Source organism: Platalea leucorodia (assembly GCF_965183815.1).
Source record: "Platalea leucorodia genome assembly, chromosome: 4".
NCBI lineage: Eukaryota > Metazoa > Chordata > Aves > Pelecaniformes > Threskiornithidae > Platalea > Platalea leucorodia.
The window spans coordinates 48217810-48339705 of record NC_138826.1 but is presented as its reverse complement, the minus strand read 5'-3'; the positions used below and the strand labels follow the sequence as shown (position 1 = coordinate 48339705).

General features: G+C 43.2%; 2 protein-coding genes across 3 annotated transcripts; one reads left to right on the top strand and one right to left on the bottom strand.

Moving 5' to 3' along the window:
• Positions 1–3821: 3821 nt before the first annotated feature.
• On the top strand, positions 3822–81246 carry BORCS5 (BLOC-1 related complex subunit 5). 2 transcript variants are annotated; one of them, XM_082310744.1, is made up of 5 exons: positions 3871–3941; positions 4338–4559; positions 4808–4951; positions 58516–58673; positions 76522–81246. In XM_082310744.1, exons 3-5 carry the CDS (start codon positions 4840–4842, stop codon positions 76750–76752), a joined length of 501 nt encoding a protein of 166 aa, XP_082166870.1. In that variant the 5' UTR covers positions 3871–3941; positions 4338–4559; positions 4808–4839; the 3' UTR covers positions 76753–81246. The 2 variants fall into 2 exon arrangements, with proteins under 2 accessions (XP_082166869.1, XP_082166870.1); XM_082310743.1 differs by lacking the exon at positions 4338–4559 and having other exon boundaries at positions 3822–3941.
• A 6497-nt stretch (positions 81247–87743) lies between these two features.
• On the bottom strand, positions 87744–117144 carry DUSP16 (dual specificity phosphatase 16; the record flags this gene model as incomplete). Its single annotated transcript, XM_082309445.1, has 6 exons — positions 116795–117144; positions 115511–115649; positions 99989–100152; positions 91689–91848; positions 90872–90995; positions 87744–88920 (listed from the first exon to the last, which is right to left on the bottom strand). The coding sequence occupies exons 1-6, from the start codon at positions 117023–117025 to the stop codon at positions 87744–87746; spliced, it is 1995 nt and encodes a 664-aa protein (XP_082165571.1). The 5' UTR covers positions 117026–117144.
• Between the last annotated feature and the right edge of the window lie 4752 nt (positions 117145–121896).

Sequence of the window (121896 nt, the reverse complement as noted above, 5' to 3'; positions counted from 1 at the left end):
TTTTTATAATTTTTTTTATTTATAAAAAGATATCTTCCTTATTTTTCAGGTGTCTCATCTTTAAAGAGAATGATGAGAATACTATAAGTACTTAGAATAATACAGTTATGTGTAAATAAAAGACATTTTCTTTTTAGGGGTGGTCCGTTCCATGAAGAGATACCGAAGGGCAGGTTATTTTACATATTGTAATGGTTAGAGTAGAATAATGAAAACAGGGAGTCTGGTCGTGTCTCTGGCAGACATCTGCTGTCTACTTTAAAGAAAGAAATTTAAACTGAGGCGAGATTTCTTGCTTCTCTGAGCCCCCTCCCGGGAAGGGGCGCAGAGCCAGCAGCAGCGGGGGCCACATCTTGCTTCACCACCGTGGGCCCAGGCCGAGGGAGGGGCGGCTGGCTTGCTCTTCACGCCCAGCCAGTCCCCGTCTCCTTTGTTAATACAGCTGGGTGTTGGCTCCTATTTGGACCTAAGTGCTGTAAGAGACTGAGCCTGTCATCTCGTTTCACGTCAAATGGCCAGTTTGGGGCAATTCCTAATGTTTCTTTGTGATTCTTGCATTCTCGGTGCTTTTTACTCAAATTTTCAGCTGCATTTGTTTAAGAAAATGTTTATTTCTAGTTTTTGGAAATGTAGAGGAAAGCTTTTGGTAGCCAGGTTTCCCTCTTTTGGTAAACTGGTAAAATCATTTTCACTGTTAAAAGAAAAAGCTGTAGGAGAATGTCAACATTTACGGTGTCGCCTATTAACTGTATCACACAGTGAATCAACTATGGGACTGAATACTGAAAACAAGCACAAATATTACCTGTGCTATGCATTAGGCACAGTCCCAGCTGCCACCTGCCTTGGCTTACATAGTGGTGGTGGAAGAAGCTGAGCTTAAAGAAGCTCAAAAAAAAAGGCTAAAGGTCTGGCTGGGGTGGTCTTAATTGGAGGGTGAGGAAAACGGTTCTTCACTGGGACTGTTGGGATAGTGTTAAGGGTGTCGGGGTACGGGAGTGATAGTGAACGTGGAGATCTGTGCGGAGACTACTGCGGTGAGACAGGCGTCGATGATTATGGGAATAGGAGAAGGGCTGATGCGATATATAATGTGAGCAGGGCAGAAGAGAGAATACACAATTGCCCTGGTCCAGCCACCACTTCTTTCCCCCCTTCCTACCTCTTCTTTGTAGGATGGGCACCCAGCCTCCCTGGAGGGAGCTGGTGCAACTCAGCCAGGCTAAGGAGGTGCAGGGAAGCTGAGGTCCACCAAAAGCCATGCAGAAGCCACTGCTGCTGGCTAGGGGAGAGCCAGGCTTGGCCAGCGGCTGCTGTGCTCCCCTCCTCGCTGAGAGGGAAAGGAAACCAGGCCGGGAGAGGGGAGGATGGCTGGACCCCATCAGCCCTGCCTCACGGTGCTGGGTCGCTAGAGGTGTTTTCCTACCTCTGTAGAGCACCTCTCTGCTTGGGAGCTGGTGCCCTACTGCCTGAAACACCTGGGTGCAGGTAAGAGGAACTTCAAGTATATATATGTAAGTACATTTGTGGGTATTCACACTCATACACTCACATATAGTTAAATCCCTTGCCCTGAAACTAGTCATCACAGACCAGTCTTAGAATCATAGAATGGTTTGCGTTGGAAGGGACCTTAAAGCTCATCTGGTTCCCACCGCCCTGCCATGGGCAGGGACACCTTCCACTAGGCCAGGCTGCTCAAAGCCCCATCCAAGGTGGCCCTGAAAGACTCTTGGAGAGTCCGGGAGGGTGGCTCCTGACCCGCCTTGCTCGGTGGCAGCGAGGAGGCCAAGGGGGCTGCCCCCACCTGCCGGGGGCTGCCCAGCGACCAGACGCCATGCAGGGGCAGGTGGGGCAGGGCTGTTCCTCTGCCCTGCTACCCCCATGCACAGCTTCTGCCTGAAGCCCTAGCCGGGCTCTCCTGAGGAGCCTGTAGCTACGCGTTTAATATACCAGAGAGTCAGAAAGAATCCACTTATGTCGGGTGTTGAATATACAGAGTAAGTCATAAAGGAAAAGCAAAACTGATAAGAAACTATACAAAATATTTGCCAAGGCCCTGAAGTTGCTTGGGTCATGGTAATACAAACATCAGATTTATATATTCTAATGTAGATACGTACAAATGTACACTGTTTCAGGTACATTCATTTAGTTACTGGCTGCAGGACACTGCAGAGGACTTCTGTTATATCCACATCAGAGGCAAAATAAAGAATTCACTTGCACAACTAATACATTAAAATATACCTTTATTAAAATAATGTTTTCAATGATAAAATTCCACATGGTAGACACATATGTTGGTTGAAAAGTAAATTAAAACTCTTCTGGGGTGGTGATATACCGCGAGTTCACACTTTCACAATAATAAATGAAAACGCTTCGGAGAGGAGCAAGAAGTCCATTATGCAGAAGTGGAAAGGACACAAATTGAAGTTAAATGTGCTGATCCAATGGAGCTAATTTTAAAATTTGTCCAAGACTGATGGGTAATGTCAAATGGCGTTACGGCAAGCACTGGTTAGGCTGTAGTCCTACAGACATCATGCACTTTCTCTTTAAACACCGCATTTATCTTTAAACACTGCCAGTCCTGCCTTAAAAGCCACTGAGACTACTCATGAGTGTGACTTTAATCACGCGTGTGCATATTGCAGATTGGGAACTCAAGTTTGTAAAACGAATTGTGCCAACAATCGTTTGTTCTTCCCCCAAAAGAATTACATTGCTTTCATACTATTTATTTGTTATTTTGGCAGGAATCAAGCCGTTGTTCACGTAGCTGAATGAAAGGTCTATTATTATTAGGCTACAAAAGCACACGGTACGGCCTACAGCTGACGAAAGGTGGTGCTGGATTGGGATTGCTTCCCATAGCCTTGGTCTCGGTAACGGCTGCGAGGTGCAGTTCCCACAAGACAGGAGCATTATTTTTGTGTTAAATTAACTCTTGGTGGCATGTAGCAAAGGCAGCCAAAAGAAACGCCGCCGAGTTCAGCGCGCAGCGTTCAGCGATGCTGGGCACCGTGCGTGAGCGGAGAACGGACTCCTTGGGAAGCTCGCACGCACCGGCACTCTTTCATATTTACAGACAATTCCGTCAGACAATTGCGCGGCTTCTTTGCTGATTTGACTGTCAAATATGAAAACAGTAAGTCTGAAATCTCAAAGTATGTTTCCTTCTCCTTTTCACTTGTTTTGTTTTTGCTTAACCTGAGTTGCCTGTGACCTTTTGGCCGGGGCTGCTTTTCCCTCGCTCCTGGCCCAAGGATGACGGGCGACGGCCGTTTCCCGCCTGTGACCGACTGCTCGGTGCCCTGCGGCGGACCGGGGGCTGCAGTTTTGGGGGGCGACGCCTGCGAGCCCGCCAAGCGAGGGAACAGCGTGGGGTGGCTTTACTGGGCAGCCTGGGACGCAGACCCAGCGCTCTGGGGTCTGGCGGGGTTGCCTTACGACAGAAAAATTAATATCCCTAATTAAAAAAAAAAAAAAAAAGATGAGCGGTGTTTTGCCCCCCCAAACCCCCCGTACGCCCTCGCCGCCGCTCCGGCAGGGCAGCTTCCAGGAGGGCCGAGCCCAGGCGCCTGCAGGCCGGGGGCGGAGGGGAGAGGCCTGCGGCCTCACAGCCGCCACCCCCGCAGCTCCTTTCCCTCCCCTCCCCTCCCCGGCCGCTGCGGCCTCGGCCTCCGAGCGGAGCCCCGCCCGCCGTGCCGCGCCGCGCCGCGCCGCGCCGCGCCGGGCGGGGCCTGCCCGTGAGCGGGGCGCAGACGCCGGCCGGCGCAGGCGGAAGCCCCGTCGGCGGTCGGCGGTGGCGGCGGCCGCGGGAGCGGCGCTGCCGGCCGCGCTGCGGGAGGCGGGGGAAGCTGCCGCCGCCGCCGCCATGGGAGCGGAGCAGAGCGCGGAGGCTGAGAGCCGCCCCGGCGAGCCCAGCGCCTCAGGTCGGTGCCCGCCGCGCCGCGGGAGGGGAGGGGGCCGCCCGTTGGCAGGAGGCGGCCGGGAGGGCGAGGGCCCCGGGAGCGGGGTTCCCCTTCCCTCCCTCCGGCGCGGCGGGGGTGCCCGCGGTTCCGTGGCGGCGGGGGCGAGGGGCGGAGGCGGTTGCTGTGAGAAGGGAACGGCTTTTTCTTTGCCAGGCGGCAGCGGCCCGGCCCTTCCTCGGGGGCGGGCGGGGAGGGCGCCAGGCCCGCTTCGGGCGGCGAGGGGGGCACCAGCCGGGTCGGGGGGCAGAGCCGGGGAGGTGGGCGCACCCAGAGCCCCGGCCAGGGCCCCTCTCCCGCTGGCGGGGCGCGGGAGGGAGGGAGCAGGGCGCCGGGCTGAGGAGGGCGTCGGTGCTGCAGGTGCTTCCTCTGCATACCGCCCTGTGAGGGACAGCGAGGGATGTGCAGTGCTGAAACCAGTGTCCCAGCGGTGCTTGAAGTCCAGCTGTGGAACCGAACCTTTCCCGTCTAATAGTATAAAAGAGCCTTACTGCGGTGGGACCCGGACAAATACACAGTGTTGGGTGTTTTTACCTTCATCATTAAAAGAAAAGCATGTCGGATTATCCCTGGAGTGAGAAGGCAAGATGTCTTTCATCAGCTGTTAGCCGATTTTGAAAAAAAAAAATTGCTGAACCTAGTAGATTCACAGGGAGAGGGTGTGAAGGGAGAGTACCGTCCTTGAGCGATCTCAGAGATGTGTTCGTACTATAGAAAATGTATCTCTACTATGTTAAACATGGTGACATTCGCTTAGGGTTAAATTCTGATGGAATCTGCTTACTAATTTGATCGTTCCCTCCCTCCCTCCACACCCCGTATCCTTCCAGCATCTCCATCGCCAGCCAAGCAACGAGCAAAAATGGATGACATTGTGGTGGTAGCCCCAGGAACGCAATCCTCCCGGAATGTCAGCAATGATCCAGATGTCATAAAACTGCAGGAAATTCCAACTTTCCAGCCCCTTTTGAAAGGTAAGTGATAATTTTTCCTCTGTTTTTAAAGGCCTTTTTTTGTACCTAATGGAGTGTGTGCTTTGGGTGTCTTGAGGTTCCTACTGAAATTCACATTTCTGTCCCTATTTTTTCACTACCGTCGTGTTTTAAACCTTACTTTCTTTTGTTCTTTCATAATTATTCCCACCTTTCTAAACGGTGGGTGAACTGGCTTAGAGGTGCTAGTAATGTTCTCTGCAGTGGAACCATCTACTGTGAAGACAGTACAGCTCCTAGCGTGCCACCTTGCCCTGTACCACTGGTTGGTGAGAGATGCCGTGTTACATTCTAATGTATAATGGACCGCAGTCTCCAGTTTTGCTCTAGGCTCTTAAAACCATCTGTGTGTTACTCTCTCGGAGTCATAGCTACCTGCGTATGGATTCATTTGCTTGAAATAAAGATATCTTCTGGAGGTTTCCAACCTAGAGCAGATTTTGTTCTTGTTTTTGGGGGTGGTGTGGTGGACTGAGGCTTACATGCGTCCTTAAGCCCTGTGTTGGCAACATACCTTTGTATCAGTGGACTTATTAATAATTCCCCCTGTGTTTTTCTTTGTTTCTTTTCCTCTAGGTCTTTTTTTCTTTCTTCCCCTGCACCCATTCTTTGTTCCTTCTATTCTGTTGAAAGGGAAGTGAAGATTTAAATCAAAGTTGTCAAACCTACAGTTTAGCAAAAACTGTGCATTTTGTGGCCTGGCTTTTAGCTACCCCTTTTTTCTGGAGACTGTGCAGCGTCCTTAGTGTCTGAAAGTCCCTTAGGAAGAAAGATGTCTGGAGCAGCCTGCGTGAATGGATTTGGTAACAGCAGCCTGTTCCTGGGCTCCTCTTCTGGGAACAGCGTGGGTCAGCAAACTTGTGTGAATGTGCTGTGTAGCAGACACTCAGTGAGCCAATGTTTTTTGAAAATTTGAGGCCTCCTATGCATGTGTACATTGGCTGCAGCACTTGCTCATGTCTCGTAGGCCTGCTGTGACAGAGAGGAAGGAGCTGGGATGTTCAGCCCTCCCTGCTACTGGAAGAAGTGGTGTGGTCTTCTTCAGCTGAGGGTTTAGGCACTACTGGTCCGAGTGTCACTGATTCATGCATGGCTGCTGGGGAGATATGGCAGCCACTTTGTCCTGCAGGCATCACTAGAGGTGACGTAACATCACAACATCACTTTCTGGACAGGAACTCTTTACAACTTTTTTTTTTTTTTTTTTTCCCTGTCTACTGCATGAGGACCCTGGAACATGACTAGAACTTGTGGACACTATGATAGCCCAACAGGCCAAATATTTGGCATTTTATTGGGTACTGCTGGATACGGGTCTAGATGTGCAAAGCACTGACTACTGTTTCCAGCAGAAGGGGCAGAAAGATAGGGAGGCCACTGAACTGGAAAAAAGCAAACAGGGATATTTTTGGGGCTGATACTGCAGTCCCTCTTGACCGAGGAGACTGTGTGTATGTGTTGGTTATACTATATTTTTTTTTTTTTAAACTTTATGGAGGGTGATGTAGAAATCTGTATTTGACTTATTCCTGACACTTTCACTGCCATTTTAGAATGGACTGTAAGATTGCTGATGTTGGCACAGTATTCCTGTCAGCAGCAGGCTGGGTCATTACCTGTGGACAGAGCGTGCTTTGCCCGAGTCCTGCCTTGTACAAAAGGATCTTGACAGTAGCAGTTCAGAATGTAAATGCTGGAACCCAAATCCGCAAAAGAAATGAGGAAGTTTTAATCTGAGAGACCAAATTTAGAAGGTGCATTAACGTCTGGCACCGAGGTTGTTATGCATGTATAAGAGCGCAGTGACAAAGAGTTTCAGTTCCACCCAGCGTCGAACTGTGGTGAGCAAACCTGGGTTGCATAAGAGCTGCGGAAGTCCTGGGAAGCGGGCCTGCTGATCGCTTCCAGAGGCAGCCTTCCTGTATGGGTGGTTGAGGAGCAAGGATACAGGGCTTGAGGTGGGAAGTGAGAAAGAAGAGAGAGCAGCAGCCACGTGGCTGAGATAGAAAGGTTGGAAGGCACTGCCTTACCTGGCCAGTCCAGGTCCTTTAACTCCCAAACATGCATGTGTTAAGTTGTTTGATGGGAAGTCGTCTTGGTCACTGAGTTGCTTTTTCTGGTCTTGCTTTGGACCTGAAGCTCCATATGTGTGATGGAAACCTTCTTTTCTATGTCTATCGCTTGGCCTGCTGAGAGTTTCCCTACGAGTCTCTTGAGATGTGGTGACATCTGGTGACTGCTCAAGAGTATTGCGTGCTTCAGCACGTTCACTTTTGTGAACAGCTTTTTCGGCCTCTAATGCTTGTTATTGCTTGAACAACAGGACTATGATACTTGTGTTCACTACAGAAAGCAGTGTGGTCTGTTGAGTGAGTTGAGTCTTGAGAGACCCCAGATCTGCCACCGGCTGGCTCGAGAAGCTGTTGTGTTTTGGACTGGTCTCTTCTCTGTATTCTTCACATGCAAGATCAGGTTCCTGGAAGGGATGAAGAAGATTCCTGGAGATCTTTTAGGACTTAATCCTAAAAACTCATGCCTTGTGATCTGCCAGCTTGGAAAGCGGAAGACATGAACTCATAGCCCTTGTGAGCTTCATTATTCTTTTCAGTTTCTCCTTGGCTAAGCAAAGCCAAGGAGTTTTATTTTGCTTTTAAGTATCAGAAGAAGCCTGATAGTTAAATTGATGGACTGGGGAAGTACGTGGTCATGAAGAAACTGCATGTTCTTGAGAGAGAAAGCACTTTAGAGCCAAAACACTGGGCTCTCCTAGGCATATTGAGTTAAGCTTGTGATCAATGAAGCTGGAAGTCTTCAGCATTGTACACCCTTGCATGGAAGAAAATGCCAGCGTCGTGTCCAGTACATCTTTCATACTAGGTTTTCCTTGACTTCTACAGCAAAAAATGCACCTCACAGTTACAGCTATGATTGTGTAGAGTCCTTCTGAGTAATGTTTGCCTTCTTCGTACTGTTGTGGTTACTGAGCATGCATAATAAGCATGTGTTTGAGCATAATAAGCGTGTTTGAGAGGTCAGCGTTTAAGTGTTTGCCGATTCCTGTGTTTGAACCTGTCAGATATAGCTATTCGGTGGGGTAGGCGCTACTGTCTTGAAGTGGTTGTGTAGCACCTACTATGGCGAGTCAGGGACTGGAGTGTCTTTTTTCCTAATGCCCGAGACTGTCTTCTCTGGTGCTATATTCATGTGGACAGAAAGGGGAGAGTGTCCCACACATGGTGGGTTTAGGAAAGCATTCCAGTGGATGCCTGTTGTATTGCAATTTGTAAACGTCAAATCCCAATCCCGCCCAAACTGAGAGGAGAGAAAAACAGCTCTTAGAGAGTACACCTGGGAGTGAAGTGCCCAATTGTTGTTCTCCAGAAACTGCTATATGTTTCGGGTGTTTGCATTTTCCCCCCCCCCGAATGTAAAAACCTCTCTATTAGAAATGCCATCAGGGAACTTCACTGCTTGATGAAACAAGACCCTTTTTTTTTTAAGTGGGGAGGAAGGTTTATAATCTAGACTCCTGGGAGCAACGGAGGAAGTCTCCAGTCTTCTCCCACGCATTCCCTGCAGAGACCACTTTGTAAGCGATACAAAACAAAATGTGAAAATGTGATACGCTGTTTCTTTCCTTTATGCATCTTCCTGAGGATATTTGCATGAAAATGAAGCTTCTGTCTGTTCAGTGTCCGTGGTTCTTGCAGTCTGTTCATGGCATGAAGTCATAGCCAGCTGTATATAAGATCAAAGTCATCTTCTGTGCGTAATCCAAAATGGTATTACTTGTGTAGCTTATGAGCAAAGTGGCCCATCTTATGAAGGTGTTTGGAAAAAAAACTAAAAAGGCAATTTTCTACGTAGTCATGACTACAGAAGGTTGATAAGGTACCACAGTGTGGGATTTCTCTTAGAAAGGCTCTTGCTGGATCTGTAAAGTATCACCTCTGACCAGGGATTTGGCTTTTATGACCAGGGGATCCTCTTGGAGGTTTAAGGACTGCTGGTGAAAGATGGGATCCACTTGACTAAGTGGGATTAGAGCATCTTTACCAACAGGTGGGCCAACCTGAAAACAAAAGTGTTGAATTAGAAAGGATGGGGGAAGGAGATTACAATGACTGTTACGTGAGGAAGCACTGGAAAGGGTTGAAAAGCAAAGGGTAAATATTCTGGTGTTTTGTTTTGTTTTTTTTTCTTTTTCTGTGCAGTTTGTCTTGGCAATTAAAGTAAGATGGGCGGGGTAAGGAATTGTTACAAAGTTTCCTGAAAGCTTTTGAAGAGGATGCTTAGGTTTTAAGTTTGTGTCCTGAAAACAGAATGCTCATTGCATTTTTCCAGAGGGCATCAGCATCTCTCTCAAGCCTCAGTAAGGATTGAGGTCTGTCTTTCTGGTAGCAGTGAAGTGTTATGGTAAACAAAAAAGGCAGATACATATAAAGGACCTATTGATGTGTGTTAGTAATATAGGAGAAACTGATTAGGAATTAGTCATCCAACTACAAATATAATTCCTACTCTGTGCCAACGTCAGCAAGACCTAAGGCAAACAAAATGTTGGGATCTTGATAGTAGGAACAAAAATTTGACTGGTGTATCTGTTAAATTAAAAATCAAATTAAAATGAGATGAGACCCACACTTTTTCCTTCCTTGACTGCTTACTTCTGAGAAAGGCAGCAGGACATGGGTGAGGTTGGAGTGTGCGTGTCTGAGGCTCTGTTTTGTGCCGCTGTCTTGTAAGTGGCATGTTCTAAACTTCCTAGGGCAAAGTAAATCTCGTGGATCTTTTTGAAGGAAGTCTATGTAATTGATACCCATTCGTGACTATGTCTTCTTGCAGGAAAAATGACTTAACTTTGATTGCCAGTGATTTAAATGAAAACCAAAAGGTTTTGAAGTTTGTATTAGAAGAAAAGTCTTGTTACTTCTCAGTTACTTCTCAGAAACTGTGTCACAAATAGATTCTAGGCTACATTAGTGGTTTATGATGGTATTTAATGTCAGGTTGGGCATCTGTTTTGGAAACTCGAGATACAAAAGGGTACATGACTGAAAGATTTCCAAACAGCAGTCCTTCTTTCAGGCATGTATCTAAAACAGTAACTTGAAAGAAAGGAAGTCTAGAATGGAATCATAGAATCTCAGAATGGTTTGGGTTGGAAGGGACCTTTTGAAGATCATCTAGTGCAACCCCCCTGCCATGGGCAGGGACATCTTTCACTAGACCAGGCTGCTCGAAGTCCTGTCCAGCCTGACTGTGAACACTTCCCATTGTGGGGCATCCACAGCTTCTCTGGGCAGCCTGTTCCAGTGTCTTACCACCCTCATCATAAAAAAATTTCTTCCTTACGTCCAATCTAAGCCTATGCTTTTTCAGTTTAAAACTGTTGCCCTTTGTCCTGTCACTACAGGCCCTGGTAAAAAGTCTCTCTCTGTCTTATAAGCAATATTTGTCCTAAGGAGGCTTTTTTTGGAAATAAGCTTGTTCCTACTTATGGCTAGAATTCTGTACTGGTAAAAGGTCTTCAGCTGAAGAAGCAAAAGAAAGAGGTTACTGTCTTACTGCGAAGACACTGTATGAGCAGCAGAAGCTTCCTTACGTTGCTGTGCCGCCCCCCGTTCCCCTAGGATTTTGCAATTAGTTTGCTCTCCAGTCTTCTTTCATTGTTCTTGTGGTCACCCCAGTGGTATTGTGAGCATTTGAGACTTCCTAACTGGCTGACAAAAGGTGCCAGAAAGGCAGTGACTTTCTGCTTCTGCTGGCCCAGCTCCCATCAGTTGTTAATTTTGAAGTACATCTTGTAATTTCCAAATCTGGTCATCAGTCCCGCTAATGTTACTGGCCTACTTGTGTCTATTGGCAGACTTGCAGACTCTAATCTTGTTTTTGAAAAGGGAATGTCTTAGCAAATGGTCTTTGTGCTTTATTGAGAGATGCTTCTGGAACATCTGAAAAAGAAGGTATTTTAGTAGCCCATGGCTTGTATAGAAAATGGTAACTTTCAAGTTGCATTCCATTTGGTGCTAAGTTAAAAATTCAAGTAATATGCAGGCATGGTGGAGACCAGTTTTTCATATTGTGTAAGAATGACTTTCAGTTTCTTCTTGTATTTGGTGCTTGCTGCACAGTAGTTCATTGAATGCCCAGGCTGGCAGCTTGCCCCTGTTGAAAGGGGGACTCAGTCCTTGCTGCTTTTGCTTGTGGGCATGCCTCCTCTGGCACTCTGGCATTTGTTGGGCTCTTCGGTGGAAGACTTACCTTTTACTAGGTATTTGGAGATAGTTCAGCAGCCCTGTCTGTGTTCTGACTTACCTAGGGAGGAAACCTTAATTAAACTAAAAAAATCGTTTTTATGCTAGATATTTAATTGTTGAAGCTGTCGTTGATCCCTGCTTGGCCTGTTGCACAAGAATGTGATGATACTTTTTGTTTTGTTTTGGCTGGCAGTCTTAGGCTTGTTGTATGGAAGCTCCCTTGAGAGCAGGGATCGTTTCTGTGTATTAGGCAATATGCTGAGATGTAACTGGAGACTGTGGCTTATGAACAGTTCAGGTATGGGTCCTGTGCTGAGACTGCTAATTGCATTTGCCATCATATGCAGCATGTCTGCTGTCAGAGGAACTCCTGATCCCTCCAGCATTGAGAGAAATGAAGTTAGCAAGGGATGCTGAGGCTCTGACTTCAGGCCCACCTGCATTCCCAGGTGAGGAGAGAGGTGGCTTCTCTGCAGACCTATGGCAAGTTACTTGTGGTGCACTCCATTCCTTTGTCTGTCAAGCATACCTGGTGTGCATAGTGTAGCTTGTAGCCATAGGAAGGTTTTTGTGTGGAGCTCATTAGCATCCCCTAGTGCAATATAACTGGATTCTTGTCCTACAAATACTACTACTGTTTTTGTAGGAATAGCAACGCACAGGAAGAGGTTGCTCCATCGGGTTTTGGCATTTCTGTCCTTAATGTTTTTAAGCACACGTTAAGCAAACATCTACCAGGCATGAATTAGAAGTAAATGAATAGATTATGGCTAACCCCCTGAGGTCTTTCCTTGCCATGCTGCCCGTTATGCCTATTTATGTTGCTTCGTTATTTATCAAGAAAGGTATTTCACAAAGCAAAACCCGAGGCCTTTACTCTGAAGAGGCCAGGGTATAGTTTACCTGGCAGCAGTGTAAGAAGGAGACCAAAATTATGTGGCAGAAGGTCTTGCAAGATAGGTCCAGCGTGAGGAGTGTCCTTTTTGTCTCAGTATGGTTTGAAGTGAAAACTTGGCAATGGTGTATTTATTATAGCTGGTGCACATCTTCAGCAGAGAACCATAGGGAGATGCTGAGAAATCTCCTGTGAGAGAGAACAGTGGTGAAGTTAGTGCTGCTGTGCTGATCCTCTGTTGTCCTCCAGTCACAGGAACCATAAGCTTGTGTTAGGCGGCTTGAAAGGATTATTTATCCCTGCATAATTTCTTGGATGAGGTTGCTTTTCAGGCAGAAAACTACTTATCTGAAAAATATCAATGTATTTCTCTTACTGGGACAGCATATAGAGGAAGGATGGATGTTTAGAGTTTGAGCCTCTAAAGCGATAGGTTTTGTCACATCTCACTCCTTTGTATTTTCTGGTGACTGACTTACATCATCTGTTCATTCCCTTACCTCACTGTATGCTGCTACTTCTATTCATTGTCTAGCGAATTTAGCTAATAGCACGCGTTAGTGAATTTTATTCCTGTAATTCTCTAGGCATTGTGATACTTCAGTCCTTTTTAATTTTGCTCCGGTGCCTTACTAGAAGGATCTGCTTATGCAGCACTTAGTAGTACTGCTGAGAGTATATGGCTCTAATTGAATTTACATCATCCAGGTTTGTTGGATGGACCCCATGGTTAGTGCTCATAACAAGGTGAAAATGAGCATGCTTGGGTAGAAAGAAATAGCAAGAATGATACTGTGAGCGCATCTCTGCCTGTTTGGTGGTGGTGGGGTTTTTTTTTCTGTTTTTTTTTGTTTGTTTGTTTGTTTGTTTTTGTTTGGTTTGTTGTTGTTTTTGTTTTTGTTTTGGTTTTTTTAGGCTGTGGACCAGTACAGTATTCTGTGTTACAGAGAGCTGCCTCTCCATTTTGGTTTCATGACTCGAAACTGGTTCTGAAAACAGAACCTAGGAGATGTCTCAGTTTGAAAGAAAAGCTCCTTTCCTCAAAAAGATAGTTGGAGGAGAGGAGGAGAATGATGGTGATGTCCTATTTCCATGTATTCCTCAATGGTTTGTTGACAATTTGGAGACGTGGACCAATTCATTTTTATGAGTGAGAGGATTTGAGTCTGTGGTTAGGTACTATCCAAACAGTATACTCAACACCAGTTGGAAGAGTATTAGGGACTGTGGATACTCAGTTGTCTACCTTTTTCCCCGACCTCCCTTTTCAAGCTGTTCCACACCGTGTGGTATAATGAGTACAGTAGCAGATAGAAAGAATGAGCGTGTCTGCCTAGACTATTAGCTTGGTCTCCTCTTTCCTGGGTGAGTACCACTGAGCTCCAATGTCTGCTGAGCTGTATAGTCAATGGCTGTGGCTCCTGTCTGAATCTTACAGCTCCTCAGGCATGTACGGCTCATCCTCGCCGTCTTGCTGCGTGAATAAGCTTTGCTGGTCATCGCAAGTCACCTGCAGATTCTCACTCCTTTACCTTCACAGAGCTTCTGTGACAGCTCTCCAGCGGGCCTGTACAGCTCTTGGGGTGCAGCTACCCTTTGGATAATACTAGAAGATGTGCTGAGGAAAAATAAACATGTGGAGTTAACCATGTCCTGGCTTATAGACTTGCCACACACTTCGATGAGGAGTATCTGTATGTTGGCCAGTGTACCTTGAAATCACTGTTAACTGGTTAAAATGAAATGCATATGAAACTAATTATTTATAACATCCAAAATATATAGTGTAATTACAAATGTTTATAGAAGGTGTAATCTTTTTATGCCAAGAGGAAATTGGAAATTGGATGCATCTGACTGATAAGGTATAGGAGCTAGTGTGCTCTACTGGAATGTTGCTGATGAATCTTTCTAGGACAAAGATAAGCATATGTCGGGAAAGCACTCAACAGCACATCTGTTGTTTGGGTTTTTTTGTTTGTGGGTGGGTGGTTTTTTTTTTCTGGGGTTGGTTTTTTTTTTTTGAGTTTGTGAAGGACTCCAGGTGTCTAAACCTGGATGGATTTTTTTTTTTTCTTCTCCTCCTCTCCTTGACGTTTGTGTACCTTTATTCAGCATTATTGTCTTGCTCATAATTTAAGAGCAAGTCATAAGTTAAGACTTGCTCATAAGACTTGGTTGAGTCTGTGACTGAAGGGCCGGTGGAATTTCTCTTTCTGCCTTCCCCATTTGGTGTGTATGTGCGTATCTTTCTCTGATGCATCTCCCTCTGTTGAACTTGATGTTTTATATCAATAAAAATTGCATGAAAAGAAATGTTCCCGTTAGAAACATATGACTAGGATGTATTTAAGTGTGTGTATATAGATATTTGGAGTGATTACTCTCCAAGACTGCTCCTGTAGGGATACTGCAATAGTGTTATTCAGTGGACTGAAGTCTGAAAGGTAAGTCTCCCCTGTGTGGGCTGGGTGGGGTTGGAGATAAGAGAGTGGGACCTAACGAAAGCCCCCTCCTGGTGCCATTTGGTTCTCTCCTCTTTAGCTGGCCACTGTGATACCTAGTGCTCCTTTCACTTTTGCTGTATTCTTCCAGCCATTAATAACATGAAGTATTTGTGTTTACTAGATAGGAACTGCTGTGGTAGATGTTGGATGCTTGAACGTAGAGAAACAAGAAGATTGTGCCTGGGATGTGTCTGTCACACAGGGATGGGGGAAGGGACGGGAGCTTGGGGTGGTGACTGAGTTCCTGAAGCAAACCCTAGACACGGGAACAGAAAATCTTAGTGTCTTTACTTACTATGGCAGTGAGCAGTATAGATGTGTTCAGATAGAGATGCACAGGAAAAGGCCATGGGTGGTGAAACAAAATAGCTGACTCTTCTTAATGAGAAATGTCTGCCATGTTGGGGGAAAGGATGAGCAGTAATTACATATTTGAAACGGCATTTTAATGAGGAACCTCTCTGCTTATATATATAACAGATTTCTCTGTTGCCATCATCAGTGGTCACTTCAGTTATGAAGAAGTCTTACTTCCCTGTCTTCTGGTGTTGACAATATAAAATAAATCATAAGAAGAAAATGAGCTAGGTGTGCCAAAGGTCACTTTGCTGTTTCCTCTGGGACGGGTCTGCTGTTAAGAATCCGTGAAACTGTCAACAGAAAGCAGGAAGGACGGAAGTCTAAGATGCTTCTGAGATATTCCCCGCATCCCCGCAACTCCTACCTCCATACTCAAAAAAACCTCAACCTCAAAGTGTTTTGGCCTGAAGTCCCTATTCTGGAGCTTGACGCATTTTCTTCCAGGTGCCTTCCCAGCAAAGGTCAATGAGCTGTACACTTCCCAGTGGGCATGTGGCTGAGTGATGGAAAGCATCGGCCAAGCGCACTGTGCTGTTTAAAGCTCATTCTTCCCCAGTACTGACTTGTAGTTGTGTGTGGTGGCAGGACATTTCTTTCAAATATTTTTTTTTCTTCTCCTGCACTGTAAATGAAAGGTTGAAGATACACCAACATGCTCATTTGCTAACAGGTTTTTCTTCTAAATTGTACCTACCAATATATGCCTTAACTTTGAATACTGTTTGCTTTGAAATATATTCGTGTGTGTGTATGTGTGCATATACTATACGTACATGCTATGTATAGTATGTATATACTATACCTACAAATGATGTGTATATATAGTATGTATTTTCTGTACATGCAAACTGTACATGTGTAGTTTATTTCTTGTGATTCTGCTTGTCCCCCTGTTAATGTTCTTTTGCTTGACTGGTGGCCGTTTCTGGAATGCTTGTGTCTTGCTGCTAGACCAGCAGCAGTGTTGCAGTGGATTGCTTTCGAAAAATGAATGTTTCTGTTTGATCTTAGGCTTTATAGGAGTTAATAAGTTTATCCAAGTCCAGAAGATTATTTGGTTTTAGGCCAATCAATTTATTGATCAAGATTATGATTAACCAAGAGGCACAGTGTGAATTATTACATCCTAAGTCCTCGTTCTTGATTCCGCCCCCCCGCTCCCCCTATGGCTGCTGATTCAGTTAGATAACCATGGTCAAGGTAAAGGATGAGTGGATATTTCTGTATCTACTGCCCATCTGCAGTTAGCTGCACTTTCTATAACGTCACATCATTCAAAAGCTCTGCTCTTGTCTTTATTTCCCTGCCCAGACACTGTCAGCAGAATAAAAAGCAGATTCCAGAAAGTTGTATGTGTAGATAATACCCCCCTTTTCCAAATTATATAAAGATAAAAAGGTTATTAAGGTAGAAGTGAAAAAACCAAGTCTACTCAAGCCCTAAACCTTGTTATCAAAGCAGCGTGGTGGGAGCATAGCTTGACCGTGTTCTCTCCGCATAATTGTGTAAGATGAGATCAACAACGAAGCAATAAAGCACAGGTGAGCCAGCTCATTGTTACAAAACCTTGAAGTTTAGAATCAAATTTGATCTGCCTCTATTTCTTTCTTAGGGCACCTTAACAAAAAGGAAAATAGGAGTTCAGTGGTTCATTTGGCTTGAACAGTGAGGTTTGACATGCTGAATTTTATAAACTTCCCTCTATTTCCCATGTGGGGCTGGTCATGGTATGCTTGGCTTAGTTGTCAGCACCCTTGCACACATAAAGCAGAAGATCCACCATTGCAGATTATGTATTGAATCCCAATGTGCAGATGATCTGCTGGAGATACTGCTTTTCACTTTGCAATAGTAACAAAATCACTAGTAGTAATGTTCAGTAGAAAGCGGAATGGCTGCCTGTTGTAGTTGTGCATGAGCACCACTCTGCCAGCATGCTGTACAGCTGAACTTGGAAGTCTACATCATCCTGAGGTAGTGGTCAGAGAAGGGACTACATTAGTCAAGGACCAGGGGCAGGAGCAGATGCACACGCTGTAAAGCAATGGCTTGTTTCAGTAACATGTTCAGGGTGAAATTACGACTTTGCTGAAGACGAGGGCAAAGCTCTTGTCGGTTCCAGCAGAGCGAAGATTTCTTTTTTTTTTTTTGTCCCCAAATAGTGTGCATTTCAATATAATTTACGTTTGTATGGTAGAGTGCTGAGGTTGATGTTTGAAGTTTAATGGTAATAAACATGTTCTGGAGACAGCAAGGAACGTTGCACAATGAGATTGTCAGACTTGACACACCCTCACACCCTTAAGCTAGATCCACAAAGGACTTGGTTGTTCAGAAGACGGGGACATCCTTAGGGGTTTTATGCTCACTTGCCTGTTTATGCACTGTATTAAATAACCATAAGGCAGAAGGCATTTGTAGCTCAGGAAACAGGATTGGAGACCAGGATCCCCACTACCTTGTTCGCTCTAGCTCCCCACTACCCTCTTTTATTTGCCCGCCTTCCTCTTGGGTATTCCTTGGCCATGCGTGCTGAGCTAAGGGGCTCCAGACAGCCTTTGGCATGAGAGAGGTGCTGATGAGACGCTACTCAGCCTCCACAAAGCTGTGGTCATCCTTGCCATACTCTGTAGCGCAATTTTAGTGCCTGGGGAGATTTTTTTTTTTTTTTTTTAAAATGGCGGAAATCCTAATTTCCAGCAGTCTTAAGACAACTGAGAAGTTCTGATGATTGCACTGCGGTGATGTGAGTACCTTTTGTGGGCTGATGTCTTCGATGCTTGTGGAGTTTTTTGTTTGAAGTTTTCTTCCCATGTGTGTGGTTGAATTCCCTGGGTACTTTTACCTGTCTTGTTTGTGTCTACGTGTCTTATGTTCCAAAATGTTTACTAACTGTAATTCTGGCATGTAATTTCAGAGGAGATGTGATATGCCCTGTTTGACCTTGATGTGTTCATTAAATGTAAAATGTCATGCAGTGTGCTGTCTCCTGTCTGACTCTTGTATTGAGATCCACTTTGAGCTGGTGTGAGGTGCTGTATCCAATATGTTTTTTCACTTGGCGGAGTTGAACGGCAAAAGTGCACATGCTGTTATGAGAGGTGTTTTTTTTAATGAGGTTAAGAGCAAACAGTATGAATACTAGGCTGCAGTTTGAATTCACTTTTTTCCTTTCAGTAGCTGGTGCATACAGAAATTACACTCTTGAAGTGGTAGGCGAGTCTGTTCTAATGCAGTGAAAATTGGGACTTTATGATCATAGGCTGCAGTCCTCTAATGGATACAGTTGGGATATCCCTTAGAAGTCACTTGTGTAACTTGCACGGACAGAAGTATCGGAGTGCAGACTGCAGTTCAGTGTAGCAGTAAAAGACCTGAGAAGCTGAGTCAATAAAACTGGATTCTTTCCACCATGTTGTATCGGCCTGGCAATGATGTATTGCGCCCAAGGGAAAGGTCTAAGAGCGGACGGAGTACTGCCTTTCAGTCTGCCTGCTGAGCTGCGGCGGGGGAGTCAAGGGGACAGCGTCACAGGCTGCCAGTAAGTAACTCTGCTGCTGCGCCTCATTACTCCTGAGGCATGAAATGCACAGGTTTCACTTGTGCAACAATCCTTTAACTCAGTGCTGCAATGTCCTTTCTCTGTTTTCTGACTTGCTGTTCTTTACCCCTGTAGTCCTTTGTTAATACGACTGTTGAGACTTGGCTAGACTGCAGTCTAGGTAACTGCCACAGGGTGTCACTGGAATACAAAAGGAGTAGTAGATGTGAGTGAAAAGGGCTGGAAACCTTGCTGAAACAGTGCATTGGAAACCGCTTTCTCTTCATGCTATTTTCATGAACATTTGTGTCCTAGTTGCATTCGTTGTACCAAGTGACCAAGGTCTTGGTGGCCTTGCTGGCAAGCTGGGCTTGGTACCAGCTGGACCTGTGAGCTGAGCCACACAGTGCTTAACTGGGAAGCGACTACAGGCTGAAACAGTACTGAGTCTGTGAGGAGGAGATGGTGCAGAGATCTTCATCAGAAAGTCTTTCAGAAGTCTTCATGATCTTGAAAAATAAAAATCTTGTGTGTCACTTATTTTCAGTTGTTGATACTAGGGGTTTTCTAAGTGTGTATGGTAAGAAAATGAAAGTATAGATCAGCAGTAATTCAGGTAGAAGCACCTGAGGTTCGGCCACTGTCCATAGCTATTGATTCTTACCTCAGTACACCATCTGTAACATGGAGTTTAATAGTGTTTTCTCAGCAACGCTGTTTTGATCGTAGGTGTGTTGAAGACTGAGATGTTCTCCTCCCAAGATACTGGTGCATAGTAAGTTTTTCCCAAGTGTCCCATTGTGCTGGGAAAAATGTTCATCCAGCATAGGGAATGGAACTGGGGAACTGATGTGTCTAGAAAATGATTGCAACACCCTCTCCTTCCCCCCAACCCCAGCCCAAAAATGTTCAGCTCAATCAGATCTTCTTTCCAGCTCATCACCAGCCCTGCCAACTAGTGTTGCTGCCAGAGTGCACAACATGGTATGAACTGAGACCCTTTAGCTAGTGGATGAGGGGAGAGAGGTGAAACAAGAAAGGGGGAAAGGGGAAGAAATTATGCTTTAAGTGATGGCCTAAAATTCCAGACTTTTACTCCACCTTCCGAGTGTGCAGAGTACAGCTAATCTCACATAAAAAACCACATGTGTTTGGGGAGAATCTTTGTATTGATCAGATATGTCTATTCAGCTTAAAATCCAATGCTTTGCTAATTCCGAAGTTATTTCTTAGGAGAGGGAGTGTGGAAGGGGAATGTCTTGAACCTTCATGTCTGTTGCCTTGGAATTGTCATTAAGATATCTTGTCTCCAGTCTATGATGCCAGTAAAAGCCTTTTGGCTTTGCAAGGGATTTACGTGGTTCTCTTTTCATTAATGCGTTAATGGGAGGTGTGTACTAAAACATCTGGGCGTCAACTGGAGAGTAATGTCCTTCACTATATGCTGTCCAAACCTTTTGGTGCTTGGGAAGGTGTTGGCGCTCGCCAGGAACTTGAGGCTGTACCCTATTTGCATATAACCATTTTTTAAAAATTAAAATGCTAATATTGGCAACCTTTATGCTTGCCTAAACTTGTTTTTCAGTGGGGCACCATGCAAAATTACTTGTACGTGTTCTCCTCCCCCTGATCTCAGTGTTCAAAGTGAGATTGCTGGCAAGACATGCCTCTTCAACACTCGGACTTTCGTATAAAATTATTGGAGCCTGAGTTTCCTCATTTAAAATTCATTGTTTCTGCAAACTTTCTAAACTCATGTGCCAGCTATGAGGCATGGGAAGCCATGTTTCAAGTTAAACCAGAAGCAGAGTGCCAAGGAAAACCCTTTTCCTGAAGAATACCTTTCTTTTTTACCTGGCTCAGACAAGTGATGATCTCTTCTTACTAGGTTTTTACTGTTATGTCCTTATTGTGCTGGATTTTTTGCTGTGTGTGCAGGCAATCCTTCAAGGACAGGATGCTTCTGTGACTGACCCTGCCCAATGTACCTTGGCACATTGTGCCTTCTCTACGTCCCCTGTGTGTAACTGGAAGCTGACCAGGAGTCCACCGCACTGCAGATACCACTTGCAGTTGTGGCAGTGTAAATGGGATGTTTCCAAAGAGCTCCCTGGAAAGTGTGGTGTTCTTACGGATCAGGGCATTGTAAGTCATAGTTACCAAGAGACTTCAAAAACATTATAACTTTCATCTGGCTGTGTTTCCGTGAGTAACCCTTTTCCTTTTGGTTCTTGGTGAGACCAAGAAGATGGTGTGACCTGCTCCAAGAAGCAGGAGATGGGTGCTGTATTTCACAAGTTTTAAATAAAATCGCTTATGTTTTAACATGTTTCTTTCAATATGATGCCGACCACAAATAAAACTGCTGGAAAGGCACTGCTGACACTCCTGGTGCTGACTGATCTCTCTTTGCAAGGAATCGGTCAGGGATGTTCAGCTGGCTGAGGAGGAGGATGGCCAAAATGTTGGTCAGGGTTTTATCAATTCTCATTCTTTGTAATAGTCTTGGAGGATTTCTGTCAGCTAAACAAAGCCTGAACCTGAAGGGAAAGCTTTGATTTTCCCTTTAATCCATAGCTGTCTTGATTTCATCTGAGTAAACAGAATTTTTATTTGTAATAGAAAGTGGAAGAGATACTGAAGATGGAATTTCTTAAGTAATGCAGGCTGCTTTGCCCTATGTGAGATTAAATCTTATTTTCTGTGGTATGGAAGTGGCAAAAAGATGATTGGGATGGAAGTACATGTTTACATTTATACATTTGTACAAACAGGATGACTTAGAGTAGAAAACTTACCCTGTTGCCTTTTGTTGCATCCCATTGAGGAATCTTGTCACTAGTTTTAGTATTAACTGAAATTTGGAGTCAATTTGGGTGGTGGGTGGGTGGTTTTCATTGCAATAGTTTAAAAATCTCCACTGTTCTATGTTTCCTTAGTTATCTATCTGATTTATTAGATTCTGTGGTAGAGAAGGCAGTAAGGAAGGATGCATTAGTCATTAAGATTAGAGGCTTAATTTCTTTTCTTGAACATTTGCATAGATTTTGTTGTTGTTGTTAACTGAAATCATTCCCAAGCTCTGAAACGTGTTTGGATGTATGGGTGTGTGGTATCAGAAACAAAACTGCTGTTTTATCAGAGATGAATCTAAACTTCACACAGCTTTGTCGTCTTTGGAGCCAGGAGCCCAGCGGAGCTTTAAAATGGAATTGACTGCACCTCTGCTTTTTGCTAACACAGGGTGGTCCAGAGACTTGAGGTGCCAGCGTGGATTCACTTTGGCCAGCCTAACACATGAGGTGCTGCAGGACCGTGCTTTGGAGAGGACAGAGATTTGGCTGTGGCTTCAAATTCTGTGGGCTATTTGGCCTCTTTCCTCAACCTGGCAACACAGAAGTTACAAAAAGTGCAAACCCATGGGTTTTTTGTCCATGTTGTCTTTGACATCTTACCAGTAAAACAAAAAGCCTGGTAAAAAAAAATGCAGAGTCCTATGAGTAAGGATCACTGCAGGCAGTTGGCGTTGCTTGCTTCATTTCCTAATAAAGACAACAGGAGATAAAAATCAGACTTTGGTTCGCATATTAAATTGGTCTCAAGTTGTAATCATTTCAAGGGTCCAGATGGCTGGTTTGATGGATTTTTTTTTTTTTTTTTTTTTTAATTATTTATGTATTTATTTTTCCACACCGTGAGTCTAATTAAACTAACTGTGATCCTGGCTTGGACAAGTTGTGAGCAGATAGTAATGCAATACTTACAGCTTCTTATCAAATGATCAACAAAAAGAGAAGAATAAAATGTCATATTAATTTATTTCAATCTTTCAAAATACCTAGCTGCCAGTGAAGCAGCATTATGTAGACATGCTGCCTACCTGCTGTCCTGTGTTAGATAAATGTGATGCTTCTGTCTGTCCTTGTTTAGTTGTCAAGTGTTCTGTCTTTAATATCTGGATATTGGGAGCATCTGCTGGTATCTTTGTGAAAAATAAACAAAGCTAATGGTAGTTATTAGCGAAGTTTTGTGCAAAAATGTATTTCATCTGCTATAAAAGAGATTGATGTTCCCTGTGACCTCGTAAAAAAGTGTTGCTGTGATACTACTTCGAACAACAGAGACTTTAGATGTCTTGCTTTTAAAAATTACCTGCTGCTCTGGGTTATTCATGCGAATATACCATCTGTGTGAAAGACCCTGCTACTACAAAACTCTAATTAAAATCTTAAGTTAGATTTGTGCTCCAACTAGCTGTTGTTTTTTTGTTGTTGCTTTTTTAAGTTAGGAAGAAGTAAGGCTCACACAGTCCTGCTCTGTGTGTTACAATTTCATAGATCCGCAGAGGTGCATTGCCGACAGGAAGGAGAAGGCGTTGACTGTCACTGCATGTTGAAATGAGCATGTGAAGTATTTCAAAGTCTCCTTGCTAAAAGTTTGGAAACTTCTGGATGCTGATAAGGAACTTGATACAAACCTAAGTCTTGTATTCACTAGGTTGTAATTGTTACAACTGTAGTAAATATGGAATTTGATCAGTACTGAAATGGACGTCATAGCACTTAATGTTTAATGAAGACTAGCATGTCAATAAATCAGTGTATCAGATGTCAAAGGTACTGCAGGAAACAAAAATTAACAGACTTGAAGTGATTAAAATGGGTAAATTCTTCTGACGTAAAATGTAGAAGCTGATGAGCTGTCAGTTGTCAAGAATGGATTTGGAGTAATTTTTAAAAATGCTGGAAGTCTGTTTTACATGATTCTTCTGTTGTAAACATACTGATATGCCTGACTCCTGCAGTAGCGGAGGGAGACATGGGGTTTAATGAACCTGGAAGGCAGAGGTTTTCCGTGACATGGGCCTTGAGTTTCTCCGAATCAGCTTTTAAATACATTGCCCTCAATATTTTTGTTTTTGAAAGGCACAGTTTTTCTCATCTCAAGAAATTTGGACCAAAAGTGTAAAAGCATTAAAAAAAACCAAACCACCAACATAAAAACCAACCAAAAACCAGCAAAAAAGCCTTGCTGGTTAAAGCTGTTTGCCTGAAGTATGTTTCTCCACAGGGCCTCTTAAAATGACCTGTAGCACATCAACTGATGATCGGGCTGTAGTACGGTCTTAAACTTCCCGTTCTTTACTTTAAATGCCAAATGCCTTTATTAGTATCTGAATCCAATTACTTTTGTTGTCGATGTTTGCATCTGTATTTGGATGAAGAATGTGAAGAATCAGCCTAGCCCTTCATGCCAGGCAATGGGATAAATGTGGGAAGAATAGATTTATTTTTCATGTCATAGCTCTTACCTGTGCGAAGAAAACTGGTGTGTCTACCTTGGTGCCACCTCAGCTTGTGGAGGAAAGCATCTACAAAGGTGCGGGTTAAAGTTTCGATTGCATCAACTATTTAAAATCTAAACTAAAATAAAGTAGTTTTCCTGTGCAGTGAATCGACAGGAGTGAGTTAGATATAGAGGCACTGTACCGTGGCGGTAGGACTGACGTGAAAAAGGTTGATCTCTCAATAAAGATACAGAAAACTGGTTGAGTGAGTTGGCTAAAAATGGGCTGTGCTCATGTATGCCATCATGGTCAATGTGCAACAGGGAAAGATAAGGATAGTGCATACAAGACAAAAGAAAAGGGGGAAGTTGTTAAATATTGACAGATCAGGTATACTTTTGGAAAAAGGGGAGAAACTGAGGATGTTTGTTTTCCGACCTCTAATCAATTAATATTTAACTAGTGGTCATGGGCGACTCATCTCTACTATCTGTTCCTTGTAAATGCAGTTTTAAGATGAAAGAAAAACAGGGTGATCAGCATAACCAAGGAACTATCTGGGAAATAAAAAAGGAAAAATGTTTCTGGCAGGCTAGGAACCTGAATTGGCTCATCATGGGATCCAGCAGGCGCTGGGATTGGCATGGGGAGAAATCCCAGGGGCTGTGGAGGGAGGTCACATCGGGGCCAGCTGAGATCAGCTTTACCAGTTGTGGAGCCACAACCTCATGCAGTTGAGTTACACTGGAGCGTACAGGCTTATGGCTGTGGTTGCTACATCATGCTCCATAAATCCATCGCAGAGATTTCCATCTGGAAACATCTGGCACCATGCTGGTTCAAACTAGCTGTCCCGGCTAGGTACTTCTGAACTCAGGAGACACTTATCTTTGTGGTTTTAAGGCGAGCACGTTACCAAATTAGGTTCTGGACTCGATGCGGAGAAGGTAACACGCACAGAATTTATTGAGGCGCATGAGTTTCCCGTGAAGCGTCTCGGCTGGATTTGCTCCTATGCTTTGCTGACCAGTTTATCCCCTCGAAGTGTGGAGCAGGCTGGAAGGGCAGCTGTGCAGTGGCTGTGGGTGGTGGCATGGTGGCAGGAGCGGAGGTCCGGCTCTCTCACCTGGACCTGTGGACTTGCACCTCCGTGGCTTTCTGTACAAATATTGGGTGTTCTGCTCTTTGATTCACTGTTTGATTTAGTGTTTTTTCCAAAAGCAGGGGTGAACAAAACAGGCTAAGCTAATGATTAGGGGCTTTCTTCCTAAAAGCAGCAAATTGATCTTTTCTTTGGAAAGCAGTCATCAGAGGGAACTGAGGTTGAAAAAGATTAAAAAGTGCTGAGACTCTTCACAAACATTTTGTTTAGAAACTGTTTTGATGCCAAATATTTTGATGCTTTGGATTTTCCCTCCCCCTTATCTTCTTAACTCAAGGGGCTTAACAGGAAAACAAGATCTGTACTACTTCTAATTTTTTACCTTACTGAAGTTTTTCAGAAGGCAGATCACAGGCTATACTGTGCTAAACTGTTTATTATCCAGATCGCTAGGCTTATTTTTCTTGCTTATCAAAATAAGGTACAGTGAAATCAAGATAAGAGCATATTATTATAGCATTCAAGCCCTGAATATCAGAAAGAAAATGAAATAAATCTTACTATGCAGTTGAAAACCACAGAAACCTCTCTCTGTCATTTCCCCAGCTTCTAGTCTGCACTACCACGCCTTAAATGAAACTTGCAGTGTGTGTGGGTTCCTGTCTCTTTGGCTGAAGTCTGTGTGCCTGTAAGAACAAAATGAATGTGACCTCTTCTCAAGTGCTTCTCTCCTCCTGTGGCTCACCACACCGGTTACTTCCCCTTTGAAATATTTCCTTCACAAAATGGAGCCACAAATGCACCCTTGCATGAAATAGAAGGGATTTGGGTTGATGGCATTCAGTTTTAAAAAAATAAAAGCGATTTTCTAGTATGTCAGTTCTCAGAAGGCAGGGGCGTTGCTTAGGCATGAGATGGTTGAGGGAGGCCAGTCTAACAGATAACATGCTAAATTAAGTATGTCATGGTATGCTTAATGTTTTTGTTGTGCAAGACTAGTTATTGGGTTGTTTCTTGGAATTAAAAGTGAGTTGTATAATTTACTATTATTACTCATTTTATATTAGGTATAGGTGGAGCCAATGTCTCAGTAAGATTGGGGTGGGGAGGGGGGATTGGCTTTAGCTCAATATGTACCAGTGCCCAAAAGGATATTATTCAGCCTCTATATGCAGCTTAATATGTCACATTACAAACAAGTACTTCCTTGGTACTTGTGGACAGTTTATTATAGTAAAAAAGAGAATGATTTCACTTTTCTTCCAAATATATGGTAAGAAGTCTTTGGACCTCAGGTTAATAGTCTTTATGTGAGCACATTTAATGTTTAGATAACTTTTTTTCCCAGAACTTGTAATGAAATAGATAAGTTTCTCCAAAGCATTTGTCAAATTGGCATTTTCCATGAGCAAATCCAGTGTGTATATTCATCAGTGTGCTTTGATTGCTTTCACTCAGCAATAATATTTACCTTTAATGCTCCTCTCTCCGAACTTGCTTCACTCTTGTCATTAATAGAGCAGTTTCTGGAGAGCTTCGGCGACAGCAGCAACTCTCCAGGCACGCTGGGACTGTTTCCCGAGCAGCCACCGAGGAGCAGATAGGTTGAGGAGCAGATAGGTTGCCATCTCCTGAGCCACAGTTAGCCGCGTGACTTGTGCCACGCTGTGGTGGAGCAAGCACAGCAAAAAAGCAAAAGTAGGATGGGGTGGGATGCAATGGAAAAAAGGGCTGGATCCCCTTTTTGAGCACAAGGGAAAGAATCCGTGCCAAAGTCGTAGCTGTAATATGCCTTAACATACTGGTGTCGGCTATTCTGTAAGTACATTTCCACTCCCTCTGCGTAATGGTAAAATAGGGTAATGTCTCCAGTTGCAAACTCACTGCCCCATCTACTTGCTCTATTGTCTGTTTAAAATTGTGTCAGTGTAATTTAAGGGAGGGGCAAGAGTTCTGCTGGTGAAAATTTAAGTGCTATTTCATTAAATGTTGGTATTTTGCTCAGAGCTATTGCTATCCCACTTTACATTCTCAGCTGTGGGACATTTTCTCCTGAAATGAAGCCAGGATGTGCTCACTTGCACGGAGCTGTGTGCAAATGCCTTTTGTTCCCTTGAGTCTCAGTTATCAAAGTTTGGAATCCGCTGTACCTAACTTATGTCTAATTTTGTTCATGTTACACACTAGACTCGTTCCAGCAAAAATGTTGGTCATGAAACACAGGGATAAGAAAATTTTAAGCTTGAAAGGAAATTGTTCAATTCGTTCACAGGAAATGTAATAAATGACCTTAAAACAGTGCCTTATCTCATGTTTGTACTAAACTTCAATTCCTGTTTGTCTATTTTTTTTTCTTACAAAAGGAATAAACATTCTCTGAATCCATAAGGATCAGAGAGCTGAAAGACTCCTGTGTTCATGTGTTTTCTTTTCCATTCTATTTTTTCTTCACAGTGACATTGTAGATCTTGCCTACCTGAAGAGCCTTATCCTTAAAATAATACTTGTCACCAGGATGCGTAATGGCAGAAGAGCAGCTGCTCCCCGTGGAGCTGCCTGTAGTTCCAGGGCTGCTGCCGCTGGAGGAGCCAAGTCCTCTTCTCCTGGGCTGCTCCCTCGCAGGTGCTGGCGCAGGTATTGCTATTGCAAAACAGGTCCGGGAGCCAAGGTGTGCTATTCTAAAAGTCCTACTTTACACTGGCCTAAAGGCCACAGTTTTGCTGATATTTTGGGTCAAAACAGGTCATTTCTTATCAGATCAGGTTCAGTGTTGGGTTTTGGTGGGTTTTAGCTTTTGGCTTTGGTTTCAATGGTGAGCCTTTGAAACCGGACCTGGGATTTCTGACAATGTCATTCTGCTTAATAAAAAAGCAAAGAAGTTAAGTAGCTGGTTTTGGTTTTCATAAATATTTAGCATTAAGTAGAAATGGATCACCAGGGCTTCTGCACATTAGAAAGCAGTAAGACAAGTGACAAAGCCAATGTTTTGGGTTTTTTTGCCTTCTTATTCTTCAACCTTATGCTCCATGAGGCCTATGAAGCAAAAGGCAGACTCACTTAACAATAGACCCTAACGTTAAAAATGGCCTCAAGTCACACCGTAGCAGCTTTTGTTTCAGAGTTGAGATAGGAATATCTCCTCAGTATTCTTGCCCTTGCAAGTATGAACTTGGAAGGATACTGTTGTGTCTTCTGTAGAAAGACCTCGCAGTGGATGATTCCATCAAAGATTGCAAGGTTTTAAAGACATCTGTTGTTGAATGTAGGTAGGTAGGGATTAATGAATTGTAAAATGTACAGTTTAGTTCAAGGAGATGCCTGATGTTCCCATTCTCATGTGAAGTGGCAGTGTAAAGATATTGAGGTGATCTCTTCGGTCCAGGAAGGCATACTGTCCAAAACTAAAAAGGGAGAAAGAATGGTTAGATTGATTCTTTGCTCTTACGGTGTAGAAGGCAGTTAATTGCTGAAGCCCCAGAGGGCTCTGCTCTTCTGAGGTGTCATGGTGGAGTTTGGCATGACATTAAATATACTTGCTCTTAGGCATGTTCTTGTTATGTAGTTAATCATGCACTCTAAAGGTGATCGTGGAATAGGATCATGCTGTAGCTAATGGATTTTTTTTAGACTGATATGGAGGGGTTAGTGCTTAACTCCTCCTGTGCCCCCTGCTTTGGGGTAATAACCATAGGTTTGTGTTAGAAAACTGTTCTGTATTGAGAAACATTCCTCAAGTGAAATAATTTATAGACTTTTGACATATCTGTGGTTAATGTCCTTATTTTGGGATGTTGGTATCTTAGGGGTGTTTGTGGATGTGTGTATATATATGTAAAAATGTATGTATATATACATGTACATACATATACACATGTATACATATGTGCATATTTTTGATGCTTGTGATAGGTTAGATAAAACACTGCAGGATGCAGAGAAGCAGATAATGTTCTGTGCACTAGAACAGATGGAACAAGCCTGTAGCTTATCTAGTTCTGGCTGTTTAGATGTTAGAAGTAAACCCTGCTGCTAGCTAGACATGTGCCTTCCTTGTAGAAGGCGATTTAAAAAAGACTTTCCTATACAAGCTTACTTTAAAAGTAAATGCTAATATTTTCAAGAGAAATCAGTGATTTGGGGACCCTTTGGTTTTTGGATACTTGATTTCAATGATGTCTTTAAGTAGTCCTAAAACAAAGGCCCCTTTCCTCAAGCTGCAACCCTTTGTAGTATCCTAGTAGTGAAAGCATCTCCAACATCTCAGCCCTCCTGTTAGAGTTGATCCTCCACTGTCCCCTCCATCTGTTCGTCCTTCCTTCCATTGCTCCTGATCTGGTGGACCTGCTGTGAACCGAGGCGATGAGAGCAGATGGGTTTGCTCCTGGGCTAGGGAGTTGGATCGGTTCATGGAGGGGTCTAACGAGTGCCAGTGAGGATGGGACCACCTAGTCAGGAGCACAGGGGAGGCGTGGGGAAAGAGGACGCTTACTTTTGGTGGCTGTGGACTGTTGGACTGACTCAGCTGGCGGTTTTTACTGGCAGGTAAAAATAACTAGGTGACCGTACACTGAAAAACACATGAAGGGGACTCCTGTGATCTGCTTTGCTGTCTCTGCTTCTGGGAATAGTAAAGTCAAAAAAAGGTTATTTTAAGAACATCTTAAAACAGCTGCAGCCTTTTATTCAGTGACTGTCTGTCCCTCTTCAGTGAATGTTGAAAATATGGTCACAAAGTTGACTTTTCACTGTCCCCTGCTTCAAATGCAAATAAACAGTCATTGCATAGTTGTCTTCTGATGTCTTTGAAAGGAAGCTATTTCCGCAAAGTGGATACAATCTGTCTGTTATCTGAGCAGCGGTCCAGTGCGTGGCTGAACTGCTAATCTATTCCTGCGTGGAAAGACTGCCTGGAATACAGTTCAGAGATGTTCTAGATTCATCATTTCTTAATGGAGGGATCAGACTGATGCATTAGTTTTGCTTTTTGGCTACATCTAGCAAACTAGCACCTCATGTAGGATTTGGAAAAGTAAAATAAGGAAATACGCTGCTTTTTTTTTCCTTTTTTTTCCTTAAATGAGCATTTGATTCCTATCAAAATGACATTTGTTGCCTTGAAATTGTATAACCCTCTTGTATTAAAGTGAGGCAATCACTGAAGAACTGCAGGTTTAAAGCGTATTTGCTCTGAAAGCTTGCAGAAGGCAAAATTTCTCTGGCCTCTGCTAGCAAAGTACTTGGCTTGGGCTCTACCTGTAGGATTAGTACCATGGGAATTGTTGTTCACTTCTTATGTGCAGGTTGTACCTAGGGTTTGCGTAGTTCATTTGCCTGTGCTGACGGATGGGAGAACGTTAAAATGATGCTGTACGCAACTGGAAAAGTCTGAATGCAGAGACTGATGGAGAGAGGTTGATGTCCTCTCCAAGGCAAAGTGAGACAGTCTGGCTCCTCAGGGTCAAGTTATGCAATGTAGCTTGAGCTGATGTAATACCTCCCTCCTGTCCAAAGAAGGTGAATACACCCCCTCACATTCCTCCTCTGTGTGCTGTTCCCCTTCCACTCATCCTCTTTGAGCCTGACATTTATCTGACCCTATGTAAAGCTGATTGTCTTGCTAACCTGGCAGAAAACTCTTTTTGTGCCAGGTTAATTTTCCACTGTTAATAAGCTGATTTGATTTACTGCTCTATCAGGCAAGTGCCGGGGTTGGTACAAGAGAGGCGGTAGGCGCAGAGCCACCCCTTTCTGATAACGATGAACGATTAGGAATGAGCTGATACAACCTCATGCCAAGGCTTCATTCCTGTGGCACTTAAGCCAGTGTTGCTGCTTGATGACCCAGTTCCTTCCCATCTTTTGTGCTGGCTCCAGCACTTGTTGGATGATGTGCTGAAACACATTGGCATCTAAGCTGCCGCGAAACCACTGTCTCCAGGTGTGATAAGAGCTTTACCTGTGTTACTCTTGGTGGAACACAGGTTTTGCAGAGGGGTTTAACTCCTGCTGGCGTTAGCCTGGTCGGCGCACACTGGCATCGCAGGGCGCGCGTGTGTCACGCTTTGTCTGTGCCTGGATCCTGCTCAGAACCCCAGGGTGCATCTGTCCCTTTAGATGAAGTCGTGCCTTCCATGTCTGATAGCAGCGTTTGCTGGTTAAAATCCATCTAGATAATAGTTAGAGAGTACTTCTGCCATTTGTGTTGTCAGTCAGATGTATATTGACCATTTCAGCTGAACAGTTTGATTTTTCTGTTCCAGCAAACTACAGTAAGAAATTTGGACCCAACAATAAGTCTCTAGTGGAATAAAATTAGTTTTTTGTTTTTTTGGTTTTTTTTTTTTTTGGCCATGACTGCAATTGTTCTGGATATCAAAGACTCTTGCTTATTCTTTTTTTGTTTTTAAAGTCATTGAATAGCCTGTTCATTCTTGGCCGTTTTCTTCTATTTCCCCTCTTGTCAAGCGGTTGCACAACTCGACATTAAAATCAATAATTCCTCATTGATAATTGCTCTCAGGCTATGACATCAGGATTTTCTGGAAATATAAATTCACAGTGCTGATAGCAGACTATATGATTTCATTCTGGAAACCGGCCAGTACAGTTGGGCTCCCCGATAGACAGGATGCAAGGGAGGAGGTGATACAACACTAGCGTGTGTATATGCCGGACACATTTGGTCTCTGTTTTCTATTTTGTTTTCTAGGGACTGTTGTGTTACAAGCGCACATCTTTAATTCGGGTGTGTTCTGATAAAACCAGAGCATCTCCTTGCTATTAATTGTTTGAATACTTTGTTGTTCTGATACAGCTTTCCTGTTTTCTGCCTTTGCGTTATTTATTTTTGCCTAGCAGAGTGAATTAATTGCTTCTTAAAAATATTGCTGCAGGGATTAGTCTGCCATAGGCATTCTACTTCTCGCCTTTCTGCAATTCCTGACGGTCTAATATGTGGGGTTTGGAGGCCTGGTGCAGACCTGCATTGAGGCAGTGCTCTGCTCCGAAGCAGATGTGTTCAAAAGGATTATCAGGAACATTCTTTGTTTGCACGTGGGTGGAGTGGGCTTGGTGTTCAAGTGAGAGAGACCACGGCAGGCGGCTCCAGAAGTTAGGAATTGCAATTAGATGCTGGAACAGTCGACCACAGGATGCTGATGGGGCCAAGAATTTAACAGTGTTCAAAAAGGAGTTGGATGTTTGCTTAGGGGTTAGGAATAGAGGGAGTTGTCAGAATAAATGATTACCAAACGTTTTGGAGGGAGTATCAAACCTTATGTTTTTGAGTCTGTGCTGGTTTCCAGGTATCAGGCTAGGTTACCCAGCTTTTGCCGAGTCTGGGTCTCTTAATATTGCAGAGGAGATGCAGGACTCGTAACACCTCTAGTTAGGGATCCGCTTTGGCAGGTCTGTGTTCAGAAAACTATGCCCAATGCTTTTGGGGACTGGGAACATCACATCTGTAGGTTTGGCTTGCAATGCGGTGTCCTCTTGGTTTCAAACATTTTGGGGGTGGACTGCGTGTGGTAAGGGAAGATACTTGCACCCTCAGCAGTAATACCATTCCTATGTGAGCTCCCAAAGCGTCTTGGTGAGGAGTAATGTAAGTTAGGGGCTGTCATGGTGGCTCAAACCAAACCAGCGAGGCAGAATAATTCTTGGCTAATAAAGCTATTAAGTGTATCCCTGAGCTCGGGCTGCACACTTCCTCCAGACCTAAACCTGTATTTTTTGCAAGAGACTATATTGGGCTTTGTAGCTGTGCCTGCTCGTTCAACGTTGACTCCTACCTCTTCACAAAGCTTTTTATGTTTAAACATGTTTGCCTCGCATACGCATTGTACACACCTCAAGCACTAAAGTGGTCCTTGGGGAGTGGCATGAGCGCAGCAGGTTTCATCTCCTGACGTTCCAGCTGGCTCACCAAATGCAGTTTGGGCTTGAAGCTGGTTGAAGGCAGTCTCGTTTTCCCTACTGCGTGGTGTTATCCCTGCCTCTCATGCAGCCAGACAGGGAGCTGAGCCAACTGAAAACTTAACCCTGCCCTCTCTAACACTACTTTTCTTTCCCTGAACTAGCTTTCCACCGAGCTGTAGGACTGCCAGTGACAATGTAAAGGAGAGGTCGGTGCAACATGGCCCGTTGAATATGGGGGAGTAGGACAGCAAGTTTGACTTAAATTGGCTTAACCTGTGTGTTGAGATACTGTATTTCTTCCTACAATCCTGAAACCAGATGCAAAGCAGAAACAAGTGGGTTTTTTATCCCCTTTCAGTGTTTGAGGTTAAGCCTCCATGAACTGTGTTCATCTGCAAAGAGGTTATTTATTTATTTTGCTGCCAGTTGTAAGATAAAAGAAAACTGGTAAAAATGCTGCCTGAATTATAAAGTTATCCTATGGGTTAATTCCAATGCTTTTGGATAAAAATGAAAAGGAGAGAATTTTCATCCTCTCCTGATGTTTGCTGGAAAAACCTGGTGCAAACAAGGGCAGTGATATTGTCAAGGAACACTCATTAATGTTCTCTTTTCTCTAGCAGCAGCATAATTTCTTGATATTTAAATGTCAGGGTCTTACACTATGACTCTACTAGTTTAAAAAAAAAATTCTTCAGGAAATGACAATAGGATGGAAAGAAACTTCCAGGATTTTAGTATATACAGCACCATGGATGAAGGAGACCTTGCAGCGTGTGGTCTGATGGCTGTAGAGAAGTTGGCATTTGTCTGTAGGGAAAGTCACACTGTTTTTTTAATCGTTTGGGTGACGTGAGTGAAGATAATGTTACCATCAATAAAGCGTGGTTAATGCCAGGAAACTAAAGAGTTTGTTTACATTGTGATTTTTGTGCTTCAGCCATAGTTGCGAAGTGGTTAGTTTCTGTAGACTGAGGGTTTGCTGCCCTGTGGTTTTCTGTGTTTTGAACCTGTCTAGGTATCTGGCAGTGGTTGGGTGAAGGCTAACATCTGGGATGCAAACTACTTGCTGTCTTCCAGGTTCTCTGCTGAGATGACCCCTCTCTCTAATGGGACTCTTGCAGTGAAACCCGGAGGATGCACCCTGCTGCAAACCTAACTCAACCCATATTCCGCCTGGTTAAACCAGGACAGATTGGTTAAAGCATGCAGAGAGATGATGGGCAGCTGCTGCAAAACTTCTGTACAAAGACTTTCTTTCTTCTTTTCAAATTGTACTCAAATCACGGTATTCTGGTCTCAAAACCGGTGGAGCCTGCAAAACATGTTTTATGGTATTGGCCTGGTGGATAAGCGAGTGTATTCTTAAAGACTGAAGGTGGGGAAGTTGGAGATAAATAGCTATGAAGTTTGGCGTGCTCTAGGAGGGTAGAGGTTGAGATAAATGAGGCAAAAGGAGTGGCTTTCTGACCTAGAGCTTGGAATGCTCTTGGTAAAGAGGACCAGAGAGGGGCTTCAGGCCCTTCACTTGGAGGAGGGGAGGGCAAAGCTGCTCCTGTTAAAAAGACAAGCTCTGCGTGATTGTCGAAGCCACTGGGTGCAGGTGGCAGAAATTGCATGAGTGGAGGGTTAGTAGCTTGTTCCTGTGTGTCCTCGGGGGAGCGTTCCTGTGTACTACAATTCTGGATGGTAGTTATGCATGGTTTTTTTAAGAGCTTACCTGGGCATCACAGGAATTGTAAGTTGAAACACCTGTGTTTGCCTTAGTTATCTCTAAGGAAAGATTTGATGTGGATTGAAGTGTTCTGGTTGAATGACAGCTGTCTTTATCAGCCTTAAGCACTGAAGAGTTGCATGCTAACCACAAAAATAGCCACTTAGGAATTTTGCTTTTTAGACAAAAAAATCAAAAGGCAAATGAAGTATGGGAAGAACGTGTGTTTTCGAGCTCTCTCCAGCCAGCATGTCTAGAAGTACAGGGGACAGTCCTATAACTTTGCTAGTGCTGTAAGAAAAAAATACTACACGCTGTGAAACTTGCAGTGCAGTTATGGAAGTAGCACTGAGTCTAAACATGTGGGGTGGGTCCGTGCGTACATTCACACATACAACAGTAATTACAATAGGCTAAAATTCATGTCCCGACCACAGTGATGTTGCTCCATTTTTCAGTAACTAAGAAAGGAATTTGGCCCAGTGAATGCATTTGAAACACTCTCAGTTGGCCCGAGTGATCCAGAAGCATTCCTTCATGTTATAAGAAACATGTGCATTTTATGTTCGCAGGCGGCGATTGCCATATACCAGAATGCAAATGGAGTACTCGCTGCTGCTGCTTCTTTAACTTAGGCTGGACTTGACTAGTTTACATTAACCAAGTGGGATAAAAGACTCATTGTGCAAGCACTGAGTTAGAGCTGTGAGTAAGTTAAAGTCCTGTTTTGGTAGCGATTCTTTGTAGCTCTCTCAAAAGGATATGGTATGAGCCTACTGCAAAGGAGTAACATGTGGAGTAGTTTTATAATGCTCTTTAAGAGTAGTAGGGATTACATAAGCACCATTTACCAGACGTTGGTGCTCTTATGAAGCCGTATTTTTGTATTTGCCTGTTGTTCAGAATTGCTAAGGGTGGCAGGCACCCCTGGAGACAGCATAGTCCAATTCCCCTGCTTAAAGCAGGATCAGCCGGAGCAGGGTGCTCAGGACCGTGTCTGGTTGTGTTTTGAGTATCTCCAAGGATGGGGGCTCCACAACCTCTCTGGGTAACCTCTTCCAATGTTTCATTACTTTCACAGTGAAAAAACAAACCAAAACAAAAAAGGCTTATGTTTATGTGGAATTTTCAGTATTTCAATTTGTGTCCATTATCTCTTGTCCTTTCACTGCATACCCTGGCGGAGGAGCCTGGCCCCATCTTCTTTTCTCCCCTTCACTGAATGGTCCTGGCTCTCTCAACCTTTGCTTGTATGACAGATCTCTAGTCCCTTAATCATCTCTGTGACCCTTCACTGGACTCGTGTTCATATGTCCATGTCTCTCTCATACTGGGAAGCCCAGCACAGGACACGGTACCGCAGAGGTGGCTGCCCCAGTGCTGAGCAGAAGTGAAGGATCGCCTCTCTTGACCTATTGGCAACTCTTCCCAATGCAGTTTGGGATCTGTTGGCTGTCTTTGCTGCAGAGGCACGCTGCCGGCTCATGTTCAGCTTGTCTGCCAGGACCCACGAGTTCTTCTCTGCAAAGCTGCTTTCCAGCCAGTCAGCCCCCAGCATGTGCTGGTGCTTGGGGTGATTCCTCCCCAGGTGCAGAACTCTGCATTTCTTCTCATTGAACTTCATGAGATTCCCACCAGCACATTTCTCCAGCCTGTTGAGGTCACAGCACAACCCTCCTGTATTGTCAGCTGTTCCTCCCAGTTTTGTATACACTGAAAAATTTGCTGAGGGTGCACTCTGTCCCATCACCTAGGTCATTAATGAACGTGTTAAACAATATTGGCCCCAGTATTGCTCTCTGCAGTAACACCACTAGTAACTGGCCTCCAGCTGGACTTTGTGCCACTCACCACAACCCTTTGAGCCCAGCAGCTCAGCCAGTTTTCAACCCACCTCACTTTCTGCTCATCCAGCCCATTTAGAAGTTGTATGAGGTTAAAAATCTGTATCAGTAAATAAGGACCCATCAAACTATTGCTCTATCGCTAGTTCAAAAATCCAGGTAAGTATTGCTGGAAACAGGAGATTAAATACTAATGGAAAAGCAGATAAAGAAGGCTGCAGAAGAACGAGGAGAGGAAAGGAGGTGGATAAGTACAGTTTTGGGTTGGAAGGGGAGTTCTGCTAATTAGCTGTGGCTTAGCTTTTCTTTTGTCTATAAGAGACGTTGGATGTGTGGACTGATTTTTTTTTTTTTTTTTTTTTTTGTTTGGGGAAAAGTAAGTCAAAATGATAGGAAGGAAAAGTTCACAATCTTGTTTGGAAATCTCAAAAAGCTGCTCAAAAAACCTGAGCCTTGCCATGGCTCAGTTTCACAAGGACAACTGGCTGAAATCAATGTACTGGATTCAAAGCCTTCTTGTCCTCATAGGAGAACAACTTTCCTTTGATTACTGTTGATTTATGCAAACTTTTGTCTCTTGAGTATGGGAAGTGATCCAGTACTTAATTATTAGGCATTGTGAACCTCAAGGTTATGCATGTTATGCGCACGTTTATCTCAGCTTGTTCTGTTTAAATTGATACTAATTGGTTTTGTTGAAAGCAAAGCTTCTGATAAGATGTCTTGTTATCAGTGTTCCTGCTAAGCTAATTAAACCCCTGAGACAGCACTGCTATATGTTTTTTTTTTTTTTCTTCCTGTCGTGAAAAAAAAAGTGTTTATTTTGTTCATAGACATATGAATTCCTGTATTGCAACTATCACCTCTCTTGTTACATAGGGGTTTATCTTACTGGGAGGGCAGCTCCGGCAAATTCTGCAGTCAATCTATCTGTTGAAACAAAACAGCCAGAGACTGCCAGAGAGGTGTTGGTAGGCCAAATGCCACTATAATTAGATGGTTAATTATAGTCAAGGTCGTTTGGGAATTTGTGTCCCTGTCAGTATTTCTGTGACCAAACATCCCATTTCCACATACTGGAAATACTCAGATACTTCAAATATAAATTATGATACCCTAGAAAAGAACTCAACCCTAAAGTGAGGACAGGTGTGAGTATCACCCGGGTTTTCTATGGAGCTACGTCCCTACGTGTCAGCCAGCAATTGTTTCACCTTTAGAACAGTAAGGCAACCACCGATGCGGGAGCATCGAATGGATGTGCTTGTATCCCTTCAGAAAAATTCTCCCCTTTTCTGCCCAAGCTCTGACCACTAAGATATGTTTCAGTGCAAATGCTTGTAATGAATTTTGTACTAAAAATGTGCCTTGTCTATCCTGGAAAATCACTCTGGTTTTTTTTATTGTATTTTAAGCCTGGCATGTATTGTTTCTGTTTGTATAGCTTTTTTATGCATGCTTCCCTGGAATGATATTACATATTCAGTTATAGATTTGTAGTGTTGTTTCTGTGCAAATTGTTGGTGCATCTGGCTGGCTGTTCAGTCATGAAAAGTGACAGGATAACTTTGAGGGCAATCTGTTGCAGTAGTGATGGAGCATCTTATTAGGCCTTCAAGGCAAGAGGAGAATTTCCATTCATTTGGATGGCTGTCTTACTGGCACCCCTTCTCTCTTTTCAGTAAGTAGCACATAGATTAATCTACTGGACTCTTCTTTGCAAAATATATATTTGCAGGCTAGCTGATGACTTTATTTTTTTAACTACTGCTAGTATTTTACACTTTCAAAAGAACTGTTATGTAAAGGGGAAATAAGACCTTGATCTTCCCAAACAACTTTCTAAAAGATAATCAACCTTCTCATTGGAAACTGATTTAAAATATGTCTCATTTGTTGTTTGAAGTGTATTTGAGAGCCTGCATGTTCCTTCCTTATGGTTTGTTTGAGAATGTATTTCTTGCCTGACCTCGACTATGGTCGTTACTTGTACTCTGTGACTACTTGTGTAGGGCACTGACATAGTCATGAGCTTTAATGCGAGCAGTCAAGGCTGTTAGAAAATGAGGCTGTGAGTTGAGGAACTGTCTTTTTTGTTAACGTTTTCTGTCTGAACTAGAAAACAGTAACAGCAAAGGAAGCATAAAAAACAGTGAGAAACTACACAAGGGAAGAGTTTGTTGTTGTGTAAGAGGATGTTGCAGGTAGCCCAGTGTCAGCAGGTATTGCTGACGTTTGTGAATTCGCAGGAACGGCTGGATCCGAGTGATATTAGCTGCACCACTGAGAACTGGAGAGGCTGAAAAAACAAAGGACAGATGGACTGACCTGTCTGAAGGCTGGATTGCTACGCTTTGTTTTAAGCCAGGTCATCGCCTTCCCTTTCTTTCTTCTGGCAGACTCCTATAAGTGATGACGGCAGGGAGTAATTTTCTATGTCGGTTTTCCTCAGTACTTCTAATGCTCTAGTACAGTTAGTATGTGTTAATGGTAACATTCAAAAGTATTTTTTTTTTTCTTCACTTGCTTTCTGAAGGTAATTGACCTTCATTCTGTCATGTATAAGCTAAAAGGACATTGTTTTTATAAGCTGTTCAGAACAGCTGCAACCTTTTCGTGAACACCAGAGGAGGTTTTAGGACTAGTTTCCTAGGAAAGCGGGAGTCTGTAGGTTGATGCTACTAGAACATCTCCTTCCAATTACAGAACACTTTTCTTTCTGGAAAACTGTACAAATGGATTTTTCTTCCTCCCCGATGACCCAAGGAAGGATGCAGTTGTAGATGCAATGTATCCGTCACCCTGTAAGTTCAAGTTTCTGTAGAGTGCTACCTCTTCAGTAGAGTTGTAGATAGGAGCCATCCCAGCCTGAAAGGTGTCTGTTTTCATTCTTTGTTCACTGCTAGACATGTCAGGGCTCTTGACTTTTACTCAACCCTTTTGGTTTTGTCAAAATCTTCTTTCCTCCTTGCTTTCATAGGTTGTCCATGGATCCCACGTTGCTGGGACAAACAGCGCATTTCATTCAGTACTAGTTGCTGGAAGGCACAGGCTGATGTACTTCAGATAAATGTCAGCTTGGGTAAAATGGTAGGGGAGTGTGCGAGGAAAGGGATCATCTGCTTCCCTTTGCTCCAGAAAGGTGGTGGCTTGTGGGGAGAGGATGGAAAAAGGAGGAAGGGGAGAAGAGGAAAAAAATCTGAGGTGCTTTATCAGATGGGGGGTGAGCCCAGAAGCATGAGACAGCACAGGTGCCAGATTTGAGCAAATATTGCTGAGTCTTGGTGGAGAGTGCTGCTGGGCAAGGAGAGGAAGGTACATCAGCCCATTAATCAGCTATGCCTCTTCACTAACTTCTGAGCACGCTAAACAAGAATATAAGCAAATCTGTGCAGAAAAGAGAAAACAAGGTCAAAAATCCATAGGTCTGGACTCCTGAATTGGTTTTTGCACACGCTTTGTTCCTTTTTTTTTTTTTTTTTTTTTTTTTGCTTCTCCGCAGTATCAGCTTTTTATTGTTCATAGAGAGACAAACAGACTCTTGTTCCAGAGGGAAGGGGGGTGGTGGGAAGGCCCGGGTAAGCAGGGAGGAATGTCCTCTTCACTGCCTCACTGGCTCCAGGTCGAAGACATGGGGGGGGGGGCGGGGGGGGAATTTCAATGTATAAGGAGCAGCGAAGTGTCAGAAAACAAGCGACAATGAAAACAAAGTGCAGCCAGTAACCTTGGGGCTCTGACACTGAGCAAATGTTTATCGGAGGAAGATTCTGCTGGACATCACTGGATAAGAATGAGTTGATGTCACTCTTGGCAAGGGTGGGAGCTCGGTTTTTTCCACACAAACAGCACAACACAGCAAGGGGAAAGGAGAGGGAAGGGTGGGAAGGAGGGGAGGGGAGAGAGGAAGAGGAGGAGAGAGCTGTTTGCTATAAATTGGGCTAATAAAAATATATAAAAGCATGGCTTGTTTTGTTGGAAGGAGTCTCAGTGCTGGGACATAAATAGACAAAGGTTAAGGATGCTTCAGGGCTCCTCCTACACTGCGGCTCTGAAGAGCTGTATACCGATTGCTGATGGCCGTTGCGTAATTTGCTTTGACTTGCTCCCAGTGTACTGAGAGTGTACTATGGGCTCATTCCTGTGGCCATTATTCAACAAAACCTCATTTGGCTTTAATGGGAATTTTTGCTTAAATAAAGAAGTTCAGCTTTTGTGACCTCTGGTAGCTTCAGTGCCCAGCCAGTGAACAGGAGAACCTCCCTCATCCTCAACCCCTGCATACCCTTCTTTTAAAACTTCATCATATTTTATACTTCAAGTAATGCAAAGTTTTCTCTGCAGAAAGAGAGACTCACACCAGGCAGGCAGGCAGGCAGCAGAACAGTGATAGCTGCCTTTCAACAGGTACCACCCTGAAGCTAAGAAGTACTGGTATTTGGTGAATTTGACAGTGAATGGTGTTGGAAAGCACCCCAGAAAAGGTGTAGATACAATAATGAATGTTGTGATAGAGCAGTTTTAGGAAAAAAAACTGCTTCTAAAACCAAAACAGAGTCTTCTAAAACCAAAAAAGCATGGGAAATCATTAACAGCATCTAATCTATGAGGTATCTATACTGAAACACTTACTGCTGGTCGTCCCCTGTATGAATGCTCTTGTAGAGCATAGAAGTGCCATGGCTTTTGATGTATTTATTTTTTAAAACCATGTCTCGGTCTAATAACCTTTTTTTTCTTCTTCTTTCCTTAACAAAGATGGGAGTTGTGTGGTGTTTGCTCTGTTTGCGTTCATGTATTCTAGTTCAGTGCAGATCGTTTCTAAAGTGGCAGAAGTTAAACTAGAAAAGAGCTCTCCTAGGCTGGAGTAAGTACTGTGCCTCCTAGCAGTATAGATGTGAGGTACTTTCTGTGTCCTCTATCCGTCCCTTTCCTCATCTCCACCTCGTATACAAGTGGCTACGAGCAGGCGACAGCTACCCAAACATCTGTAAGGTATTTGCGTAGTTAGCAAACAGCCTTTCAGGATATTGAGCACTTGTGGAAAATTGGGCCATTATTGTTCAGAATGTAAAAGGATTTTTAAAACTGGATTGTTGGGGGTGCGAACTTTGCAAATCAATTTAGCAATGTAACTTATCTTCAACTGGCTCTCATGACCAGGCTTTTGAAGCCGCTGTGGTAGTGTAAGGAGGCAAAGCTTTACATTTGACCCTCTCGTTACACAATTCCCTCAGGTATATGTGATTCTCCGGAAGCTTTTCAATTTGATGACTTCCTGCCAGACCATGCTATCTCATGCAAAAAATTCAGCTAGCGTGGCGTTGATTGAATAGGTTTGAGTGCTCTCCTCTGCTGGATGACCTTACTAGACATGTGCACGCTTCTGACCTCTTCTGCAATGACTCAGCTCTGGGTAAGAGCAAAGAACAGCGCAGCAGACTTCAAGGCAGACTGGACGAGGAAAAGCTGGTGCGTTTGTGCTGGAGCCATTTCGCAGCGCCGGCATTGTAGCTGGGAAGGAGGAACGGTCAGGTTTGTTGTGTGCTCTACTCCTTCATCGAAAGCTACCGGAACCAAACAAATCATTTAACTGCTGCTGCAAGTGCTGTCCTCCTCTCCCTAAATAAAGCCAGAAGAAGAGAAAAAAAGTTGTGTATTAATTGGGGAGTTGAATGAAAACATTTAAGATACTAATGCATTTCTAAGAGAGTCTTAAGAACTCAAGGCTCCAGACTTTCAAGTGTTAACATGTTCTAAATTGTTTTGCACCTTAATTTTAAGGCAGTTGAGGAGTTAGATACCGTTATATGTTACCATTACTCATGTGTTTTCTGTAGAGTTAGTTTTACTGTTCTCTTTGTCCGCCAACCCAAGAAGGGATGTGTACGTGTCTGCGCTACCACGGTTTGTTTCCATGTTGCTTTTAAACTTTTTTTTTTTTTTTTTGTTAGACTGGAGATGTGGAGTCAACATGTTGCTATGTATTTATATTAGTGAAAACAAGAAATGCTCCATGATTTCAGAACAAAAAATGATGAGGCTCTTCTGTCATCACCTCTGTGGTTACAGATTCTCAGAGGATCAAAATTCTTCCCCTACAACTTCTATAAAAATTGTGACTGATCCCTTTCTGCATCCCTTTTCTGAAATCTACCTCTGAGTCTATTTTTGTACAATTTGAAAAAGCAGCACTAAAATCATTGCAGAAGTGGATATACTTTTGTGTAGGACCCTATACCAAACCAGCATCTGGAACGGCTACTTTCTGTTAACAGCTGCAGGTCGTACAGCCATCCTGACATTACCGATGAGGCTAATGTGAACAAAGTTTAAGCATGCAAGGTCTATTACCTTCATGAGGAACCTAAGAAAGTATAGACTACATCCTGTAAATGAACCTAACATCAAAACCATCTTCCAGTTGGTGAATCAGCGGTAGATGTAATAGTTAGAGGTCACTTACACCTGGCTTTATTGTTCATAGGGCTTCGGTATTTTGCTCGGTTCTGTGTTAGGCTGGCTCGATGGAGGGTTTTCGGAAAGTTAAACTGAAGCTACTGGGTCTGCAGACTGTGCACAAGAACAAGCCGCTGCAGGTATGGGGTCAGCGTAGGCTGGCCATTCTGCAGCAGCTACCACTTGTTGACCAGCAGCAGTGAAGCAAGGCAGCCTGTCTCTCTGGTCTTGACAAGTAAGCCACCATCCCTTGCATTTCCCAAAGGGAGATAGCCTGCATTCGTGGCTTGGGCCAGTCTGGAGGAAAAGCCGTTCTGCTGATGGGGGCAAGATTTTTGCTGGATCAGCTAGCTTGAACCAGTATGTCCCACAGCCGTGTGAGTGCTAAGCCTGGGAAAGAGGGTGCTGGGGTCAGACTGGGACACAGCCCTTTGGGAAAAGAGTGGGTGGGAGAGTGAGGGCCCCTTCAGGGGCCAATTGGGCACCCCTTACCCTGCAAAAGCCAGTGTAGGAGCTGAGCCTGCGTCTGTTTATATTGCGGTGGAAGAGCAGCTCAGCTCTGGTTGGTAGTGCAACGCTGAGTGACCATTTGTAAGCATCAGCTTCTGATCCTTTTTTCAATCTAGCGATCTGAAAACCAAGAAGTTGTAGGTGCTGTATCATGGGAATGCTGAGAGTCTACAATTTGCATAATATAACTATTATAAGAGTTTTAAAGATGCCAAATGTGGTGAAAAACAACTCTTTCTGAACTCCATTGTTTAAAAATAGCAGCAAATGCAGCTAACGTCACACCAAATTTTCAATTGTTTTCATGTATAATCTTGAAAACTTAATTTGGAAGCATTCTGCCTTTTATTTTTTTTTTTTTCATCTCCCTATTTTTATAACAAAGAAGAGTATTTGCCTGGCAACAAGGCTGTCTTTGGCTTTACAGCTCATCCCTTCCTGGTATTCTAGTTCTTATCTGAAGTCAGAACCTTCTGCACAGAATATAAGAATTAATTGCTATCAGTGTTGCAAACCAAGCTGCTGTTTCAGATGGTGAGTGAAGAGAAATTGAGCTTTATGGGCATGTGTATATATATATTATTATAGAATAATGGGGTTTTTTTGAGGTGCCTTTCTGCCCAGCAGTGTGTTGCAGAGGTGTCCAGCTGATTCTCTCTTGTTTCGGGGCTCCTCCTGGATGCTGCAGGATCCAGGGGTGCTGGGTGCTGCTGGCAGAGCAGTCCCGAGGCAGCCGGGCGCTTGGGGCTGATGAGGTGAGTGCTGTCCCTCCACTGTGGCAGGAGTCCTGAGCCTGGGGAGCAAGCCTCGCTTCTCAACACGTAAGCTACAGCAGCCGAGCCGATTCAGGCCCTTTGTTAATCATTAGAAAGGTTACAGAGCCAGAGCCTCGCCAGGAGTTGTAACTGGCTTTGTGCACAAGCAGTTCCCAATGGAGATGTGTCAAATGAAATGCCGTTAAGTTTCTCTTACAGTAAACCAAGGTTATTTGTTTGGTTCTTTTTTTTAAAAGCCATACCAGATACAGTACTTAACAGTTGAGTAACTATTCAGCATTTTTAGTTTTATTTGGCTATTGTGCATGTTTTCTAGTGTTATGAGCAAAAGGAGTAGGCGGATGTCCTCATGTACCCATAATTACTCTAACTGGTGGTACTCTGATGCTGTATGCATCCATAACATGATGTATTTTTCTTTCTCTCTTAGTGTAGTCAGAGGATGCTGAGAATGAGTCCTGTGCCTGGGGGGGCTCTTACAGTTTTGCATGCCAGACTCTGCCCCAGACTGAAGAAGAATGTCTGTCTGTCTCCAGATCATCCCCAGAGTGGGAGAGCTGATCTAACAGCTGAGAGGAGGAAGGACAATACCCATAACTGTGTGGTTTGTGCTGCGTCTGAGGCTTGTTGGCCCCCTTGTGAGCCAGTTTGGCGTGGTAGGCTGATGGGGAACTAATAGTGATGAGTGGGTAGTTTTCGGGTAGGCTGATGAGCTGAATCCATCTGTGGAGGAGCTCAGTGAGAACCAGAACTGGTACAAGGATGGGGCCTGGCCTGCATGGCAAGGAGGGGTGGCAGAGAAACAAGATTAATCCCCTTTTCAGTGGCAGAGTGCCCTAAGATCAGCTCAGGATGTAGTTCTGTGAGGATACCTTCTTAATCAGGGACAGGGGGCTTTTCCCGACTGCTGGGAGGCTTTCCAGCTGTAAAGGTTTTATAAGTCTTGTAATGGACCTTATAAGTACCTTGAGGGAGACGTGATTTAGGATGAGCAAAGCTCCTCCTACCACGTATTTAGAACTGTTATGGCGAGGAAGTAAAGTTTTGCTATAAAATGACTGATACTTTCCATGACAGACTTAGGAAATAGGTTCGTGCTGTGTGTGAGCAGCAGACTGGATATTAAAAAAAAAAAAAAAAAAATCAGGGGGGGATGTTTTTACAGCTGCGCTGTTTGGGGGGGGTTAAGTGGAGGGAGAAATGAATTGTTATATTCTGGGTATCTCTAACCGCAGAGGGAGTGACGCACGTGCTTGGCGGAGCTGGAATGTGGAAGTTGCCGGGGCTGGCTCCGAGATGCGTCTCCCCAGGCTGATGGCCACGCTGGGACTCGAGTCATTGTCTTGCAGCGTGGGGAGATGGGGCTCAAGAGGCTCCCAGGCTCGCTAACCCTGTGCTGTTACTTGTTGTAACTGATAAAAGTGGTACTCCTAGATTACCATTACCTACGGGTTACCTATAAGGACAGGATCACACAAATGTTGTCATTAGATATTCAAAGCTTGCTTAAGTAGCAGCTTATTTTAATAGTAAGATGGTGCTCTTTCATAATATTTTACTAGTCAGTTCATTTACTGAAGTGCAAAGGGAATGTAAACTGTCTACTAGCGAGGAGGTGCAATTTGCTGGATTCCCCCTGTCCCATGGATTTTAAAACACTTCATGCTAGGGATTCCTTATTGTGCTTTGTCTTTCTTCAAGGCACTTTGCCACTTGACAGTATTTGACAGGAGATTATAAACATGGAGGTAATACAGAGCACAGCAGGCCACTTACTTCTGTGTAACTGTTGAATGTTTTAGGTGCCCTAATAAGCCCTGCAAAGCTGAGTGATTAGTTTTTTAAACACACTGTCAAAAGTAAATAGTGTGTGCATTGTCTCCTCCTTCTCTCCCCAACTCAACCTTTTCAGTATCCTAAATTTAGTTGTTATAATTTCATGCCAGCTCCATGTTTCCTTCTGGCCAGGGAAAATACCCTTATGTTGCAATACAATGCTGGGAACAGTAATAGTTATTTAGATACTAATACTGCTGGGAAAATGATAACCATTTTATCCCTTGGGTTACTTCTAAAATCAGTTCTAATGGATGCAGCAAAAGAATCAAAGCATACTGAGAAAGAAAAGTACATCAGTGCTTGAGTTTGGCTAACTCGAATTAGGAAGGCAGGAACAAAACCCGAATATTTAAATACAGGTGGGAGAGCTAGGACAAGGATGAAAGCGTTGGTTCAGACTTCAGCAGCAGGTGTTCACAGGAGAACTGTCAGGTGGTAGGGTCATTTAAATAGAAAATGGCTCTTCCTGAATAATTTTGTCCTGTTTGGGCAGTGGTGTTGTCAAAGGAAGAAGTTTAATTGTCTGAGGGCATTCGCGTTCCCAAAGCGATGCTTCCTCACTTCACGTACTGCAGAGAAGTGCAGTGGGTAGACCTCTCTCCTTTACTCAGTTGGACTTGCTGGTAGATAACCTCTTACCCTAATAAACAAAATAGTCCAGTTAAACTTGTTATAAGAAAAAGTAAGGAGTAATTACTTAATTTCTGTGAAGTATATGCTGTATGAGCAATGTACGTATGGGTTGTATCATTTTAAAAGTTTCGTCAGCCCCACTTGGACTTTGCTACTCCTGAGTAGTGCAGCCATTCCAAGTCATGCTGGTAAAGCGCTCAGAGAAGAAATAAGTATCATCCAAATTAAAATTTGGATGTGAAATGGCAGCCCACATTGCTAGCAAGATGGCTGCATGCTAAGTTGGGTCGCATGTGAGAAAAGAAGATAAAGTAGAAAATGTCAACTCTATTGTGTTTACAAATGACTCTTGTTCTTCGCTATATTTTTCTGAATGCACATAGTAGAGAGAAATTACTATTCCTAGTACCTGTGGCCAGAAAGTGTCAATAGTATACTTTGGACAGTGCTTCTTTAATGTATATTTTAGATAGAGCTCTTGGAAAAATGGACAAAGGCCATGACGTGGCCATAACTCTTGGCCGTGACGCTTTTTTTACTATGGCAATGTGCCTTCGCTCAAGCCTTTAACGTTTGGGGCTGCATTTGTAATTGAGGAGACAGTGTTTGCCAGAACAGAAGTGAATCATTTTAAGTGTAACACTTGACTGTATTTTGATCTGATACAGAAATTCCCTGCGAGGAAAGAGGAGGAAAATATCACAGGTGTCTACATTTTTGTGATGATACAAAAATGATATGAAATACATGAAAAGTGCTGCTACATACCAAATAGAAACCATGTATGTCATGTATATAAACGATGGTTATACCAGAATCAGCACTGTGCTTTGTTCGCAATTATAAAGCATCGATAAAAAGTTTCATCAACAGATCCTGTTACTTATTTAAAAGGAACTCTTTCAGTGAAGCTATCTTTAAAGTTTTCTCTGCCACTTTTAAAACAGTTTTCTCCATCTCTGGAAAAGAAAACTGAAGTCTTGGACTTGCTGAATCTGTAAGTAAATGGCCTGTTCATCAATCGTGCTCCGTGCCATGCTGTGGCAATAAATTGCAAACAGAAAACACTCAAATTGACATCTGAACTGAAGAAAGTGCCTGAAAGTTTGGAGAAAACCAACAGACAGCAATATCGGTTAATCTAATAAAAGATGTTACTTGTTGGAGAAGCATACCTCGTTTACAGGCGTGTCATAGATGTAATCTGTGAGCCTGAAGTGGCTGGCCATTTTGCCTTAAATCGTCTTTCCTGTAACGCTGTCTCAGGCACAAGGCCTATGAATAAGTTACCATGGAGAAAACTAGGTTATGAACTCAGGCTTACAGCACTTCTGTAGTAATTGCCTGTGTGTGTGCTTTTGCCTCTTCGCAAAAGCAGCACAGTGTACTCTGCCCCCACTGAATTTACTTGGGTTTAGTGTGTGTACACAGGCTGGTTGTTGTGGAATAACAAATGTGCCCCAACTTCACGTGGGTGCCCTTGTGCTCAGAGGTGACTTTAGATGTCACCTTTCCTCTAAACCACTGAACACTGGTTTTTGTTTTTTTTTTTTTTTTTCTGATAGTATGCGCTATGCCATGTAGATGAATATCCATGCACTTTTGCCTAAACTAAAATAAAGATTGCCATGAGGCTAATCTTTATTACTAGTAATAGAATCAATTAAAATAGTTCTAGCTTGTAGATTTTGGGGGTTTTAAAATTTTATTTAAAAGAATTTGAGTTTATTTTTTCCCGCTGTGCCTTTTCTCTTCCATCTACAGCCTAGAAAACTTTGCATCTTCTGGCTAATTTCAACCAAACTTTGCAGCAGGAGAGAGATATGAAAGGTAGTTAAGGTCCTATTATTTTAAGGAAGATGGGTGGACAGGTAAAGTTGAGACTCTCTCAATGCTTTGGATGCATAAAAAAAAAATTGAAGTGACAGCTTGCTGTTGCTAGATGGGAGAGGTCCCCCTCTGTCCTTTCCTTCCCTCTCTTCTGCCTCTCCTGGGGCTAGCTCTAGTTTATGATCTCCTGGTGCTCTGATTCCTTTTGCTATCCTAGAGGAAAAAGAAAACCACTGGATTAGTTCTCTGTGGTTTTAGTGAAGTGAATAGTTTTCTGTGCAAGAGCTGTGGTGAGACATGTGATGAGGAAGATGGGAGTTGGACCTTCCCTTCTGTGGAGCATGTATGTGGGGGTCGGAGGGAAGAAGCTGTTGATTTGGCTCTGGTTGTCTTATGAACCTTTATTAGATGTCTGAGAATCTGTGTGGGAGAGACTGTTGATGCTCAGTGCTCAACGCTGATGGTGCTGTAGGAAAGCAGGCTCCGCTGCTGCCTGCCCTGCTGGCGTTTGATATTTGAGGGCGAGAGAAGGGGAGGGATGTTCTGGCGGTGAAGTCATTAGGCCAAGGGACAGCAGTTTCCATGTGGTCTCAGATAAATCATTTAATCTCTTTGGTGCCTCAGTTCCTTGTCTTATAAAATGACGTTAGTCTTCTGGCCTTTGGGTTTGCAGAGTACGTAGGATAACGGGGTCAGTTGTAGCCTGCGGATATCACATGCTTACATAATCAGATGACGGTAGGTCTTGGGTCTCTCTTGATGTGCTTTCCAAAAAAAAAAAAAAAATTATTGCTGCAGAGTAAATACAGCTTATTGCCTGACACAGGACCATGGTCTCTCACTTCCCTGTGAATTGCCCCATCCATTTTTCCAGCCTTGTGCCTATTTTTATACTTTGGGGTCTGTTGCAGGAAGTTGGCCATTCAATATTGCAACTGCATAGTCAAAAACACTTATTTTGCATATTACTTCCGTGCTCTAGAAGTGAAAAGTCAGTGAGGAGATGGACTGGGTAGGATCTTGGCTGCTTTTAGTTGACAAAGTGCAGCTGTATGCTTTTCTTCAGAGTATATTGTGTACCTTTTTTCCTACCTGAAGCTTCAAAAGAAGGGTATCGGTAGACATGCTTCCAATTTTATGGCAAGTGCTAGTGACTTTTTGAAGGTGTAACACTGGGCCATCTCATGCTTCCAGAGAGGCATATCTAAGTAACTGCAGACTGAAATCTCAGTACATGCAGACGGTGCACTCTATTCTCCTTTTGGACATTCAGGTTTCTAACAATCCAAATGAGGAAGCATTTCTGATTTCTTTCCGTTTTACTTCTTTTCAAATGGAAATTTTAATTGAGAAATCTTTTGCATCACTGAGACATTTGTGTTTTGCAGCAGTCTTCAAAGTCCTGGTGATGATCAAGCTCCATTGTGCTAACTGCTGTATGGATCATGCAAAGCATGTGGCAAAAGTCATCACATCAGAGAAGCTGCACGCTTCAGTGGTGCAAAAAATGGTGCGCACATTATTGATTATATATAGCCATCCCTATGTGACAGGAGAAAGCTTTAATGATGTATAGGAATCTTTGCAGGATCTAGTCCTAAGCAAAAGTGAGGCTCGTTAGGAAAGCATAAGTATCATAAATAAATACCCTTTTAGTGTAAATAATAATAATAATAATAATAACAACAGAAATCCCTCTGAATTACAGTTTCTTCTAATGTATATTGTGTGACCGTAATAGGTAGAAATCTGCAAGAGCGTGGGGTTTTTGTCTTAAAATTGTAGTAAACTACATTTTTGTAGGAGCCTAAATGTCTTGAATCTTCTAAATGTTTGCTTTTTAAGACAAATGATGGAGGAACAAAAGGGGAGATGATTTATATATCTTGGTGAATGATGTCCTGCAGGCAGTCGCTTACACTGCGTTAGGAGACCGAGGTGCAATATTCATACTGAGAGCATATTTGAGCTCTGTGGTCAGAAAAGTTGCCTGTTAAACGATGTGACAAGATGAGAGTCTTCAGCCCATCTGTCACCCATGCAGAAGTAAATGATCACATGGTACCGACTCCAAAGTAGAGGGAAAATCTGCTGTTACAGCCAACATTCCTTGCCACAATACAAATATGTTCTTTGCTCACATAATAGCTATTCAGTTTGCCTGCAGTCATTGTGTTCCTCCATTAAAGTTCAAGGGAATTGAAAATACACAGTCGACAAAGCCAACTTTTGTCTTGGAGTGAATACGTGTTTTATTACAAGGTGTTTTATCAGTGAGATTTTTAGAAAATAAACGGGTTTGTGAAAAAGATCATGTGGTCATCCACATTTGAGCTTAAAGATTTCTGGGTGAGTAGCAGTGATTTTATTTTTATTTTCTTTTTATTTTTTTTTCCAGTTTCTTTACAGTTGACTTTTACTAATTTTATGGTGTATGCCCTTTTCTTAAGGGTGGTCTGGGTTTCCAAATTTGAGTGTATAAATTTTAATGTTTCCTAACTGAGGTGTTATTAAAAAAAACCAAACCAAACCAACACCAAAAAAACCCACAACAAAACAAAATAACCTCCAAAAATGCTCACAGGCTTTGCTGAAAATGTAGTCTTTTCTTAGTCTTCAAGAATGAGAGAGGAAGTGCACAATTAAAATTCAAGGCATTTAGTCAATAAGAGCCCTGTAAATCTGATTACCTTATCTGTTTGGAAGTATTTTAATGCCTTTTATTCTGCTGCATATACATGTGCAATTATTTCTTTTCTGTATATCATGTTAAAGTCCTCCTGCATGGAGCATAATACGGAAGTGAGCTCTCTAGCTCAGCTAATAGCAAGTTGCTGCCTCCAAACCTGTGCAAGCGGTAACGGTCAAGATAGAAGTCTTGGTCTTTAGGGATGTAATTTCATCTGTTTCTTGTGTGGATTTTTTTTTTGGTACTTAGGATGCCTGAAGGTACTGGCAAAACAATCTCCCCATGCAAATAGCAACAAGAAAGGCGACTGTAATGGTTAACCTGTGGCCACTGAGGCCAGACTTTATTTAAGAAGCTGGCCAGACTGGGTAGCTTCTGCCCAAGAGCTGTAGAAATGCTTGATGAGGCAAGTTGTGGGGTTGATAGTTTTCAAATACTCTTGGAACACATGAAAATTCCTGGAGACTTGAAAAACACTACTGCTTTTTAAGCTAAAACTAATGCTGTCTTAATGAGGGTAAATGAAATGACTCAATGCTATTATATTAATAGTAACCATAGTCTACTCAAATTCAACGAGGAATAGACGAGCTGAAAAAGTTTTACTGTCTTGGATTAAATTTATGAAGAGAAGTTTCATAAAAAATGAGGGTAGTTAAGAGGAGAAGTTGGGAACAGCTGAAGTAAGGTAGGTTGCAGGCAGCACAGGTGATTTCGAAGGGTGGGAGAGGGAAAAACAGTGTAGTTAAAGCAGTGTGAAGGGAGCTGTAGGCAAAAAGATATATCCACACACAAAAAAAAAAAAGGCAAAAAGAAACTTGTGTTAGAGATCACAAACTCTAGCAGGTTAAGTAAGAAATCATCAGGAGACCAGAGTAGAAATTCTTTGAAAACAGCTTTCTACTAGCATATACTTAATAAAAGCTTTTTAGATTCTCCAGAAGCTTGCTGAAGAGTCTGGGATTGTCTCCAGAGAAGAATTTCAGAAAAGCAAAATCAATTAGTTGAATCGGCATTTGCTGCAAAAGAAGTACATGATTCTTTACAAGGATGAATGAGAAGTGTTCACAGAAGAGGTTTTAGAAAAAATGGTGATGTGCACAGTAATAAACCTCCAGGAACAGGTACCAGAACTGGGAACGCCTCTGTAAAGCTGACAAGCTATTGCTAATAGCGGTGTGTAATCTGTGGCTTCATTTAACCTCGCGCTTGGGAGAAGAGGTGATGACGCGTGCAATACACTGCAATTTGCTCTTAAAAAGGGTGTTGCTGATTAGTAGTTCCAGCAGAGGGGTAGCAATTATAGAAGCAACAGGATTGTTAAGAGTTGTAACCATTATATATTGTAGAAGAATTGACTTGGCTTTTAAAGGGGGAAGTCAGGCCTCAGGTTAGAGGTATTTGAAGGTGTTACAGAGGTAATCAGAGAAATTAAGTCTTCTGTGGGAAAGGAGACTGATCAGTGGGGTTCTTGAGCTTGGAGAGACGATGCGAGAAAGTACACCCTGCTCTGTAGATTTCTGTTGTGTCACAGCACAACTACAGAGTAGCAAGTGTAAAACAAGTGAAAAGTTTTCTTCATGCTGTGTATAAATAAGCATCTTACTTATTGTCACAGGATATTGTGGAGATAAATGTACACCTTTTAAAATGGATTAGTGAAATTCAAGTTTCATAGCTTCACTGAGCACAGTATTTTGTGCCTGAAATTTTTATTAATAACTTTTGGAGACGGGAAGGTTGTGGAAGAGGAAGAAGAACTGATAAAGTTGTTGTTTTCTAAATGTTCACTGTTGTCAAATGTTGGAAGCAGTATTCTGGGCAAGGTATGCTTCTGGTCTGATTAAATAAGGAGTTACTTTTAAAGTCCTCTTTGTCTTCCACAGAAAGATCGGTTAGCTGATGACAGCAACCCTTACTGGCCTTAAAATTAGTAACAGGACCACAGCATCATGTGCTTTGCTGTCTGTAATAATAAATTAACAACTGCGGACCTGTTGGTTTTCTTTTTGTAATGTCTGCTGTTACTGGTTGAAAAGGGGATTGACAAGCAGAAATACAGACGTCAAAAAGAAACATTAATACTTTTCACGTTGGAAAGCGCTCAAGTTGTTGTTAGGATCGTCCATTAAAGCAGCAGAACGTAACTATGGTGGGTTACTGTGTTCTGTACGTACGTAGAATCAGTATAGCATGTAAAGCATTTTTTCAAAAACTTCGCTTCTAGTCATAAAAATGCTTTTTAAACTAACAGCTTTCTTCTGCTCAGTAGGATGTGATTTGTTGGAAGTGTATGTTGACCTGGAACCAACAAGGAGATGACTAAGTAGGAGGAAAATGGTTTTAACATGCCTCTGCTTTGCCAAGGAATATGGAAACAATAACAGATTTGTCAAGTCTGTGGGTCAGCTAGCCTTGTAGTGATATATGATACTTCTCTATGCACGACATACTTGGTGTATTGGGTTGTTTTTTTCTAAAGCACCATTTAGGAGCTGAAATGTGAATCTTTCTTTGTCCCAGTTGCTGTTTATCACCTTCATGGTCATGCTGTTTACTGATCAGATGTATCCAGAGTAGGTGGGAGATCTTGACTTCTCTTCATTGTGGCAGACACTAATGTGGTCTGTCGTCTTATTTGTTTTACGGTGTAATTTGATAGCCAAGACTGCGCATGTTTGACGGTTGCCAAAGCATTTTTGGTCCATGCACTAAAGCTCTGCAGTAGTCCTTCTCCCGTTTCCCCATTTTTGTTTTCCCCAAGCCACGACATCCTCCATGCCACCTTTCCTTATCGCACTGGGGTATGCTCCATCACTCATGTGCCAAGCAGTCTCTTCTTGAGGTTTCAAACAGTGCAAAGATGATTCCCATGTGTGGTGGAGCCCTGTTTTCCTGGGGATGGCTGAACACCTGTCTGCCGACGGGAAAGTAGCGAATGAATTCCTTGTTTTGCTTTGCTTGCGTGCGCGGCTTCTGCTTTACCTATTAAACTGTCTTTATCTCAACCCATGAGTTCTCTCACTTTTACTCTTCCGATTCTCTCCCCCATCCCACTGGGGGGGAGTGAGCGAGCGGCTGCGTGGGGCTTAGTTGCCGGCTGGGGTTAAACCACGACACTGGTGTGCTTCCTTCTTTGGAAGAGAACCAACAGCTTGAAAAATGAGTATTCAATTTAATAAGAAATTAAAACTAGATGCCTTTTGAGAGCAGAACCGTGCTCTTGGGAGGCAAGGAGTAATAATCACACAGACGAAATCATAGGAACGCCCTTTCCTCAGTGAAGAAAAGGTAGTAGCTCAGCAGTTAGTTGCTCTGAGATGTGCTGGTGACCAGGTTCAAGTTCTGGCTGTTTCAGGAGTGAGCCTGAACCACTCAGTGACCTCTGACTCTCCCTCTTTTGGCACTTGTAAAAGTAACTTAATATTTTGTTGTGACAGATACGATCTCATATTCTCTTACAAACCATGTGCAGACCAGTCACTGAGGGATGGCCCTGTTCAGTGGAGAGTTCAAAGTGTGGGACAAGGCTTTAAGAAGGAGGCAGTGATTTTGAAGAGGAGAGTTGTTTAATAATACTTGGAGGTTCACAGCGCTGGCCGTCTCTCTGCTCTAAAAACGAAGCTTTGTCAGTGCTGAATTGCTAGAGGCTTTTAGATATCTCCTCACCTTTCTGTTAGTATAGGAGAAAAGGACACCAGAAACACCTTTTTTAATCCCCTGCCCCTTTCTGTGTCTCACTTTTGGTTCAGGGTTTTTCTTGTGGGTCTCAAGTTTTTCATGGCTATAGGGAAGTATGCTGCTGTCTCTTAAGTGCAGAGCTCATGGAGGAGGTACTGCGTTAAACCCGTTTGGGCTCGCTGCCCGCTGCTGGGGAGAGGAGGAAGGGAAGAGAGCTGGGCTCCATGGCACAGGGGGGTCCTTTCCAGCCCCGCATCTCTCTGTTTCTACCCCCTGGGCTTCCCTGGTAAAACCTCTCTGGGATCTGAGTGGTTGCAGTCTCTCTTCCATGAAGTTTCAAGATGACTTACTGTTGCCATCTGCTCTTTTGGAGCAAAGCTACTGACTTGCTAAAAAATAAAATTTAATGAATTAATAAAATCATCGAATCATAGAATGGTGTGGGTCTGAAGGGACCTTAGAAGATCATCTAGTCTAACCCCCCTGCCATGGGCCAGGACATCTTCTGCTAGATCAGGTTGTTCAAAGCCCCAGCCAACCTGACCTTGAACAGTTCCAATGATGGGGCATCCACAGCTTCTCTGGGCAGCCTGCCCCAGTGCCTCACCACCCTCATCATAAAAAACTTCTTCCTTATGTGCAGTCTAAACCTACCCTCTTTCAGTTTAAAACCATTGCCCCTTATCCTGTCACTTTCAGGCCTTGGTAAAAAGCCTCTCTCTGTCTTTTTTACAAGCCCCCTTTAAGTATTGAAAGGCCACAGTGAGGTCTCCCCGGAGCCTTCTCTTCTCCAGGCTGAACAACCCCAACTCTCTCAGCCTTTCTCCACAGGGGAGGTGTTCCAGCCCTCTGACCATTTTCGTGGCCCTCCTAACAGGCCCATGTCTTTCTTGTGCTGGAGACCCCAGAGCTGGATGCAGTGCTCCAGGTGGCGTCTCACAAGAGCAGAGTAGAGGGGGATGTTAGTGGTAAGAGAATGTTAGTATTTATAGCGTGGGTAGTAAGTAGTTACTGTGAACAACAAACAATGGTGGATCGGCTTTTTGACAATGGGAATTTCTGCCAGGTGGAAGGCTGCATGGCCTTGTTCATGCTGTTGTTTACTCTACTTTTTCCTTTCTTGCAAGTTGAAACTCTAAGCTAAATTGTTCTCTGGCATTGTCAGCATGAGCCCAGGGGTCTTTGGAGAAGCTAATTCCTTTGGCTTCCCCCTACTGCATCACCCAAAATAACATCATAGTCTGTCTTTAAGCGGCATATGCTGTTTGTTTTTTATTGCTACTCTAAACATTTGTACTGGATTGTATTTCCACCTCTGCCTTCTTATGAAGGAATTCCAGCTGAACGATTAATGTCTCCCTTCACTTGAGCTTGTGTTTTTCTGGATAGTGAATTAGAGGCTCCTTACAGTTTATTAATTTTGCTTTTAGCATTATGTAACCTGTATGAGGTTGTAAGTACTTAATGTAAGTCTGAGTAGCATGTTCCTTTATAGCTCATTTTACAGTCCTTGGCCTATTCCGCTTCAAAATTCTCATAAGCAGCGTAAGTTGGCCAAAACACACACTTCATGTTAATTAAATCTCTTAAATAGAGTCTAATTTTCTTGCTTCTCTTGAAGTTGGTGAGAGATTAGTAATAAAAGAAAATTAGCTGGTTGATAGCATCATGTATTTGATCAGTGCAGAAACAGGATAACCGCCTCAGGTGTATGGTGAACTCTTCATTCTTATGCGAACATTCGACATATTAAAAGTTGACAACTTTATTTGAACATTTATCCTGACAAGATAATTTTATAGAAGATAAGAATTAACAAACTGAGGAAGCACTAGAAAATGTAATGTATAAATTTTTAAAAAGTCTTATTTCCTTCAGTGGGTTTGCTCCTGTTAAAGTTTTGCACTTCAGCAGAAAGCAGTCTTGAAAGATTTGCAATTGATGTTGCTGGAACTAAGATTTTGTTTGAGATTATTCTTTCTAAAACATAAAAAAATAATTTGACTGTTGTTAATACAGGGTTTTGAGACTAAATGGTTAAGTGTCTGTTTCCTCTCCTGACCTCTTGACTCAGAGAGTGCAATTGTAGTGGGCAACAAGTCAGTAAAACAAAATTATCTTTTTTTTTTTTTTCCCCCTCTTAAGATGAGGAAAGAAAAGTTTTTCTGTGAAGGGTAATTGAGAGCATCCTGAGAGAATAAAATGTTGAGTGTTGATGAAAAGTAAACCTACTTCTTCATCTCTGATGAAGTTGCTGTCCTAGTTTTGTTTTCATTTCTGTCTGCAAATGTTTTCAAAGAGGTTTAACTTTCTCAAATTCATAAGATACTTCTGACTTACGTCTTGGTTTCTATCTTGTTCTTGTGTTTTGGCAAGAACTGTATGTCACAACTTGTAGCTTCCAATAGGCATGGGGGCCATCCAAAATAGTTTCCACTTCCCACTGAGGTATGTTCTTAGAAGAACTTTTCCAATCCAAATAACTGGCATTTATTACTTTTTTTAATTGCTTAGTGTGATACTTGCTTACATTTGCTGTTTTAATGTCTTTTCCTGTCTGTAAACTGAGAGCCCCAAAGGGCACATGCGTGCAGTCACTGAATTCAGTTTACATAGCTTGACGGATGTTTTGGGAAAAGCAGATTGTGTGTATGTGCTGTTTGTCACAGATGGTGTCCCAGCAATAAAAAAGTTGTGCTAATGCTGAAGGAAAATGAGATGAAAGTAAGTAAATGAAATAGCAAAAAAAGGATGGCCTTAGAGTTTAGCATCATTTTTTCCAGCAGCTTTGGGGAAAGCGGTTAGTATGGCACATGTATGCTTGAGCTCAGCAAAGGTTCTCAAGTTGCGCTATGTAGGCAACAAACAATGGGCAGGAGAAATTTCTCTGGATAATTTTGCTGCTTGGATACTACCAGTGTCCCAATTTTAAGTCTAATATCTTTTTGACGAGCTTTTTGTGAAACCTGGTCACGCGAGTAGGTAAGGATGTTAATTCCATATTAAAATATATATATGTATTGCTAGTCTTTGAGATGGTAAAGAAAAATCTTAGAAGATGAAAGGGTTCTGAAGCTTTAAAAAAGGAAAGGTGGGTAAAACATGGACATTTCACCCCTAAGAATTTAACTTAGGTGGGTCATTTTTTTTCATTCGGTTTTGTTTTGGGGGACCTGTGACTTTGTAATGATTTTTAGAGCTCACTAGAATCACACTGTCAAAACCAGAAAATAGTTTGAGTCCTGTGCCCATATGGGAATGCAGATCTCAACTCCTTCCCCTTCTGGCGTACGTAAATGAGGAAAGGGGTTCATTTTTCAGAGTTCAGGATTGTTGGGGGAGGAGAAGAAACAGGACTCACTTTATGCAGCGTATCTCTGAAAACCAAGCTGATGTGCATTATGGACTGCAGGTAGAGTCTGCATTTAAGTTCTGTTGAGGAGGGCTAAGCTGTATGGCAGGCTGTTCTTTGCACTGCTATAAATCTTCAACATCCATAAATCTTCAATCCATGCCCTTCACACTTTTAGCCTTCACTGGACTGTTACATTGCTGAAGTCCATTCAGTAGTCTAAGATCCTGAATTCGTTTTTAATTACCCCTTATAAAGCTTTTCTTCTGGGTTTGTTCTGCTGCCTCTTGGCTTGTAGCTGAACTAGGTGTATGAACTGTCAGATTAACTCTGGTTCTTCCCTTGCCTTTTAGGACTCCTCAGTGGGCAGACCTCTCCAACCAACACCAAACTGGAAAAGTTGGACCCCCAGCAGGTGCTGCAGCTCTGTCTCCGGTACCAAGATCATCTTCAACAGTGTGCAGAAGCAGTTGCCTTTGATCAGAATGCACTGGTGAAGCGGATCAAGGAGGTACTGCCTGCGGCATGCCCACTTCTGGTGGGGAAGGGCTCGGGGCATCGGCATGGCCGTCTTGTGCTATGAATGCAGGTGCTGGCTGTAGATGGCCTTGGGTCACTTGCAGCAGTCCACTTCAAAGTAAACCCTGTAGAGAAACTTTGTGAGTGTGCACTTCGAGCAAAGTTTCCTGGCTTTGATTGTGGTTGCAGTTAGACGATGTGTTTATTGGTTGTGCTCTGTGATTCCTGGTTGTAAACAGTGGGTGTTCCTCTGGTATGGCAAGTACTGCAAGTAACTATTGAAGAAGTAAAAGATGACTGGAATTTTTAAAGGTAACGTTCCTTACTTAGGTCTGTATGCGTAACATTTTATTATGCATCGTGGTTAAGCTCTAATTTAAGGAAAGAAATAGTTATCATAACATCATCTATGGTTGGAGATGGTAGTATTTCTTTCTTTCTTCAATGGATTTGTAGAGTTAGACTGTTTTCAAAGCCCATAACAAGCTGTCTCTTCTTTGATCCATATGGCTGCTGAAAAAGATCTTCCTGTGCTGCTGTTTCTACCACCATCACTTGAAAATCACTGATTTGCTTAAATATTCAGTAATACTGTTGGGGAAGAAATTAATTTGTGGGTCAAGCATCCTGCAATTGGATTGTCTTTCTCATGTGTGTAACTACCAACATTGGAAGCAGAAGGATGACTGACAATTTTTTTTTTTTTAAAGTTAAGACAGATTGGCATAAGAGGAGATGTTGTTTGAGAATGTTTTCTCACGTATTCTCAGATGTGTAGAACTGGAGAATGCTGCATGTGTCAAAAGTCTGTGAGACCAAATACCTTTCAATGTTAAAAGAAAAATTTTTGAACAGGTGGTTCATTTTTATTCATGCAGTATAAACAAGGACCTTGATTCGTCGTTGCTATATTGGCTTAGAGTTAAGAAAATCCCACATGACAAACTGGATAATAAATTTGATTCATGGGCTGTTTCAAGAAGCTGCTGTCATCATGAAGTTGTAAGTCCAAAATAACGTGGGAGCCATTAAAAAGGCCTTTTTACTTTGGTGTATCAAGATCTGAGGCCAGCTATTACACAAGATGTGAAGATATTTGCAGATGTTGGTGACTCAGATCACACAATCTCAGAAATGGGATTTAATTGCCAGCCTAATGACAGTATACTGCATTAATCCAAGCAGATTGTAATTCTTTTGGCTGTTAAAGTGTGAGAGGGAATATTGACATGATTTAAAGTCATGGTGGACTCCACCAGTGCAATCTGCACTAGTTGGATTTGCCTTCTATAGGGCAAGTGGCGGACTGTCTTTCAAATTAGCATTGGTGATGTTTTCTTCCAGTTCGTAAGGCTTTTTTTTTTTTTTTTTTTCCCCATGTAAAATAAATACAGTGATGATATCAGTATCATCACTGGCTTACTTTATTGTCACGGACTTACTTTATCACAGGCTCCTCTCTGACAAAGTGAAGGAGAAGTGGGTGACTCTGTAACTTGGGCATCTGACAAGTCAGTTGAGGTTCCTTTTTGGTCAAAACATTTAAGTAACTTCAGATGCTTTCAATCCCTCTGCCAGATCTAGTGGGTTTTTACTGTTCATTTTCCTAATAATTTTTAAATGTTTTTCTTGCATTGGCTGTTCTGCGTGTGTGTTCTGGAGGAGCCGGGTGGGACCCACTCAGCTTAAATCATTCTTTCCAAATTGTTTGGGCTCTCCTTGGTGTGCTAAATCGAACCGCTGTTGACAGTTGTTGACAACAAGGGGTGCAGCTGAACTAGAGCAGGGTATGTCTCTTGTTACAAGTGCAGACAAAGGAAATGGTGTTTGGCTGCACCCATTTGTCAGCAATGATTTAGTTCTGCTGTGTAGACAAAGCTTCGACCCTTGGTAAAGAGTAAAAATGAAAGAGAAAATGGAAGTGTATTGTGAAAAGCATGATGTGTGCATGACATGGACAGTAAATTCTTTTTATCCTCATTTTAGTAGTCAGTATTCCCCTTTACACTGTAAGCATTGAAGTGTTTTTCTTCCGATAACGGACTTATCAAGTGATTGATGCTTTTAACTTTCCTACAAAATGTTGGTGAGCTTCAGTCTCCAATTCCTGCCATTTGTCTGAGGTGTGTTTGCTTTTCAGACTGTCACTGACTGTACTCAGTGTAGTAATAGTCCTACTGTATAGCATGCTACAGTCATACTGCCTGCAGCCAGGATTTTTTTAAGTCTTTCCTTGACAAAATGTCCCAGGGCAAATATCTTTTGCTCATTGTCTGTGCGGCCAGAAAAAAAGTTCCCTGGTTTTTGGCAAAACTCAAAAGTACTGTTGTAAATTCATTGGTCCTCGATAACTCATAATTGACTGCGGCGGTTTGTAAATCAGCACACAATCTGAATTAAAATGGTTCTTAATAGGAAAGAGAATGAGCTAAGGCAAACAAAAACCTTGCATGCCAGTAGTTACTGCGGATCTAAGTAGACCCATCTGTGCGTTCCTTTACTTTGGGGACCAAAACAGTCTAGCTTTGCTCTCCATCCCATTTTCCAGTTTAGCCAGAATTTCTTTGCAGTGTGTTGGCTGGATCCATATCTGCTCCTAACTGTAGAACCTGTGTGACTTCCATCTTGCTGTGACTGTTCTCTTTCAAGAAGAAATACATTTACCCAAGCGTTTCCTTGAAGGGGAAGGAATTGAAGATGTGATTGAATGTAGTTGACTCAACTGCCTCTCTTCAGCAGTTACACGTACTTGTACCCGAACTGTTGGTTTTGGAAGGGATTGATTTTTATCACAATAGGCTTTGTCTTCACTGCCAAAAAAAAAGGATGTGCTTGCATCTTTTTAGGGAAAAATAACCATTATACATTAAATATTATGTTTCATATTAATTTTTGGCAGCTGACTCACCATCTGTTGCAACACTGCATTAATTCCAGGACCACTGAAATATTTAGGATTCTTTTAAATTTTTTTTCTCCTTATCAGTTTGAAAAACAACAGAACAGCAATTTGGGATTTATGTATGTGTTAATCCAGGGTTATGGCATCTCACAAAATTTGACAGTTTTCAAGAAAAAAGCCTGTGTGCAGCATTTTCTGGGTAATTTGTCTACTCTCTGGTATTTTGTAGGATGAAAATTTTTAGCTTATTGGATGAATCACCACATTATTGACTTCTGGGGGCATTCTGTTCAGATGGGTCTGGGAACAGGATCTAGTCTGGCTACTGATGGTATGTTGGACCCACATGAGCTTGTTATATGTGTACAGTAGGAAAAAGGTGCATTTTTAAAACCCATTAGATAATATGCAATAGGCAATTATAGCTCATTAACAGACTAATCTGATCTTACTGCACCTTGGAGCTTTTACCAGTGTGTTTAATGATGGGGACAGTTGACAATGCACCTTACAGAGAATGTTATACTTCACACTAAAAATTGCAGGAGTGAACCATGACTCGCTAAGCCAGGATAAAACAATCTCGATCTGCCTATTCTTGGGTGTTGTGCGTATATATATATATTATATATATATATATATACACACATATATTTAAAAAAAAAAAAAAAAAATCTCTTTAGTGTATATCTGCATGAGGACAAAAAAGTCTCCACTGTAGTGTTCTTTCTTTGTTTCTGTGGTGTGTTTAGTGTCCTAGCTGTAGAGAGGAGGTCTTAACTTGCTGCATCCCACGTCCGTCTCTGCCATGACAATGCAGTGGGTCTGCATTATAACTAGTTTGAAGTTTTCAGCAACTCCAGTTGCTGTTGGATTTGAGAGCTGCGTGTGCTCTCTTCTTTCTCCCAGACCGTCTGCCTCAGTTTTGCGATCTGTAAGATGGAGGGTTTCTGCCAAGATTAGCTTGAAGATAAATGTTGACCAGCACTAACTATTAGGTATGACTGGGGGGAAAGAAGCAGATGAAGCAGGCAGAGGGCTACTTTACATGAAGTCCATATCGTTGGAGGATGTGTCATCTGGGTGGCAGGGAGAGAATTTGGAAGGTCATCTGATAGGGGATGGTGAATAACAAAGAATGGGAAACGGGCAGGATAGGTAAAGGCTGGGGAGCAAAGCTAAGTTTTCAGAAAGGGCCCATGATTTTTTGTGCGTCCAAAATTGTCTAGTTTCAATGTCTTAAAAAAGATTATTTTTCATGCGTTAGATGCTAAGCTTCTTAAAAATCACATCCTTCAAAATAGCTGAAGCTGAGTATCCAAAAATTACTAGTCTCACTTGAAAATTTAAGCCTAGCTTCTCTCTATGAAAGCAAAAGGGAAGCTGAAAGCTATCTAAGGTCCTTTCAAAGAAGGTTTGAAAAAAAAGGTCTTCAGCATTTCTTATTAGACATCCAATGTTGGCAAAGGAGATGTGCTACTCAAAGTATCCTATGTACCCTTAAAGGCAAATGTAGTTCCTAGATTAACTGTGCTTGAAATGTATTAAGTGGATTATTAGGAGGGCTCTTACACTTTGCCCTAAACCCAAATATCAATACAGTGTATCTGTAGCTTTTATTGCCATAGGCAACCCAGGCTGGCAATAATTTTGAAAACAGAACACTTTTTACAATACAAAAAGAAATTAAAAATATCTCAGTGTAAGATGACACATGCCTACAGGAAAAAATTAACACCTTTTCAAATAATCAACATTACTTTTATATTTTTAACAAATGTGATGGTGGAATAGTTAACAACTTTTGTCCAGGCAGGCATTAATATCAGTAATTGGTTTGCTGTATAGCAAATGAGTGTATGGCTTGTTTCATACCTGTAAATTCCTGTATGGGAATGGCTTGTTATTTTGAAGAAATATTCCAGAATAAGATGTGTATGGATTTTTTTCTTTTTTCTTTACCCGCTTGCTGCAAAAAGTAATTGTAATGGGCTTCTCTAGTATGTAGTTAAGATGTCCAGAAATACAACCCTTCATATTTGGCAAGTAAACAATTTTTGAAGCCACACATACACCACATCGTGTCTCCCAATACATTTTAGCTGTTTAAAATTATGGATAGGAGTTAAATCATTATTTTATATAAGCAACAAGTCTAGTGCATTTGACAGACCAACAAGAAAAGCCCTTTAAATACAAGCATTATATACAAGCACATTGTAGCTTATCCCCTGCATTTCAGACTCATAAATTGTGATTCAGCCATTCATGTCACCACCATGTGTGTGAAGTAAAACATGCCCAGCAATTTGGGGATGTAGGAATTTCAATTTATTTTTTGTGACTGCCTTGTGGCTTTTTGACCTTTATGGCAACTATGTTGTTTCTGCGGCACTGAGCGTTTCTTTTATTGAAGAGACCTGTCACCTAGTGGGAAAATGTGCTGGGGAATGTGGCCTGCAGAGGTTATCCACATGGTTTTATTGCAGCCCGAGGGAAAGATGGGTTTGCTATGGGCAGGGCCCGTGGCTTTGAACCCCTTTCGTTCCAGAGGCAAGAGGGCTGGCAGTGGTGGAGACAGCTTGTAAAGGTGTGACATTCCCCAGTGGGAATTAAAGGAGAAGGTACGTTGAAGGTGGTGATAAAGGAAAAAGCACTCTAAGTGTGGGAAGCAGGTCCATTCACGGGAAGGAATGAATGAATGCTGGGCCAGAAACCTGGGAAGGACATTGCCTGGCTGGGAACTAGGTTGATGCAATGCAGGATCCCATTAACCAGGCAGCAGTTAGATTCGGGGTGCGTATCTGCTGCAAGCACTCATAGTTTGTACTGGGCGATGCACCGCGGTCACTCTTCTTAGCTCCATCCCTCTCTGAGCAGAAAGATTTGGAGTGTCTGGGATTCATCCCATGCTCCAGTCACAGTTGACCAGTGTCTCTTCAGAGAATGGACTTGAATGAAGGGGAAATTTTCTGGAGGTGTTTTTTGTTTGGATTTGGTTTTGTTTGTTTTAGTACTCTGATGAGTGAGGTGTTCCTTGCCATTCCTGTTAGTTATGGTTTCCCTGTAGGTGGTATCAGAGCTGAGTTTCCAAAACTATTTGTGAAACCTGTTTTCAGCGGACGTGCCCTGAGAATGACGCACCTCCTGACTAAACTGAATTAGGTCAGCAAAACACGAATGGCCTCACCAAGTCCAAAGTCCTTCTTCAACTTCAGGCCTTTGCTTCAAGGTCCATGTGCTGGTATGGATCAGACTACTAAGTTACCTTTCATCCCATTAAAGGGAAGGGCTCAGCGGATCAAAAGTAAACCTGTTAAATGAAGCAAAAGTGAAAACGGAGACGTGTTTAGTTTTGACACAACATACAAAGACTTCTAGATGAGGCCGTGTTAACTTGCAAGCAAAATTGAGCCTTTTGGTTCACAGCCTTAAATTAGCAATGCCTCACATCCAGGGAAAGAGGCCTGAGAATTCCTTGGGATGCAATACTTCTGAAATGGCTAAGAACCTGGGTTGAAATGCCACTTGTATTTTCAAGGGATTTAATGCCATGCTGCCATGCCTAGCTTGAAAAGCTAGGGAACGTAGTGTTCTGTGAAGAAATCAGTACCTTAAATATAGTTGTTGGCATCTTGGGATTATGAGATTGATGAAGACTGCAGCAATCTATCAGGCTCTCTGTTTCTTCTGTGATGAAGTGTTATTTATAAAGACTGGTATCTTAACTCAAGAGGCACCGTAATGCAGAAATAAATGCGTGGGGTTGTTAAGCTGGAAGCTTAACATGTTAGCTTCATGTCCTATAGTTGATCTTGCTCGTTTTTCTCCAGCCTGATGTGCAAGTACCTTGAATTCTTGAGTGGTGGGGTGATGTCTTAACCAGCCAGCATCAAAATGGGAGACTGCTTTTGAAAAAGCTTCACAATTGTTACTTTAATACATAGAATGAATGTCTTGCTGCGTACGCCTGCGGCAGATGGCCAGTTCTCTGTTGTACGGGAACTTTATGAAGTGATCTAGCAGTTATTAAGAAAGAGGAAAGATTGTTTGCACTTGTGACAGCCTGAAATCTGTTGCGTTAACATCTACTGCTTCATTTGGTGTCATAAAAAAGACCAGTCCTTCCCTCCTAGAATATATATGTGAAATTGTTTCCAGCGTCTTCCCTTCTATTGTGCTTTGGTTTCTTATGGCCTTTTGAGAAAAAAATCTAAACTGGAATCCTTTCCACCACCGAATTTCCAAGAAAGAGTAGAAAATGAAGCTTAAACAAGCATCTGGCAGTCAGAAAGCTTTGTATCATTTTGGAACTTAGGTGCTTAAGAGAGTGGCACTGAAGATCTGAAGTCTAGTACGCTAAGCCTTGTATTAACGCTTTTCTCAGGATTAGTGCATGGATTATCAGGTACCAGAAGGAACAGAATTCAGTTTCTTCTCATAGCCTGTTTAAACTAGGAAATTTGGTTTCTTATTCTAGCCTTGTTTCCCCAGGTGGGAAAAAACCCAACCAACAACAACAACAACAACCACCAAACAAAACACCCACCCCACCCCAAAACATTGTAGATCTTCAAATAGGAATAAGAAGTATTGAAGTCCATTTGGGAGTTAGCAGCCTTGATATTGAATTTGTACACGAAGCAGATTTCAGATAGGAAGAAAGCAAATATCAGCCTGGGCTGTATCACGCAAGGCAGTCCCACGGGAAACAGGAGCATATTGATTGTATTGCACGAGGCTGTGAGACGATCTCGTCTGACACACCGCGGGCCGCTCTCGCTATGTTCAAGGAAGGCAAGTTCATGGTACAACAGAAGGGCTATAAGGATGCTGGGGGAGTGGAGAACCTCTGGGATGAAACTGGAAGAGCTTTACTTGTTTGGCTTAGTCAGATGAAGACCGAAAATGGTATGATTTCTCTTTCTAAATAAGTCTGAGGTTAATGGAGGTTGAAAATGACCGCCTCCCTCCCTGCTGGGTTGTGTTGATACAGGAAAAGTCACTTTACAGGCCTTCATTCTTAATGATTACCTCCTGTTTCAATGTTGAATTGAAATTTTCAAGGTGTCAACTCTACCCCTAAGTGAGAATTGGGAGGGGGAGGCTGGGGGGCAGGGGAGGTGTCAAGAATGTTAGCTAAAAGCTGTTCAGCAGTTTGAAGTTCATTTTGGATAGGTTAGCCAGTATTATTTGCAAATATTTGGAGTTGCACTGATGACTTAAAGATGCTAGGTGGTAGGCTGGGGGAGTGGGGTTGACCTTGTGTTAGCAGCCCTATAATTAGCATTCTGATAACAATCAGATGTGATCTGCAGAGATGACTTCATGTTGAAAGTATTACAAAGCCTTAGTGCAAGTAATCTGTCCATCTTGCTTTTTATGAAGGGTAGGGTTTCCTTAATGTTTCTGTGCCATTGGGGCATGAATGTTTCTATATGAGAACATTATTAGCCATTATTTCAACACTGCTCTAGAGGTATGAAACATATCATTTACTAGTAATTAATTTGTGTGGGCGTTGTTCCTGACTGGATGTGTCATCTACCTCTGGAAGCCTGGATAAAATGCTGAATTATAGTATAGTAGAATACTGTAACCAAGTGTATGAACTGTGCCAAACTGTGGTGTAGTGGACAAGAAATAAGATTTTTTTTTTTTTTTTTTTTTTTTTTTAAAACCAGAAAGAAAGCGATGTATTTGAAGAGCAATTGCTGGGACTGGCAAATTATCTAAAATCCCAAATCAGATTAATTTCAGCTGAAAAAGGTGCTCAGGTAGTTGTTGTAAAACAAATCAACATAACAGCAGTATATGGCAAGGAATTTATAAGAGTTTTTAAGGTCAGAAAGGATTCTTGGGTCATACCTTTCCTTTAGCTTAATTCAGTCCATAAAATTTAATTCTTGCTTATGCCTGACCAAAGCTACATGGGAACTGAAGATGAACCACTTACTTTTCAATTATAAGTTCTCCTGCCAGGTCATAGTGTAAATTTTCAAATGCCTTCTCATTTTTGATCCGTTGTTCTAGAGATCCATTTGTAGACATAAACAAGGAGAGAGAAATACTCAGCCTTCTGTGAAACTTGAGGCCACTGTGGCTCAACGGAATAAAAATGGATGCTCAGTGTGGATTAGAGCTACCACTACTCACTCATTGAACTTTCATCTGAAATGTTGATCATTGGTGGTGGTATGTACTCGTGTTATCATATTTTGAACACTAGTCAGTAGCCTCAGAAGAGCTTGCTATGGAAATGATCTACATTGCTCAAGGTTTCCTTGAGGCTTTCCTGAAGCCAAAGACTTACTATCAGATGTTGTGACCTCCAGAAAAGTGCTGGGACATTTGAGCTTCAGCACTGTGTAAGTACGGTGGAGTCAGTCTTGAAAGTAGCTCTTCTGGGAATGAAAGCGTAGATCCTCCCATTCTCATCATCACTGGGATGTACTTGGCTCATTTCATGTTCTGTTCAAATATGCAAGAGCTGATGTAGAGCTTCCAAAAGATCCTTCAAAAATTTTTCAGATTATCAATGGCTAACATTGTTAGAGCTGACATACCTTTGAGTTTCCTTGGTAAGAAGTTGTTGATTTGGACATTTCGTATGAGAACTCTGGCTGTTGGGGGAAAAAGCAAAAACTTCATCTGGGCTGTCAGATGTCCAGAAATCCCCAATTCCTGACTGCTGGGCTTGTGCCCTTGCACATCTCACGCTTCAGCCTTCTTGCGTGTGTACAGGCCATCTGCACAGCACATGGGAGGTAGGTCTGATGCGACCAGATGTGTTGGACTGGCTGTGTAAGTGCCGCATGGTGCTCAAACCCATCTTTGTCTGCAGTTCCCCTGTCAAAAAAAAGAGGGAGTCCTAGATAAGCCTTTCACCTCTTCACAAACCGTAGGAAATGGTTAAAACTCAGTTCCTTTACATTCTCTGAGAACAGATTTAAGAGCTTTTTCTTCTTAAGTAGTATTCTCTTCTAGAGAACGCTTTCTTCTAGTGCGTCTAACCCTGACTAAATATGGCAAAGGTTAGCATCCCCTTTTGAAAAATTTTGAAAGACCTTCTGTAGGACACCTGGAAAAAAAGACCTACAGCTATCAGGTCCCAAGTGTGAAGCTGAGAATAATATCATTAGATCAGATGGTTTGCAAATGTAATGATGCTGACTATTTTAGATAGCACCTTTTCACTCTGAAATGAGAACGGTGGTGTTTCCTGAGAAACATCTCCTAAATGATAGCGGTCATCTCTTTTCAAATTGAAGCTTATTCTTGATAGGAAAACTAACTTGCTTAAAGCTAGTCATTCTGACATGTAAAAAGTACAGAACTGAGATTTATGATAAAATAAAGCCCTAAGGGTAAATAACATTTGCAAGTGCGGTTGTCCTGTGATGATTCAAGCTCTGACTGGATATAGGAGTGTTCTGAATGGGTAACATGGCAGCAGTGTAAAATCGGGAAATGAGGGAATTGAAGGCCGTGTTTTGTAGCAGAATTATTAGGTAGTCTGAAGTAGAGTTGTGCAAGTTATTACTTAAGCAACAGATCGCTCTGTAACAGATACAGATTTTTCTTTCACTAGGAACAGCTAATTAAAGACAGGCTAGGAGTTTCTGATTCGTTTCTGTGGAGTTGTACTCTACAAAAGAGAGGTTTTGTGAGGACGTTGTTCATTTATCTTATGTATTGTCTGCGTGTTTTTTTCTTATTTATTTTTCTTAAACTTTGTCATTTAGGAGAGATATGGAAGCATTTCTAACGCTTTGAATGTGACAACATTTTTTAGTCTTGACAAATTTTAGAGATGACGTTTTAGATGGATGTAGATTGTTCTATGAAAGCAGCAATTGAAAGCTTTAAAAAAAGTGTTCTTACTAGTTAAAGTCAATGAGCTAGAAATTAATATAACCTTTTCTTGGTGACATTTCAGAAAGCTTACTGATAAAATCAGATCCTTTTTTCAAGAATCCTGTTGTGTATTTAAAAGTCTGACACAGCAACAGCAAACAGTGAGTTAGGATCCAGGAGCATGTGCAGTGGGAGAGATGATGCTTCTCTGCACGTGGTGGTCCTGCCGCTTCTGTGACTGTCATGCTGAAGGGTCAGGCCAGCAAGCTGATGGGACAGAAGACCATACCACTGAAGAAAAGAGAGGCTGGGAAGACCAAGCTTGTTTTGGTTCCCCGTCCCAACTTATATGCGGAACTGATCCCATAATCATACAGATAATTTGAAGATGAGGGATGGGACTGCTGCTTTGCAGCCTTAGGTAGCATTGGATTTTGCTTATGTTATGGTTTAGCTGTTTTGAGAGAGAAGGATGATAAGTAGCTGTGGAGTTGAGGGAAGTGTAAGTAAAGAAAGTCCAGTAGAACAGGACTGCGATGTGAGATGTATCCAAGCTGGAGAGCTGGTTATAGTGTCTACAGCACCAGATTCCAGATGGCTGCTGGTTGTCAGGCTTTGCTCTCACTCTTCTCCCAGCCCTGTGAAGTGGGGCCATGCTTTTTCAAGCACTTGGAAGTCTACTTGTTCATTAGTGCTGGGTGAGCGGTAGGTATTGTTTTAATCGTAGCTTTAGGACTCTTTTTTTTAGCGACAGTTAGTGATAGCAGTCATAACTTAAGCTTGGGGGACTGCCAGTTGGCAGAGGGATGCTGGTAGCTCTCGAGCAGGGAAGGCTCGGGTCGACGCTGAGGGAGACGTGGGCTGCGGAGGTCAGGCTGCGGGGCAGCGACAAACATATCCTGTCCAGTAACGCAATATGCAGGAAGGTGGAAAAGCTAATTTCAGGAACGAACCTTCTGATTATTTTGAATTCTTGAATTCTTTTGTGCAACCCAAGGCCTCCCAAAGTAGTTTGCTGTTTCAGGAGCAGCAGCCTATCTTACACTATTGTGTATCTACTATAGCTCTAAGGGACCAGGTATAGATTTTGCTGTAGATCTTTTGAACTAAGTAAGGGCCCTGATGGTACCTGTTAATATTAGAGATGTTAGAGCCAGTTAAAATGGTTACTCTTTGTTCTCTAACTTGACTGTGATCTGTGCAATGCTTAGACTGAGTAACTCCTTGGCAATCGTTTACAGCAATGACAAATCACAGAAGGGGCAAAAGGAACATTTTGGCATGGGATTAGGTCTTGGATGTGTTAAGCAAAATTTAAACACAAATTATAAATTGTGTACCTGACAGTGGTGCAGAAAAAGGGTACTCACGAGAACTGTACTCATGACCAATGCTGAAGAGAAGGACGTGGCATCCTTGGCTGGGCATCTCTGTTTTCTACCCTGGCAAAGATGCTACCCAGTAAGTTTATCACTTAGCAGTGCGTGGGATGAGTGGGAGAAACAGAGGATGTTCCCATCATCAGGAAGTCATCACGATCTATTGTGCTAACTTTGCGTGACATTATCAAAGAGAGAGGGGAAGAGGAAAAAAAAGCCATTCATTGAGCACATTTGTTTTCAAGCAGTACAGAAAGAGGAGCTGTCTAAAGTTTTAAGCGCGTTGATTGAAAAGTATTTTCACACCAGCACATCGTGACTAATATTCCATGCAGTCATGTTCCTGCCTGTCACTTTCTGATGTGGTTTTTGTGCAGCTGCAGGAAGGAGTTCATTTAACCCCAGCCAGGCACCTGACAACGTGAAGGGAAAGGCTGCTTGTGCTTGGAGCACCATTCTAGCAGGTGAACTTTCTGGAATAAGGATTGTGCCCGAATTGCTGTGTCTTTTTCAGTGACAGCCGTAGGGGATGGGATCTAACAGCAAGTCGTTAGGGCAGAGGGAGATGGGACAAATGGATGTCTAGCTGAGCTCTTGAAGGCTGTTGGTGGGGGGGGGCAAAACGTCTTCTTGCCTTATTGGCATTTTAAGGAGGGAGTGGAGAAGCTGGGAATGACAGAGCATCCTCTTATGAGATGTATTTGTTTTGTTATGAATGTCAGCAGTGCCTCTCTAGAAATTTGATTCCAAGTTTAATGAACTTCTGATTGCGTTTGCATGTTCTGCAACCAGGGAAAATGCGTCTAGCTGTAATTTTCAGTCTCAGTCATTGAACTAACAAGATGTGACCTCTGTTTCCGAGAGCTCAGGACACTGACATGCCCATGACAGAGGTGCTATAAAACCATGCCATGTAAGAGGTATGTGTAGGGCACTGGTTTGTTTTCAGTGTGGTCTCTTGAAAAGAACTGGGCAGTGTCCAGTGCTGACCTCAGTCTTTTTGTGGGCTAAATTAATGTCTTTCTTCTGCTTGGCAGTGTGGGCCAAGAAGAATTCTAAAATGAATGCAAGAATTTGTGGTGTGCAAGATGTCTGAAAGTCCCCTCAATTGTTTTTGTGTTTCATCAGTGTGTTGTTACAAATGGGCCTGTGTAAGGCAGAGGAGAGTCCGCGAGCCCTTACTGGTTGACAACGTGAATGGTGTAGCAGGAGGGGCTGCGCTGGGGCCCTTTTAAGTGGGGGAGTATCCATCTTGCGCTGTTGTTGGAAGTAATTATGAATCTGTTTTCATTTGAGGAAACAAAAGCCCAGTAGATGTCATTTAATGTTTGAAATGTGAAGCTGAGGCATAAATTAGCGTCCTGCTGCTACTGATCGATGGAGGAATCATGAACTTTGAAATAGAAACAGACCCAAATTCTGAATGTCACTGGCTGTACAAAAAAAGTACATCATGCTGGAAGGTGAGTTTTAGGCTTGTCCAGTTTTATGATACTATACTCCTAAAAAAAAAACTGAAAAAACTCTTCCGTTGATGTAGGAAGAGGAAAAAATCCTGTCTTCTGCTCTGGACATATCCAGCCTCAGGTTTGCTGCTTTAACAGGAGGAATTATTTTTGGAAAGAAATAAAATGTGCATTCAGAGCTGTCACCCCTTCACTGAGAACGCATCTTTTTTCCTCAAGACCAGGCTGGGCAGAACCTCTCACTTTGACGAGAATTAGGACCGGGACCTCTCGTGCTGGGCTCTGCCCTCTGATCTTGTTCTGTTGCTTCATAACAGGCATCAGGTCCAGTCTTTTGACTCTTTAACTCTTCTGTACCTGTAAGCTGGGGCTGATGATAACGTACTCAGCGGTGATGTCTGACAGAGAAATTGGTGATGGTGGAGCCTCAATGGTGAAGCCATCGAGGGGCTGGTGACAGCACAGCTCCCCATCTGTCATGGCTTATGGGTACAGGGTGGTGACCTGCCAGCGGAGGAATTCCCTGCGCCTGTGGTGGCCTGGCATAGTAGGAAGCTCAAAGCAAGCAGAGCAGAAACAATGGCTCAAATAAACACTTGCAGATGGTTGTAGGGCAGTGGAAGAGCTGCTGGCTCTGAGGCGTCTTGCCGGGCTTCCCAGAGAGCTGCTCAGCCAGGGATGGGCAAGAAGGCTGAGACCTGACTGTTTTTCAGAAGACACTGTGGCAGGGCCTCGTGTATGGGAGGTGGGAGTTGATGGGAGCTGCTCAGAGAAGGCAAATCCACTCATCTGACCCTCAAGGGTATCTTGAAAAGCATGGACTGCCTTAGCTGTAGGCAAGGGAGCAGACTCGCCTAAGCTCCCTTTCTCCAGATGCTTTTTATTGCTACTGTGTGGAATTAAATAGATGGGAATTAAGCGGATTCTTATGCGCTTTCCCTGTTCATCGCAAATTCCCAAAGGACAGTTTCAGTCTCTGTGGTGGGTAAAGAGGGCTGACTCTCTGAGTCCTGCAACTGAAGGCCCAGTCTGAGCACCAGAGGAATGGGACTGCGTGCCAGGGGAGGTAAAAGCACAAGGTCTGGCACTGGAGGAGCTCGCTTGGAGGGGGAGGAGGCAGGAAGGATGTAAGTGTGTATTTAGGCCCGCTTCAAGGAAAGCTGTAAAGAGGCATTGGCATTTATATACGGGAGTTAACACGTAGGGTTTGTTTCCCCCCCCCCAGTTAAAAAGACCAGGTTCAGTCTGAGGAAAAATTGGCCTTTCCTCACAGTTACTCAACTTCAGTCCCCCTTGTCGTGTCGCTGGCTGTGCAGCTGCCGCGGCCTCCCGCAGCAGACAAACTGGAATGCTAGGTGTAGGGAAACCATAGGAAACACTCACTTCCACCCTTTCTCTTTTTTGTGAGGCAGCTTTTTTTGTAGCCATTGTGAATGTGTCCGAAAGTAGCAAAGAGCTTGGAAGGCCACTCTGCATTTCTTCTTCCTTTTGCAGGTCAGCTTGAGCTTCTCCCCATGTTCCCCTCCAGTAAGTGGACATACTGGTATTTACACAAGGAGCCTAAAAGTCAACAGATGAAAATTGTTGGAATGGAGAGAAAAGGGGGCCTTTGTTTTTTTTCTTTTTTTTTTTTTTATTTCAGAGCTTGGTAGATGTACGCTTTGCCTCTTGCACAGCGCCGTGAGGCTGCGTGGAGAACCTGCCTGTGGAGGAGAACTTCAACACCAGAGGAGGTTTCTGCCTGCGTCCCCACACTGCTCGGTTTAATGAGGCGTGCTGGCTTTTGGCAGGTTTCCGACTGGCTGCCACTCCACGCCACCGTCTCTCATTAGGTGGGACGTTTTTAGGCGCTGGATTGAATTTACTTCCATCCCAAGCAGACCTGGTGGTGGTCTGCTTTTTACACACTCCAATTTACAGAGCTAGCGCCAAGCTACTAAATTATTAAGCTGGGGTTTTAATAGAAACCCCTGTGTAGGCTTAAATTGTTTCCACTCTATTTGGAGTTTCCTGCTCTGCTGGGTTTTATTTTGTCCCATGCATGAAAGCGTGGAGGGAGGAATTCACAGGAAAGCACACAGGCAAAGAGGAAGAATTTGGCCTGAGAGCGCTAGAACGTACAGACGAAATAAAAGGTTAATTGGTACTGTATCCAGCTCTGATGGAGGTGATGGGGGGGAAAAAAAGCTTCCTAATCCCCATGGTAGTTCAGCGGAAACTCGTGTTTGTTTTCCTGCTGTTTGTAACTTAGGTTTCTCAATAAAATATTTTCTTGCCCGACTGTTTTTGTCTTGACCCCTTCCCCAGGGCTTGAAAGGGACATTTGTCACCAAACATGGCTCCCCTAGTTTTCCCCCCAGTGTCAAACACTGCTGCCGCCAGCGGGACGGCAGTGCTCGGTCGGGTGGGACTTCCCTCCTCGGTGGGGGACCCCCCTTCCAGCTTTGCACTGCTTCCACCCGATCCTCCCCTTGCTGCAGGCTCTCCCCTGCAGCCCCGCACCACTGCGTGCTGGGTCAGAATTACATTTGCCCATTAAGTCAGATCTGGTCAGCACGGCTTGTTTTTTAGCAGTGCACCGATAAATTTGTGTTGTCCCTGATGACAGGTACGGTCACTGTTCTCCACCGAATGGGTTGACTGTCACACAGTTGGAGTGAGGGATGTTGTTTCAACCGGGGTAGACCAGGAGTCCTCAGCAGTGATTCCCTGAGGCTACTTCATCATGAGTGGTGACCTCCTTCCTCCTGGGGGTCATTAGATGGGAGAGGTTCGGAAAAACAGTGATAAGAGGAGACAGTGGGCTAAAACTGGTCAGCGTATGTCCGCTCCTGCCCTTCGCTTGGCAGCCACTGTGGGCATGCGCCGAGTCCCGAGCGAGGGGACCGCTTTCCACCGCGACAGAGCACGGTTGCAGGATGCGTTCGAACCGCTCAGACGTACCAGTTTGAAGAGCCATCATACCTGAAAGGAGGTGGTAGCGAGGCAGCGGTCGGTCTCTTCTCCCAAGTGACAAGCGATAGGACAAGAGAAAATGGCCTCAAGCTGTGCCAGGGCAGGTTTAGGTTGGATATTAGGAAAAACTTCTTCACTGAAAGGGTAGTCAGGCACTGGAACAGGCTGCCCAGGGAAGTGGTGGGGTCCCCATTCCTGGAGGTATTTAAAAGATGTGTAGATGTAGTGCTTAGGGATGTGGTTTAATGGTAGACTTGGCAGCGCTAGGTTAATGGTTGGACTTGATGATCTTAAAGGTCTTTTCCAAACCTATAGTGGAGCAATGGGGGTTGTTGAGCACAGCTACGGTGAGCCGAAGCAACTGAGCTTCAGGTGTGTGCTTGAGGGCTTAGAGCAGGTCTATTACCAAGCTCTCTGAATATATGGTATGTCTTACAACGTGTAAAACAGCTTAAACCATCTGACTTGGCTCATGTGCGTACGGTACTAGCAGCTATCGGCTGAATCCTGCCTGGAGTTTGCAGGTCTGGCTGAAGAGAAAGTTGGGCTGTGAATTATAAAGGCTAACTTCGTCACTCAATGGCAGGAATAGCACTGCAGTTCCTGTCATTGTCATCACGCTAGAGCCGTGTTTGGGTACTTACTGTGTTTAATTGCATGGCTGATTTACTTAATGTCTCTCCTGGGGTCACTCATAACACATTTATTTTTAGGATTCGGGGAAGTTAGGGGCACTAGCAATCTGTTGTGGTTCTCTCCCAAGGCAGGAGTTTTCCAGACAACGATGGTAATAACAGCAGTGGCTTAGTCGCAGAGTAACCTGGCTAAGCTGATGAAATTAGCACTGGCCAACTATGGTAGAGCTTAATGCTTGCAAATGAATGGTCTCCACTGAAAATATACTCCAGGTGTAGGCAGAGGCCATGAGTTCCCAGGGTTTGGATAACTTGGAGGATATGTGTACAGTTTATTGGGAAATCCCTGGCAGCGCAGCGCCTGTTGGCTTTCAACCCTATATATAAAGAATTTTCTGATCAAATACTCAGCGTTTGGGTGTAGAACTGAGGTGGTCATAGGTCCTCCCTGGTATACAGCTATGAATCATTCCATTCCGTGACAGACTTGTCGTGCCCCAACAGAGGAGCTCCTTTGTACCTGGCTGGTAGCTCTGTGGGGCGTCTTAATGTGCTTCTTGGTTGCTTTTAGGAAAGACAACGTGCTGAAAGGCCTGTGGTAACAGTTGGCCTAATGCACCTCGCTCTGCTTGTTGTTTTTAAACAGATGGACCTCTCTGTGGAAACTCTTTATAGCTTCATGCAGGAGCGCCAGAAGAAGTATGCCAAGTATGCAGAGCAGATCCAGAAGGTCAATGAGATGTCTGCCATCCTCCGCCGTATACAGATGGGCATCGACCAGACGATCCCGCTGATGGAGCGGCTGAACAGCATGCTGCCGGAGAGCGAGAGGCTGGAGCCCTTCAGCATGAAACCTGACCGGGAGCTAAAGTCTTAGCTGATCCGACAGGCTCCCCCTCCTCACCTTCCACGCTCCAGCGTTCAGCACAGACGCGCTTCCAACGGGCTGGGCTGGCAGATGTTTGAAGCGGACGGCAGTGCTGCCTGACTCTCTGCCAGGGCATCGGAGGAAGAGCAGCGTCAGCTGCCAGAACTGCACAGCCAGGAATCCAGGAGCTCCCCAGTCCCGTCGTCTGGAGAAGATGATTTACTGTTCTTTCATCTCCCTCCTCTTGCCCTCCTGTCTCCTTTACCACTACCACCGCCTGTGCCGAGACATTTGTTTCATTGCTGTGACTGGATTGGGGTTTACAGAGGAGGAGTTTTCTTTCATCTGATTTTTTTTTTTTTTTTTTTTTACTAGAAAAATTCAAAGGGATATGAGGTGTGACAAACCTTCTGACATGGTTTTTGTGCCACTGGGGTTTAGACGATTAGATGGCTGGCAGGTATTTCTGAGATCCCCTGGCCTTGGAAATGTGTGTGTTTTATAGGTGAAAGTGCGGGAGCCAGGAACTGGCTTATTAAAATCTACCTATTATCATAATTAACATGGTTTGCATGGCAGGGTTTTGGCATGTCCTCCTTGAGGCTCCTGTTTTTACGGGCTCACTAATTTATGAGGCCGTAAAGGAATAACTGTTCCAGATATGTATGTCTGTTAATGTTAAGCAAGCCTTAGCGTTCCTCTCCCCCTTGCCTTGGCAACGTCCCCGTGCCCCAGCTGGTGGCATTTTGTGTCCCTCACCTTGCACAGTGATTCTGACAGGCACTGGCACCGACCTGGTCACTTTGCATCCCCAAGTTGGACACGAGGTGTCTTTTTTTTATTTTTATTGGGACACTGCGGTTATCTTGGTGCTGTTTTTTCCTACCAGAGGGATGCAGTTGTTTCTTTACCTTCAAGTGTATGGAGTTGGAGCGGGGAGATACAAGAAGTCCTTTAGGTCTTCTCCTTGGCTTAGCTGCTGTCGTGCCGAGAGCTTGCCTGAGCGTGGTGGTTTATGACTGAAACCGTACGGCCCTTTGGGATCACGCTCAGCGAACCGCTCCAAATGCGACAAGATGTTCTTGCCTTCTCCCAAGCCGAGGGCTGGGCTGGAAGGCCGGCAGCATGTCCATGCCACCCGGGCGCTGGGCTGGCCTGTAGGAGAAGGGTTGGTTGCCAAGTCTGCCACTGGTCTGCTGGCTGCAGGCGATTTGCAGCACCTCTCTGAGCTTTGGTTTCTCCCCATGTAAAACAGGGGGATATTCTACACACTGCTGTGGAAATATTTACGAATCTAGAAATAAGGTTTAACAGCCTGTGTCACCATTGCGTGGCAGCTCTTGTCTGCAGCAGAAAGGGTGTGAAACCAGACGCGAGGAGTTTGCTGGGTCAAGGGTAGGTTTGTGTGTGTTTATGTTAGTCCCAGGATGCTGTTGCTGGCGAGGAGGCTGAAGTGTGCCCATGAACCCCAAGGGTTGTTGTGCATTAGGAGTGCAATTCCAGTGGTGAGCACAGCTGTCTTTGAGAGAGTCAGTGTGACAACCCATCTTCCAGCACAGCACAAGGCTAGGTGGCTTGCCAAAGGTGACTTGTTTTGATACCTCTTAGTACTTAAGAGTACTTAATCAGCAAAAGATGGTCTCTAAGCATTTGGGAGTAAGGGGGTGGTAGGTTTTCGGCAGTATTAATTGCTGCCTGGTGGCAGGAAGCAATGGGCCGTTCTCTTGTTGCCTTCCCAAAGACCATGTAGGCTGCAGCCAGCCTCGATGTGTACTTGAACCGTAGCGGTGATTGGACCCCAGGGCCTGCTGAACACTGTCTGAAAGCAGAGTCCCCTAGAAATGAAGCCCCTGGAATGATGCCCTGGGAAGAGCGATTGACTGCTTGAGAGACGGCAAGGAACTCGGGAGATTTTCTAGTACAGGCAGCAGAGTGGACCTGGTTGTCTGCTGCTTCCACCCCAGAGTTGTTACACAGTTGTATATATGTAGGTGTGTGCTGTACGTTGCATGGGATATAACATCAAGCTTCCATCCTTCCTCATGCGTCCCGCAGTATTTTACACTTGGTTTGTTAAAAGCTCACGTGAGACTTAACAACCCATGAAAACCTGCTTGTCCTCATTGTCCACCACTGAATATGTCTCTGCCTCCCGCCATCAGACACACCAGAATATTCAGCAGCTTTAAATAGCGGCTGCAGGCATTTTTGTCCTCCTTGTCCAGATGATGCTGTCTGGAAGTTTAGAATGTGCGACATTCAGCCGTCTGCCAGACGGGATCATGGATATCCCACACCCTGGTGTGCTGGAAGCCTATACCGGTGGGAAGATCCTAATATTGGACCTTGAGGCAGGGGCTAGGCTGCAGATGCTCTCTCCTGTAAAGCTTCTAGACATTTGGCCTCATGCTATTAAGTATCAGATCAAAGCATTGCTCCTTGCAGTGCTAATGAGGGCAAGCGAATAGTATTCCTATCAGAAAGCTGCTGGAGTGAGGGCTGCAAATCAGTTCCTTCCTTATTTGCTATAAAACACGTAGACATTGGGCTGATAATGGGAGAAAATGCTTGTTCTTGTGAACACTGGCCTTTAAGCTTGTGGATGTGCTGCTGGGCCTCCCAGCTAGAGCTTTCTGAGCAGGAAGGGTAAGTTGTGAAAAACGTTACCAGCTTAACTAGAAAAAAATCAGAGCTGAAATGTGAAGGCTGACCTCTTCCAAAGCACGCAGGTCATCGCCTTCAGTCCACAGGTGATAGTGTCTTGTATGGGTACTGTAAGATAGCATGCACCCTCTGTTCTCAAACGATGGTTTACAGTTTTATTTAAAACATTGTCACTGGCTTCATGAACTGTAAGTCTTTGGACCTCTCACCGAGGGGAAGACATTTCCTGCCACGGCTTCTTGAGCTGCTGTTAGTTGCTTGGCGGCTCCTTGTTCTTTTTGCTCTGCACACTGCTTCCAGCTTCATATCAGATACAGGTGATGCTCAAGGTGAGACTGGTGCTTCACTTCCTTTTACGCTGTTTAGCAGGAGATCTGAGATGTGACTGGAATTGCCTTTCTGCTTATGAATTTCCTTTTCCAAGCCAAACGCTGTTGGGGAAGGCCACAGGTATCTCTCACAAATGTACTAGCCGTTACTTCTACCACGAAGTTAGTGCTATGAACAGAGAATAATCATCTGGTGTGCTCTGCTGCAAACAAACATTTCTGCCCTTTTCTGCTTTCTGAGGTGGTGTGTGGTCTGGGGTACAGGCTAAGCTGCTTGATATGCAATCTTCTGAAAAGCTGGAGAACCGGGTGAGTCTCTGGCTCTGCGGTTCCCTGCTGGCCTGAGCTGCTCTGGTTCTTCCCCTGACCCTGCTGTTGCTTTGTGCCCCCCGCTTTGCGCTGCCGCTGGTGCTTGTTGCATCCTACACTGGTCGGTGTGCTACACGTGCAGAGGAGGTTTGCTTTGTTGTTTCTGTTGTTTTTGTAATTTAATGTGTTGACAGGGTGCTAAAATGCCAACCTATCTGCAGGACAATTTCTGTGAAGATTGGTGAAGGGGACAGAAGAGAGTTGTGTTATGTTTTTTTTTTTTTTAAAATATATGTATTTTAAATTAAATATATTTAAATATTTAAAGTGTATTTTCCCCTCCTCTAAGCTTTTACACAGAAAGATACACGTTTTCACAGGCCCACTCATTGCATGACCCAGCCCCTCTCTATCAGACTCTGCACCAGTGGTTTCCTGAGGTACTATTGTAACGTCCCTCCTCTTCCCGAGCTGCCAGAGGGTGTCTTGATTCCCAGCCTCACGGCTGAGCGCTCCTTGGTTTATGGGTTATTATCCTGTTCGCAGACTTGCTCTGCTTTCAGCTGCCTACGTGCTACGCGTCCACAGCTCCAGCATTAAAACGTTTGGTATCGCTCTTTTCCAAGCGTGTCGTTTCTCCGATTGCCTTGCTTGTTCTTCAGTTACAGCGCACCGCTTCTTGCTGCGATGTCTATGGACAGTGCGCACACTTCAGCGTGGGAGGTCGTACCTCAGCTTTACTGCTCTGTATGCAGAACCCACCTCTGTGCCGTGGAGACGGCCGGTTTCAGCTGCCCTGGGGCTGCCTCTGCCCTGGGACTGTAAGGAAACGTGTGTCCCGGAATGAAAATAAATGTTGGGTTTTTGGGATGCTGTCCCAATTCAGGTTGGCACTGATGTCCAGTTTAAATAAATGATGTGCACAGCGATGCTTGTGACTCGCCAGCAGTGGGGTGGGACCATAGTTCTGCTGGCTGCCTGCCTTTTCTTTGCTGGTAGCCTCTTGGAGATAAAGATTGGTGTGGGATTGATGGACTCAGACATTTGTGTAAGACTGTAGCTACCCCGTGCAAAGCACTCGTGGTGTGAGACGCTCTGCCTGTTTTGTTAGGGCACTTGCACGTTGCGTGCACCCAACGGCTTTCCTAAGATTCAGGGGGAAGACTAAACATGGGCAGCAAAGTATTTCTCATTTCTTCCCGCCCCCCCCCCCCCCCCCCCCCCCCCCCCGCTTATCTGCCTGTCAAAAAGAGACCATGTCCTGACATGGTCTTCACATCAGTTCTTTGCCAGATGGCAGAAGGACCACGAGCTGGGCAGCCTTGGGCAGGTTGGCTTTCAGAGTGGCCCCTACCCCGCCGGCTGCTCGTCTCCTCCTACCGATTCTTCGCACATCACTGAATGGGTTGGTTTGTACCTTTAGCCAAACTTCGGCCCCTTTTCAGCTGGTCTGTGGTACTTCTCCGGGGGCTGTTGGCTTGCTTCCAGCTGCCACAGGTAGGTTTTAACTTCTTCATAATGTGAGCCTGCACAGGACAGCAAGGTGACACAGAAGGGAGAATAGCTGACCCAGTGGTCCCCAAAGCCAGGGCACGTCTGAGGTGGCCATGGGCGTGCTCGGCATACCTACAGCATTGCAGAGCCAGTCCTCCCAAGGCGGGGGAGAGCAGAGGAGCGTTCAAAGGGCAATTCTCAGTGTCAGCTGCTTAAAATAACCCTTTTGTCTTTTTAAAAGCTGTGTATTATTTTAACAGACCTCACGGGGAAGCTGCGGAGGTAATGAAATACGATGGCCTACTGTAAGACTGTAACATGGCCACAGAAATAAATGAGGATGGCTGTAGATTTTGTCAGTACCTTGCTGGGCGGGTTACCAGCGTAGCGTTCAAACGAAGCATTTGATTCTGTTCTCTTAATTCAGAGGCAGGCCGAACTACTGAGAAGCATAGCAAGACTGGAGGCCCAGTGGAATGGCACAGGGGTTGTTAAAGACCAAGCAACCAGCTTTCTGCAAGTGGGTAGCAAAACTTTGTTTTTTAAAAAAGCAAGGGGCAGCTGCTGTAAGAGCTGATTGCTACTTGCTGAGGGAAGCTCAGCTTTGAGAACATCCCGTGATGGAGCTGTTTCCCGCAGGAAACAGGTTATTCTAATAAACTTAAAAAATCAGTGGTTTAGAGGAGAATAAGTGAAAGTACCTGCAGGAGGATGCTGTTCTCCTGGCATTGGGAAAGCCAAGCGGTGATGCATTCTCACCTACTGCCCATGGGGTGCTGAACAGAGAGAGATGTAAATGCATAGTTTGTTTTTTGTTTTTTTTTTTTTTTTTTTTTTTTTAAGTGATCTGATGCCCCAACCTCCTAAGTTACCTGTAATATATCCCACTTTGGCTTTGTACAGCGGTGGCGCTTGGTGAGGGTCCCTGTAACGAGCAGCTGAAATCCACACCTCAAAGTAAGCATTGCCTTCCAGCAGGGCAGTTCCCTACATGTCTGCTTTACAGCATTTTATATGCTAGGAAAGCAGCCCCTTCCCAGAGGGGTGGGTGTTGCAGAAGGCTAGCAATAGCTCCCTTTTCTATTTATAGTGGTTCTCATTCATTAATATTCTCGAAGTGCAGAATTAGCTGAAGGCTTCCCAGCAAAAACACTTTGGTTTACCTCGGAGCGACCATTTGGGCCCGAGGGCCAAGAAGTTCTCTGAAGGCACAGTTCAAAGGGAAAGGCCAGTTGCCAGGCTCAGCTGATTGATTGATATACTAGAACACCCTTCTTCTACCTGAATTCCCAATTGTGGCTTTGTGTGTAATAACAGCGGTATTGTATTATAAAGCTGTAATGTCTAAAAGTAGTAGACTAACTCTACGGTTATCTCAGAAACTTTAAGAACAAATGCAGGCTGGCTAGGTGTTTAGTCAGGGTATGGCTATCTAATTAAAATGTCTAGGTAGGCGAGTTTGGCTGAATTGCACTAATATTAGATTTGAAAAGGGGCAGTAACAGCCTTGTTAGGACTCGTGCTGTCCCCAGGAGACCCGCCAGGCCACTCTTCTGGGCTTCTGATACCACAACTTTCTGGTAGAAATCAATTTAAAACTTGTGCTGTGAGTCGACGTGGAAGGAGCAGCTAGGGGATGAGCGTGTAGTTACTAAAAAGAGCGGCTCGCATAATTATCACATTTCTACTTTTTCTCCCATCTCCCCCCTGCCCCCCCAGCCCCCCCCCAAAAAGAAGCAGGGCTACCTGCTCCGTGCTGGGGGAGGCTTGCCGTTTTCAGTCCGCTTCACTCTAGGACTACAACAGTGATGGTTACATCAAGAGCCGAGTGACCTCAGGGACCCCTTCCCAGTAACGCCAGTCCATGAAATGAAAACTAAATGTTGATGATGTGCGTGAGACGCCTTTCAGTTGCCTCTCGGGTGTTGACTGGAGGTGGAGTTATTAAGCTGTCTCTTCACAGCGCTGCCGACTGGCAGGGGCAAGAGTGGGGGGGATGGAGGAACAAGAGCAGAGCAAGTCCTGCAAAGCAGGCGAGCGGTGAAAGCTGAAGAGCACGCTTCAAAAACCAGACCTTGAAGGGAACAAGCAGTTCATACGAGAGCTAGTCTGACCTGCTGAGATCAGAAGTGGACTTTGGAGTAGGGTGAGGGAAGCTAGAGCAGGTAAATCTTAGAAGATCGTCAAGGGAACCTGACAAGCTGATGCCATTTAGGTCTAGTAATACTAGACCATGGTTCTTGTTTGAATTAATTGAATTAATTTAAATTAATAAATAATAAATTTTAATTAATACCAGTGCATGGTTCTTGTTTTACAGTGCAATGGATGCACACTTTCTATGTACTAGGTGGAGGTGGTACGGCTTGTTTGTAGAAGTAAGCCTAGAGCCGACGCGGATTGTTACTAGTGCTGTGGCTGATGGTACCGTCTTCCAGAGAGGCCAAAGATCCTGCATTTCCCTTTCTGGGATTATGTGTTAAAATTATCCTTTAAAAAAATGCTTCTACCATGGGACCCGAGTTTGATTGATAGATGCCATTACATGAACTTACAGGTCTGAGCTTTGCCATCTAAGGATATAACCTTAGCGGCCATATTCTACAGCAGGATTTATCTTTAATATATGCTACATTTGTGTAAGCTATGCTCTGAAGGAGCAATGAGGGCATGCCCCTCCCTCAGCAATCAGAAGTTGCTCTGAATGCTTCAGGACTGGCAGAATCAGTCAAAACAAGTATTTAAACATGTAATTAAATTCTTTGTCAAATAAGAGGTATGGGAGGCAAGAAAAAACCATGGGGTTCATCCTTAATCAATTATTTGAAATACTTGCTTCAGAAAGACTAGCACAGCTGCCTTGGGAACAGTTTGCTCGCAACCACAGCAGACATTAATGCAGAGATGTTCACGGGAGCAGAAGAGGTGGGGTAAACAGGAACAGGTAGGAGGCTGAAACTGTTACTGGTGGTGTAAAATCACCTCTACTTGTGCCGAGCAGTCCAAAGCTACCCGCTCTGTCTCATTCATTAACAGGCATGCATCTGCAAAGGATACGCAGGATAAGGAGAAGCCCCCGCTAGTCCTGGGTGCAGGGGAGCAGGTCATACTGCAGGCAGGTAACGCACACTCCACAGCCAGAGGCACACAGGCTCCTTCCTCAGCCGTTCTATATAAACAGGTACCATTTCTGATTTTATTTCATCATAACATACAGGTAATGCTCATGACACAACACGATGAGAAACTCACATCTCTCTGAACCATTTAAACAGCTTGCCATACACCAAAGAACATTATATTCATATTGAACATATACACATTTCCCCCCTCGCATCCTCCGCTTTGCTTTCCAAACATCTAACGACCATTTCCAGCATTGTTCAGGTACAGGACACTAGTTCAGATAGGAGAGAGGGCACCGTCCTGCGCAGGACGTGGGTTAAGGCTTCCTCCTACAAGAACCCGTCCCCTAAAAATAGTGAGCCTACAGCTTTGATTCATTCAGTGACTGTAGCATATTGGAAATCACGAGGAGACAGAAGACCAGATTTCAGTTCCTCAGAAGGCGATTAACCAAATGAAACCCAAACGTACGTATTTGTATGTATAGAGAGAAGGGGAGCACGCGTGAAGGAGCACAATAAGACAGGAAGATTCTGTTTCTGCCTCTAGGGCTTGATTTGTGTTAACCCCCATTAACCGATTTAAATCAAAGATGCGAGCTTTTACCAAAATCTGGCTGAGAGGAGCACTGCTAAACCGTTTACATATGTACATACACACACAGAGCGTGTATATATGCTGAAAATAGTTGTAATGTCATCGCTTTCACTTGATACGTAAACAGAGACAAGTGGCAGTAGGTTTAATGAACAGCCAAGACCTGACATGCTTTCCAGCGCGGTGTCAACCTGTGCCTTGCCCAGACTACCACTTCTTCCAGCATCGCATACACGCGGCACAAACACAGCCTCTGGGTTCAGTTACTCCTGGTGCTGCCTCTCTCTCTCTGCCTTTTGCACTTCTTAGCATCAAGTTAATCAATGCTGTAGCTTTCAGTGCTATTTTCAACAGTCTGCTGTAGGAAATTAAAGTCATCCTAGCCACAAAACAAAACAGTGACAAAATCTTCTGCACTTTTCAATATAGTAAAACCTGAGATTTGAGTCACAAACTAGCTAAACTTACAGTGAAAAAGAAAAAAAAAAAAAACCAAGCTGCTGACTTGAATTAGGGCTTCAGTTTGTGGCTGACAATTTTTTTTAAAGCTGTTGGCCAGGGGTAAGTATTTGTTACATGTGACTGACAATTTTCAGCTGCCTGCACTGAAATGGGACAAAACAATACAGTCTCGCCCCCCCCATAAGCATTCTCAGGGATGCTGGGGAAGACCGAGGTAACATCTGTGCAGCTCCCACCGGAGCAGGAAGGATGAAGCTTTATGCTGTGCCCCGGGTACCACCCCTTGCTGATCATAAACCTCTTGCAGCAACGCCTGCACGCAAAACAATTTGAGCAGCAGCAGCCGAGGTACCGCAAGAATGGCGAGCTGGAGGGGACGCAGCTGGGTCACTGTCAAAAACAACACAAGAAGGGCTGTGCCTAATCTGCCATGAAACACCCCGCTGGCAGCAGGGAAGCGACACCTCCCTGGCTGGCGTTCCCCGGGGGGGAGAGGGCGCGGACGCAGGACCGGCCAGCGGCAGCACAGCGAGATGCAGCCAAATGGGGCACCAGCACGCTGGGAAACGACGAGCCTGCGCCGGGACAGAGGACAACGGCCAGGACCAAGTTCCTTTGGAGCTGTGAGTGCGGGAGGTGAGCAGGCTTCCCGTCGAAGCTGTCTCTTCTCAAACCCCCTTTCTTTCACACCATGCTACGAGATGGGACGCTGGAGGTCCCCTTCCCTGGACAGCCAGACAGACTTCCCTTCGCAGATGAGGTCAGCAAACCTAATGAGAAGCTTCTGCCTCCAAGACCCCATGGTTTGTGTGCGGACGTTGGGATGGAAAAAACCCAGCCACCCGACTTGCCCCTACCCCACAGGTGACTGGAACCACATATGAAGAGCAGTTCCTTAATGGTACGGCTCAGTTAAGGACAAAAGCCTGTTCGTAGCTTTAAAAACAAACAAGCAAAAGCCTTCAAGAGCCATCTACTGAATTGTCAATTGGCAAGAACAGGACGTTGCGGTCTTGTACCAGCCACTTCTCTTGCGTGTAACCCTAAGTATTAACCATCTGTTAGAGCTTAGAAGCCAAAGCAGCTACCCCTCTCCCAGAAGCCAGCTTAATATAAAAAAATACAAATACTGCTTATTTTACGTTTCAAAAGACTGGGGAAAACAGTCATTCATATGGTTCATTTGTCTTTTTTTAAGAATTGCTGCTGAGCCAACTGAAACACTTGTGCGTAGACAGCTTTAAAAAAAAAAAAAAAAAAATCAAATGTGGCTAGTCATTACTTGTTCACATTGCTTATGAACTGACTACCAGCATCTGGCAGCCATAAAGCCCTAGTTTATTTTTTATATTTTTGAGGTACTGGGTTTTTTTTTCTCTGAAGCAGCTCTCTAGCAAATCACCTAAAGCCTATCCATTAGAACAATAGTTACACCAGTATTTACATTTCTCCGAACTGTGCGTTCAGACCAGCCTTGCTGTAACCAGTCCCTACGTCCTTTGGAATCGCTCCCGGACTCCCTTCTTACAGGAAAAAGGTCTCCCTCCAGAGGTTGGCTCAGTGTCAGGGCTAAGGTGCACTGGTGAAGACGTGGGGCGTGACGGGGGGAGAACAAACCTAGCTTTGATGGGTCGGACCGTGTTTCAGTGGAACCAGAGAAAGGGTCTGATACCGGGAGAGCTTCCTTTTCAAAAACCACTGAAAGGATGTGCAATCCATTGCATATAATTGCTTCCTCTGTTGGGGAAAGATCTTTGAAATGTTCTGCCCTTCTCCAGGAAAGGGGAGGAGAAAAACCCAGCGGCATACTCAGTCTCCTCAGGCAGATGCTCACTTGTCATTTCTTTGCCGTATTAATCTAGTCACTGCGTTCACACTGAAGCCTCGCATTTCTTCCCTCCCCCCCCACCTCTTTGCATGAAGTTTGCTCTTTTCAGATTTACAGGGACCTCTCAAACCCTGGGGGAGCGGCCTGGAGGGGGAAGCAGCCCCGATACAGTCACGCAAGCCTGCTGCCCCTCAAGACACTTCAATGATTTCCATGCTGCCCGAAAAGCTCGACTGACTGCCTACTTTCCCCAGTTCTTCTCTGGATCTGTTGTCTGACATGATGCTCTCCCCGAACTCCATCTGGCAGCTTCTGCGCTTAAACTGCTTTTCAAAGGAGCTTTCCTCGTGCCAGCTCCGCCTGGAGTCACCTCGATCGCCCTGCTTTGGCCTCCTGCGCACAGCACAGGCCTGGTCACAGCCCGTGGGCAGCTGACTACAGCTGTAGGCAGAGTAAGCAGTGCTGTTCCCATAGATGGTGGAGGCAGAGTAGAAATGCGAGGACTCGGTTGCAAAATACCAGCTGTTGGTCAGGGACGTAGCCGATGTCTGAGGAGCCAAGATGTCCGAGTGCCAGCCTTTGAGGCCCAGCCCGGCAGCAGACTTCGCCAAGTGCTGCTGGCTGGTGGAAAGCCCAAACAAGAAGTTTGTTCGGTAGTTGTCTTCCATGCTCCCGCTCCGGTGGAGGGGATACAGGAGCGACCGCTGCGTGGTGGCACTGCTGCTGGCTCTCCCCAGATGTTGCCGTTTGCTCTGGCTATCCAGCTGCCAGGTGTTCTGGGGCTTCTTGGGAGGGTTTGCTTCCTCTTTGTCAGGGCTGGTTTCTGGGGTCTGCTCCGAGACCTCCTGGACAGGGGAGAACTGACACAACTTGCTGCTGCCCTCCAAAGCAGTCGCGTGTTTGTAGTATTCCAGGGTGTCTTCGGAGGAGGCAAAGCCCTGGACCGATGCAGTCACACAGTTGCTACTTGCCGAGTAGGACACAGATTTGATATCCAAAGAAAAGGAGCGCTTCAGCCGGTTGCTGTCCTCCACCTTATCTAGAGAGACGTGCAGTCCGTTTATGCCCTGTACCAGCGGGCCATCTTCCAGAGGGGACAAGTGCCCGCGTGGTGCACTGCCGCAGTCCGTCGGCTTCTGTTCCACCATCTCGGAGGTAGCGGTAACGCAGAGCTGGTTAGCGGAGAGGCTGCTCTGCCCACCTTCTGGGACCAGCACGTGCTCGCTGCTTTTTTCCAAATGCAGAAGTTTCAGCTTACTAATATGTCCAGGCTGACCACTCTGGTTCTTGATCTTTTTCTCAAAGTCCAAAAGCTGGCCCAGAAAGTTGAAGTTGGGAGAAATGGTTGGCCTTTTTTCTTTCACAAATCTGGAAAGAAGGGACAAAGAAAACAGGAATTAAATTAAGGACCTGCTGCTCAGACCTGAGGTAACCCTAGAGCGACTGCTGCGAATGTCTGCTGGATCCCCCCCAACAAGTTTTAAGGCTTTGCAAACTTCTTCATTTCAAAATGCACACCCTTTTTTCCAATTGGAAAACATGCATAACATTTAATTTTGATGTTTGTTTCCCTTGTATTGCCCATTATACAAAAGAAAAGACGAAAAACATTTATTTCCTCGGATCTTTCATGTCAAGTAACAGTGTCACCTTTTTATTTTTGTAATAGTGGCAGACGAACATTTTCTCTAATGACTTCCATTAACTCAGAGACAAGGATTTTTCTTCCAAGCTTTGTCAACAAGAGATCCCAAACCAATGAGCAAAATGTGCTGCAGACTGTTCTCACTAAGCCATACCAAAGGAAATATAGCAAAATATAATCTATATTTCACAGTGGTTGTTCAGCATTAACAGTGCAATGAGAAGGAGACCTAGGATGATTAATCCTTCACACTCAATTGACACTTGTGGTTAAGAAACAAACTGGAATTTAATGCAGAGATTTCACAGAGGAATTTAGAAGCAGCACTTTAGAAGTTCCCTGAAGCATGTACATTTTAGAAGTGTTTAGTACTTTACAGCTTAACCTCCAGACCACTACAGCCTGAGAGCAGATAGGGTTTTTTTGGGAATCAAGCTCATAGCTTGCACAGTATCCATCCACATCCACTAATTCATCCATATTATATCTGTACCTGTATAACTGAGTTTTCACCTATGCCTCTTAACCAAACCTGTTTCACCACACATGTTGAAATTAGTGCACAACACCAAACTGTCAGCAGGCTCTGGTAATTAACCATGGAAAATTTCTCAAGGCAATGGGAGACGGTTGTAGTTCAGGCACCTCTTCCGTGCACTTTATTCACTGCATACATAATTATGTGCATCAGCTTAAGAGAAAATGCCCCATGGAAATCACGCTCCGCAAGGGAATATCGGATGTTCATCTTTCTGTCCTCGTCAGTGTTTCAGAGATAGGAGCAGCAAACACACTAGTGATTGGGAAGGTACGAAGGTACTCCTCTCCACCTGCGCCAGTGCAATTGTTCAACTTGCTTCTGTGCCAGGCACGATACAGCGACGTGTCGGCTGTGCCAACTAGCATATAGAGCCCATCAAAAAAGAAAACCATCGTTTTCTGTACAACACAACAAAGCAGGTTGTTAAATGAAATAGAGAAGTCATGGTGAACTGCAACCAAGCCACCTGGAATCTAGTAGTGTTCACAGTCCAAGTACAGAAGCATGGGATTTGAAAGGTTAAAAAAAGGGGGGGTGCGTTGGAGGGTGGTCCCACAAAAATTCCCTGATGCCACAAAGAGCCAACACTTCAAAATACTTTCCGGTTGAATTTAATAGCAACAAAGAAGCTTTCTTAATTCCTAGACATTTCACCTGCAGGCAGTTCTTTAAGAGCGTTACCAAATACCAAACTGAAGTCAAGAGCTCCAGCCCAGCGTTTGTCATAAGTGTGACTATAAATAGCCTCAGTTCTCTTTAACCTTACCCTGTCCATTCTCTCCCTGACTTACCAGATACATTATGTGCGTGCTATAGCTGTGTGTGTATATGTACGTACATACACACGCATTTAATATGCGGTTTAAATTCCGTATATTTGCCTACTCGAAGCAAAGACCAACATCAGCATTTTGCAGGTGGGGAATTAATATCAGGTGTGTGTTGCCTACACACCACCACTAATTTGTTTATGGAGGAAGCCTACATTTAAAACAGGAGGGTGCAGATGCCAGTGAACTACCATATAAAATAACATGTCGTCTTCTACCCTTGGTCATATAACCTCTTATTCTTCACCTTAAAAAGAAGCCAACAGACACAAGAATGAATATGAAGGGAAATTTTCTCCTTACCTGTAAGCTTCATCTAAGGACATATCCATTCTCTTCATGATATATGCAATAGCGATTGTAGCAGAGCGAGATATTCCAGCTAAACAGTGCACTAAGACACGGCCGTTTGATGCTTTTGCTTTTTCTGGATAGCAAAGAAATTGGCAAGTGTCACACTCAGCAGCAGTATACCACGATGAAAAGTTTGTGAAGAAAGCAGTGCTATTTAAAATTGTTCAAAACTTCCAGCTTATCTGCTAATCGCAAATCTCATGGAAGCTTTAAACAAAAATCACTTTTCTCTAGCACCATATAGCATTGAGTATAGAAAAAGCATGCGACTACACACAGGAAACACACCGCCGTTACAGCATACCGCATTTTAATGTGCACATAAACAACCCCATTTAGATGTCGGGGAAAGGTGATTGTTTCTAATTTCATATGCAAGTAAAAAGCAAGCATTCATGATGGAACAATCTGGCCAGTGCAAATTTGGCTAGCTCACTTCTCAAAGCAAAAGACAGGATCTGTATGTCCAACTTTCTAATTCGCTCTCTGCAGGCATATATCAGGCATCTACTAGGTTGCCAGAAAGCAGAGTTGTGCTCTTAAAAAGTGTCTTTGTTCTGTAAGCGCTGGAACACGCAGTGGCAGAATCTCCCTACGTTATTTTGCTTCTGTGCTTCTGAAACGATGGTGATCACGTACGTAGATCCTTAGGGTATTTTCATACCACCCAGAAAGCATTCAGGTCTTCTCCAGCCAAAACAGCAAGGCAGACACATAAAGGAATCCAGAAACTGTTCTAGAGAGAGTATTTAAATTTTCTTCTCACCTATAAAATCGACTGATTTATCCAACCAAGGCAAAATTTTCTCACAAAAGCTGTCGTTCACAGGCACTCTCAGGAAATGGGATTCCGGAATAAAATCAGGCTTTGGACAAGTATTGCTGGCGTTTAGTACATAGCCAATATCATTCTGCTGCATCAGCTCCTAGGAAAGAGAGAAAGATTAAGCGTAGAGAAGTCAAATGGTACCTTTGGCACATTACAAAGAAACTATGAACCCAAAGCACATTATAAAGCTAAAACCCAAACTGGAATTCATGTTGGAATTGCTCTCACTGTATTAGGGGCATTCTTTTTCAAAAAACAACAAAAAAAAGACACTTCCTCAGCTTTTAATGAGGCATCCAAGTGTGTTCAAGTAACATATGGACTGCAACGCCCATACAAACAAAGTTAACAAAGAACAGAAATAATGGTAGAACACCTTCTGCTACTACAAAGCATCACTTCCAAGAGAATGAGTTGTTTGCCACTTTGGTTTAAATTCTCACCGTACAAGCTGACAACATAACCAAGCACTTCCCACGTGTAGTTTGCCGACCCAAATACATGTTTTCTGGAGCACGTATCTAAGACTGAGGTTGCCCCATCACAGATACCAGTGTGAATTCTGAAATGAAACCGATGCCTCCTGCGGTCACGTCTTAAAGCGTCCGGGACTTCCTTGTTTCTAAGGCAACGTGCAAAACTCACTCGAAACCTCGAGAGAAGGAGCTGAGTAAGAGCTGAAGACCTTGAATTAGACCATTTTCACACAGCACTAACTGCAGTTTTATAGGAGTTCCGCTTTGTGGGTTATAATTTAGTTGCTCATATTTCAGTTTTCAGTCTTTAGTCCTCTTGCATCTCAGAGATTATCACAGCAACAAACAAAGAGATTCAAAGTATGAGAGTCAACTGGGCTTTTTAAATAAGTCAATTTTCACTATTGCAAATAAGAGACACCTCTTTTCCGCACCTTACCATACTCTTTGTATGTAGAGCTGTGCAAAGTAGTGTCTGATGCAATAGGTACCTTAGTGCCAAAACATGTGAAACGAGTACTAGAAAACCAGAGATGGCTCTACCAAAACCATCCAGTCTCCTGCAAGTAAGCATCTTGATACAGAAAAGCCATTAAGCAGGTTGGAGTAATACTGATCAAACAACTTTTCTGGTTCAGATATGATTTGGCAGTAAGTGACATGCAATACTATGCTTGGACAGTAGTTACACTGAATAAAAACACTGGGGAGCTTTTGGCCAGATTTCTATGGAAACTAATGTCTGAAACTAAACTGAAACAGAAAAAACGCCAGAAAAAATATCTGATTTTAATCCTGTTGCTTTTATAGCAATTATATAAAAAAGAAAAGTTATGTCAATCCACGGGAGCAGTGGCAAGAAAGAATTCTTACACTGCAGATTTCGACTGGAGGACCACCAGTATGAAAATACAGTCATGAAGCCAAATGGTCGCATCTTCCCCATATGTATTTTTTCTGCAAGCGTAAAGATGTTTTGGTGAAGAGCACCAGGGATGTGGCTATTTAGCTGAAGAGACCGAACTCCGTCTTGTTCACATCAGAGCAGTTGAAATAATGTGTGATATTTAGTATACAGATACACCACATGTATGTTACAGTGTGTATGTAGAAGGGATGAATACTCACACACACACGTATATGCATGCATAATTTACATGTTCAATGAGAACAAAGGACTGCAGGGGAGAAGGGAATCTACCTCAGTCGTTTACAGAGCGGAGTGTATACAACTGCCACTGGCTGCATTTTAAACAGGGACTTTACATGAATCTCTGCTAGTGAGCTGAATTTTGTTGTCTGGAGCAAAACGAGCAGCTCCTCCCAACTTTCATCCAAAGTCCCTCCCATCAGCACATTCGGAGGTGCCTGAAGGCCTGGGCACCTTAAATAAATGAACGTACATTATATCACAAACATACTCATCCAAGGGGAACAGGAGATGACCAGTTACTCGCAAAGCCGATTATCAGAAATATAATTTACAGCAATGGTCCAAGGGAAGAAAAAACAACAACAAAAAAAAACGCTGGATGTATCAAAACAAGTTTTCAGCCTTACTGCTTCTCTCCCTGCTAGCTTCCTAGGTCACGCTCCCAGTAAAGCTCAGCTTCTCATCAATGACACCAAATTCCAAGATGTCACTGATTTCCCCCTCTCCCTTCCTTCACATCTCCCCAACTCAACCAGCAAGCTCCCTGCCCTGCGTGCCTTTCATAGCCAACTCCGTCGCACCTTCCTTTACCATATTTAGCTCTCACACACCAATAGACGTAAAAGTTTAAAAGCAGGAGTTCTGTAAGGAAGTAGGGGAATATTTGGAATTATCCAGAGAGGGAAGGGATTGAGAATGAGGTTCTTGGCACAGGGGACCCCCAATCCCCAGCATCTCTGCCTTGGTATCCTGGGCTACACAGCTTTCCCCTTCTAGGATGCTGAGCTCTTCAGCATCAACCACCGTAAAATAAGTATCTGCTTTAGATCACTGCGTTGAAATACTGACCCCAAACCAGCTCAGGTACTGTTGTGGCTGCTTGAAGGTGAGCGAGGAACAACTGGAATAGCAGGTACAAAAGTACATGCAGGGTCACGAACATTATCACGTATAAGGGAGGGAGGTGATGAAGGTATCGCTAACAAATGGACTGCCTTGATGCATGTTTGTTCAGAATACAGCTAAGGGGAGGCTGATGAATTTAGAAGAAGCATAAACCTTATTATTTCTTTTAAAGCATAAGCGCTGGTGGGCTGCACAGTCCAACCATCACAATTCCACAGTTATGCAAGGTTTTTGATGTGGAATTGATTATTCACATGGGAATGAGAAGGCTGCAGACGCCAAGTCTGAAATCTCCCAGCCAAAAAAACACCCAAAAATGTGTTAGCGCTTGTCTTTGAGAGTAAGGCTAAAGAAAGGAGTTATGCTTCCTTCTGTTCGAAAGTATCAATCATTCCCTGTGCAACACGCTCCAATATAATAACCATAACACTGCCTTCATTGTAAGGCACCCAAGAGGAAGAAGCAAATTAGGATGGGAGGAAGATCCAGAAATCCCAATACTAACAACTTTGTGAAAAGAAGGTAAATGCTCTTTTGTCAGCTTATTTACATTTTATGACTTGTTTAATCTGAAAATTAATGGCACCCTAAAATGTTATTTTGTTCCAGGAAATAAAATCCAGGTCTGGAAGAAAAGAAAGAGAATAGTTATGTAAGTAGCAAAGTAGAAAGTTTTACAGTTTAAATGCTGGTACAAAACATGAGATGTAAGTCGGAGGCTCGTTCAGACCCATAACCACAACACGGATTTTTTTCTGTTATACTAACTTTCAGAAAGGACACTGTCACTCCCCTCCTGTATAGGTTAGGATTTAGTGTGTCTGTCTTTCACAAAGATCAACAAACATCTCCTGTCAAAATACCCATCCTCTTGGCAATGCCACCAATATCCACCTCACACTGAGGCCCAAAAAGTGAAATTAACTTTTCTGTTAGCCAGAGTAAAATAAAGCTGTTGATCATGAAAAGAGTCTGCATTTTGTAAATACATGCATTTAGGTAAAGCAGCAGCACTGATCGCCAAATTAGTAAAGAACACATGGAAATGCCAGGCCAGAACTTTTATCAGATTCTTAGTATTTCAACCCAAAAATTATCCTGAACACTTTCAAAATTAAGCATTTAGAAAGAACTCTGTAAAGCTAAAGTATAAAGAATCTCCTAAGACTTTTCTGAAGTAAACATTAATTTTGCTAAAGGACACAAACCAAGCATTTGTGTTTGCATAGCTTTCATAAATAAAGCATTATCAGCAGAGGTATTAATGGCAAATAGCGTTAGTATTCTTAAAAGGTCATGAATACAGATTGTCCTGCAACAAGACAAGCATTTCCCTGCCCATGCACTGAGAGATAAGCTTACAAAGATCCTGAAAAGATAAGCTCATCTTGATAAAACATGCTGAAAATTCACATCTTGAAATCATCAGGTTGAACAGTAGTGCAGATTAAGAGTTCTTTCTGCAGATATTTTTAGGAGACTTAAATTTTAGAGAAATCAATATGTCTGGTCAATAGAAGGGATCAGGGGAACTCACAGATAGCATTTGAAGGCAAAAATAAGGTCAATGTATACAACTACATCTTAATACTTTTGGGAAACTTGCCAGAATTTTTCACAAAATTATTTTTAAAAAATCTGGACTTGAATGAAAAAAAAAAAAAAAAAATTCTAATCTTAACAGAAGGCTGACTTCTTGTCCCCAGTAGCCAACAAACCAGCAAGGCCATTAAACCAGAGCGTGCAAATGTAACCACTTATCAGCTCCTAGACTGTCCTAACAGAGACAACTTTGCTACTTATCCCTGGTTTTTGTTTCTCGCCCTCCCCTTTTGAACGTTCTTCACTTCCCGGCTTTCTTACTCCGTACTGGTATTTCTGGGCGCTCACTGTCGTACGAGACATCCTCCTTGCTCTCCCCCAGTACCCCTGCGTAGAATGCAGGCTTCCCCAGAAGCAAAGTGAGCAGCAGAGATCTGCCAATCACGTTTCTAGTGTGCTGATCTCTAGCTACCGCTAACTTGGAGTTGACTCAAGAAACCAGTTAAACCCAGGAAACCAGGAGTTGCCAGTAGTTGGGAAAACTAAGAGGCAGAAATCTTAATTTGTTCCTACAGCTTCTTTAGCTTAGTAAAGGTCCCAGTATGAAACATGGAAGCCATTTCAGATTTTCCACAGGCAGTCACTGAAACTGAAGAGGTAAGATAAGATACCAAGACACTAAGATCTACTTCAGTGCAGCAAATAAGTGACATGCTCAGAATAAAGCATTGCCTACTATTTCTTCACAGTAAGAGGAAAAAGGTATAAGCAACAAGCAGATCTGAAATCATAAGATGTGTATTGGTCCTAAAACGGGTAAGAAACCTAAGAGGTACCTTAGTCATCTATGGAAGAACTTCCTAAAATTGACTGTCAAGGATAACACCACGCAATAAGAACTCACTGAACTTTCTGTGGATTGTATGGTGTCGTTTTTGTGGTTCTCCATAAAAAATGGGAAACAGCCATCCTTGATCATAACTCCCCAGAAAACATGAGGAAGTACAAATCTGACAGACTCCTGGGGGTCCTATATTAATTCTAAAGTATCTGCAGCTGCAGTGCTTCTTGATGTCTGATGGACACATGCTGAAATAGTATCAAGATTGTAGAATAATAGGCAAGAGAGCCACCACCAGGTCTAAACTCTTCCTCTTGTGGTGAGTTGACCCTGGCGGGATGGCAGGTGCTCACCAAGCCACTCTATCACTCCCCTCCTCAACTGGACAGAGGGAGGAAAATACAACAAAAGGCTCGTGGGTCGAGATAAGGACAGGAAGATCACTCACCAATTACCATCACGGGCAAAACAGACTCAACTTGGGGAAATTAGTTTAATTTATTACCAATCAAATCAAGAGCAGGGTAATGAGAAATAAAACCAAGCCTTAAAACACCTTCCCCCCACCCCTCCCTTCTTCCCAGGCTCAACTTCACTCCCGATTTCTCTACCTCCTCCCCACTGGCGGCACAGGGGGACAGGGAACGGGGGTTGTGGTCAGTTCATCACACGTTGTCTCTGCCGCTCCTTCCTCCCCAGGGGGAGGACTCCTCACACTCTTCCCCTGCTCCAGCGTGGGGTCCCTCCCACGGGAGACAGTCCTCCACGAACTTCTCCAACATGAGTCCTTCCCATGGGCTGCAGTTCTTCAGGACCTGCTCCAGCGTGGGTCCCTTCCACGGGGTGCAGTCCTTCAGGAACAGACTGCTCCAGCTGGGTCCCCCACGGGGTCACAAGCCCTGCCAGCAAACCTGCTCCAGCCTGGGCTCCTCTCTCCACGGGTCCACAGGTCCTGCCAGCAGCCTGCTCCAGCGCAAGCTTCCCATGGGATCACAGCCTCCTTCAGGCATCTCCCTGCTCTGGTGTGGGGTCCTCCATGGGCTGCAGGTGGAGATCTGCTCCACCGCTAACCTCCATGGGCTGCAGGGGGACAGCCTGCCTCACGGTGGTCTTCACCAGGGGCTGCAGGGGAATCTCTGCTCCAGCGCCTGGAGCACCTCCTCCCCCTCCTTCTTCACTGACCCGGGTGTCTGCAGGGCTGTTCCTCTCACATATTCTCACTCCTCTCTCTGGCTGCAATTGCCGTTGCGCAGAAACTTTTTCCCCTTCTTAAATATGTTATCCCAGAGGCGCTACCACTGTCGCTGACGGGCTCAGCCTTGGCCAGCGGCGGGTCCGTCTTGGAGCCGGCTGGCATTGGCTCTGTTGGACACAGGGGAAGCTTCTAGCAGCTTCTGACAGAAGCCACCCCTGTAGCCCCCCTGCTACCAAAACCTTGCCCCGCAAACCCCACACACCTGCAGACAGCTCTGCCACACTCAGGGCTCACCAGTAGTAGTTGCGGTTTTAGCCTCCTCCGGCCCTGTAATGAAATTCCTGGCCACCGCTACCACTTGGATTCCCTTCCCGGTGAGGCACACACGCTGTGCCTGTGCCCAACACCTATTCATAGGCACCAATTTACTGCCAAGGAAAGGGAACAGCCTCTTTCATCCCTCTGAGATTATTCACTACTTAAGAGCCACAGCACTGGAGTTCCAGTCACATCCCAAACGAAGCAGCACAGCCCCGGCCCTGGAGGAGCACGAGGAGAACAAGTTGCCCCCTCATTCCTGCTGTGACCTAGGACAGCACCTGCCATTCACACACTGAAACAAACAGCATAAAAGCATCTTTCCAATACTCTACCATTTAAAGCAAGGATTTTTTTTTTTTTTTAATTACTTAGTTCCTGCTGTCTTTTGTCTGGGGACCACAAATTACTTTTGTGGTAGGAAAAGTAACAAGCTGCTTTGACATCCATTTCATAAGTGAAACAAGTTTGAATTGCTGACTTGCTACCTGGCAGTAAAGACAGGGAAGATTTTAAAGGACAAAGTAAATACAATGACTGCTGACTATTCTCCATACAGAAGATTTTCCTGTGTGCTCTATTAAAGCACAATTACCTTCTACATGACTGCTTGTGTGTCAAAGATCCCCTTAAAACAATTGTGAAAAATCCAAAACCAGCCTATTAATGGTGAGACTGGGATGAAGTGAAAGTAGGAGAAACCAGTGAAAATGGTCAAAGTATATGAATTTGATCCCATTACAGGACATTATTAGGATAGTTCCTGTCTTAAGCTTTATACATGGATGAAAACCATACACATAAGCCTTGCACATAATTAAGGCAGTATGTTAGGGTGAAGCCCTCTTCCCCTCTCCCCCATCCATGTATTTAATGCCAGCTTATGAAGGCTGTTGGAGATTCAACTAATAAATAGGACTGTCAGACAATATGGGAGGCAAGAGGGCACATGCAGCAGAAGTAATAAAAATTCCCTTGTGAAGGGAGCCAGGATGTAGATTGTAAGCAATATGAGTTGGTCTCCTCATGGAGGCAAGCATCTGTGGACATACATAGGAACACAGACCTGTAGCAATTTGAGACAAACTCTTTTAGACATGTGATAGTCCAGCACCCTGCAAGTGCTATATTTGATGACTTTGCTGACTATTTTAAGTATACCAAAATGTCCTGGGCTACTCTTTAGGAACAGAAATTATTAAATGCACATGTATGTAGAAACAGTAAAAGTTTTAGTGCAGTGCTACCATAAAAACTCATTTTAAATGACCCCACTGATTGTCCAGGCCTGAACATTTTATTAGGTGTACAAAGATTTGTTTGCAGTAGTCCCTCATTATACAATTCATGGTATTTAAGTGTTATTCTTTCCAGCACTTGAAGGAAATACTAAAAAACAGACAATCTTCCTTTGTCCTACTGTACCCATTAATACATTAACATCCCAAACTTGTCAAAACAAACCAGTCAGAGCTATAAACAGGAAACTACCTCACCTGCTATCATGGCAGATTTGGTAGTTTGCTGTTGGTTGATAGGTTACTGAGGAAGGTACCATATCATCTTCTCTGAGATGAAGGAGAGAGGAAACCAAGTTTCATATCACGTGACACGTGGATTAATTATATGGTCTGTGTATTATTAGTTCTCACATAAGCTTTCCACGGCTTATGCACAGACAGCTATTATCTATATCTACTTTAGATGTTCTATAGCTGTAATGATGCAGTATGACAGAAGCATGGACAAAGACACATGGAGATTGTATTCTCATCCATGTGAACAACATGACACCAGAACGCTCACCTTGTTGAGGACATCCCGCTGACACCCAAGATAGAGATGAGGCAGGATTCTGGTTGGGCCAATGTTGGAGACAGGTAGGCAGGGTTGAGAAATGCAAGTAGGGACGAGCGTGGATTTTCCTTCACAGAGACCGGGGAAAGAGCTGGAGAACTCAGCAAATCCACCTGTGAGAGGAACATTATGTATTTAATTTACATGCAGTGTTGTAGGCATCGGCGCCCGTACCAGTCCCTGGAAGGCAGCATTTCTTGCATGAGATGCGGAGGTGTTAAGGGGCAGCAGGAAAGCCTTAACAGAGAAACTGTAGGTGTGCCTCTTCCAGAGGTACCATGACTGTGCAGAACCGTCCATCAGCAGGCAAGGCCTGGCTGCGTATTTCCCCTCTGCCTGGAATGTTTATTTCTCTCTCTCTCTGTCTCTCTCTCTCTCTCTCCATTCCTCAGAAGTTTTTGATGCTTCTTCCCATTCTTAATGATATGTGGAAATGAGGCTTTAAAAAAACAGCCACAACACCCACCACGCCAAAAGCGCACACACCTTTTCCTCTCCGCCCCAGCAAGCTGTTTTCTAAACACCTCCTTCTCCTGTATTAGGTCTATAATTAGACTTCATTAAGAAAAAGTCATGTTTACTCTATTCGGTAAAAGCATCAATATGTGGTTATTAACGTTTGCTTTTAAAATCCTACATTCTTATTTTCTGTGCTGCTCCGTAATTAACACATTTAATCCAAAACACTGGAAGAGGTTTCATCTTTCAAAACCACACCAAGCCAAGGCTTCTCCATCTCAAGCTCAAGCGGGGGGAGGCGAGGCAGAGGGGGGGCTACAGGGGAAGACTTCGCCCAGCCATGGACCACCCTAGCAAATCGCCACAAGTCTCTACTCCCTTTACTGCTAGCTGGTTCTTCATCTGCACCAGTTATTAGGCCCTATCCATATTATGGCTCCAAGACATTTTCATTACCATTTGCCATCACTACATTAAACCACTCAGGAAAACTAGAGTGGAATGGCTGATAGCACATTTAAGTCCACCTAAAATCCCAGTGGCCATCAAAATGGCTGTTGCACCATCAGCATGGCACAGCTGCTACGGAACATGAAGGGAATAAAAAGCGAGGCTGAGACTGCTCTAGACACAAATACATACAACGCAGCTCAAGCTCCATTTCTTTTTCTTGCTCAGCTAGTTCCCGGCTTCCCTCCCATCACAAGGGCTGCGTTATAAATCTGTTACCAACTCTGGTCCAACTGGCCTTACCCACAGTTAGAAAACAAAACCGAAGAAACCTCCAGCAACGACTTATACTTTGACTAAATATGTTCTCACAAAAGGTAGCTAGCTTTTTCTAAGCCTAGCTAAACCCCAAGCTCAGCTCATTCTCATACTTCATCTTCACAAACTAGTCTGAAGAAGAACCGGAGTCGGCTGCTTAAATCAGCATGTTATAGGCTTTTCTTGACCGTTTTCACCATTTAACAGCCAACCAGTAAAGGTGAAAGGCCCAAACCACAGTGAAAGTCCCCAGCTATTTCCTCACATTAAAGCACAGAGACAAGTGGAATTTTAAGTGAAGGAAGAGTAATTATAAGCTGTTCAGAACGAGGCACCTTTTAATCATCAAGGAAGTGAGCTATTAATGTGCTAAATCTACCAAATGCTATGTTCACTATTATTACAGTTTGAAGACATAAATTAAAATTATTCTGGAATAAGATGACATACTATTTGTCAAGGCTTGCATTACCCTTGCCTGAATTATGCCTATTCTTTGGATTTAAAAATCTGTATCTTTAGTAAATGTAGAAAAAAACCAAGGTAATAGCCATGTGTGTAACAGCCCATTTTATCTGATAAATGAGAAAGCCAGCAAGCAGATTTCAGAAGAAAAGTTTTATGAACAGCGATTCCTGTTCAGTCTCCTGACTTACAAAAAAATCACTTGCCTATTTTGTTAGGTAAGTAATTTTAGCCAACCATGACAATGCTCATCATGCGAATACGAGGGTGAGGTTGGACTGTATGGGATGGCTGGGTGGGATGCTAAGCTAAGGCACTGCCCATCACAGAGCCATACCCCTAAACTGAAGGACCTAGGGTAGGGACACAGTAAAGGTTTGGCTCTGACATTTTCTATTCCTGTTAGCTGGGCTTCCTCCTCCTTGCTTTACAACCTCCCTGTTCAGGAGCACAGATGCTGCTTGTTCAACGTATCCATGGAAGGAGTTTGCAGAACAATTCTCTTGCGCACTTGCTACATTTTCTTCTGTATGGCATAATGTTTTCCCCTCTGTTACAGGAAGCAATCCTTGAACTTGTAGGCATCATATGCCTCTCAGATTAAATTTAACGTACAATATGGCGCCCAGAAGTTCCTTGAGAGGCTGGGGGAAGAAGGGGAAATCAAATATCAGTCTTTGGTTGCATTTGCACATTCTTTATTTCTTGTGAAGCTTTTTGGCAGCTTTCTGGAGCCTCTCTCTGACACAGCTGGAAATAGAGAAGTGACTCTTCTTCCTCACAAAGAAGCAACACAAGCAAAGAAAAGATCTCACATCTGTGCTTTCTTTGTAGAAGACTACATGGGTAAAACTCAACAGCAACAGAAAAAGAATTTTTCCAACTACCTATGGATTGGTCTCACTTCTGTATGAACACTGCAATAAGAAATTAAGCAAGAAGCTAATATGCAAAAAACCTGAGATTTGAGGAGATGGAACTCACACTCTGTCATCATAAGTGTAAAGAGCAATTTTTTTATTTTATTTTTATTCTAGGGCTCTGTCAAGGCAAACTTGAAGTGATTCAAGATTAGATGCTTCAGCACTTCCTCTGGGACATTCCTCCCTTCAAAGTCATGTTTCTTCTTTCTGCTCACGCTTTCCTAGTAACATGTTGCTTCAGTATCTTTACAACATGAATTACAAGCCCAAAACTCAAATCAGATACCTCTGACATATTACCTATCTTTACACATACTCCCAAGTGAGCTCTCCTTTTCATTGAATATATTTAACCTAGTATTAGTATCAGTAGTTAACTGACTTGAAATAGCATGCAATCAGTGACTTGTTTCAAATATTAATCTATCTTCCCTGCCATCTTCTATAACCATTTCAAAAAGTTGGTAGCTTTTCAACAAATCTGTCTTTGATTTATGGCACTCACAACAGGAAAACCACATTCTAATCAGCGTATGTTGAAAAATTGCTTTTAAAAAGCACAAACAAAACCCATACCAACAAAACACACTCTTTTAAGCATCCTGCTAAACTACTGATTTCTTCTTGTGCAAGAAACATGCTGTCGGGGTCTGGAACAACAGTATCCATGCGTATGATCACTGAACTGCCGTGTCATTATGAGACTAACTTCTATTCTAAGGATATGCACTCATCACTATTTGCTTGCAAAAAAGCTATATATATATATAGATAGATAGATTTTTTTTTTTTTTAAATATAGGTAGATATATTTTAAAAAACCCACACCACCTAAAGATGTGTAGAAAAAAAGGTATTTATGTCACATGTGTCTAACACAGATTATGGCCCCCAGGAGTCCCCAAAGCTGAAGTCTACGCACAGTCGGCATGAGGAGACTCTTATGAGAAAAGTGCCTTAAGCACTCAGACTACCTGTACACTTCTGCTGCAAATGAAGCAGACTGTCCTCAAAAAACAAGCTTTCAACATTTAGGAAATTAATTTACTGTACCGGTGGGAATGCCAAATAGAAAAAACTGAGTCTTAAAAGAAAGATGGGACTAATTTAGTTTCAAATTCCGTGATCTGAGGATGACCTTTGTATCAAGGGAAATTTCATCTTTAAATCTTCTTACCTACCTCAGTTAGAACAGGGGTACTGGCAGCACTGTGCAGTTTGTTTTAATAAGAAAAAATACACTCTTCTTCTGCAGCTAGTTTCTAAATAACAGCCTTTCTCCCACTACTACTCCAGCCTCTACAAATAATAAATCAATCACAAAAGCATGTTGAAACTGTGGGGAAAAAAAAAAATCTACAGGTTATTAACAGAGCTGCTGGGTTAATAAAGTTTTACTGAAGTCTTTGATAAATGTAACTGGGCCCTGGAAATAGAGGACTGACAAATAACTCCGAAATATTCTCTCCTAAGTACCTTATGAACCATACAGGTTTTCTGTATTCTTGATGGTGAAGCTGAGCTGGAACAGCTCTCTTGGCATTCAACAGGATGAAACCACTTCTTGTCTATTTGAATGTTATGGACAGAGGAAGGAGGAAACAGAGTCAATTTTATGTATTATACATAATCTATAAAATTTTGCTTGTGTTTAAAAAGATCCTCCCCACTGCCCCAGGAGGCTTTTGAAGTTTTTCACTCTACATTTTCTGACATCAATGAATTAAATGGAAGAGTCTTCCATCACCACTCACGCAATAGTTCCATTACATCTGAAAACCTTGATGGTCAAGCAGGATAAGCAGCACAATGCATCTCCTTCTTCAGTTTTAAATAGGCAGTTGTTTCCATCATGACTGCACATGTGTAAGTCATTGTATCCTTTGGCTGGTAGCAAGCAGCTAACAGTACTCTTAAGTCTGTCTTACTTGAGTAATAGGCCCTACCCCAGTTTGAAGGAAAAAAAAAAAAATCTGTGGGGATGACGACTTCCATCATTATGGGAGCAAATTAAAGCAATGAGAGACAGAAGTGATTTCAGACTTTATCATCCAATATATTTTCCAACATGAAAGCAAAAGATATCGAAGTAGCAGTGGTAAATTCTGATGTTCAGCTGGTTGTCCCTTATGTTTCCGAGAGAAAAATCAATTAGTTAAAATTCTGCTCTAATTTTAGATGATCCATCAGAAGACTGCAAAGTTCTGTAACTGCCCCAAGGTAACTCAGCTCTTGCTTAGGTAGCTTGTTGAAATGAACAGACTAGTGAAACGATTTCAGTTTTAACTGAGTGGCAAGCATCCCCTGGCTGCAGCACGTTCAATGAAGAGCAGTACCGCACCGCATTCCAGTGCTGACTTGTTCTCTTCACTTCTTGTGGCTGCGACTCACACAAGAGTTTCTACGAAACCACGTTAAGGTGCCAAAAGCTGTCAGTGGTTTTGCAGCCTAAGCCCTTGTGTGTGTGGCAGACAACCCAACAACTCCTCGGTCTTTACAGTGCAGCCCGCGTTTCTTGCTTACAAGCCTCCACATCCATTAGCAGAAATCCGGCAAGATCTGGTGACCTACTCAATTACCCTGTTGCTATGGTTCTGCACAGTGGTGACTACACGCTTTCCTTTGATCGAGACCCTACTGTTTCCTAACTACAATTATGATCATAAAGGTATGATTGTTAAAGGAACCTTGGTATCAGAAGTTTCGGCTCTCTTCTCAGCCAACTCAGGAAACAAAATAGGGCCAAACCCAGAAGGGATGAAAAAGTTTCAGCAAAATTCCACAGTAAAAGTTATTCTTTCTGGTAGATTCACTGCATAAATCCTCATATAAATAAAACTCCCAACTAACTTTGCCAGCAGCAGAAAGAGGAGAGGGAGAGAAGATGGGATCAGGTGGCAACAAATGATAGCCAGAAAAATGTCACTGATTTGGGAACAGCTACCGTTCATTAAGGGAATGGAATCCATCCAGATCCTTATGACTACTTAGTTTAACTACCATCAGAGACAAATCCTAAATTAATACAGAGGAATAACTACTGAGAACCACAGGCATTTACATCAGCTCGTCTCTGTTGTGCTGTACGGAAGGAGACCAGGGGCATTCCACAGCGCTGCCTGTAGCCATGCCGCAGTTGCGGGGACAGTAGCTCTGTAAACCACTATGGAGGTCTGCAAGTGAAAGGCCGGTTAAGCCCTAAGGTCTTGGTTTGAACACTTAATAGAGAGTTGTGAAGTGCAGGTAACATTTTACTGGTTTTATCCAGTGCTCAATAAAACCATTCCAGTTAAATAACACCATAACAGGACATAAAACTGGGGGGGGAGCGGAATGGTAGATGTTTCCTATGTTCCTTCCGTGTTACGCCGGTTTCTCTTCCCCCTCCCTGTCTTTATATTTCCTTCAGGTCCAGCCACTCAGAGATGTAACCAATCAAAATTAGACAAGACAATTTCACAGGAAACATAGTAATTCTGAATTAAAAACTAAAAGCATTTTTCTTTGCTTACAGAAGACCAAGTACTTGTGAGACACATTTGGCATGGGAAAGAGCAAAACAGTTAAGCAGAAACACCAATCTACTTAAAAATTCGGTTTTCAAAATGCAAGTGTTGTTCTTCAGTCACATCAACACACACCTTCCTCACACGAACACAGGTTACACAGCTTCAGCTTTAGGATATCACAGCTGGTCCAGTGAAATTTCATCTGTTATTGCGCAGATCAACATCTGCATCTACCCTGCCCGCTTCCCCCATCCACCAGCCCAGTACCCCCCCTTTGCTCTCCTGCCCTCCACCTCCCCCAAACACCTTTCCTTTTCTGCAGGGTGCTGGAAAGAGAGGAGAATGCCATTTTCTCCTCCTGCCGGCTTTCAAAGTTCACCTTGAGCAGCTCACCAATGCTTACACGACATACTACAGTAACCGGGCTGTTGGCTGGTTGTAATTACCAATGGTTACGTTAGCCCAACAGGCCTGCTTCGGTGGCATCCCCCCCATCCACACATATTTAGTAAGTCTTTCCTTTGCATGCATGTTGAATAGAGCACTCATGTTCCCTTATACATTCAGCCTATGTCTCAACTTGCATGTATTTCTAACGTCCAGAAAAATCAATCATGAGGCAATCCTAATACCTCTTTAAAGCTGCTTTTAAAATTACTGTTGAAACAGCCACTTTTGCAATTCCTTTCCATCCTCAAGTGTTTGCAGAGATCTGTGCCAGTAGTTTTATCCTTAATCATACAGAGATACCACTCTTGCTCATCAGGCAGGTGCATACTGACCAAGCGCAGAAAGGAAGAGAGATCTGACTACGCTGCAGAGAGAAGTCGGATTAAGGTTGGGTGTGAAATTAAAGTGCAACAGCTGACATGCCCACAACTCTGCAGTCAAAGGGAAACATGAAAATAGGGGACCTTCCCGTAAGGTGTAACTTGCTTTTTCCATACAACTGACCAAGCACGGACATAACTTCTACAAAAAGGAGAGCATATACAAATCCTAACAGTAGCAAACGTAACAAACAAGCTTACACTGCATTTGTTCTGGGAGGATTTCTTACTTATTGTTTGGAAAGGCAGCCATGAAACATAACTTGGAATGCAAGGAAGATGAGAAAATAGGTCTTCACATCACTTCATGTGTTTCCTATAAGCCTGTCAGCTAAAGCTCAAAAGAGAACCCCATGCAACTGCCTTTCACACCCAGAGCCTGGCAGCAAAGCCAAGGAGGAGGGGAGAAGAGATTCAGCTAGAAAGGAGGTTGATAACCAAGATGAGGGTCCTGGCCATCTTCTGCAACTAATGGAGACCGATCCTGAAGACCCGAAGAGCAGCTTTCCACTTTCACACTAAGCAAACATGTTTTTCAACCAAGTAATTTGAGGGGCTGTAGAAACTGAAGAATCCCACCTGCCACCGATGCCCATCTCGTGGTGGATCCTCGGGCGGCTATGGCAGCCTGAGCTCCCGAGGGCCCTTCTTGCATTGCTGGGGCCCACGCGGCACTGCTGCTCAGTCACACCAGCAAATCCACAACCAGCTCAGCTCAACCCGAAACTACTTTTCAGGGGGAGATACTAATTTGAGGCTCTGCACTGTACCAGTGCTCATTTCCATCAGGCTTACAAGAAGTTCCATTATTTTCTTCATTTAATTACTCCTTTTGTCAAACGTTACTGAAGCTGGCCAACAAGCTTAAACATCTTTTGTGGGTAACAGCAGAGAGACAGACAACATGGCAACTCCTATGAGCTTGGCTTCCCTAAAACTTCAGGCTAAGAAAAGCCTAAGAAGTGTTTTATACAACATCCCCACAGATCCAGCTGGCGCTGTAGCTCTGCATGCTTCACACGGGATGCACAGAAAGATCGCGTCTTGCGCTCCTGATGGAGAAATAAGAGACAGTGAATGTGTCTGGTTTTCACAGGTCATAGAGTCTGCTGGAAAAGCCCAAGGACAATGCACACTGGTAAGAGAGCAAACTTTGGCATTTCTCTGAAGTACCATTCAAATCAGATGCTTCTCCTTTTTTCTCCCCCTCTTTGGATTCTGACCGTTCAGAAAAAGCCAAAGGGAGAAATTAGCTTTCTTCAATGAATTCTTGAAAACAGACTAGAAGCAACTTCCCTCCTTTTCCCACAAGACCTAATTGTCTGCCAGTTCATCAGTGTTAACTCGGCGTCAAACACAATTATTTTAAAGCAGGGAGTGGAAAAGGTCTAAGACCCAAGTGATGAGTCAAAAAAACAAAGACTACATGCATGTACTAGGAAAGGATTGCAGGAAGGAGACTTTGAAGTTTGTGGATTTGGCAGAAGATTCCACCACCTTCATTAAATCCTGAATTTGCATCTTCATTAATAACACTAATTATTCATAGATTTTATATAGCCATATACTAATAAATATTATATTGGTATCCCTTTTTAAGGGAAAAGAAGAATAAAAAAGCAGCAAAATTTCCAGCTGCCTCTACAACATAATATTTAGACCTTGTAATTTTAAGTAAGCCTTACCAAACTTCTGTATTCACCAAAGGTATGCAGTGGAATACATTCATGTTTAGCTCCCCCCCCCCGCCCCCCCCAATAGCAATTTAGATTCTGTTACTGTAAATACTGATTAGTGCCAGGCACGTAACATAACATTACTGAAAACTATGCTAAAAAAAATAATCAAATTTAAACAGCACTGCAGCAAAGACAAAATATACAAAACCCTAACTTCATCATTTGCTTTGCCTCCAATCAGATCAGCGGCTCCTAATGCTGTGACTTAACAGCACTTTCACAGTCACATTCCCATCGAACATTAAAATATTTATCTAAAAGCTGCAGTATAGATTTTTCCCTTGCTGCAAGGAAGGAAAGTTGTAAACTTTTAAAAAGTTTTATGAATCTACAATGTTTCCACTCTGTTTAAACGAGCTGCAGACCTCCACAGGCCATTACAATTCACGCATTCCAGCTCCGCTCCGCAGGGACGCTTGCCATTTTCCATTACATGAGCTCAGGCTGGAGAGCCCCATCCGCAGCGCTGCCGTCCCCGCGCCCGTCCCCTCTCGCCAGCCACGGGGAGTCCTTCCGCCGGATTCAAGGTTTCACGGTTTGGGAAAGCTAGGGGTGTTTTTATTACGGCGGCGTTCAGAAAGTGGCCCCGTTATGCCAGGTGTTTTACAAGCACAGTAGCAAGGGAAGTTCTTTGCCCTGGAGGGTTTCTGCTTTTGGTAAGAGAAGGTTAATAGGCAGGTTAAGCAAACAAGGCTTGGGGGGGGGGAGAATGGGGTCAAGCCCCCCCTCCCACCCAAATGGCATACAGAAAATTCAGACTAATGACAAGTAAAGAGAGCATATTGGACACTCACGCTTGCCCTTTCAGCCTTTAAAGAAAAAAAAAGAAAAAATACCCTCATCGTCATTTCAGTCAATTAAGTTTCACAAGCATCCAGAGGTATCCAAAACAAAAGCAAACTTAACAAGTTATTCTTGGGTTTGGGAAATGTTATGAGAGCTCCACACTAGTGAAACTTTGCTCGCTCTCAAAAGACAGCAAGTGGATACACATATGAAAGTAATAAACCCTACTCCCATTCTTCAAGTGCTTAAAACAATCATGGCACTAAACGAACACTCAGAACTGCATTTTAAGTACGAAGGGTGGGAGGATATTCGCAGAGGACCGGCTGTAGCCAAGGGTACTAGTTTTTCTACGCTCTCGTTAAAAATTGATGGAGAGGGAGACTTTTGAACAGGACGATTCAGTGCTAAGCTCCTCTCTTGCTCTCGTCTCCTCCCCACCGACACTGGCCGTACTCCATGGGTTACGGGGCCGCTTAGGGAATACTGCACTCCCTCTGCAAGGCTTTCACCTCTTTCTTTAGAGACTTGCTTCCAACGGCATCAACCAGTCAGAGTACCAGGGAAGCTGGCATCATTGTGCAACTATCCTTCCTTCTCTAAACACTGGCAGGATATTTAACAGCTTATTCTTGCTATAATTATTTCAACTTGCAGATAACTCGATTATTTTAAGTGATGACCACCATCTGCCCTTCTTGAGGCACTCTGCAAAGACTTCATTACAAGGAATGCTCAGAACTTCAGTCGGCCACAACCAAAAATTAAGCAGCTCCAAATCCAAATGTTAAAAGGGGTTAGGGTGTTAGACAGGAATTTAACAGCACAAACCACAGCTACCTCAAGCCATCTTTCAGTCCATACTGGGTATCCTCCTACTTGGCATACAGGACTGCAGAAGCAGGGAAGAAAGCTCAGTCTCACAGCCCTGGTCACTTCAGGAGATAGAAATGACCAGCTCTACCTATAACAGAATATTCTTAAGATCTCCTGCTCCTCTGCCACAAGGCACGTTTTTTCTGGTGACAAACGGGAAGAGAGCACTGGGCTTTTTTTCCGTCCAGCTTTGCTTTAGGCAAGTAGAGACAACGCAATGGTAAATGTACCCTAGAGATACTGGCATTTTTATACCAGGATTCCTTTAAATGGGCTTCCAATGTCAAGTATTTTTAAGAAAAATGCCTGCATGAACAAGACACTAGAAGAGTTCCTGACTTGTTTCCTTCTCCTTGCATCCTCCATGAAAGTCTTCCATTTTGTAGACATACTTTGTTAGGTGAGGGACAGTTCAGGGGAAAACAATGATTTGGGAATTTTCAGCAAAGACATACCTTTTGCAACAGTCCCTGACTAATCACTCACTATTTTGTTTCCAGGACCTTTGCCCAATCTCACTGAACTCATTCTGTTTGCTGTTTCTTTACATACTCACTCAGCTTATGATTTCATTTACTGTCCACTGAATGTGTCACCTGCATTTGTCACCGAACAGAAAATTAGTAATTTATGTCTTTCTGCTTATCACGGTAGCTTTGTGCTCTGTAGAAGCTTATCAGAGAGCTCTTGCGAAAGCAAAATCCATTAAATCGCATTACTGCTGACATTCTTCATGGGCAGAAGGGTAGCAGAGATCAGTAGGTAATTCGCCACTTGGGCCTCGATTACCTGTCAACACCACTTTTTTATATGGTGACTGTACCCACAGTCCAACCATGGTTTTGGGAGGGAGGCGTACAGCTCTCTGGCTCGGTGCTCAGTGGTTCTGCAAGTCAGATGTGGGCTTCATGCCGGGCACCTGGAAAATCTGTAATTCTCTACTAGTAATTCTCTGAATTACACATATAAGCTGTGTAGTAAGAAGTACGTAGAAATTCACAGACCCCTTTTCAAGACAGCTGTCATTTGACTGAAGGATGGCAGCTTCATCTCCAACCACGAAGCAATTTTTCTGCAGACGAGATTTAAGTACGCACAACCCTGATTACACCTACAGACCAGGTGGATGCTATTTAATGAAAGGCATGGCTCCAGTGGAATACACTCACGTACAAGTCTACACCTCAGCATACCGGCACTGGGTGGGTAAAACCGTACAGGCAATTCTAGGAGCTCGTAAAAGGCTTCCAGGGTATTTAACTCCTCTTCTGCCCGTACCCTTCATGATCTGGTACATTACTTAAGTTTTCCATATTGCTTGTTCTCAGTGGCATTGAATACCACAATACATCAAGTCTAAGTGGCAATTCAGTGACTGACAGAAAAATATGTCCTTCCTGGTTTGCTAGCAAAATACACCCTGGTCTTGCGGCACTAAATAATTCTTAGAGAGCTCAGAGAAACTGTTTCTATGATCCTGTATTACAGTACTCTGAAGTTTAGCTAGTCCTTCTTGGACATTTACCACTGCTCCACATCTACCCCAGTACAAGAATTCTTGGTTTTGGTTTCAGTTCAGAGCCAGTACAGTGTTTCTGTGTTAGGCTATTACAATTTTAAATTTCAGGTTGGAAATACAGAAATGTAGGCATTTCTGTTTCTTTAGAAATGCTTCTGTTTAGCATGAGTCTTCTGTACAAAAAAATAAAATTAAAAAATCCCACAAAATAAAAAGCTGTGCTTTATCTTCATCACAGGCAACATCTGAAAGGTAACCATCACGAAGACGTCTGTGCTTGCACAAGTAGAAGTAAGCCAGATTAAGAGAAGCAGGGAAGAGTAAGTAAAACATGAATGATTTCCATTGGCATAGTGGAATAGAATTTAAGCAAGGCTCTTGGCGTTTACTGCCTTAATAATGCTAATTCATCAAGCAAGAATCGGTAGTCTCTCTTAACTGTTTCTACAGAGCAAGCAGAAACATCATAAAAATACTGTAACAAGGAAAAGGACTCCATAAAAGTAAATCCAGTTCTCAAAATATGGGAAGAGAAGGAATCAAATCACATCCCTGTGTTTAAATCTTATTTAACTCTGCAGAGCAGATGCAATGGTGGGAGTGGGGTTAAGCCTTCAGTACCCTCATTTCAGTATTTTGCGCACTGTTAAAAATTAAGAACCAAAACAAATACTTAAATTCCTGAGAACATTCCCCACCAGATTATAAATATTTTTATGAAGCTAGATCAAGAGCTTAAACTAATTGGTAAGGGTTCCTTTAAGGTCTTTACATTAGTTACTTCAATGAAAAACAACCTCCAGGGTAGAGCATACCTTTATGCACAATCTAAATAAAAAAACCACCTCACTGAGTGCTCAGTAATGGGGGGAAGCAGGAAGAACAGATGCAGGCATTTCAGATATTTCTTAATTGCTCCTTATTCTATCTCAACAAAAAAATATTTTCCTACCCCAAAATGTTTAAGGTCACTATTTTAAATAAACCAGATTGAGTGGCATAGGGAAAACTCAAGTCCAAAGGTTCTTCTTTTTACACAGTGCACTGACCCCTACTCTCATTATGGGCCATAAATGTTTATGAGAGTTCGTCATCAGCTTGCTGAGACAACACATTTTATCTAGTTTCCTAGCGTATCAATGGCCTGAAGGAACTTTCTGTGAGACTGAATCTAGCATGTTCTCCTTCACCCCACATCCCAAAAGGTTTCTTCTGCATGTGTGTTTGTTAAGTAGCTAGCTTTTTAACAGATGTAAGAAAACAACAGGACTATGAAACATATTTTCTTATGTAAGGATTAAAATCAGAGCAAACTCACTGTAAGAGGAAGAAATGCTAGAGAGCTGAAGGGATAGAGTTAATTACTACCGATTCATCATAGGTGGGTATATTTCCTGAAATAAGCACTTACCTGTAATAGATCAGTAGTAAACACTTCCCTTACATTTCCCTTTTGTTATTATACTCCTCTACCACTCCTTTTACAGCCCTCAGTTGTTTCTACATTCATAAATATCCCATCACTAGCTATGTAACCAAAAATAGGATGAAATTCTCAAATCTAATCTTTGCTAAGAGAAATGCATTTGACATGCTAAAATAAAAATCCTGCTTTCTGTAAGGAGGGTATTAACACATTAGATTCCATTTCTCTCCCTCTAACACCCAAACTAATCCTTACCAGCTGCACGTGGCTAAGTTCACCTCAGCTAGCTAACGTGCACTAGGATCTTGCATGTGGTTTAAGTTGCATTTTCAGCTTGAACAGACAACCACCACATGCTAGAAATTAAAAAAAACCAAAACAACCAACCAAAAATCAACCACAAAAAAAACCAAAACAAAGCAAAGCAATTTCTCTGAGTATCATTAAGATACACACAACTGGTATTTGCCCAGACCGTGCACTGAGGAGCTGGGGAACACTCCCTTCCTGGTACTGTCCATTCCCACAGGAGCCACAGGCAAGTCTGAGGATGGAGATGCTCTGACCACCTCCTTCACAGGGTCCAGCAGAGGAAAAAAGATCAAGGCCACATCTCACATAATTAATCTATAAAGGGACAGTAGAAGGAAGGGAAGTTTTGTGATACTCTCCTTTGCTTGACCTTATTAAGGATCCCCCCCCCCCCAACTCCTCCCTGCCATGCGGTCTAATTCTTAGTTATTAGATAACTGTGTATCTTTCCACCGTGGAAATTAAGTTGTGAATAGTCTGTATTGCTGCACGGAGCTGTAATACGCTTCTGGTTACCAAAAAATCTCAGGACAGATGAGCAGAGTTAGGTATTCAAACAAAAGGATTTCTTAAGAGGCATGAACTGCTTCTAGACTGGCCTATTTTTTTAAATAACAGTTTTAAATTTAAGGGAGTATTAGCCACATATTTCAGCAATCTTACATTAAGCGTTTACTGTACCCAGACACCACGCTTTTACTTGGTGGCTCATATGGAAGAAGAGTTACTTAATCTAATATTGTAGTCCACAGCCCACAGGTGTAATTCTTAAGAGAGCAAAGAAAACGGAAGCACCAGACATAGCTAAAGCAAAACCCTACTTAGTTTTCTCTAAGTACAGCTCACATGGGCACCAAATGCACCTGTCCAAGTGCAGAAATTATTCATTTTCTCTGTACTCACTTCCAAAATGGTTTGGGAAAAGTTCTCTCAGTAACACAACCACCTCCCTATCACTTTCACCTGAAGTCACTGCAAACCTCAGCGAAACCTTCTTGCTAAGAGGAAGCATCTCTCTGGAGTTCTTTCCCCTTTTCCTCATCATTATTCAGTCTCTGACTGTAGTTTTAACATTTCAGAGACTATATAGACACACTTCATTAGGTCATTGATCGAGTCACTGCAACGGATTTCCTACTTGTATTCGTCATCCCCTCTTCTTTCAGCCCTGGATCTACTTCATGCCCCTCCTTGTTCCTTCTTGTGAACACTGGGTCTACTGTTCCATGACAGAAATAACAACACAAGCACACGTCAACACCAACAAATCCTGTATTATAAGGACTTGAATTTCTATGGATGCTTTGACCTGGGATTTAAAAAAGAAAAAAAAAAAAAAAAAAAAAAGGAGAGGGGGAAAACAAAAAAAAGGTGGGGAGGAGGGAGAAGAGCTAAATAAAGTACTACTGCTCAAGAAGCTGAAGTTTAAAAAGTTGTACAAAATAATCTCCATAACTCTGGGAGATCATTTCTCTCATTCTTACTGTAGTAAATACCAACTCAGCGAGGAAGAGATTTTCCTCCTAGCACGTACAATACTTAGAAGACCAGGCGAGCACATTTCTTTTACTATTTTTGACCCTAAAATAGCAGACATAAGCATCTAGAAAACACTGTATTGATCGATTTCCATTTACACAGCACTAACGGTGTAATATATCCCCTGCAAGATGCAATTTCTGAACATTGCATGTATTATGAGTGTCACTATATGCATAAAGAACTACAGAAAAAGCTATGCTATAACTGAAGTTTATACCAGCACTGTTGCAAAATTGTGTTCACGTCAGCTGTAACAATAGCATTTCCTTTCTTCTCCTTATTCAATGTTTTGGTTTTTTTTTCTTGGTACATCATACCTGAAAGCAGATACACAGAGCTAAAATTCTTCTCCAGTTTGCCCAGGAGCACAGTAAGAAAGCAGTCAGCTGAGAGAGAGGTCACATCTTGAGAGCTTTGGTCATACACCACCACTTCCTGCTTGCAATCAGTTTCAATCTGAAACACAAGTAATGCAGAATAAGATAGGAAGGAGGAAGATGATTAAAAGCATCACATTATCACCTGCATCAGGGTTCCCACATATTTGCTATGCAGCAGTTCAGGTATATAGATTTCTTACATAGCTGTACACAAAACAGTTTTTATTTTATATTTTATACTTACTATGCCTGATCAGATTTAATTCCTTTGAGAATTTGTAAATTATTTGCTCCAAGTTGAAGCATGCTCTGTAAATTTCTACCAGTAGGTAACTGCATGTCACTTATAAAATGTTTTACCTTCAGCTAGGTTGATTGGTTTGTTTAAAAACTAAGCTTTTTAAAAGAAGGCCCTACCTCAGTTTCTGCTTCAGGGGTTTTTGTGTATCAACAGAAAAGAGACCTTAAACTGCCTAAAACCACACACATTTTAGCCATCTATACAACTTTATGTATAAAATATGCTTTAGATAGTAGTAGTAGTAGTAATAATAAAAGTAATAATAGTTTTTAACATGTCAAAAGCAAGAATGTAATAGATCACTTTTGTAACCAAAACATTTGAAACAAATACCAATGGATTAAAAAACAAAATACACATTAAGTTTAAACAGCTTAGTTATTGTCTTTTCACTAGTAACACTATTTAAAACAAAACAAAAACAAAAAAACCCACCAAACTAACAACCAGAAGCCCAGCAAACTACTCACATGAGAAATACTTTAAACAGCAAGTAGGAGCCAGGATTGACAGAGCTACAGTTTCTTGCAAACTGTACGACCACTTGCTAAGCAATCCCCACCACCACGGACCCCAAAGAATCCTTCGAAGTTCAGAATGAGAATGCTTCCTGCCCTAATTACATACGTTTAGGGGACTGTGCTTCGCAAGACACACAAGAACCCCGAGAGCATTCTTTCCCAGTAGTTTCTAAATCCCTCCCCAGTACTGTGTCACTTAGGGGAGAGCAGGCTACAAAGAATCCCAAAGACAAACTCAGTAGTAACCAATAGCCTCTTAAATCGGCTAAGAGCTTGGCAAAACTTGGTCCCCCAATTTTGCTTTTTTAAAACAAAATACCTAAGGGACAGTTATTACAAGTTGCTTTCCAGGCACTCTTTTTAAACAAATACAAAGAATAACAGCAAAATGACCCCTACCTTGTGTTTTGCTGAATGCTGAATGAGCTCTGTAATCAAAACTTTGTCCTGCTGCAGCCTCCGCTTCATAAGCTTGGAGCAGTTGATGTTGATGGCATCCAAGATGTGGGACGTATTGTATTCCACAAAGGGGCGGCTATCAATCAGCAGCAATTTTTCTGTACCACTCTCCAGCAAAGCCACCAACTTCTCGGCGACAATGAGTTGAGTCCTGATCATCTCATCGGCCATGACAACAATAAGGCCTCTTTCACCACCTCCCTCTCTAATTTGCTGCGATGATGTAATGGCTGTGTACTCAAAGGCTTAGCCACACCATTGTACTAGAAGTGTATGAGGTCATGCTGGTAGTGACTGGCAAAAGAAAAGTTAAACCCATTTTCAGAAAGAGCTCTTCAACTGAATGTCTCCTCCTGCTTCCAGTTGATGTGCCGTTACAAAGGGTTCGTTCCACAAAGCAGCCCCTCACATCTGATTCATCGGGAGATGACTATGGAGTAGCCATTTCACAATTCAAACAAAAGATGCTTTCTGGCTGCCGCTGCATTACATCATTCTTTACCTTTGCTCCCACCCATCAGCTTTACACCGGACTAAGAGCCTGTAAGAAGGGGAAGATAAAAAAAAATATCAACCAGATGAGGACATGGAAGTTTTCAGAACAAAACATTCAACTTTGAGGCTAACTGCACACTGGTCTGCACCATATAATAAACACACTCCTGAGAAGTTCCCCTCTCTGCTCTACACGCCAAACACCTAGAGAGAGCATTTGCAACTACAGTCTCCGAATCTATTCCAACGATCTTGCCTGGACAATTATCTTGTATTTCAGGCAACGTACCCTGTCTTAATTGCAGACTTTTGTTGCCCCTAGGTCTGCCTCTTCGCAAGACTTTGTTAGAATATAATTAAGAGATACTGCCCTAAATCATGGTATTCCTTTCAATAGCAAAACTAATTAGATGCGTTTCAGCACTTCACCACGTCGTAAGAAGTTGTAAAAATAGTTAAGATACATTTTTAAAGTTTAATGCCTTGGAAAGTATTTCACAAACCAGCACTGCAAGTCAGGGAACTGAAACTCTACAAAAGAAAGGACAAAACTTACATCCACCTCTCTCCTTTAAGAACATGGCTGAAGAGAAACCAGAAGAACAAGATGCTACATCAGGACACAAGCATTTTATTTGAATTAATCACCAGACGTGGAACAGAGGCCCTGTGAATACGCTACTGAAAGGTAAAGCAGTGAGCACTGTCTCTGGCCCTTCTGGAGCAGGTGGGACAGTAACATGAGGTAGATTACACTTTTCACACATGATAAATAGCATCTGAAGCAAACCATACTTTCGTAAAATTAGATCCTGACAGCATCTGAACCATATTAGCTGAAAGGGTGGCAGCAGCAGAGCAGTAAACACACCTGACATGTTTCACCACCTATTTGTATTACTGCCTCACAGCTGTCCTCAGGCTTTTCAGAGTCTCCCAAAATACACTTTGATGGAACAAGTCCCTGTAGGAACACTCCTCAGAAAGGAGCCACCACAGGGCTTCGTCCATAAGGGATTTAGCTGCACTTTAGCGCATATGGTGCTGCAGCTACAGATCCAATAGAAGACACAAGCCAACTTACTTTGCTCCTGCAGTTCAAAACTTGGTCTCTTAGTGCAATCATGGATATTTACAGAGACAGCTGTCTGCGTAAGGCTGCAAACACAGCTCCGGAGGAAACACAAGCCACACGTTCAGCTGCCTCAGTAATCAACTCCAGCAAGAGAAGACAGCTGAGGGTGGTGACTTCTTCAACCAGGTGGCAGAGCTCACAGGTTAGAACCGCACGTGAAAGGACAAGCCTGACAGAATTCCTCACCTCGTTAGTATGGCAGACTGTTTGGAAATGAACAATCTGGGCTCAAATCGGTGCAGGGTAAAGCCGGCTCAGCAAGAAACGACACTTCTCCAGTTTGCGTGTCTCACACCATCGCATTCCCTTTTCCTGTTTGGGGAAGCGATTTTAGGTCACAAAACTACGCAACACCTCTTGCACAAGGCAAAGCGTACCTCCAAGCAAGTCGTAGGTCGGTTCTGGCCTGTGCCACCCAGCCTGTGACCCAAGCAGCCTTTCCACCTCTGCTTTCTGCTGGCTGGGACAAAGTGTCACAACTGTCACAAAACTGAAGTGGCCAGATGAAGAAAATAAAACTCCATCTGACTGACATGCTTGAGGCAGCAAAACATTTGTAAACAGAAGCAAATTAGGAGGACATGTTTTCCTGGGTTCTTAATGCACGTACAGGTACATATGGGAATGAAGATTTTATGTATTTAAAAAAAAAAAAATTTACATCCTCAGTTTAACGGGTTCAGCTGGAAAACTTGCATTTTACTTACAAAATAATTTTACATGCTTCAGTTTGAAATGGTTGTTGTAGATCTTCATTGCAAGAGAAGTCATGAATTGAAACTAATTTATAGAAAGTTTATTAAAAGTCCTGTTACAGGAACAGGTCAGTTTTGTTTAGCAATGGGAAATCCCAGGTCAGCAGATGTTTTATTCATTAGATATATTATACAAATCTAAATACACAAAATCTTAAATAAATTAAATTCTGAAAAAAGTACAAGCTTCATTTTAACAACCCAAAAAAAAACCTGAAATAAACTTATTTCGTGGGAGTTTCATGTAGCAAGACAAGAAAACCACTAGGTTTCACATAAACAGCCATTAGGTTGACAAAATGTGATTTTTCTATTTGCCCTGACTCTTGCTATAGAGCCAGTGCTTTTAAGCTTGTCCAGATAAATGGAACCATAAAGCAGTGAAATGCATATTACTCTAAACTACAAAAATTATTGGAAAAATTACTATACCAAGCCTTAATTAAACATATTAAAAAAAAAAAACCAAACCCAACCCTATCTTTGCAACCCAGTTGGTAGGTGTGCTCCCCCTCAAAGAGCAGTCATTCTATACTGGCCTCAGGCTCTCTGTAGACAGGCTGGAAGGTATCAAAAGACTATGCCATTATGCAAGGGGGGAAAAAGTGAAACTTGATAGTTGTGTCCATTTTTTTCCAGAGAGAAAAAAGCATTCTGCATTTTTTTTTTTTTTATTTCTCTTAACATGTCCTGTCACAAATTTTGATTCTCTTTTATTTGTATCAAAGGCTGCCAGATACCAAACACACTGAACTCAATGAAAACTTTTCCACTGGCTCTAGCGGGAATTGGCTCTAGCTCTTCTGTGAGCTAGACAGTTTGTTCGTGAACTAGACAGTTTGTTTTGATGGGTAAATTGCTGACTTAAAGTCCAAGTTAATAACAGGAAAACAAAGCAGCTGAGAAACTACAGAACTCTAAAACGGAGGCTGTTAAAACTACGCAATCTTTAATTTGCAACTTTTAGTTTGGGTATATGTCTTATCTTCTAAATGCTTCTGAATTACTGCTCGCTGTCTTGGCCCTCACTCTCGTATTCTAGAAGTTTGTTTCAGAAGACCCTTAAAAACAACTCAAACCAGTCATATACGGCGACTGGGTAAAGAGCATGTAAAGAACATATGGCAAGTGGGCTACCAGTCAAGAATTCTTTTGAATAACACTATTACCTTAACATATAGCTATGTGTTAAGTTTCTGAAACCATTCTGACCATGGCTTGAAAGTAATAAACTTAACAGTAATGTCACCTCAAGTTATTGTGATTGAAATCCTATTTTGACAGGAACAGCTCCATTGGGCAGGGGAGGAACAACATTTTTATCAATGACAGGTTTTTGTTTTGTTTTAATTCTCTCTGTTTCTGGTACTACCAGACTTTGGGACTCTTCCTTGTGACCCATCTAAAGAAGAGAAACTGGCAGACTCCTGCTTTAGGTAAACACTAGAGCTCTCCTTCCCTTCCTGGTGACTGCTCTTGCCATTCAGCTGCTATGAAGTGTTGAAATATCTGTTTCATTTCTAATCATAGTTTGCAAAAAGGCAAAATTCAGTTTCTTGACTGTTCTCTTTCTGCTGAGCTACTTGTGACTTAGATCGCAATGGTATGTCTTGACACCATAGTGTCTCATAAAATGATGCAATAAAAAAAATGATGCTTTGCCCTAAATAGGCCATTATGTTGCTGATCTTCAAGCTAGGAAACCGTCTTAGTCACAGGATGTTCTACACTGAAATCAGGATTACGGAAAAGTGAGCCGTAATTGAGCTATGAGAACACTGAATGAAGTCACTCACACACACACTGGTAATACTGCACGGCTTCTTCCTCCTTGCGGATGGACTGCAACATGTGGCACTGCTCATTACCTCTTCTTTTAAAGAAGAAAAACTTTTAACTCACTGTAAAACTAAAAAAATTTGTTCCACACTTGCCCAGTATCTTTACAGTTTCTCCATATTGTTTAAAGAACCAAAACAACAAAAAAACCTACCATCTTCCATGCAAACAAGAGTGGATCTCTAATATGTATGTGTAACGCTGCCACAGAACTACGGAATCCCTCTCCGCCTCAGGGATTCCTGTCCCCATCCCAAATGGCTCAGATGGAGCGAAGCAGGCAACCGCAGAACTGGAAACCTGGCGCGTAAGTTGTGTGTTTGATTCTTCAGTCAAAATAACTCACGTTTTGTATGCACTCCTAATTTCTACTTCTATCACTTCGACTCCAAGCAATCCCCTTACAGCACAGCAGAATGCTCGTTTGAGTTATCTCAGGCTTTGTCTCATATGATAGCAACTATTTTTAAAGAGGCAGATGCAGCAAGAATGTATTTTAAAAACCCCTCGGAACTACACTCTAATTCTGCCTCGGTTAAGGAACTGGCAGAGAGCTTCTAGAAGCCTTGCTACAATCTCTGAAAGACTTCTACCTCACGTAAGAAGATAACCTTGAAGTTGAACCTTGGTGTCATGAACGCTCAGCAATTTTCTTCCTGACGTCACTAATGCCTGCTTTGTCAGGTGCCTACAGCAATGCTCCCACATACGTTACTGCTGCGTGGCAAAACGCCAACAAAATAAGTTTACAGCATCTGAACATTAGAAGGTCCTGAAGGGCAGCTTTTGCATACTCGGCCTGAGACACCCGAGAGTTG

Excerpts from the sequence above, each read along its gene's own strand:
- BORCS5 (XM_082310743.1), top strand. The coding sequence starts at position 3,884 with ATGGGAGCGGAGCAGAGCGCGGAGGCTGAGAGCCGCCCCGGCGAGCCC. Across the intron at positions 4,952-58,515 it reads TTTCCAGCCCCTTTTGAAAG|GACTCCTCAGTGGGCAGACC; the intron begins GTAAGTGATAAT and ends CTTGCCTTTTAG. Across the intron at positions 58,674-76,521 it reads TGGTGAAGCGGATCAAGGAG|ATGGACCTCTCTGTGGAAAC; the intron begins GTACTGCCTGCG and ends GTTTTTAAACAG.